The sequence below is a fragment of the Oncorhynchus mykiss genome, chromosome 30, assembly GCF_013265735.2.
Source record: "Oncorhynchus mykiss isolate Arlee chromosome 30, USDA_OmykA_1.1, whole genome shotgun sequence".
Lineage (NCBI taxonomy): Eukaryota > Metazoa > Chordata > Actinopteri > Salmoniformes > Salmonidae > Oncorhynchus > Oncorhynchus mykiss.
Window position 1 is genome coordinate 34,380,206 of NC_050570.1, and position 144,179 is coordinate 34,524,384.

The window sequence follows — 144,179 nt, forward strand, 5'->3', positions numbered from 1 at the left end:
TTCTAACACACTCACACTTGGCTACCTACTTCACGGAATCCAATAACGGCGAGCGGTTTAGCAGGTATATCGGGCGATTCTCATTGCACCAAATATACATTTGTGCGGGGATTTTAGAGTGATCACATAAATAAATTTGGATTCGTTCAATTTCATTTCTGCTGGTGCTGCAGACATGGTTTCCGGTGGGTGTAAGTAGTCTCTTTCCGTCCGCCCAACCCCCTTATATTTTGTCGCCATGGACACCGTGGGGCTGCAGTAAGGGCCTTTGGGTTCATGGGGTCGCTGCTTCTCTCAAATAATTTCTTACGTGTGTGTGTGGGAGGATCAACAGCGATAGGTGTTACACCAGCGCTCTGTAATTGGTTAGACGGTTTTGATTGAGCTTGTTGTTTTTCATTTCTTATCACGTTTTTGTTGTTAAATTCCCTACTGTGTGAAATAAGACAGAGTGCTAAAAGCACAAGCTCAGGTCTTGATAGAGAATCACACTGTGCCATTTGAATGTTAACAAAACACACAAACAACTCACTTATAGCTTAAATATGAAAGTAAAGTAATTTCAACCTACCTAATAGTCTACCACATTTTTTTTATTACCAATAAATCATAATTATTAGGCCTATAACCAATGTTAACACTAAGCTCCAGGGTGCATGCCCTCCCAGGACTGCTGCACAGAAGAAATAGTGTGCAGACAAGCACGAAATTGAACTTCACTCAACTATCTAGAGTTTTCCCCATTAGTTAACACTATCAATGTTTAAATTTATTGTGAGAGTTGTGATCAAATCAACGCCACTTTAAATGCAACATACATAAAAAACGAACTATGCAAGACCTAGTATGCAAGAGATTTTGTTGTATTTTTTGAACTAGGCAAGTCAGTTAACAAATTCTTATTTACAATGACAGTCTACTCCAGCCAAACGATGCTGGGCCAATTGTGCACCACCCTATGGGACTTCAACGCCAGGCACCATAGAACACCTCCTGCACTGAGATGCAGTGCCTTAGACCTATCTGTAACATCATTATTCATATGATATGCTGTCAAACACAAATATAAAGGACAAATAGTTTTGTAAGTTTGCTAATATTATCAACTAATCTAGCTAGCTAACAGTTTCTCACCACAAACAGGACTCTCTGACGATAGCTAACGTACTTTAACAGTTGGCTAACGTTAGCGTGGTAGATTATAGCCACATACAATTTAGACAGCAATAAAAATCTAGTATACATCTACGAAGAACTTTGAAAACACAGCAACTAGAAGTTTGAAAGAAGCTTGAAAACACAGCAACCACCCAAAACATTATTGAGTGGAAACAAATCTGCCCAATTAGCTGATTCGCTTTCCATACACTCACTTCTGTTGACATACCCTCTTCCAGACACACTCCAAGTATGTAGTTACCCATGACTCAATGTAAAGTCTCCATGGTGGCAGTTGGAGATGAGACATCAAATGCATGAAGATAAGAGCCTACTCAGAACATTTCAAAATGAGAATTATGCATATTGCATTTGCTGCAATTTATTTATTATTATATTATTATTATTTTTATTCCTACTTTGCACATTCTTCCACTGCAAATCTACCATTCCAGTGTTTTACTTGCTATATTATATTTACTTTGCCACCATGGCCTTTTTTTGCCTTTACCTCCCTTCTCACCTCATTTGCTCACATCGTATATAGACTTGTTTATACTGTATTATTGACTGTATGTTTGTTTTACTCCATGTGTAAATCTGTTGTTGTATGTGTCGAACTGCTTTGCTTTATCTTGGCCAGGTCGCAATTGTAAATGAGAACTTGTTCTCAACTTGCCTACCTGGTTAAATAAAGGTGAAATTAAATAAATACATTTAAAAAATTGTGAAATCATACATCTTACAGGCTTTTTGCACATCATAAGCATCATACTGCCCCGTAGCACTCACTTCCGTCATCATGAAGTGCTTTGAGAGACTAGTCAAGGACCATATCACCCTCACCCTACCTGACACCCTAGACCCACTCCAATTTGCTTACCGCCCAAATAGGTCCACAGACGATGCAATCTCAACCACACTGCCCTAACCCATCTGGACAAGAGGAATACCTATGTGAGAATGCTGTTCATCGACTACAGCTCGGCATTTAACACCATAGTGCCCTCCAAGCTCGAGATCCTGGGTCTCGACCCCGCCCTGTGCAACTGGGTACTGGACTTCCTGACGGGCCGCCCCCAGGTGGTGAGGGTAGGCAACAACATTTCCACCCCGCTGATCCTCAACACTGGGGCCCCACAAGGGTGCGTTCTGAGCCCTCTAATGTACTCCCTGTTCACCCACGACTGCGTGGCCACGCACGCCTCCAACTCAATCATCAAGTTTGCGGACGACACAACAGTGGTAGGCTTGATTACCAACAACGACGAGACGGCCTACAGGGAGGAGGTGAGGGCCCTCGGAGTGTGGTGTCAGGAAAATAACCTCACACTCAACGTCAACAAAACTAAGGAGATGATTGTGGACTTCAGGAAACAGCAGAGGGAACACCCCCCTTTCCACATCGATGGAACAGTAGTGGAGAGGGTAGTAAGTTTTAAGTTCCTCGGCGTACACATCACAGACAAACTGAATTGGTCCACCCACACAGACAGCATCGTGAAGAAGGCGCAGCAGCGCCTCTTCAACCTCAGGAGGCTGAAGAAATTTGGCTTGTCACCAAAAGCACTCACAAACTTCTACAGATGCACAATCGAGAGCATCCTGTCGGGCTGTATCACCGCCTGGTACGGCAACTGCTCCGCCCACAACCGTAAGGCTCTCCAGAGGGTAGTGAGGTCTGCACAACGCATAACCGGTGGCAAACTACCTGCCCTCCAGGACACCTACACCACCCGATGTCACAGGAAGGCCATAAAGATCATCAAGGACAACAACCACCCGAGCCACTGCCTGTTCACCCCGCTATCATCCAGAAGGCGAGGTCAGTACAGGTGCATCAAAGCTGGGTCCGAGAGACTGAAAAAGCTTCTATCTCAAGGCCATCAGACTGTTAAACAGCCACCACTAACATTGAGTGGCTGCTGCCAACACACTGACTCAACTCCAGCCACTTTAATAATGGGAATTGATGGGAAATGATGTAAAATATATCACTAGCCACTTTAAACAATGCTACCTAATATAATGTTCACATACCCTACATTATTCATCTAATATGTATATGTATATACTGTACTCTATATCATCTACTGCATCTTTATGTAATACATGTATCACTAGCCACTTTAACTATGCCACTTTGTTTACATACTCATCTCATATGTATATACTGCACTAAATACCATCTACTGTATCTTGCCTATGCCGCTCTGTACCATCACTCATTCATATATCTTTATGTACATATTCTTTATCCCCTTACACTTGTGTCTATAAGGTAGTAGTTTTGGAATTGTTAGCTAGATTATTTGTTGGTTATTACTGCATTGTCGGAACTAGAAGCACAAGCATTTCGCTACACTCGCATTAACATCTGCTAACCATGTGTATGTGACAAATAAAATTTGATTTGATTTGATTTAGACAGGCAGCCCAATTCTGATATTTTTTTTCATTCATATTTTTTTAACCAACAGATCAGCTCTGAAAATGCTCTGGTGTGATTGGTCAAAATACCAATTAGTGGAAAAATATCAGAATTTGTCTGCCTGTATAAATGATTAATGAGGAGCATCCAGACGCTGCACTTGATGTATTAATGAACATGCACCTGTTAAGAAACGGACTGTTAGAACTGTTAAGGCTCCACGGATTGATAAGGAATTGAAAAACAGTATGGTTGAAAGAGATGGGGCAAAAGGAGTGGCTAATTAGTATGGCTGCACATCTGACTGGCTGACCTAAAGCAAATTGAGAAATTGTGAAGAAACTGTATTATGAAGCCAAGATCAATGATATAAAGAATGATGGGAACTTCAGTACTTTAAATGAAATTATGGGCAGAAAGACAAATTCTACTCCATCTTTCATCAAATCAGATGGCTTATTAATCACAAAACCATTTAACGTTTCCAATTATTTTAATGTTTACTTCATTGGCAAAGTGGGCAAACGTAGGCAAGAAATGCCAACAGAGAGCCATCGTATTCATGCATACAAATAAATTAAAAAATGAAAGAAAAGCATTGCAAGTTCAAATTCTGTAAAGTTAGTGTGGGAGAGGTGGAACACTTATTGTAATAATAATCACAAACCTCCTGGCATTGACAACTTAGATGGAAAACTACTGAGGTTGGTAGCTGACTCTATAGCCACTTCTATCTGTCATATCTTTCATCTGAGCCGAGAGGAAAGTCTTTGTCCTCAGGCCTGGAGGGAAGCAAAAGTAACTCCGCTAGCCAAGAATGATAAAGCTGCCTTTACTGGTTCTAACAGCAGACGTACAGTTGAAGTCAGAAGTTTACATACACCTTAGCCAAATACATTTAAACTCCGTTTTTCACAATTCCTGATATTTAATCCTAGTACAAATTCCCTGTTTTAGGCCAGTTAGGATTACCACTTTATTTTAAGAATGTGAAATGTCAAAATAATAGTAGAGTGTGATTTATTTCAGCTTTTTATTTCTTTCATCACAATCCCAGTGTGTCAAAAGTTTACATGCCCTCAATTAGTATTTGGTAGCATTGCCTTTAAATGGTTTAACTTGGGTTACCTTCAGATAAGTCCCGTGACACTTGTGGGGGTTGTAGAGCAAAACGGAGAACACCATTGTGTCTAGCCGAAACCGTTCGGACGCTACAGACGTTTCCATGAGAAGACCGATTTTCGGGAAGTGTCCTGGCAGCAAGGTTTAAACAAATCTCTGCCGTTAAAAAATACATTTTAGTCTTAAAGAAATGTAAGATAATGTCTATAGTTTATAAATTGCTTGACTGGGCTGATGAAACAGTGGATTGCGCAGTCAGATGGAACAGAGTAAATAGGCATTTTAGCATCAGATTTAGCCAGTGGTAGCATGTGGAATAGACATCGGCTGGAATGCGGTTTTAAACATTCAGGATTAGACCCACCCATTGTATAATACAGTTTTATATACCCAAATGGATCGTAAAGGAAATCACATTACAAACTATCACCTTCAAGCACTTAAGGAAATCACAAATATCATGGATAAATTGGAACTAGTGGATATATGGAGGCTTAAATATCCTGAGATATACAGTTGAAGTCTTAAGTTTACATACACCTTAGCCAAATACATTTAAACTCAGTTTTTCACAATTCTTGACATTTAAACCTAGTAAAAATTCCCTGTCTAAGGTCAGTTAGGATCATCATTTTATTTTAAGAATGTGAAATGTCAGAACAATAGGACAGCGAATGATTTATTTCAGATTTTATTTCTTTCATCACATTCCCAGTGGAACAGAAGTTTACATACACTCAATTAGTATTTGGTATCATTGCCTTTAAATTGTTTAACATGGGTCAAACGTTTCAGGTAGCCTTCCACAAGCTTCCCACAATAAGTTGGGTGAATTTTGGCCCATTCCTCCTGACAGAGCTGTTGTAACTGAGTCCGGTTTGTAGGCCTTCTTGCTCACACACACTTCTCAGTTCTGCTCACAAATGTTCTATAGGGTTGAGGTCAGGGCTTTGTGATGACCACTCCAATACCTTGACTTTGCTGTACTTAAGCCATTTTGCCACAACTTTGGAAGTATGCTTGGGGTCATTGTCCATTTGGAAGACCCATTTGTGACCAAGCTTTAACTTCCTGACTGATGTCTTGAGATGATGCTGCAATATATCCACATCATTTTCCAGCCTCATGATGCCATCTATTTTGTGAAGTGCACCAGTCCCTCCTGCAGCAAAGCACCGCCACAACATGATGTTGCCACCCCCGTGCTTCACGGTTGGGATGGTGTTCTTCAGCTTACAAGCTTTCCCCTTTTTCCTCCACACATAACGATGGTAATTATGGCCAAAGTACGATCTTTATCCCCATGTGAGGTTGAAAACAGTAGTCTGTTTTTTTTATGGTGGTTTTGGAGCAGTGGCTTCTTCCTTGCTGAGTGGCCTTTCAGGTTATGTCGATATAGGACTCATTTTACTGTGGATATAGATACTTTTGTACCCGTTTCCTCAAGCCTCTTCACAAGGTCCTTTGCTGTTGTTCTGGGATTGATTTGCACCTTTCGCACCAAAGTATGTTCATCTCTAGGAGACAGAATGCGTCTCCTTCCTGAGCTGGCTGCGTGGTCCAATGGTGTTTATACTTGTGCACTATTGTTTGTACAGATGAACGTGGTACCTTCGGGCATTTGAAAATTGCTCCCAAGGATGAACCAGACTTGTGGAGGTCTACAATTTTTTTTCTGAGGTCTTGGCTTATTTCTTTTGATTTTCCCATGAGGCATTGAGTTTGAAGGTAGGCCTTGAAATACATCCACAGGTACACCTCCAATTGACTCAAATTATATCAATTAGCCTATCAGAAGCTTCTACAGCCATGACATCATTTTCTGGAATTTTCCAAGCTGTTTAAAGGCACATTCAACTTAGTGTATGTAAACTTCTGACCCACTGGAATTGTGATACAGTGAATTATAAGTGAAATAATCTGTCTGTAAACAATTGTTGGAAAAATTACTTGTGTCATGCACAAAGTAGATGTGCTAACCGACTTGCCACAACTATAGTTTGTTAACAAGAAATTTGTAGAGTGGTTGAAAAACGAGTTTTAATGACTTCAACCTAAGTGTATGTAAACTTCCTACTTCAACTGTACATAGCAGAAGCTCAGTCAAGCTAGTCATCTTGACTACTTATGTCATTCTCGCTGGCACCAAAAGTTACAAAAAATGTTGAGAGAATGTGGTCGGACCATCAAATAATTGCCATAAACATTACTCTTACAGAATTTTCACATGGGCGAGGATATTGGACATTTCATCAAAGCCTATTGGATGACAACTTGTTTTTAACCAGGACAGAAGAATTTACAAAATACTTTTTCCAACATAATATAGGTACAGCACATCCCATTATTGTATGGGACACTTTTAAATGTGCCTTTAGAGGCCATGCAATTCAATACTCTTCTTTAAAACAAAAGCAATTTAGGTCAAGAGTTCATATTAACAAAGGAAATAGAGGGACTAACAGTACAGATAGATAGCAATAAAAACTGTATCATATAGTTACAGAATAAGTTAGAGGAAAAACAAAAATAATTGGGGGAATTTATTAAAGGAAGATTTTTTTAAATATATATTTTTACCTTTATTTAACTAGGCAAGTCAGGTAAGAACAAATTCTTATTTACATTGACGGCCTATCCCGGCCTAATCCTAACCCAGATGACATTGGGCCAATTGTGCACCACCCTATGGGACTCCCAATCACAGACGGTTGTGATACAGCCTGGAATCGAACCAGGGTCTGTAGTGAGGCCTCTATCAAGTGTAATATATTATTAATGAAAAATATATTATAAAAAATAAAGCGAACTGGATAGAATATGGAGAACAAAAGCTGATAATTTCTCTCAACATAAAAGTTAACAAAAATAATTTACTTGTTAAACTTGTCACTCATAATTCACCAAACAATATTTTAAAAGAGGAAGCAAAGTACTTTAAAGCATATGTTTTCGTTTCCTCCATCTCCACTAACCAAAGATAATTGTACGTTTTTTTCTATTAATAATGTAAAATCAACAGCTGTACAGAAAGAGTCATGTGATGGCCAAATTACAGCGGAGGAACTTCTTGATGTAATTAAAGCCTTTAAGTCTTAAAAAAACTCCTGGGCTGGATGGTATACCAAACCATTTTTTGATGTACTCAGAGGATCGTTACAAAGATCCAGTCCAATTTTCTTTGCCAAATGCATAGCGCATAGAATTAAAAAGGTATTGTCGGATATTATTCATACTAATCAGACAGGTTTTTTACATGAACGATACATTGGAGATAATATAAGACAAGTACTGGAAACAATAGAACACTGTGAAAAATCTGGGAAACCAAGCCTGGCATTCATAGCTCCATACAGACCTTCTCCAGATCCTTCAGGTTTCGGGGCTGTCGCTGGGCAATACGAACTTTCAGCTCCCTCCAAAGATTTTCTATTCGGTTCAGGTCTGGAGACTGGCTAGGCCACTCTAGGACCTTGAGCTGCTTCTTACGGAGCCACTCCTTAGTTGCCCTGGCTGTGTGTTTCGGGTCGTTGTCATGCTGGAAGACCAAGCCGCGACCCATCTTCAATGCTCTTACTGAGGGAAGGAGGTTGTTAGCCAAGATCTCGCGATACATGGCCCCATCCATCCTCCCCTCAATATGGTGCAGTCGTCCTGTCCCCTTTGCAGAAAAGCATCCCCAAAGAATGATGTTTCCACCTCCATGCTTCACGGTTGGGATGGTGTTCTTGGGGTTGTACTCATCCTTCTTCTTCCTCCAAACACGGCGAGTGGAGTTTAGACCAAAAAGCTCTATTTTTGTCTCACACCACATGACCTTCTCCCATTCCTCCTCTGGATCATCCAGATGGTCATTGGCAAACTTCAGACGGGCCTGGACATGCGCTGGCTTGAGCAGGGGGACCTTGCGTGCGCTGCAGGATTTTAATCCATGACGGCATAGTGTGTTACTAATGGTTTTCTTTGAGACTGTGGTCCCAGCTCTTTTCAAGTCATTGACCAGATCCTGCCGTGTAGTTCTGGGCTGATCCCTCACCTTCCTCATGATCATTGATGCCCCACAAGGTAAGATCTTGCAAGGAGCCCCAGACCGAGGGTGATTGACCTTCATCTTGAACTTCTTCCATTTTCTAATAATTGCGCCAACAGTTGTTGCCTTCTCACCGAGCTGCTTGCCTATTGTCCTGTAGCCCATCCCAGCCTTGTGCAGGTCTACAATTTTATCCCTGATGTCCTTACACAGCTCTCTGGTGTTGGCCATTGTGGAGAAGTTGGAGTCTGTTTGTTTGAGTGTGTGGACAGGTGTCTTTTATACAGGTAACGAGTTCAAACAGGTGCAGTTAATACAGGTAATGAGTGGAGAACAGGAGTGTATCAAAGTATCAAATACTTGTTCTCCCCACTGTATCTACAGTACTAAATCAACGTGTATGTATAGTGCGTATGTCATTGCGTGTGTGTGTGTGTGTGTGTGTGTGTGTGTGTGTGTGTGTGTATGTATGTGTCTGTGCCAATGTTTATGTTGCTTCACAGTCCCCACTGTTCCATAAGGTGTTTTTTAATCTGTTTTTTAAATCAAATTTTGCTGATTGCGTCCGTTACTTGATGTGGAATAGAGTTCCATGTAGTCATGGCTCTATGTGGTACTGTGTGCCCCCATAGTCTGTTTTGGACTTGGGGACTATGAAGAGACCTCGTGGCATGTCTTGTGGTGTATGCATGGGTGTCCGAGCTGTGTGCCAGTAGTTTAGACAGACAGCTCGGTGCATTCAACAGGTCAATCAATACCCCTCATAAATAAAAGTAGTGATGAAGTAAATCTCCACTTTCAGCCACGAGAGATTGACATGCATATTATTAATATTAGCTCTCTGTGTACATCCAAGGGCCAGCTGTGCAGCCCTTTTCTTGAGCCAATTGCAATTTTCCTAAGTCCTTTTTTGTGGCACATGACTGAACAGTAGTCAAGGTCAAATCAAATTTTATTTGTCACATACACATGGTTAGCAGATGTTAATGCGAGTGTAGCTAAATGGTTGTGCTTCTAGTTCCGACAATGCAGTAATAACCGAGTAATCTAACCTAACAATTCCACAACAACTACCTTATACACACACAAGTGTAAAGGGATGAAGAATGTGTACATAAAAATATATGAATGAGTGATGGTACAGAACAGCATAGGCAAGATGCAGTATGTGGTATAGAGTACAGTATATACATATGAGATGAGTAATGTAGGGTATGTAAACATTATATTAAGTGGCATTGTTTAAAGTGGCTAGAGAAGTGGCTACAGTCTGATGGCCTTGAGATAGAAGCTGTTTTTCAGTCTCTCAGTCCCTGCTTTGATGCACCTGTACTGACCTCGCCTTCTAGATGATAGCGGGGTGAACAGGCAGTGGCTCGGGTGGTTGTTGTCCTTGATGATCTTTATGGCCTTCCTGTGACATCGGGTGGTGTAGGTGTCCTGGGGGGCAGGTAGTTTGCCCCCGGTGATGCGTTGTGCAGACCTCACTACCCTCTGGAGAGCCTTACGGTTGTGGGCGGAGCAGTTGCCATACCAGGCGGTGATACAGCCCGACAGGATGCTCTCGATTGTGCATCTGTAAAAGTTTGTGAGTGCTTTTGGTGACAAGCCAAATTTCTTCAGCCTCCTGAGGTTGAAGAGGTGCTGCTGCGCCTTCTTCACCACACTGTCTGTATTTCACACATATTATCCAGATACTGAATGTTTGCAATTAGTGGTCTATAGCAGCTTTCCACAAGAATGGGCTTTAGGTGAGGCAGATGAACCTGTAGCCATATTTCTTCAACAGTATTTAACATTAGATCGTCTCTAAGCGTTACAGGAATGTGGTTCTCAATATAGACCGCAACACCACATCCATTGGCATTTGCATCTTTTCGGTAGATGTTATAACCATGTATTGCTACCACTGTATTATCAAAAGGTATTATCTGAGTTTCAGAGATAGTCAGAATAGGAATGTCTTCTGTCACAAGCAAGTTATTGACATCATGGACCTGGTTTCTTTTAGCACCTTTCTGGGTTGCTTGATTGTTTTTAATGCTTTACTGGGAAGCTTATCAGAGGTAGACTTACTCATGTTATTTACATTGGAGCTGATTATATACAGTGCCTTGCGAAAGTATTCGGCCCCCTTGAACTTTGCGACATTTTGCCACATTTCAGGCTTCAAACATAAAGATATAAAACTGTATTTTTTTGTGAAGAATCAACAACAAGTGGGACACAATCATGAAGTGGAACGACATTTATTGGATATTTCAAACTTTTTTAACAAATCAAAAACAGAAAAATTGGGCGTGCAAAATTATTCAGCCCCCTTAAGTTAATACTTTGTAGCGCCACCTTTTGCTGCGATTACAGCTGTAAGTCGCTTGGGGTATGTCTATCAGTTTTGCACAGAGAGAGACTGACATTTTTTCCCATTCCTCCTTGCAAAACAGCTCGAGCTCAGTGAGGTTGGATGGAGAGCATTTGTGAACAGCAGTTTTCAGTTCTTTCCACAGATTCTCGATTGGATTCAGGTCTGGACTTTGACTTGGCCATTCTAACACCTGGATATGTTTATTTTTGAACCATTCCATTGTAGATTTTGCTTTATGTTTTGGATCATTGTCTTGTTGGAAGACAAATCTCCGTCCCAGTCTCAGGTCTTTTGCAGACTCCATCAGGTTCTCTTCCAGAATGGTCCTGTATTTGGCTCCATCCATCTTCCCATCAATTTTAACCATCTTCCCTGTCCCTGCTAAAGAAAAGCAGGCCCAAATCATGATGCTGCCGCCACCATGTTTGACAGTGGGTATGGTGTGTTCAGGGTGATGAGCTGTGTTGCTTTTACGCCAAACAATGTTTTTTATTGTTGCCAAAAAGTTCAATTTTGGTTTCATCTGACCAGAGCACCTTCTTCCACATGTTTGCTGTGTCTCCCAGGTGGCTTGTGGCAAACTTTAAACGACACTTTTTATGGATATCTTTAAGAAATGGCTTTCTTCTTGCCACTCTTCCATAAAGGCCAGATTTGTGCAATATACGACTGATGGACAGAGTCTCCCACCTCAGCTGTAGATCTCTGCAGTTCATCCAGAGTGATCATGGGCCTCTTGGCTGCATCTCTGATCAGTCTTCTCCTTGTATGAGCTGAAAGTTTAGAGGGACGGCCAGGTCTTGGTAGATTTGCAGTGGTCTGATACTCCTTCCATTTCAATATTATCGCTTGCACAGTGCTCCTTGGGATGTTTAAAGCTTGGGAAATCTTTTTGTATCCAAATCCAGCTTTAAACTTCTTCACAACAGTATCTCGGACCTGCCTGGTGTGTTCCTTGTTCTTCATGATGCTCTCTGCGCTTTTAACGGACCTCTGAGACTATCACAGTGCAGGTGCATTTATACGGAGACTTGATTACACACAGGTGGATTGTATTTATCATCATCATTAGTCATTAAGGTCAACATTGGATCATTCAGAGCTCCTCACTGAACTTCTGGAGAGAGTTTGCTGCACTGAAAGTAAAGGGGCTGAATAATTTTGCACGCCCAATTTTTCAGTTTTTGATATTGTTAAAAAAGTTTGAAATGTCCAATAAATGTCATTCCACTTCATGATTGTGTCCCACTTGTTGTTGATTCTTCACAAAAAAATACAGTTTTATATCTTTATGTTTGAAGCCTGAAATGTGGCAAAAGGTCGCAAAGTTCAAGGGGGCCGAATACTTTCGCAAGGCACTGTATGTAATCAGCAATGTTATTATAATATGTAATACGCATAAATATTCAATGACAATTTTTATTTGCAGTGTACAAAACATAACATAATGAACAGGAATGACATGCACTGTCACTGGTGGCCAAACATAACTTCTGAAAGTTAAGCCTCCAATCTTCTGATAGGCTGACGCCGCTACAATATATATATATATTTTTTAAGTTTCATAATTGAACCCCTCCTATCACAAAAAGGTTCCTGTTGGGACCTTTACAGAGAGATTCCTGAAAAGGTTCCCCCACAGTAGCAATCTTTTGAACCGTGTGAGACAACCCACCTGTGAGTGACAGTGTAACAGTGACTGACAAGATTAAGAGAGATGGAGATCCCCGCTCTGTCCCCTTTGCCTTCTGACAATAACACACCACTTGTAACTATGAATGACCACACAAACAAGATCAATAAACAACAGCACATTTGTACAGACACTTGCATAGACACTCTCCCATCATGAACCCACAGAGAAAACAGCGCATTGCGTTATTTAGCCCCTGAGGAGATATATTTTAATTGACAAACTGATTGTTGATTTATCCTGGAGCAATGTGTGTTCTCAATTCCAGTTAATCGGAGTGGCCTGAGGGTATAGTAGTGAACACTACAGCATGCACTGTAACTGTATCGAGTGTATGAGCGCATAGATATTCTACACAACTACAACGGCAGATCGCTGAAGCGCCTAGGGGGCTGGGACCAGCTCGTGCGCCAACAATCAATTATAGGCTGGGTGAGTTTAAACCACGCCCAGTCTCTACTCTGTGACATGCCGGCTCGGAAGCAGGAACTACTTCTGTCCGAGTATATTATAACATCTTTGTCAGGAACAAGTCAGTTCTCTGTTCTACCCTGCGTGGAATCTAGACCAGTCAATTCCAGGTTCCACAAGGATAATAAACCAACCTGAAAATGTGGTGCCTGTCTGTTATATTTAAGGGACTATAATAACCAAATAGCCTACTGTTTCTGAGAAATACATTCAGCCAGCCTATAGCACCATGTGAGGTTACAAGATACAGTTGAAGTTGGAAGTTTACATACACTTAGGTTGGAGTCATTAAAACTCGTTTTTCTACCACTCAACAAAATTCTTGTTAACAAACTATAGTTTTGGCAAGTCGATTAGGACATCTACTTTGTGCATGACACAAGTCATTTTTCCAACAATTGTTTACAGACAGATTATTTAATGTATAATTCACTATCACAATTCCATTGGGTCAGAAGTTTACATACACTAAGTTGACTGTGCCTTTAAACAGCTTGGAAAATTCCAGAAAATGATGTCATGGCTTTAGAAGCTTCTGATAAGCAAATTAACATAATTTGAGTCAATTGGAGGTGTACCTCTGGATGTATTTCAAGGCCTACCTTCAAACTCAGTGACTCTTTGCTTGACATCATGGGAAAATCAAAATAAATCTGCCAAGACCCCAGAAAAAAATGGTAGTCCTCCACAAGTCTGGTTCATCCTTGGGAGCAATTTCCAAATGCCTGAAGGTACCACGTTCATCTGTACAAACGATAGTACGCAAGTATAAACACCATGGGACCACACAGCCATCATACTGCTCAGGAAGGAGACGTGTTCTGTCTCCTAGAGATGTACGTACTTTGGTGCAAAAGGTGCAAATCAAACCCAGAACAATAGCCAAGGACCTTGTGAAGATGCTGGAGGAAACAGTTAAACGAGTCCGATATCGACAACCTGAAAGGCCGCTCAGCAAGGAAGAAGCCACTGCTCCAAATCCGGCATAAAAAAGGCATACTACGGTTTGCAACTGCACATGGGGACAAAGATCGTACTTTCTGGAGAAATATCCTCTGGTCTGATGAAACAAAAATGGAACTATTTGGCCATAATGACCACCGTTATGTTTGAAGGAAAAAGGGGGAGGCTTGCAAACCGAAGAACACCATCCCAACCATGAAGCACGGGGGTGGCAGCATCATGTTTGTGGGGGTGCTTTGCTGCAGGAGGAACTGGTGCACTTCACTATATACATGGCTTCATGAGGAAGGAAAATTATGTGGATATATTGCAGCAACATCTCAAGACATCAGTCAGGAAGTTAAAGCTTGGTCACATATGGGTCTTCCAAATGGACAATGATCCCAAGCATACTTCCAAGTTGTGGCAAAATGGCTTAAGGACAGCAAAGTCAAGGTATTGGAGTGGCCATCACAAAGCCCTGACCTCAACCCTATAGAAAATTTGTGGGCAGCACTGAAAAAGCGTGTGCAATCAAGGAGGCCTACAAACCGGACTCAGTTACACCAGCTCTGTCAGGAGGAATGGGTCAAAATTCACCCAACTTATTGTGGGAAGCTTGTGGAATGCTACCCGAAACATTTGACCCAAGTTTAACAATTTAAAGGCAATGCTACTAAATACTAATTGAGTATATAAACTTCTGACCCACTGGGAATGTGATGAAAGAAATATAAACCTGAAATAAATCACTCTACTATTATTGTGACATTTCACATTCTTAAAATAAAGTGGTGATCCTAACTGACCTAAGACAGGGAATTTGTTACTAGGATTACATTTCAAGAATTGTGAAAAACTGAGTTTAAATGTATTTGGCTAAGGTGCATGTAAACATCCAACTTCAAATGTGCCTGCCACCAACCACAGCAGTGTGGCTTCAGAACCATAGACAGCGACAAAGCGAGATCTACTGTAGCACACACAGCTTCTCTTTACCTCAATTCTCTTGGGTTCTGAATTCACAGTATGCTTCGTGACCCTCACCCTTATAAACCTGAGAGTGCTACCAAAGCAATCCAACATGGAGAGGAGCATCCAATACAATTAAGTTGACACCATTTGACACGTGTAAATTAACATAAGACAGGTTCTTCATCTAATGAACGAGAGTGTGAGAAGTACAATGTAACAACAGTATTCTGTTTTGGCTTTCATATCATGCAGCTTTTCAATCATGTTAAAACTAGCCTATCACTATCACTGTTATTTATTCAGGCAGATCGCTCAAGAGTGACTTCGGAATTGGTTGTCTATAGAGGTCTTGAGGACATCTAGAAACACCTTCAAAATTGGCCACTAGGTGATCACTGTTACCATCATGTATGTGTACATTTTGCTAGGGTGTTGTGGACAGGGGTGGCGGATGGGCGTAATCCGATGAATCTGGTTCAGAAAGTTGCGTCAAAGATCGTACAGTGTGAAGATAGAAATACTCAAATCATGCGTGTAGTCGATGTCATGGTGACTTTGGCTAGCTAAGCTCATGCGCAGAAACAGGTCAAACGGTCAACTCGCACCGAACTGCACGTGCAGGCCATCAAATCAAAAAGCACTCCTTTCACGAGGTTGGAATAACAGCATGTTCAACGATTTAAGACATTGGCTCGAATCTAGGTTGTGCCTTTAGACCTCGGTCTGGTCTGCTTCGCCAACGTTCCCGGAAGTCTTGCGATGTTGCGTCTTTTGGGTTTACAAACTCTGTGGTTGCGTGTTCAATCCCATTGGTGGGTTTCTAACCCTATCCCAAACCTTTACCCTTACTCTAACCATTCAGAATGGGTCCCTAAAATGAATATTTTAACCCTATCCAAAACGTTAACCTTCTAAATTTGTAGAAATGGTACGATACTGAGCAGGGTGTCAAAAAGACTTTGAAATGTTATGTTTGGAGAAACGTGGATAAATATCTAATTCTACAGTGAGACAGAGCTTGTATTTATGATTATTGTAAATATCATTATCACCACTACTATTATTACTGTTAGTCCGACCATGTGTACTTTGACAATGTAAGTGATTTAACTTGCCATGTCAATAAAGTCTATTGAATTGGGAGCGTGTATGTGGGGGGCAGGGGAGGGGTGCCAGAGGAAGCATTTTTACCTGTCTGTGTATGCATGACAGTGAGAGCGGGGTTGAGTAAGGACATCTGACAGCATGAGTCTTGTCTTCATGGTCATTTTTGTCTGCTTTCAGAGGGTTGTGACTGCTTTCTCTCTTTCATGGTACATTTGCCTGTATAGTCATCCCTCATCTCCTGCTCCATCTACCCCTATATTAGTTAATATGTGAGAGGGAGAGAGCTCTGCGCCAAGCCAGTTGAGCTCTGAAACTGAAGGGTGACGCTCTGACCTCCCTGTCTGAATGAGAATCACCTGAGAGGGGGTGGGAGGCAGAGAGAGAGGAGTAGGAGCCAGGGGTGTTGCTACTCTATCTGGTCACTATAGAAAGGTAGGAAGTCAGAGTGGACAGGGAGAATGAGGGGGTTAGGAACCATTACTTAGCCTGGTCCCAGATCTGTTTGTGCGCTCTCGCCAACTCCTACAGCCAGTCATTAGCCATAACTGTATAATTTGTCTGAGTGGACAACACCCTGATCCTGTGACAAAGGCCACAGAAGTTTAGTCCAGGACAGATGGGGTTAAGATAGAAATTATAGACCCGACTGACTCACTTTCATTTTCCTTGCAGGTGAAAGAGTTTGTTGGAGCCAAATTCCCACTTTATTCATTCTATATTTATTATTTTGCTCCATTTAGATAAATATAGACTATAAGAATAAATATTGCTTCATGAATTATGGAGTATGGTTGATTAACTAATGTTTTTTTGGTTTTCTATTATGTTTATCACAGGTATTTAAAAGCATTATGGAGCCTTTCCTGGGCACTTTGCTCATTGATGGAATACAGCCTTTGAAATTACCTTTGAAATGTCTCTTTTTACATGATCTGAGCTTTGGAAATGTGTCTGACAGCAGCATCACATACCTGTGGCCTCAAGGCAAGGTTGGAATTGGATTACGAATTGCCTTTACGGGGTTCTTCCTACAACCATAAAGGGTTATTCTACTACAAGGTTAAGCCCGTAGAACCCCTTCTTTCCCTAAGAATGTAGAGAACCACAGGGGACTTTACAACTTAACTTAAGTTAATTTATTAGGTACCAACAAGATTATTAATGCTTTATTAAAGAATGGCAACTTCACGACTAAAACATCTGAATTGAATATCTCATGTTTTAAGCTTTGCCCAGATATGCATGTGTCAGCAGATCTACTAGGTTGAGTTTCTCTGTGTATCCTTGAATGTGAAAGCTCCTGGCTAGGCATACATTTTAAACACCATTTTACAATATCATTTGTAATACTTTACAAAAAGTTTTCAAATTGCATCTGTCAGACGCAATCTAAATAATTAGTATTCGGCGATTAGAGAATCCATTTGACTGAGAAACTGATACTGAGATAGACGCACATCAGTGTAAGTGTGTGTATCAGGGAGCTATACCGACAGAGGACAGCTTGACAAAGACGTCGCTACTAATGCACTTAAAACAGAGTTGGCATTGAGAGACGGAGCAGATCTACAGAGATAGGCTAATTGAGGATCGGACTATATTCACTGCATCAAAGAGAGTCATTAAGTATTTTTCCCCAAATGGCACGCTACTCCTTTTATAGTACACATTGGGATCTGGTCAAAAGTAGTGTAATATATATGGAACAGGGTGCCATTTGGAATGCAAAATAAAACTTGCCCTGAAAAGTATTACAAATCCAGACATCATCCACACATTTCACCATACAGAGACAGTTACTGTATCTCACAGCCCATATCATTGGTTACGTTTTATTTCTATTTACAGTAAATTTGTTATAAATATAATACATCATTTTCATCTGAAAAGCAGTTGAGTAAATACATACATTTAAATAACAGCTTGATCACAAGGTGGAGGAGGTCCAATGAGGGAGAAGTACAGGGAACATTTTGATTTGATTGATTCATTAGTTTGTTTTGTAGAAAATTACGTGTGTGCTCGTGGGGACTGACAGCACAGAAAATCCAGATGGACTACAGACAGGTGGGGCAGGCAGCATCAGGGCCTGTCAGTCAAAGGATTCGTTCATCATAGTATAGTGGTCAACCTCTGGTTCATATTCTGAAGGGTTTGTGATGTGCCGACAGTCTGGTCCATGTGGGGCAGTTCTTTCTACTTCCTCATCCAGGTTAATCCAGGAAGTAAACAATGCAATCACTACTGTGATATCTCAACAACAACCTGTGATTCTTTTTTCAACAGTAAAAATAAAATAAAAATCTCTGGCGGCAGACAGATGCCACCGTTACCATAGGAGACAGGTCATTGTCTTTGCTTAGAATGTCTTTGTCTGTTCTGTGTCCTTCCCTTTCACGCGCCTCCACTGAGATGATAGACTCATATGCAGAGAGAGAAAATAGTTCCTTCTTCCACATGTAAATCCATGATGTTTTGCTTTGTTGCTGGGACATAAAATAGTTAAGTCAGACCATCAAAGTGGTTACAAGCTGAACTGATGCACAATTTAACTAGAACATTCTATTTTGTTTTTACATAATTGGAAAACTGTGTCAACTTTTTAGGGCGGGGAGTAGAGTGGGTGATTTGAAACTGGGTGGAAAGATGGGATGTGGAAGATATTTCTTGCTGGGTGCTTCTCTCAACCCTGTTGTTGCCAACCAATGGGGGATTCTGGAGCCTTGCTAGTGATGATTGACAGATGGTTAATTGGCTATTGATGATGGGGCGGGACAATGTTCAGGTGCTGTTGATGATGATGATGAGTGCTGGCGTGGCCGTCTGCTGGCTGGTCTCACACATGGCTCCCTGGTCCGCCAGTTTGGCAAAGACCCGTGGCGTTCCCAGATTATAGACGCCCGCATGCAGGAAGCAGGCTCGCAGCTGCACTCGCATCACTTCTTGTGCCCCCAACTGCATTTTGAATTGTGTCTGGCCCAGCCATGTAAACGAACCATGCACCTCGAGAGACTCAGGGCTGATGGAGGGAGGAGAGGGATGGGAGAAAAGTGAGAGAGAAAGAGGGATTTACGGCAGAGGGAGAAGAAAATAGAAAGCGCATTCAAACCAGGAGGATAAATAGAATGCAGTGTATCAGTTAAACATTTGGTCAGGGACATGAGGAACAGATGGCAGATTTAACAGCACACAGTGAGTTTGTGTTATGTTTACCTTGTAGCTTTGTGGCGTAGGTCAATGATGACATCAACTTGAGCCAGGGAGCAGTTAGACAGAGTCAAAGTGACTGGAACCATACACAGACTACGGGGGGGAGAAGAGAGAGAGAGCCAAAAGAGCCATAAATATATATATATTTTTACACCATTAATCATGTCTCCTTTTCTTCACCCCATAGAACCTTTCAGTCGCATAACAACACGGAGCACTGCTGCAGTCAATGCTTGTACCATTACAAAGCTGAAGACTGTGAGCACATGTCGCTGGCTATTTTAAATTACTCTCATTATGCTATTTTTCGGTTTGATAATTATATTGTTTAGCTAGCTGGTCATGTTACGTGTGTGTGCTACCTCTTCTGATTGAAGGGATGGCTGTAGCTCTCTGGGTACTGCAGGTTGGTCTTGATGAGGTGGGAGAGTTGTTCCATAGAGGGCCGTGTCATTGGAGGCGGCAGCTCCGGTTTAAACTTCAGCAGCACCATCTCCTGAGCCTCCTACAACAGGACAGAGGAACACAAATCAGATCAGGACGCAGGAAGAGTAAACATCAACACCATTACCTCAAACATACTGCCGATACAAAGTGTATTCGGAAAGTATTCAGACCACTTTACTTTTTCCACATTTTGTTACGTTACAGCCTTATTCTAAAATTGATTAAAATATTGTCCTCAATCTACACACAATACCCCATTGTGACAAAGCGAAAACAGGTTAGAAATGTGTGCAAGTGTTAAAACAAAAATACATTATTTACATAAGTATTCAGACCCTTTATTATGAGACTCAAATTATCTACGCTGCATCCTGTTTCCATTGATCATCCTTGATGTTTCTACAACTTGATTGGAGTCCACCAGTGGTAAATTCAATTGATTGGACATGATTTGGAAAGGCGCACACCTGTCAATATAAGGTCCCACAGTTGACAGTGAATGTTAGAGCAAAAACCAAGCCATGAGGTCGAAGGAATTGTCTGTAGAGAGTCGAGACAGGGTTGTGTTGAGGCACAGATCCGGGGAAGGGTACCAAAAAATGCATGCAGCATTGAAGGTCGCCAAGAACACTGGCCTCCATTCTTAAATGGAAGAAGTCTGGAACCACCAAGGCTCTTCCTAGAGCTGGCCGCCCAGCCAAACTGAGCAATCGGGGGAGAAGGGCCTAAGTCAAGGAGGTGACCAAGAACCTGATGGACACTGACAGAGAGCCAGAGTTCCTCTGCAGAGATTGAAAAACCTTACAGAAGGATAACCATCTCTGCAGCACTCCACCAATCAGGCCTTTATGCTAGAGTGGCCACACAGAAGCCACTACTAAGTAAAACGCACAACAGCCAGCTTGGAGTTGCCAAAAGGCACCTAAAAAAAATTATCCCCATGAGAAACAAGATTCTCTCGTCTGATGAAACCAAGGTCTGGAGGAAACCTGGCACCATTTCTACGGTGAAGCATGGTGGTGGCAACATCATGCGGTGGGGATGTTTTTCAGTGGCAGGGACTGGGAGACTAGTCAGGATCGAGGGAAAGATGAACAGAGCAAAGTTCAGAGATCCTTATTGAAAACCTGCTCCAGAGTGCTCAGGACCGCAGACTGGGGCGAAGGTTCTCCTTCCAACAGGACAACAACCCTAAGCACACAGGCAAGACAACGCAGGAGTGGCTTCAGGACAAGTTTCTGAATGTCCTTGAGTGGCCCATCCTGGAGAGACCTGAAAATAGCTGTGCAGCGACACTCCCCTTCCAACTTGACAGAGCTTTAGAGGATCTGCAGAGAAGAATGGGAGAAACTCCTCAAATACATGTGTGCCAAGCTTGTATTATCATACCCAAGAAGCCTCGAGGCTGTAATCGCTGCCAAAGGTCCTTCAGCAAAGTACTGAGTAAAGGGTCTGAATACTTAGGTAAATGTATGCAAAAATGTCCAAAAACCTGTTTTTTGCTTTGTCATTATGGGGTAGTGTGTGTAGATTCATGAGGGAAAAATCTATTTAATCCATTTTAGAATAAGGCTGTAATGTAATAAAAATGTGTAGACGGTCCAGAGGTCTGAATACTTTCCGAATGCACTGTACATCTCGGAAGTCTTACTACAGAACAGAGGAATATACTTACACACCATTAGTGGCAAGAGAAAGTTTGTGTACCCTTTAGGATTTTCTGTATAAATTTGACCTAAAGTGATCAGATCTTCATCTTAGTCCTAACAGATTAAGCAAAACTTATTAAACAAATAAAAACAATTGGAGGAATTGGCATGAGTAATCGAGTACTCAAACTGATAAAAAATTAACCATAACCATCTAATATTAATATATATAGAGTACGGTGTGGCAACCAGTGGTAGAAAAAGTACCCAATTGTCATACTTTAGTTAAAGTAAAGATACCTTAATAGAAAATGACTCAAGTATAAGTGAAAGTCACCCAGTAAAATATAACTTGAATAAAACTCTAAAAGTATTTGGTTTGAAAAATACTTAAGTATCAAAAGTAAAAGAACGTATAAATAATTTCAAATGACTTATAATAAGCAAACCAGATAGCGCCATTATGCTTTTTTATTTATTTACAGAAAGCCAGGGACACACTCAACATTATTTACAATTATAAACTGGGTGGTTCAAGCCCTGAATGCTTATTGGCTGACAGCCGTGCTAAAACAAAATACTTATTTGTACTGCTCTAATTACATTGATAAACGGTTTAAAATAGCAACAAGGCACCTCTGGGGTTTGTGATGTGTCCTTAGCCGTGGTATATTTGCAATATACCACACCTCCTCGGGCCTTATTGCTTAAATGAAGCACAAGTGTTTAGTGAGTCCACCAGATCAGAGGCAGTAGGGATGACCAAGGAGGTTCTCTTGATAATCACGTAACAATTTTCTGGTCCTGCTAAACATTCCAAATGTAAAGAGTTATTTTGGGTGTCAGGGAAAATGGAATAAAAAGTACACAATTTTCTTTAGGAATGTAGTGAAGTAAAAGTTGGCAAAAATATAAAAGTACAGATACTGCACTCTCCCACTAAAGTGCTCATTCATGGTTTTGTTTGTTGATGTTTAAGAATTTCCCACTATATATCAACATTATCACCAGTAGTAAATGTAGGCTACCATTAATCATTGCCATTTCCCCATTAATCTAGAATGTTTGGTTGTGGTCATTTCTGTTTATTCAATGCATTAATACTGCATACCGTTCTCATTCTCGTAGCGTACACGTTTGGAGAGCTCGCAAACGGCACAGTGATAATGAAGTTGTGGTTTATTTAATTATATTTATCAGTTAATGTAAATTGTGTGAACACACACACACAGACTACCTGGCCTAAGCGCCAGTATAGGCAGTCGCGTTAGAGTTCCTAAATCTGCATTTTCAAAACGCAAACCATCAAGAAAAGCCATGTTATAAACCATTTCACCTGCGTTTTGTATTGAAAGTGTGTGTTTTTCCAGTTGAAATTTAGCCAATTATTACCCAGAGGTAAATTTGGAATTTACATAATGAACTCTCATTCTCCTGGTATGCCCGGCTGGGTGGGCATTTCGCTTTTACCTTGCATTGGTTGTTCGATCAGTCCCCTTTGTGCTTGGTGTATCCAGATCGTGTAGAGTATCTGGCAAATCAAATATGGCTTGTAGAGATGACATGGGGAGCTAGCTTTCTTTGCAGTCTCTGTCTGATGAAGAGTCCAGAAGAATTTAATGGAATTTTGGAGTTGAAAGGAGATAGTTCCTCAATGCGGAAAAAAGCGAAAGCATTAAAATTGGGTGTTGGAGTTATTGCTACCGGATGGGGAGGACAACAGTCCATTTCTGGACTATCTGTAGGTGAAAAGCTGTTCTCCTTTTTCGAGCGATACGTTCATCCTAGGCTGCTTGTCATTTCATATTATTCATAATAATTCCTCTTTAGCTCTTGGAGTCCCAGGAAAAAAGGTAGACTAGGCCTACAATAGCTTGTTGTACACTTATTTGGGTCATTGTATTTACTACTACAGCTTGCTTGCTGAATGTAAAATAGAGAAACCAAAAGAACAAGAGCGTATTCATTACGCAGATTCTGTTGCAAAATGTTGTTTTTTTTATGAAGCGGGACCTACCTGAATTTGTCCAATAGAAACAGATTTTGGTCAGTCAGTGTGAGAGCAAGATGGTGTGATCAAAATACACCATGAGTACACTAATGTACTTTTCTGGATGTTGTAAATGATTGAGAATAGACCCATAATGGAACCAAATGGTTGCATAATCAGGCAGAGGCTTTATGGTACTCCCTTATATAGCGCCATTCTTGTGTATTTTATTCCTCGTGTTACTATTATTATAATTTTTAAAAATTGGAAGGTCTTGCAAGCAAGCATTTCACGGTAAAGTCCACACCAGTTGTATTCGGCGCATGTGACGTTTAAGCGGTTCTTGTCTTTACTGTAATCAGAGGGTTAATATCAATACTATACATGCTAGTATTTTTATTTTCAGAAGCATTAATGTGTTCAATTCCAAATTGTTTACATTGTCAACTTACCACACAGCACTGACACACACGTACTCCATAAGCTATGTGACTTTTTTTTATCCTTAGGCGGTTGTTGTCTATTAAATGTTCTGTCTTATGTCATGTTTTGTGTGGAACCCAGGAAGAGTAGCTGAGGATCCTAATAAATGTGATTTAAAAAAGTATAATTTAAAAATGTACCTACATCACTGCAGCCCTAGCTAATAAGTGTGCACTCACTTTATAACAATAATACATTCCTAATTGCACTGTGTTGTAGCCTAGGTAGAATAATATTAGTCTAAAAATCTAGGCCTAATCAATAGTGGAGCTTTGCTGCCCAACTACTGCAGAGCATAGCCTGGAAGAACGCACAGATCTGCCATTTCATAATCTGTGAAAAATAAAATCCTTGCACTTTGACAGGTAAATATTTATAGAGCTAATATTTAGCTAATGAGTGGCCTAATATTTAGCTACACAACTCTCATCCAGCTATTGCCGTGCACGATGGTGGTCTCCGTTTTGCTATGTGACCCCTACAAGTGTCACGGGACTCGTCTGAAGGTAGCCCATACAATTGAATGGATGTATGGAGGTAGTTTTGTGACAACAAAATAAAGGGGTTAAAAGGTGTCAAAAAAAATACATCCTGAGCTTTCTTATTCCTTTTTATTTAATTTTAGACTGTCTTTGCCATTTATGTGTTATTCAAATTGTTTTTCTATTGGCTAGAGTAGAAAGGCCAAATTCAACATTCTATCAAATAATAAAAACATTCAAATGTATACCTAAAGTCGAAATCAAATAGCTAAATGATACATGGTATGACCATTTTAAAACAATTCTAGATGTTTGCGTGAAGTTAATCTTGCATTTTACCGGATAAAAAGGAGGCGACACCGAGAACGTTTTGTTGTAGCCTCTAACTTTCTCTCTCAAATATTCATTCAAGGTTTTTCTTAAATCGTGCCATTTATCAGGATTCATTTAGAAGTGTTCAAAAACATCTTATCTACTCACTTTAAAATATTTTACTCACCATTCAGTTACTATTGGGCAAAACAACTCATGACATGACCAAAACAAACTGCAAATGCATCAAACAAGTTTGAAGAGTCACAAGCTTGATGTAGTCATTGTGTGCTGGGAATATGGGGCCAAATACTTAACTTTTGACTACTTTAATACACTTTGAGCAGATTAATCTAGAGGTTCACGTACCTTTTCCAACAAATAGAATGTTGGATCAATTTAATCAATAATGAAAAGTAGAATTGTTTGTTATTTTGTTTAACATCAGGTGCACTTGATCTATTATTAGTACTTAGATGAAGATCTGATTTTTTTTTTTAGGTCAAACGTTTGCAGAAATACAGAAAACCCTAAAGGGTTCACAAACTTTCTTAATAAAGTCAGAGACCATTATGTCAAACATAGTTACCTTTATAAACAAGCAGTGTCACCAGAACAGCTTCAGTGCACCTTGACATAGATTCTACAAGTCTGGAACTCTATTGGAGGGACGTGACACCATTCTTCCACAATAAATTCGATCAATTGGTGTTGTTGATGATGGTGGTGGTGGAAAAAACTAATCTCAGGCACCGCTACAGAATCTTCCATAATTGTTCAATTGGGTTGAGATCTGGTGGCACACACCACCAGAGTCGTGGACACTGTTGCTTTGCAACGGCTTGTCTTGGAGGAAGGTGTGTGTGAGGGGAGAGTTAAAGAACAATAATACATTTTTTTTTTTAAAGTCTGGCAATGTGGATGTGGTCAGGCCGGGTGAGTGGGTGGAAGAGGGAGCAAGGGGAAAGTTATTTTTAGACAGGCGTGAGGATCTCATGCTAAAACCAAATCAAGCACCACTTCCACAGGAGGAAGACAGACAAGAGATGGAGACTGCTTGCATCGGGCAGTGGGTACAGTTTTAGTCTGTTCCTTACAGATGTACACTTAAACCCACTACTGTGTGTGGGAGGGAAGTGAACCGCTGTGATGTGCATGTGATCGTGTATGGTAAAAGTGAAAAGAAAAAAACTTCACTGATGTATTTTGTAAAGTGTGATAAGGTGTCACTTTCTCTCACACACAATTAATGGCTTGTTTCATCACCCTCCGATATGTCTTCATGAAGAACAAGAAGAAAAAAAAGACACCAGCTTTAATCTTTGCTGAATGTGACTTTGGGCCTGTGATGTATGTATGTATGAATGTATATGAGAGAGAGAATATTTCAATGACAAAAATCTGGATCCGGAGCCAAATATCACCTACAGAACCAGTCAAAAGTTTGGACACACCTGCTAAATTGTTCTTTATTTTTACTATTTCTGCATTGTAGAAAAATAGTGAAGACAAATTCTAAATAAATCACTGACAGTGTCACCAGCAAAGCACCCCCACACCACCTCCATGCTTCACGGTGGGAACCAGACATACGGAGATCATCCGTTCACCTACTCTGCGTCTCACAGACACGGCGCTTGGAAACAAAAATCTCAAATTTGGACTCACTCATCAGACCTAACGTCCATTGCCTGTGCGTCTTTGCCCAAGCAAGTCTATTCTTATTGGTGTCCTTTAGTAGTTTCTTTGCAGCAATTCACAGTCTCCTCTGAACGGTTGGATGTTGAGATGTGTCTGTTACTTGAACTCTGTGACAAATTTATTTGGGCTACAATTTCTGAGACTGGTAACTGAAATAAGCTTATCCTCTGCAGCAGAGGTAATCTCTGGGTCTTCCTTTCCTGTGGCGGTCCTCATGAGTGCCAGTTTCATCATAGCGCTTGATGGTTTTTGCGACTGCACTTGAAGAAACTTTCAAAGTTCTTGAAATGTTCTGGATTGACTGACCTTCATGTCTTAAAGTAATAATGGACTGTCGCTTCTCTTTACTTATTTGAGCTGTTCTTGCCATAAAATGGACTTGGTCTTTTACCAAATAGGGCCATCTTCTGTATACCACCCCTACCTTGTCACAACACCACTGATATGTTCAAGGAAAGAAATTCCACAAATGAACTTAACAAGGCACACCTGTTAATTTAAATGGATTCCACGTGATTACCTTATGAAGCTGGTTGAGAGAATGCCAAGAGTGTGAAAAGCTGTCAGAGGCAAAGGGTGGCTTCTTTGAAGAATCTCAAATAGAAAATATACTTTGATTTGTTTAACACTTTTTTTGGTTACTACATGATTCCATGTGTGTTATTTCATAATTTTTATGTTAAAAATAAAGAACAACCCTTGAATGAGTAGGTGTGTCCAAACTTTTGACTGGGACTGTATATAAACATCCATCTGTATAGTAGGCCTATAACAGCACATCAGTAGAGTATGGAGCTGAGGTACTTTACTTAGTCTGTATGTAGTCTAAGACTTCTATGTCCCTCAATGCCCTCCACTGGCCACTCTCTGGAGACAGCTCTCACTCTCAGTAAAGCAAACCATCAGCCATCCCTCTCTCCACCTACTAAACAAGTCATCTGACCTTCCTTAGTCGTTTAAGCAGAGATGGAGGGAGCCACTGTCCATCTCTGCACCAATCACTCCTGAAGGGCATTCCTCTCTCCGTAATCACTGTTAGACAGCATGACATCATCAACATACACACACACACTCCTTAAACACCCTGGCAAAATGCAAGATGTGTGTGTGAGATGGTAAGTGAGTATGTTCATGAACATGTGTGGCAGTTAGTTGGATATACTTGACATTGCTAAGCTCATCCTTGACTACTGCTGGAGAGAGAAACATTTTGAAGAGCGCAAGCGTTGGTTGGTTCACTGTCAGCATTGAGAGCGTCACTAATAAAACATTCAACAATCTTAAAGCTATATCATTCCAGCTGAGTACCAAGGTGGTATGAAACATCAACCTTATTGATCCTTAGAGACTAAATACAGTCACCAACATAGGACATATACAGCAAGAACAATATAAAAAGGTATACATCAGAATGATATGACGTCAATACAAACCTATTGAATACATTTCTATAGACGTCATATACTGTACTTTGACTAGCCATCCATGCGCAAGTACAGTGCATTCAGAAAGTACTCAGAACCCTTGAATTTCTTCACATTTTGTTATGTTACAGCCTTATTCTAAAATGTATTATATTAATTGTTCTCATCAATTGACACACAATACCCCATAATGACAAAGTGAAAACAGGTCGAGAAATGTTTGCAAATGTATAAAACCATTTTTTTTTTTACAAAATACCTTATTTACATAAGTATTCATATACTGCTATGAGATTTGAAATTGAGCTCCGGTGCATCCTGTTTCCATTGATCATCCTTGAGATGTTTCTCCAACTTGATTAGAGTCCACCTGTGGTAAATTCAATTGATTGGACATGATTTGGAAAGGCACACACCTGTCTATATAAGGTCACACAGTTGACAGTGCATGTCAGAGCAAAAACCAAGCCATGGAGGTTGAAGGAATTGTCGATAGAGCTCCGAGACAGGGTAGTGACGAGGCTCAGATCTGGGGAAGGGTACCAAAACATTTCTGCAGCATTGAAGATCCAAGAACACTGTGGCCTCCATTCTTAAATGGAAGAAGTTTGGAATCACCAGGACTCTACCTAGAGCTGGCCACCCGGCCAAACTGAGAAATCGGAGAAGGGCCTTGGTCAGGGAGGTGACCAAGAACCCGATGGTCAAGCTGACAGAGTTCCTCTGTGGAGATGGGAGAACCTTCCAGAAGGACAACCATCTCTGAAGCACTCCAGCAATCAGGCCTTTATGCTAGAGCGGCCAGAAGGAAGCCATTCCTAGGCAAAAGGCAAATGACAGCTCGCTTGGAGTTTGGCATAAAGCACCTAAAGGACTCTCAGACCATGAGAAATATTGGTGCCCTGAATTCCAAGCATCACGTCCGGAGGAAACCTGGCACCATCCCTACGGTGAAGCATGGTAGTGGCAGCATCATGCTGTGGGGATGTTTTTAAGCAACAGGGACTGAGAGACTAGTCAGGATTGAGAGAAAGACAAGCAGAGCAAAGTACAGGGAGATCCTTGATGAAAACCTGTTCCAGAGCACTCAGGACCTGACTGGGGTGAAGGTTCAGGACCTCTTCCAACAGGACAACAACCCTAAGCACACAGCAAAGACAACGCACAAGTGGCTTCGGGACAAATCTCTGAATGTCCTTGAGTGGCCCAGCCAGAGCCCAGACTTGAACCCGATCGAACATCTCTGGAGATACCTGATATTAGCTATGCAGTGACGCTCCCCTTCCAACCTGACATTGCTTGAGAGGATCTGCAGAGAATAATGGAACAAACTCTCAAAATGCAGGTGTGCCAAGCTTGTAGAGTCATACCCAAGAAGACTTGAGGCTGTAAATCAGTACCAAAGGTGCTTCAACAAAGTCCTGAGTAAAGGTTCTGAATAATTATGTCATATTTCAGTTTTTGCAAAAATATCTAAAAACCTGTTTTTGCTTTATCTTTACGGTGCATTTTGTGTAGATTAATGAGAGGGAACAACTATTTAATCCATTTTAGAATAAGGCTGTAACGGGACAAAATGTGGAAAAAGTCAAGGGGTCTGTACTTTCCGAATGCATTGTATATGTGTTGATGCATCTGTGTACAGTATATTGCCTCCCTTACTGTATGTCTCCTATGCTGTTTAGTGGTGACCAATTGAATTTTACCTCTGAGGATCAATAAAGTTTGTTCAATTCAAAGAAAATCCTCCACTCAGCCTTGAGATAGCAAATCATGGGCCTGCCTCTTAAGCACTCATCTGTGTAGAGTAGACCCTTCCTTACTCATGTTGGCCTATAAACCCATGAGGAGCATAGGTCAGAGTAGACACTAACCCTGTAAAAACCTCTACCAGGCCTGAGTCCGACATACCAAGCTTTCCAGTGTCACCCTGGCCCCACAGCTTACAGGGTGTTTGGGAGGTGGCCAAGTAAACACTCGACGCCCTGTTGGACCTTGGCAGGGAGATATAGGGGCTTTTAGGTAGTGAATGAGAGAGAGGTAGCGTTCTCCAAGAAGTCGGATCGCTTTGTTTTGCTTGTGCTTTAGTCGCAATGCAAAGGAGTCCAGGAGTGTGTATAGTTATTCAGCTTGTGTGTACACTACACAGTTAGAACAAAATGGTGATTTGAATGTTTACAATTGTTACATGCGTTTACCTCTTTCTGTGTCAAAGAGCAGGCCTCTTTGTCGATGGTCTGTAGGGCCACATGAAGCTGTCCCTCTAGGATCACCTGCTTGTTGTCCTCAACAACAAATGCCTGTAAACAAACAAATAAATTAACAACTATCATAGGCCTTTCTACAACAACAAACATTAGCAACATCATTGGCCTGATGCCAAAAACAAAACAGCAGCAAATACCTCAATAAAAACCTAACATAAAGAGTATATTTTACTAATGCATAATTAAACAATGGAGCACGTAAAAAAGGATACGTCTGCACATGTGACTGAAGCTGTATAGTACCGCTGGAGCTTATGTACATTTCAGATACTCAATGTGCATGTTGTTTATAAGGGCCTGTATTGAATTGAATGCATGAGTGTTGTGCAACAGATGTTCTTGTTTAGAGATGGTTAATACCTTTAGCCTGTAATGCGCTATTTACCTCTGCGCTTTCATAGTTTGCGCAACTGTTAAAGCTGCAATACTTGACTTTTTGGGCAACCTGACCAATTTCACATAGAAATTAGTTATAGATATGTCATTCTCATTCAAAGCAAGTCTAAAAAAGTGGAGGATAAGTTCAATGCGCGATATTTTTATGCTTCCCGTTCTTAAGTTTAGTTTTTGCATTTTACCTTCTGTTTTGTACACCAGTTTCAAAAAGCTGAAAATAAAATATTTTTGTTTATGGAAAATATATTTCACAGCGGTTTCGATGGTACAATGACTCTCCACACTATACCTGCTTGTTTTGACACAAACTGGAATTAGGCAAACTATTATAGCAACCAGGAAATGGCGGCGTGACTCCTGCATAGTAGTGCATCTTTAAGCCATGGTGCGAGATTCTAGAAGTTTCAGTCTGTCCTCGGCCCTGCATGCGCAGTGAGATTTGACTCTATGGCACCAGAAAAAGAACAGATATGAGCACCACCAGTCCTGAGAGCAAGGGCCATAAATCATGTCAAAGTAAGTTCTCTCTCCTGTGAGATGTTTATACTGTTATTTGAATGGTTTTTTTAAATTTTATTTTTTACCTTTATTTAACTAGGCAAGTCAGTTAAGAACAAATACGTATTTTCAATGACGGCCTAGGAACAGTGGGTTTACTGCCTTGTTCAGAGGCAGAACGACAGATTTGTACCTTGTCAGCTCAGGGATTCCATCTTGCAACCTTTCGGTTACTAGTCCAATGCTCTAACCACTAGGCTACCTGCCGCCCCCTAACCACTAGGCTACCAGTATATCCCTGCACAATATAATCGGTGAGCATATCGGAATTGGACAATATTAACTAAAAGTGCCAACATCGGCCTGATGTCTAGTTTAAAGGCGATGTGCAAAACCAATGTCAAAGCTGATGTGCATACGTATAACGTAAGTAGATGACAATGACGGCACTAAAAATACAACACACTTCAAACAGCTAAACAAGTTCAAGTTGAGCAGTCATTTGAAAGAGTAAGAACATTTCAGCAAGACAACTCGAAGGCAAAACCCATTAACACCTAGATAATTGAATGCATTGCCATTGACAATCAACCGTTCTCTGTCGTGGATGATGTTGGCTTAACGACTGACATTTGGACCAGCGATGTCAGCCCCATGAGCATGCTAAGTCTGACAGCACAGTGGGTTGACGAGGATTTCGTACTGAGGAAAGCCGTATTACATGCTCAAGAATGTGCTGGTTCTCATACTCCTGCTTCCATTTCAATGGCATTTGAGAACATACCATTGAAACTTGGAAACATGAACACACTCCTAGCGCCATTCAAACAACTGACTCGAGACATAAGATAATCAACTGCGTCTGCAGCAGACGTGATACCCTCGGTCAAGGCATTGAAACGCCTGCTCGACATAAACCGCGGGGTTAAAACTTAAAGGTACTCGGTGGAATTCTCTCTGAGCCTCTTTACCCTTTACCGTGTGTTAACTATTTAACAGTACCAGAATGCTTAAAAGGCTGGTATCAGAATCGTTATTTTTTGGGGTCGCAAGGAAAATACTGGATATCGGTATCGGCCAATACTTTTATATCAGGGCATCCCTAATGCTATGCGATTCTTTCCTGAGTAGATGTTCCTACTGCATAGCTTACAACAATATATACTGGTTCTTACCTTTCAGAACCACAAGTCAATTCCTAATTGTAACATGAAGCTCACTTCTAGCCTGTGTGTTCTAATGTGTGGTGCTGACCATGAGCCAATTAAACTCTATATGGACACGTCTGCCTTATTCTTGCCGGGCAGAGTCTAAATACAAAAACATATGTACACCCCTTCAAATGAGTGGATTCAGCTATTTCAGCCTCTCCATATTTCAGCAATCTCCATAGACAAACATTGGCAGTAGAATGGCCTTACTTAAGAACTCAGTGACTTTCAAAGTGGCACAATCATAAGACGCCACCTTTCCAACAAGTCAGTTCGTCAAATTTCTGCCCTGCTAGAGCTTCCCTGGTCAACTGTAAGTGCTGTTATTGTGAAGTTGAAATGTCTAGGAGAAACAACGGCTCAGCCACAAAGTCGAAGGTCAAACAAGCTCACAGAACAGGAGCGGCGAGTGATGAAGCGCGGTTGCAACACTCACTACAGAGTTCCAAACTTCCTCTGGAAGCAACATCAGCACAATAACTGTTCGTCGGGAGCTTCATGAAATGGGTTTTCATGTCTGAGCAGCCGCACACAAGACTAAGATCGCCATGCGCAATGCCAAGAGTCGGCTGGAGTGGTCTAAAACTCGCCTCCATTGGACACTGCAGTTTGTGCCCATAGGCGACACTGTTGCCGGTGATATCTGGTGAGGACCTGCCTTACAACAGGCCTACAAGCACTCAGTCCAGCCTCTCTCAGCCTATTGTGGACAGTCTGAGCACTGACGGAGGGATTGCAGCATGCCTAAGGCGCGATCACGCAGACGAGCAGGGACCCTGGGCATCTTTCTTTTGGTGTTTTTCAGAGTCAGTACAAAGGCCTCTTTTGTGTCCTACGTTCTCATAACTGTGACCTTAATTGCCTGCAGTCTGTAAGCTGTTAGTGTCTTAACAATGTTCCACAGGTGCATGTTCATTAATTGTTTATGGTTCATTGAACAAGCATGGGAAACAGTGTTTAAACCCTTTACAATGAAGATCTGTGAAGTTATTTGGATTTTTACAAATTATCTTTGAAAGACAGGGTCCTGAAAAAGGGACATGTATTTTTTTGCTGAGTTTATTAATGGTAAGAGTCCCTTTAATTCTGTGGTTTTACCTTCCAGAGGATGATGATGTCGAGGTCCACCTCATTACACTTCCTGACCACGCCCGCTATATCCTTGTCCCCGCCCCCATGCCCCACCCCCTGACTCCTGGAATGTCTCCCCTGTGTCTCCATGGCAACGGGAGGTCTCAGAGACTCCAAGGGCTGACACCTCCGGAAGAAGAAATCTGCACATGGAGTGGTGGAGGTGATGATCTGAAGAGAGGAGACACCAGACTTAGAGAAGGGAAAGGCTGATCGTTTTTTTCCCTCTTTTATAATGCATTCACAGCATTAACACGACAGCCTTGACAGTCACAGATAACAATGTGTTTCCTCTACATACCAGTTCATTCCCAAGGCTCAGGTCTGCAAATGTGTATTTCTCTGCTGCCTTCAAGGTAACTGAAAAACATACGTTAAAAACAGGAATGAGAGAGAAAAGAGATTCTCCATATTGACTGATATTGCTGGTAATGTGTGTGTGTGATGCGTGCATGCATGCGTATCATGTTACCTTGCAGGGGTTTGCATCGTGTTGCTCTGAAGCACAGCTTTCCTCTCTCTCTGCTGGTGAGTTTGCAGTCTGGAATGACAACAAGAGGGTGTCTCTTCTCCCTCTGAACTATAACAAACACTCTTGAACAGCATTCTTACAGTAGCTCAGAAAGCCTCTAAGAACAACTATCAAAGCACCTCCCCCACAGCAAAACCTTCCCTCCAGATCAAAACTCCAAACCTACAACCTAATTTTGGACAAAAGTACCTGGAAGGATTAATACTACCAAGGACACCATCCAACCTGGAACTGAGACAGACCAGATACAACTTCAATTAGCACTGAGGTGTGAAGTGAGAGGTGTCGAAGCATGAGCCCAACAAATGGCAGGCTACCCCATCCAAATCCAGGGGCATGGAAGCCCCCTCCTGCTGTTCAGAGACCATCTGCTGGCATTTTTTTTAATACAAGAAATCTACCTCCAGAAATTAAAGCTTTTCCTAAGTGGGTGTGGCACCTACTCCAGTTGCCTGCTGCACTGCTGCTTGGATTCCACCTGGTGATCTTTTCAAAGTCTGCCCTGGTTGTTGCCCCGTCTGTTACAGGTACCCCCACCACACTCCCCCCTCTCTCCCGAGCTTTTGCTCACCTCCAGCACACAGGCACTGTCAGGGCGAGTAACTCTGAACTTACAATGGCTAGCCCCGAATCGTTATATTTGTTTTCTTGTGCATTTTGCCTCCTGCATGCTTTGTTGACTACGAACTTTCTTTACCCAACCATGTTTGTTCCCACACTCGGGACTCTGACTCTCTATTGGTTATACAGACTTTTGGCCTCCCATCCTATTCTAACCACCTCTCGCCGGCATTGTATTCATGTTAACTGATGAAATTGCTGTATAATATGATCTTGTTGCCATCTAATGCACATTCAAATGTCATAAATCAACACCGCAGAGCTCTCCCTGTCCTCTGCCATGCCTTGATTGTATTACTATTGATGATATCTAGAAATGTGCACGTCTGCTTCACTGATTTCTGCTCTCGTAAAAGCCTGGGTTTTCTGCACGTTAACACTAGAAGCTTATTACCAACATAAGGGACGCGAGTGGCATTTCCCATATGATAGATGAGGATCTCCATATTGCAAATGTACGGTCCCTTAAACATCCGCAGGTGTTATTAAAATAGGCCGACGGACCCAGGTCATCCCCCAGGGACCAGTCTTCCGGGAAGTCTCGGACATTTGGTTTCCATGTTATAAAAGATTACATTTTTGAAAAATGTTCTGCTGTACTGGAAATCTGGCTAACTTATGGCAAATGGACAAAACGTCCCCAAATGGACATTTCTCGTAAACGGAAAAGACTAAGACAAAACCCGGTGAGGACGTTTGGCCAAATGTACTTTTACCCCAGAAACAAGATGGCGTCGAGGCCTCAACGCTTTTTGAGTTAATGCCCATTTTCTGGGATTAAAGGGGCGGCAGGGTAGCCTAGTGGTTAGAGCGTTGGACTAGTAACTGGAAGGTTGCAAGTTCAAACCCCGGAGCTGACAAGGTACAAATCTGTCGTTCTGCCCCTGAACAGGCAGTTAACCCACTGTTCCTAGGCCGTCATTGAAAATAAGAATTTGTTCTTAACTGACTTGCCTAGTTAAATAAAGGTAAAATAAAATAAAAATAAAATTCTGGGATTAAAGATTGAAAACGGTTATACCACGCTAATTTGACTGCTTCACATCATAGTACATAAACCTACAGTGTAAGGAAAAATAGAACCAGCCATTTATCTATCATAATTAACGATAAATCATACAGCGTCTGTTTGATGATCGTTACACCAAAGTTTTTTTTTCTTCAAAAAAGTCAAATCCAGTTGCGGCATTCTCTCAGGTAGGGGTCAGCATTCGGAATTTTGGATGAAAAGCATGCCCAAATTAAACGGCCTGCTACTCGGGCCCAGAAGATATGATATGCATATAACTGGTAGATTTGGATAGAAAACACTAAAGTTTCCAAAACTGTTAAAATAGTGTCTGTGAGTATAACAGAACTGATTTGGCAGGCGAAAACCTGAGAAAAATCCATTCAAGAAGTAGTTTGTTTTGTTGGTTTTGTAGTTCTATTCAATGCCATTACAGTATCCATTGACTTATGACTCACATTGCAGTTCCTATACCTTCCACTAGATGTCAGTCTAGAAATTGTTTCAGGCTTGTATTCTGATAAATGAGGGAGTAAGACCAGTCTGAATGAGTGTCACAGAGCTTTTTCATGCGCAATCCCGAGAGAGTGCATTTCTTGTTTACCTTTTATATTGACAACGTTATTGTCCGGTTGAAATATTATAGATCATTTAGGCTAAAAACAACCTGAGGATTGAATATAAACATTGTTTGACATGTTTCTATGAACTTTACGGATGCAATTTGGATTTTTTGTATGCCTGTTTTGACTGCGTTTGAGCCTGTGGATTACTGAAGAAAACGCGAACAAAACAGTTTTTTGGATATACTGAGACGTGGTTAAAAAAAGAGTTTTGAATACTGATGTTAACCTTTCTGGTTATAAACTTTTTTGGCAAGACACATCTTCCAAAGGTGTGGCAATCTTTACCAAGGATCACCTTCAGTGCTCGGTTGTCTCCACCAAGTCTGTCCCCAAACAATTTGATTTGCTGGTTTTAAGCATTAAAATTTCAAATAGCTCTTTGTTGACTGTTGCTGGGTGTTATTGTCCTCTATCAGCACCGGCCTGTACCCTAAATGCCCTAAGCCCTCTCTTGGCCCCTTACACTAAGTCTGAATTTTTCCTGCTAGGTGATCTAACCCGGGACATGCCTAAACCACTTGACCAAGTGCTAAAGCAATGGGACTCCGTAAATCTTCCTCAGATTACCAATCCCACAAGGTATGACTCAAAACACTCTCCTCGAAAAGGCTACTCTCCTCGATGTTATCCTCACAAATAATCCTGAGAGGTATCAGTCTGGTGTTTTCTGTAATGACCTTAGTGATCACTGATTTACAGCCTGTGTTCGTAATGGCTGCTCAGTGAAACTACCTGTCTTGTTTGTCATAGACGCTTGCTAAAAACTTTAATGAGTAACCCTTCCTTTATGACCTGGCCTCTGTAAACATGTATGGAATCAATCAGCTTGATCCCTTCTGTTGAAGAACCTTCTTTTTGATATATTCAGTGATATTGTTTACAAACACGTCTCCAATAAGAAAATGAGAATTAAAAACTGGTTCAGTCCCTGGCTCGACAATGATCTGGCAGTTACTCCACTTCAAGAATTGCATTTGGCGAAAGCCTCGGCACACGCATACACTCAGGCTGACTGGCTCTCGTTCAGGCAAAAGATAAATAAGTGCACTTAGACTATCAGGAAGGCCAAAGTTAGTTACTTTAAGGAGCAGCTCTCTCTCTGTGGGTCTAACCCCAAGAAGTTCTGGAAAACGATTAAAGACCTGGAGAATAAACCCTCGTCCTCACAGCTGCCCATGTCCCTTAATGTTGATGATGTGGTTGTTACTGACAAGAAGCACATGGCTGAGCTATTTAAATCACTTCATTAAGTAAGGATTCCTATTTGACTCAGCCATGCCTTCTTGCCTGTCCAACATTTCCTCATCTCTTGGAAGGCAGCCACAGTTCATCCTTTATTTAAAGGGGGAGATCAAGCTGATCCTAACTGTTACAGGCCTATTTTTATTTTGCCCTGTTTACCAAAGGTGTTGGAAAAACTTGTCAATAATCAATTGACTTGCTTTCTTGATGTCTATAGTATTCTCTCTGGTATGCAATCTGGTTTCCACTCAGGTTATGCATGTGTCACTGCAACCTCAAAAGTCCTCAATGTCACCATTGCCCTTGATTCTAAGCAATGTTGTGCTGCTATTTTTATTGACTTGACCAAAGCTTTTGATACGGTAGACCATTCCATTCTTGTGGGCCGGTTAAGGAGTATTGGTGTCTCCGAGGGATCTTTGGCCTGGTTTGCTAACTACCGCTCTCAAAGAGTGCAGTGTATGAAGTCAGAATAGCTGCTGTCTCAGCCACTGCCTGTCACCAAGGGTGTACCCCAAGGCTCAATCCTAGGCCCCACGCTCTTCTCAATTTACATCAACAACATAGCTCAGGCAGTAGGAAGCTCTCTCATCCATTTATATGCAGATGATACAGTCTTATACTCAGCTGGCCCCTCCCCGGATGTTTTGTTAAATGCTCTACAACAAAGCTTTCTTAGTGTCCAACAAGCTTTCTCTGCCCTTACCTTTGTTTTGGAGGTATTCAGAACAAGGTTAATGTGGTTTGGTAAGAAGAATGCCCCTCTATTTTGTGGAATTTCCTTCCCCCTTAATGCGTTTGAGCCAATCAGTTGTGACAAGGTAGGAGTGGTATACAGAAGATAGCCCTATTTGGTGAAAGACCATATTATGAAGGTCAGTCAATCCGTAAAACTAGATAGCCAAATCAAGGTAGCCCCTCCAAACAAGTAAACCTCACTGATCAAACCACCAAAAGGCATCTAATGAACTTAACAGCTATGCAAGACAACACAACACATCAAACCAATCCAGTGGATGAAGTGAAACGTTCCTAAGCCAGTCTGGCTGCTGCCACATGGCTAACTAGTGATAGATTCCTCAGCAACACAAAAACCTAAATCAAATCCTTCCAAATGAAATGACGGAAAGACACAGAAAGAATTGAGAGAAAAGAGTGAAACGCCACAAACTGAAACTTCTTAAGTCAACCATCTTTGAATGGAAATGCACAAAACAAAATCTGAGACCGAAATGTTAGTCATCCAGTAAATTAGTTAGACTATTTGTAGTCCCTTCTGAGAGGCTGCAGAGAGGGACAAACCTTTGTCTTCTGCTGGGTTTATACACTTGTGTAGTCTCCACTGTTTACTGCTGCTAGAGACCTGTGCAATGTGAAACTCACGCACCCCAGCCTCGCTCTGTAGAGAGAGAGAGTACAAATAAGTATCATAACGACCAGCATTTAAAGTCAACACAATGAACAGCAATGTCTGTCATAACATTCAAATCTTCACATCAGCATACTTGTACAGAACTTTGAATAACAATGTTCCATCAAACATCAGCTTAACTGCGATTGTGTGACTGAAATAGTATGTGTGTGTGTATATATATATATATATATATATAGCATGCTTGTGTGCACACGCTTGTGGAGCTCACCGAATTGATGTTCTCCACGTCAACAAAGACCAGCATGCTGCCGTTCCTCTCCTCCTCCTCCTCAGGTAGTGTGTTACTACGACAAGCTGTGGCCCGAACAGACAGCGAACGACTCGCACAAATAAATACAGTGTGACGCAACACCCTGTGACTGGGGGGAGGAGAGAGAGGGGGAGGGAGGTAAGGAGGGGGAGAGAGGGGGGAAGGGGTTTGAGATGAAAGCAGAGAACGTGAGTAGAGTGACAGAAGGAGAGCAGAAATTAGATGGAGGGAACGAGTGACGAGGAAAGAGATCGAGTTCATGTAATGCATTTCCAACTCATAATCGTCATAATTGAAACTACAGAAACCACGTTAAAAGTAAACCATTTAATTTAAACAGATGATCAGGCACATTCTGTAAGATCTGAAAGGTCCTTTAAGAGAAAAATATATTACTTTCTAAAGTAGAATGATATGGCTTTTCAAAAGTGCCCCAATTTGATCTCATTCGATCTCCAATGAGCAAATGTTTTATTTTATTTCACCTTTATTGAACCAGTTGAGAACAAGTTTACAACTGAAACATGGCCAAGATAAAGCAAAGCCGTGCGACACAGAGATACACGTGGAATAAACAAACGTACAGTCAATAACACAATAGAAAACATTATATACAGTGGGGAGAACAAGTATTTGATAACCTGCAAAATCGGCAGTGTTTCCTACTTACAAAGCATGTAGAGGTCTAATTTTTTTATCATAGGTACACTTCAACTGTGAGACGGAATCTAAAACAAAAATCCAGAAAATCACGTTGTATGATTTTTAAGTAATTAGCATTTTATTGCATGACATAAGTATACATCAGAAAAGCAGACCTTAATATTTGGTACAGAAATATTTGTTTGCAATTACAGAGATCATATGTTTCCTGTAGTTCTTGACCAGGTTTGCACACACTGCAGTAGGGATTTTGGCCCACTCCTCCATACAGACCTTCTCCAGATCCTTCAGGTTTCGGTGCTGTCGCTGGGCAATACGGACTTTCAGCTCCCTCCAAAGATCCCTCTATTGGGTTCAGGTCTGGAGACTGGCTATGCCACTCCAGGACCTTGAGATGCTTCTTACGGAGCCACTCCTTAGTTGCCCTGGCTGTGTGTTTCGGGTCGTCATGCTGGTAGACCCAGCCACGACCCATCTTCAATGCTCTTACTGAGGGAAGGAGGTTGTTGGCCAAGATCTCGCGATACATGGCCCCATCCATCCTCCCCTCAATACGGTGCAGTCGTCCTGTCCCCTTTGCAGAAAAGCATCCCCAAATAATGATGTTTCCACCTCCATGCTTCACGGTTGGGATGGTGTTCTTGGGGTTGTACTCATCCTTCTTCTTCCTCCAAACACGGCGAGTGGAGTTTAGACCAAAAAGCTCTATTTTTGTCTCATCAGACCACATGATCTTCTCCCATTCCTCCTCTGGATCATCCAGCTGGTCATTGGCAAACTTCAGACGGCCCTGGACATGAGCTGGCTTGAGCAGGGGGACCTTGCGTGCGCTGCAGGATTTTAATCCATGACGGCGTAGTGTGTTACTAATGGTTTTCTTTGAGACTGTGGTCCCAGCTCTCTTCAGGCCATTGACCAGGTCCTGCCTTGTAGTTCTGGGCTGATCCCTCACCTTCCTCATAATCATTGATGCCTCACGAGGTGAAATCTTGCATGTGGATAGGTTGGTGTGTGGACAGGTGTCTTTTAGACAGGTCACAAGTTCAAACAGGTGCAGTTAACACAGGTAATGAGTGGAGAACAGGAGGGCTTCTTAAAGAAAAACTAACAGGTCTGTGAGAGCCGGAATTCTTACTAGTTGGTAGGTGATCAAATACTTGTCATGCAATAAAATGCAAATTAATTACTTCAAAATCATACAATGTGATTTTCTGGATTTTTGTTTTAGATTCCGTCTCTCACAGTTGAAGTGTACCTAGGATAAAGATTACTGACCTCTACATGCTTTGTAAGTAGGAAAACCTGCAAAATTGGCAGTGTATCAAATACTTGTTCTCCCCACTGTACAGTGTGTGAAAATTAGGTAAGATTAGGGAGGTAAGGCAATGAACAGGCTGTAGTGGTGAAGTAATTACAATTTAGCAATTAAACACTGGAGTGATAGATGTGCAGAAGATGAATGTGCAAGTAGAGATACTGGGATGCAAAGGAGCAACAAAAAAAAACAATATGGGGATGTGTGAGTTGGATGGACTAATTACAGATGCGCTATGTACAGTACAGGTGGGCTGTACAGGTGTACAGGTGCAGTGATCTGTGAGCTGCTCTGACAGCTGATGCTTAAAGCTAGTGAGGGAGATAAGGGTCCCCAGATTCAGTGATTTTTGCAATTTGTGCGTCATTGGCAGCAGAGAACTGGAAGGAAAGACGGACAAAGGAGGAATTGGCTTTGAGGGTAACCAGTGAAATAAACCTGCTGGAACGCGTGCTAAGGGTGGGTGCTGCTATGGTGACCAGTGAGCTGAGATAAGGCCGCACTTAATCGATGACTTGGAACCAGTGGGTTCGGCGATGAATATGAAGCGAGGGCCAACCAACGAGAGCATACAGGTCGCAGTGGTGGGTTGTATATGGGGATTTGGAGACCAAACCGATGGCACTGTGATAGACTGCATCCAATTTGCTGAGTAGAGTGTTGGAGGCTATTTTGTCAATTACGTCGACCAAGTCAAGGATCGGTAGGATAGTCAGTTGTACGAGGGTATGTTTGGCAGCATGAGTGAAGGATGCTGTGGTGCGAAATAGGAAGCTGATTCTAGATTTAATTTTGGATTGGAGATGCTTAATGCGAGTCTGGAAGGAGAGTTTACAGTCTAACCAGACACCCAGGTATTTGTAGTTGTCCACATATTCTAAGTCTGAGCCGTCCAGAGTAGGTGAAGCTGGACTGGCGGGCAGGTGCGGGCAGCGATCAGTTGAAGAGCAGGCATTTAGTTTTACCTCCATTTAAGAGCAGTTGGAGGCCACGGAAGGAGTGTTGTATTGCATTGTAGCTTGTCTGGAGGTTAATTAACACAATGTCCAAGAAGGGCCAGAAGTACACAGAATGGTGTCGACAGCTTAGAGGTGGATCAGAGAATCACCAGGAGCAAGAGCGGCATCATTGATGTATACAGAGAAAATAGTCGGCTCAAGAACCTGTGGCACCCCCATAGTGACTGCTAGAGGTCCGGACAATAGGCCCTCCGATTTGACACACGGAACTCTATCTGAGAAGTAGTTGATGAACCAGGTGAGGCAGTCATTTGAAAAACCAAGGCTGTTGAGTCTGCCAATAAGAATACGGTTATTGACAGAGTCGAAAGCCTTGGCCAGGTCGATAGAAACGGCTGTTATGATATCGTTTAGGACCCTGAGCGTGGCTGAGGTGCACCCATGACCAGCTCGGAAACCAGAATGCATAGGTACGGTGGGAGATTGGAAATGGTCGGTGATCTGTTTAACTTGGATTTCAAAGACCTTAGAAAGGCAGGGTAGAATATATATAGTTATGTAACAGTTTGGGGCTGGAGTGTCACCACCTTTGAAGAGGGGGATGATCACGGCAGCTTTCCAATCTTTGGGGATCTCAGACAATACGAAAGAGGTTGAACAGGCTAGTAATAAGGGTTGCAACAATTGTGTTGGATAATTTTAGAAAGAGAGGGTCCATATTGTCTAGCCCAGCTGATTTGTAGGGGTCCAGATTTTGCAACTCTTTCAGAACATCAGCTATCTGGATTTGGGGGAAGGAGAAATGGAGAGGCTTGGGCAAGTTGCTGTAGGGGGTGCAGGGCTGTTGACTGGGGTAGGGGTAGCCAGGTGGAAAGCATGGCCAGCTGTAGAAAAATGCTTACTGAAATTCTCAATTATCGTGTATTTATCGGTAGTGACAGTGTTTCCTAGCATCAGTGCAGTGGGCAGCTGGGAGGAGCTGCTCTTGTTCTCCATGGACTTTAGTGTCCCAGAACTTTTTGGAGTTTGTGCTACAGGATGCAAATTTGTTTAAAAATGCTAGCCTTAGCTTTCCTAACTGCCTGTGTATATTGGTTCCTAACTTCCCTGAAAAGTTGCATATCGCGCGGGATATTTGATGCTAATGCGGTACGCCACAGGATGTTTTTGTGCTGGTCAAGGGCAGTCAGGTCATGAGTGAACCAAGGGCTATATCTGTTCATGGTTCTACATTTTTTGAAAGGGGCATGCTTATTTAAGATGGTGAGAAAAGCACTTTTAAAGAATCACCAGGCATTCTCTACTGACGGAATGAGGACAATATCCTTCCAGGATACCCGGGCCAGGTCAATGAGAAAGGCCTGCTCGCTGAAGTGTTTTAGGGAGCGTTGGAGAGTGATGAGGGGTGGTCGTTTGACCGCAGACCCATTACGGACGCAGGCAATGAGGCAGTGATCGCTGAGACCCTGGTTGAAGACAACAGAGGTGTATTTAGAGGGCAGGTTGCTTAGGATGATATCTATGAGGGTGCCCGTGTTTACGGATTTGGGGTTGATCATTTGTGTGAGATTGAGGGCATCTAGCTTAGATTGTAGAACAGCCAGGGTGTTAAGCATGTCCCAGATTAGGTCACCTAACAATATGAGCTCTGAAGATAGATGGGGGGGCAATCAATTCACATATGGTGTCCAGGGCACAGCTGGGGGCTGAAGGTGGTCTATAACAAGCGGCAATTGTGAGAGACTTGTTTCTGGAAAGGTGGATTATTAAAAGTAGAAGCTTGAATTGTTTGGGCACAGACCTGGATAGTTAGAACTCTGCAGGCTCTTTCTGCAGTAGATTGCAACTCCGCCCCCTTTGGCAGCTCTATTTTGTCGGAAAATGTTGTAGTTAGGGATGGAAATTTCTAGAATTTTGGTGGCCTTCCTAAGCCAGGCTTCAGACACTGCTAGGGCATCCGGGTTGGCAGAGTGTGCTAAAGCAGTGGGAAAAAAAACTTAGGGAGGAGGCTTCTAATGTTAACATGCATGAAACCAATGCTTATACGGTTACTGAAGTCAACAAATGAGAGCGCCTGGGGAATGGGAGTGGAGCTAGGCGCTGCAGGGCCTGGATAAATCTCTACATCAACAGAAGAACAGAGGAGGAGTAGGATAAGGGTACGACTAAAGGCTATAAGAACTGGTCGTCTAGCGCGTTCGGAACAGAGAGTAAAAGGAGCCGGTTTCTGGGTGCGGAAGAATAGATTCAAGGCATAATGTACAGACAATGGTATGGTAGGATGTGAATACAGTGGAGGTAAACGTAGGTATTGAGTGACGATGAGAGAAGTTGTCTCTAGAGACACCATTTAAACCAGGAGGGGTAACCGAATGTGTGAGAGGTGGAACAAAAGGGCTAGCTAAGGCATATTGACCAGGGCTGGAGGCTCTACAGTGAAATAAGTCAATCACTAAACAAAACAGCAATGGACAAGGCATATTGACATTAGGGCGAGGCATGCGTAGCCGAGTTATCATAGGGACCAGTGAGTAGCTAGGCGAGCTGGAGACACGGCGATTCAGACAGCTAGCGGGCCGGGGCAAGCAGAAGAGCCTTAGGGGGACGTCGCGACTGAAGAGTCAGTTGTAGCCCCCGCGGATGGTTACGTCGGCAGACCAGTCGTGATGGATAGGCAGTAAAAGGGTCCAGGCCAATTGGCAAAATAGGTATTGTAGCCCAATTGGCAAAATAGGTATTGTAGCCCAAGAAATCGGCTGATGGATCTCTTCAGCTAACAGTCCTCAGCTAACATATGCTCTAGACAGCTAGTGGGACGCGGCTAGCAGGCTAGCGGATGGGCCCTTCAGGGGACGTTGCAACAGAGGAACCTGTTGAAACCCACTCGGGCGGATTTCGTCGGTAGACCAGTCGTGATGGATCAGCGGGGCTCTGTGTCGGCAGTAAAGGGGGTCCAGGCCAATTAGCAAAATAGGTATGGTAGCCCAAGTAGTGGCTGATGGACCTCTTCAGCTAGCCGGGAGATGGTTTTAGTACGAGGCTAGTTCCAGGCTAACTGGTGCTTGCATCGGGACAGAGACGTTAGCCAGGAGTAGCCACTCAGATAGCCAGCTACGATGATCCAGGTGAAAAGGTTCAGAGCTTGCGGTAGGAATCCAGAGACATGGAGATTTGGTGTAGAAAAAGCAGTCCGGTATGCTCTGGGTTGAATCTCGCTGTGCAGACTGGCAGGCTAAGGTTAGCTGATGACCGCTAGCAGTGGCTAACTGACTACTAGCTAGTTAGCTGGCTAGCTTCTGTTGGGGGTTCCGGTTCTAAAGCATAGAAAAACCGGGTTGTTGAAATGTTGTAATTGAGGTTTAAAATATACAAAATATGTACAAAGAAAAAAGATATATACATGGGTCACAACAAGACAAGGACGTCTGACAACAAGCAGTGAAATACACACCGGTATTGAAATGATACCTAATATGCTTCAGGCAGTGTTTAAGTTTGGCCAGGACTCTACTGCTTGATTACACCCACCACTCTAACAGAATATTTGCTCTAAAATGTGAAATTAAAACATTTCATTCAACTTGAAGCACTAGGCTGTAGTCATGCTTAATAAAAGAGACTCAAAATTACCACTGAAATAGACAAAAAAAAAAAAAAAGTTTGTTTAACTTAAATCATATTTTATAATTTAATACAATTGGAGAAGAGACGAGAAATCTCTTTCATCTTCCACTCCTTGGTTTGTGTATTAGTGAACAATCTTCAACTCTCCCTATGCCTCTCCCCTACCTGAATATAAAAAGCTACTTTCTCCCCTTAGGGCTTTTTGGCTTGTGCGATGTGTATTGACTAATGAGTGAATACCAGTCTTCTCTTCCTCCACCTGGTCTTAACTTGTGTAGTCTTCAAACGTAGGCGGCTTTTTTTTTAGGATTCTATCAGCTCCATTCAATCTTTTATACATTTTTTTTTATAATGAGATAGTTTCTAGTTTCATGTCTTGCATCAGGAAGCTTCCCCAAGGTCCTACCTGCTCTCTCTTCTACCTGATTAACAGGCAGCTCTCTCCCATTTCTGGATGCCTAATGTGCAATCACTCTGCCCTATCAGATTATGAAAGGTTGCTCTTTCGCTCTTGGATTCACTCCCCTGCTTCAATGGCTGGTCTAATGTGGCTTTCAGTACGCAGTGCGTATCATCTTTTTAAATCTTTTATTTATTTTACCCCTTTTTCTCCCCAATTTTCGAGGTATCCAATTGTTTAGTAGCTTCTTGTCTCATCGCTACAACTCCCGTACGGGCTCGGGAGAGACGAAGGTTGAAAGTCATGCGTACTCCGATACACAACCCAACCAAGCCGCACTGCTTCTTAACACAGCGCCATCCAACCCGGAAGCCAGCCGCACCAATTTGTCGGAGGAAACACCGTGCACCTGGCAACCTTGGTTAGCGTGCACTGCGCTCGGCCCGCCACAGGAGTCGCTGGTGCGCGATGAGACAAGGATTTCCCTACCGGCCAAACCCTCCCTAACCCGGGCGACGCTAGGCCAATGGTGCGTCGCCCCACGAACCCCCCAGTCGTTACGACAGAGCCTGGGCGCGAACCCAGAGTCTCTGGTGGCACAGCTGGCGCTGCAGCGCCCTTAACCACTGCGCCACCCGGGAGGCTCATACTTTGTTCTTGAATAACTCTCCCATACCTGATCTTGGCTTGTGTAGTGAATATCCTACCTGATCTTGCCTCCCTTCTCGGCACTCTCGTAGTAGAACAGGAAGTGGATCTCGTGGACTCCTTCCTGGTCCGGTCCTCTCAGCCACATGGGCAGCTGGGTAGATTCTCCAGGCTTTAGTGTCCCCTCTCCTAGAGGGATCTCCGTTATCCCTTTACCCGCACCGGACACTCCTCCTCCCCTCAACCCTGTCCCAGACCCAAAGTCCCCCTCTGAAACCAGTGTCACCGCAGCAACAGACCCGGGCGTGGCGCCAGGGGGTGTGGCCAGGGTCTTGTAGGCGGAGCAGTTTTCAAAAGAGGTGGGGCTGAGGGGGGTGAGAGGTGTGGCTAAGGAGGAGCTTCCAAAGGTAAAAAAGTCTGGGTGCGTGGACGCCACCCGCAGGCCACACAGGGTAACGCGACTCATGTTACAGAACTCCACGTAAGCCTTTCTGATCTCACCACATAGCAGGGCAGTAGGGAACTGGAGGAAGAATACCTGGGGGGGGAATGGGAGAGCGAGGAAGAGGGGTGGGATAGTGATAGAGAAATGGGGACAGAGAGAGGTTAGTTAGTGTGTGACCAGTTACAGTGTAACAGCCCTTCTCAGGAGATTGGCAGATATATAAAGCAGTGATAGGGAGGGACTTGGCTGCCAGTCATTTGAATATAGACTAGTCTGAATCCATCCCATAATTACTCATATACTGCCCAGTTCAATCTAAATGGTAATACATCACAGAAATTGAAAAAGTAGATGGGAGAAATGGTAGATGAAATCTACCAGACCAATTCACATCGCTGGTATGAAACCATCAGTCATACAGGGAAAGAGGAGGGCAGACGGCAGAGGATAAAGGACGAGCCCTGAATCAAACATTTCCCCACTAGCCATTCACGTGAATCTAAGAATTACTTCCACCAATCCAATCCTCTCAGATCTACAGAAGTGTCCAGTGAGTAGGGACCTAGAGATCAAGGGGCTAAGGGTTGATTTGGAATTGAGTGAATACCTCTAGCAGGGGCATGGGAGGGGTGATGGTGGGGTCAAGACGTCGGTCAGGACCGTGGCTGACTGAGGTCTTCTCCTCTTTGGTCTGGTTCAACCGCGGTCCCTGGATCTCTAGGTCCTGTCGACCACGAACTGATGTCCCCTCTGCCGCTGAGGGACCTGTTGAGAGGATCGCAACCGTCAGGTGAGAGGGACCAAAACAGGATTATAAACCAGGTGGTTCAAGCCCTGAATGCTGATTGGTTGAAAGCCGTGGTATATAGGATCCTATTCCTCGCGAATGACAGAAAATTACTATTTACTGGTCTAGTTATGTTTGTAACCAGTTTATAATAGCAATAAGGCACCTCTGGGGTTTCTGGTATACGGCCAATATACCACAGCTAAGGTCTGTATCCAGTCACTTCGTGTAAGCTGTGCTAAGTACAGCTCTTAGCCATGGTATATTGGCAATATACCACACACCCTCGGGCCTTATTGCTTAATTATAAGTGCGTGTGTGACTGCATGACTATGTGTATGTTACCTTCGGTCTGTGAAGCTGCGGTGCTGTTGATAGTAGTGTCTCCAGTAGAGGAGGTGGAGGCCAGATTATAGACTAGACCCAGGATGTTGAGCTGACCTGTCTGGTGGGGCAGCAGCTTCAGACGAGCCTGAGGGAGGAGACAGAGAGGAATTAGACAGAATAAATTGATAGAGAATTAAGAAGAAAAAGAAGAGACTGTGGGTCGGACATCGAGAAAAGTCAGAAAATTAGGGCGAGAGAGGAAACACAGCAACAAGAGAGAACTAGAGAATCATAAAAAGGCAGCTTACCAATTTAGTCTCCTCAGGGCTCAGGTAGAACTCTGGGATGACTTCTGTGGCAATGACATCATCTTTCTGTGAAGTCTGCAGCAAGAGGGATTGTAAAAAGTAGGTTAAATGAGCCGGCTGATGACATGTGCAGATATGACGAGCTGATTGAAGAATAGTTGGGTCATATTCAACAGGCACCAAACGAAAGAAAACAAACAAATTGTGATGGACTTATTCAATAAGAAAAAGGTATTTTTGTTTTTGCTACAATGTGTACTTATGAATACGACCCTGCTCTTACAGCACTGTAGCCTCAAAGACCAAAGGTAACACACACTCTTACCCTCGGAACGCTGGCCTCCTTCTCGTTGCTGATGGGCACAGCATCTCCGACCGAGTCTTCCTGCGGTTGCGGTCGATTGAAGTCTTTGAGTGTAAACTTCCAGAGCAGCGAGAGGTCAGAGAGAACCAGTGGAACCTTTAGAGGATTCCGGAACACCACCTCAACTATGATGGGTTCTAGAGGGAGAGAGAGACAGAGAGAGAGCGAGCAACGAGGAGTGGGTAGAGCGAGGGGAGGGTAGGGCGAGCGGAGGGTAGGGCGAGCGGAGGGTAGGGCGAGCGGAGGGTAGGGCGAGCGGAGGGTAGGGCGAGCGGAGGGTAGGGCGAGCGGAGGGTAGGGCGAGCGGAGGGTAGGGCGAGCGACCGGTAGGGCGAGCCACGAGGGGCGGGTAGGGCGAGCCACGCCGGGCGGGTAAGGCGAGCGGCGGGCAGGGCGGGCGAGCGACGAGGGGCAGGGCGGCGAGCGACGAGGGGCAGGGCGGCGAGCGACGAGGGGCAGGGCGGCGAGCGACGAGGGGCAGGGCGGCGAGCGACGAGGGGCAGGGCGGCGAGCGACGAGGGGCAGGGCGGCGAGCGACGAGGGGCAGGGCGGCGAGCGACGAGGGGCAGGGCGGCGAGCGACGAGGGGCAGGGCGGCGAGCGACGAGGGGCAGGGCGGCGAGCGACGAGGGGCAGGGCGGCGAGCGACGAGGGGCAGGGCGGCGAGCGACGAGGGGCAGGGCGGCGAGCGACGAGGGGCAGGGCGGCGAGCGACGAGGGGCAGGGCGGCGAGCGACGAGGGGCAGGGCGGCGAGCGACGAGGGGCAGGGCGGCGAGCGACGAGGGGCAGGGCAGCGAGCGACGAGGGACAGGGCAGCGAGCGACGAGGGACAGGGCGGCGAGCGACGAGGGTCAGGGCGGCGAGCGACGAGGGTCAGGGCGGCGAGCGACGAGGGTCAGGGCGGCGAGCAAAAGGGCGACGCCGGGCCGAGCGAGTGACGCCGAGCGAGCGACGAGAGGCAGAGAGAGGGAGGTAGCGGCGAAAGGAAGAGACGAGAGGAAGGGAGCAGGATGAGAACAGAGACAAACAACTTATAAAATGCATTAAATTACTAAAAATTGTCAAACTACACAATATACCCCATCATGACAAAGGGAACTCAGGTTTTTTGTAATTTTTTGAGGTTTGAGACCGGAGTGCTGGAGTTGCATCTTCACAGCTGACTTTGAGACTTGTGTTTTGCGGGTACTATTTAATGAAGCTGCCAGTTGAGGACTTGAGGCATTTGTTTCTCAAACTAGACATCCAATATACTTGTCTTCTTGCTCAGATGTGTACCAGGCCTCCCTTCATTTCTCAGAACAAGAATAGACTGGCGAGTTCCAGAAGAAAGGTCTTTGTTTCTGGCCATCTTGAGCCTGTAATCGAACCCACAAATGCTGATGCTCCAGATACTCAACTAGTCTAAAGAAGGCCAGTTCTATTGCTCCTTTAAACAGAACAACAGTTTTCAGCTGTGCTAACATAATTGCAAAAGGGTTTTCTAACGATCAATTAGCCTTTTAAAATGATAAACTTGGATTAGCTAACACAACATGCCATTGGAACACAGGAGTGATGGTTGCTGATAATGGGCCTCTGTAGATATTCCATTATAAATCAGCCGTTTCCAGCTACAAGTCATTTACAACATTGTCTACACTGTATTTCTGATAAATTTAATGGACCAAAAATTAGCTTTTCTTTCAAAAAACAAGAACATTTCTAAATGATACCAAACTTTTGAACGATAGTGTACATTTGCAAAAAATTACAGAAAACTGTTTTTGCTTTGTCATTATGGGGTATTGTGTGTAGTAAATTGATGAGGGAAAAAATGTGTTAGAAGTCAATGTGTCTGATTACTTTCCGAAAGACACTGTGTGAGGATAGTGAATTCAATACTATTTATAACGTGCATGTGGTTGTAGGTGAAGGGTTGTGTGAGTGGGCTAACTATCAAGCTATCAGACATAGTTAAATAGAAGAAAGAGAGATGAGGGAGTGGGATAAGAAAAGAAAGCTGTGCTAAAAGGAGAAGGGATGAGAGACAGGAGTGCTAGTGTAGTTACCCTCCACAACAGCAAGCGGGAAGCGGAGGTTGTCCGTCTGACTGTTCAGGCAGCACTGGGTGGATTGAAACGTTGCTGGAACGACCCCACGTTTTGCGGCGGCAACCACCTTTTCCTCGAGGTCCTGCCACATGGCAGCTAGGTCCCGGTCAAACTCCTGGTCCAAGGACACGTGGGTGGCTGCCTGCTTCTCACCTGATTAATAAATCAATTACACAATCAATTAGGAAAGTAATAATTCGCCGATATGCATCAGTCCCTGGTTCAAATGTTTAAGATATGAGTGCATTGGTCAGTTGGACCACAAACCGATCCAAATGTAGCATGCATTGGTCAGGAAATAGATTAAAACGTTCCAAAATTGCCAAATCACAAAAATGTTTGGCTCAAATTTCTGATTTGCGTGCTGACCAATGAGGTCGGCCTATTACTGATCTGATACGTTTGTAAATTGGCTTCCGCAAAGCTGCTTTATAAGTTGAGAGACAACCAATGTAAATTTACTAGGTTACATTTATCAACTGCGCCGTTGAAAATTGTGTTTTACCGGAATGAAAGTAGCCTATGCTACTGCCAGAGAAAACTTATCTGGCTATAGGTAGGCTCACATTCAACAACAAAAAACTCCGGGCTCACATTCAATTTTATTCTGATTGTTCAGGTTCACCATCAGCAATTGTTTTATGCAAAAAAAATATATATATATATAGATTTATTTTTATTTTTAGATTTACAGTATAAAGTTAATAATTTGACAACATGGACAGCAGAAGAGCTCAGAGTCCGTCAAAACTATTAAGATTATGAGACGGTGAAAGTACATATATTTGATAAATATATAGCAGAACTTCGGATATGTCATAGCTAATTTAAAAATATAAATATTGATAAATTACACTTTTAAATCTACAAAAATGACTCAATCATGGCTGATTGTGATTTCAGATCAAAAGAAGGGGAGGGGACAAAGAGCAAACATTGCCCCACCCCCCTAACTGATAGTAGTGTGGTAGATGCCCAGTTTCCCCCATGGCTCAGCTCAGAATCGCACCAAATCATTTCAAACTAAAACATATCGTTCCTGTATCATATCGGAGCCCATTTATCTAGATGCGTATCAAATCGTCTTGAAAGTGAAAGACTCACATCCCTACGATCAATCGATCACAACCAATTAACTGATCTCAATCAGGTCATTATGGATCAAACCAGCACTGTGCAGTAGCACGTTTAATGCATAGTGAAATAATACAACTGAACAAGGACATTTTGGGCAAAATAATAAAATAAAAATGTCTATATGAGTTGGTTGGTGCAAAAGGGATACAAACATACACACTCCTACAAACCTTCCATAAATGTCACACCATCTCTGGTGGCTCTGTTGTCACAGACAGTGTCAGGGGATAAATGACTTATCTAACTTCATGTTTATGTGACCTTCAGTCCTCAACACCAACACTCCCCACTTATGACACACACACACACACACGTATGTAACTGTATGCCACGTCTCAAATCGCACAGGACAATACCTCCTTTTGTGCTGAAAATGTGTTTTTGATTTGAAATATCTTCAGGCCATAGTAATCCTAAATTTAAAATCTAAGGACAGAAAGTATGGTAGGAAATTAAATGATTATGTTTTGTTTGGAGGGCCTGTTTAAATAAAGCAGCTGTAATCAGTGGACGGCAGGGAGAAACTTTCTTCAGCCCAGGCAGCCACACTTTGGCAATGTCTGAAACGGCACCCTATTCCCTACTTGGTCAAAATATGTGCACTATATAGGGAGCCATTTGGGACTCAATCTTTGACTCCTCTGATATTCATTCAAAGTTTCACTCTAATGACGAAGATAGTCGCTCAGCAGCAGTGCGCAAACACGTCTCGTTTCACAGTCTCAAAACGCATATTGAAGTTCACACACAATGAACTCGGTCTCACTGCAATTTTTTTGAAGCATGAAATGTATGATTGGTGAGCAGAGCAGTGCTTGTGTTTGTCTCAGTCTTACCCTCTGCCAGGCGGCGTTCATGGCCGAAGTAGACCCTGGTGGCAGAGCTGTTGATGCAGGGTAGGGGCAGCTGGGGTAGCGCCACCTCACATGCCCCCGTAACATTCTGGAGGAAAAGGTAGAGAGCAAGGATACACTTAACACGGTCTTGGAATGAGGTTACAGAAATTGGGCAGGCCAAAGTACACGGTAGGAGGGAACAACGACAAAAGAAACACGTGGCTTTTCTCCACAACTACACTATTGTGTGGCATTTCATTATTATTATTCAAGTTGATGTTACTTCTAAATACCAGATTAGAGGCCAGATTAGAGGATTCACATTTTCGTATTAACACAATTTAACACGGCTATCAGGCTCAAAAGAAACGTGCAATTTCACTAATGCAACACACTTAGTGTACACACACACAGTACCAGGACGACAACAAAATACGAAGTGGATGTGACTTCTTTAGGAAAACAGCTCTAATATTAGGGGTGAAAGTAAGGCGGTACAATCCGGTAATATTGGGGGTATGCCGTACCGGTAAAACATGAGCCCATCACAATAATTAAAGCAAAATGTCAAGTAAAATCTAGGCTATTACACCACTTCATCACTTCTGCATTTCAGATGCATGAAAAATTTGCGAACGGAGTAGAAGAAAGTTTGTATAGCTTACTCTCCAAAATATGATTTGATGAGAACATTGACATTTTGCCAAAACCAAAACACGTGCAGACAGCAATGGATGCATTAATAATGACAATTGCCAATTGTCGTGACAGTTTTTGGTGTTTTGTGTAACAGATGTCTCTTTCCATTCACCACTGTTTGGAGGCTGGAAATATGTTGCAAGTGAATTGAACGTGTGCAGGTAGCCTCGTAAAGAAAAACGTTGAAGTGATTGTTTGACAATGCGATGAAAACATGACTGGTTGTGTTAATTCCACAATAAAAGGTAACGCATTCAAAAAGTTAAATGACAAATCTTTACGACTAGGCCCACAGAGAACCTATTGAATTAATAGGGATTCTATACTGTATCCAATTCTATGATTAGGCCCATTTTTTGTTAAGGTATCTGTGACCAGATGCATATCTGCGTTCCCAGTCATGTGAAATCCAAAGATTCGGCCAAACAAATTAATTTAATTCAATGTTTTCCTCATATGAACTGTAACTCAGTCAAATCAATGAAACTGTTACATGTCACATTTATATTTTTGTTCAGTATAATTATAAGCAGTGGCGTAGCGCACACCCCCGCGGGGGACTTACGGTATTGAAAATCATACAGTCGGTATTTCAAAATATACGTATACCGGGGTATCACCCAAGCCTCGACCTAAGTGAATTTGAACAACCCTTAAATGGAACAGAATATGGAAAAATGTGACCTTGGCATAACAACGTAAACATTGAATATTTGTTCACAGGCTGCATTAAACACCAAGGAAACGTTTAACAATCAAATTGGCCCCAACTCCCAACTGTTCCTTGTGTACCATAAAATCAGGCAGACACATTCCTTGGTAATTATGTTGGAGTGCCCTGCAGTTAAATGCTTCTGGGACAAAGTTACAAAATTAATTTAGAAGTGCATGAATGTAAACATTAAGTCTGCTATGTTGCTTAATGATAGCATTGCGATCTACATTGTTGGTTAGGGGCTCGTACGTAAGCATTTCACTGTAAGGAATAACTGTTGTATTCGGCGCGTGTGACTAATACAATGTGATTTGAGCTCCTTGAATCTGACTGCTGGCAGGCAGCACTGTTGCAAAAAATATGCTGGCTCTTAGACGGCAATCAACTCACGCTTCCCAACTCGCCAGTGGTTACAGTTACTGTTAGAAGTTCTAACATTTTAATCATCTACAGCGAGAATGAATGGTGCTAGTCAACTACGGTATACTTGGCTCTATAAAGAATAATCTCAGCTAAAGTCCAACACCAACAAATAAACAATCTATGAAGTCCAACAGATACACTGCACACACACACAGCACTCCAAATGTTATTACGTTACAGCCTTATTCTAAAAAAAATGTTTGTCCTCATCTATCTACACACAATACCACATTATGACAGTGAAAACAGGTAGTAAAAAAAACCCAGAAAAACCTTTACATAAGTATTCAGACCCTTTGCTATGAGACTCGAAATTGAGCTCAGGTGCATCCTGTTTCCATTGATCATCCTTGAGATGTTTCTACAACTTGATTGGAGTTCACCTGTAGTCAAATCAATTGATTGCACATGATTTGGAAAGGCACATACCTGTCTATATTAGGTCCCACAGTTGAGCAAAAACCAAGCCACGAGGTTGAAGGAATTGTCTGTAGAGCTCCGAGACAAGGTTGTGTCAAGGCACAGATCTGGAGAATGGTACCAAAACATTTCTGCAGCATTGAAGGTCCTCAAAAACACAGTGCCCTCCGTCATTCTTAAATGGAAGAAGTTTGGAACTACCAAGACTCTTCCTATAGCTGACCGCCCAGCCAAACTGAGCAATCGGAGGAAAAGGGCTTGGGTCAGGGAGGTGACCAAGAACCCGATGGTCACTCTTGACAGGGCTCCAGAGTTCCTCTGTGGATATGGGAGAACCTTAGAGAAGGACAACAATCTCTGCAGCAATCCACAAATCAGGCCTTTATGGTAGACTGGTCAGACGGAAGCCACTCAGTAAAAGGCACATGACAGCCCACTTAGAGTTTGCCAAAAGGCTCCAAAGGACTCAGACCATGAGAAACAAGATTCTCTGGTCTGATGAAACCAAGATTGAACTCTTTGGCCTGAATGCCAAGTGTCACGTCTGGAAGAAACCTGGCCCAATCCCTACGGTGAAGCATGGTGGTGGCAGCATCATGCTGTGGGGATGTTTTTCAGCGGCAGGGACTGGGAGACTAGTCAGGATCGAGGGAAAGATGAACGGAGCAAAGTACAGCGAGATCCTTGATAAAAATTCTCCAGAGCACTCAGGACCTCAGACTGGGGTGAAGGTTCACCGTCCAACATAACAATGACCCTAAGCACACAGCCAAGCTTGTATCATCATATGCAAGAAGACTCGAGGCTATAATCGCTACCAAAAGGTCCTTCAACAATGTACTGAGTAAAGGGTCGAGGGGGGGTAAAGATATGGATGGGGTGCAGGTGGTTGGACAGAGACCAGTTGGGCTGGGTGGAATTGGGAATATAGGCCACCTGAAAATCCTGTGTGATCAACATGATCATTTTTCTGTATGAATTTCTTACTTTAGTACATTTTTGAGTGAAAGCCCATGTTAAATATACTTAATAAACAGAGTGTACAATACATTAAGGACACCTTCCTAATATTGAGTTGCACCCGCCCCTTTTGCCCTCAGAACAGCCTGAATTCATCAGGGCATGGACTCTACAAGCTGTTGAAAGCGTTCCACAGGGATGCTGGCCCATGTTGACTCCAATGCTGCCCACAGTTGTGTCAAGTTGGCTGGATGTCCTTTGGGTGGTGAACCATGCTTGATACATATGGGAAAAACCCAGCAGCATTGCAGTTCTTTACACAAACCGGCACACTTGGCACCTACTACCATACCCAATTCAAAGGCACGTAAATGTTGTGTGTCTTGCCCATTCACCCTCTGAATGGCACACACCCACAACCCATGTCTCAATTGTCACAAGGTTTAAAAATCCTTCTTTAACCTGTCTCCTCCCCTTCATCTACATTGAATGAAGTGACATCAATAATCGATCATGGATTCACCTGGTCAGTCTATGTCATGGAAATAGGTGTCCTTAATGTTTTGTACACAGTGTATGAATATTGTACCTGTACACGATGCAACACTAGGACAGCCTGTCATTCCAGAGTCTATCACACATGGCCTTGTTCAGGGGTATAGAGATACTCTAAGGAAGGCTTCCTGAGCCTCCCTGTGGTAGGCTGTATTAAGGTAATATTGAGGCTATGTATAGGTTGTGTTGTAATCTTGTTTTCTTGACTCCCTGCTGTGGGGTTGTAATAATGTGCTAACGTTGTGGAAAGGTTGTTTTAAGGTTGTGAAAGGATTTTATTAACATTGCGTGTTACCTTGTAGACGTAGAGGTATTCCCGGAGGAATGCTCCCTGCTGTGTGGAGGTCTGCTGGCTGTCATTGGTGAGGATGTGTCTGAAAGCTGTGACAGCGTTCTCTGGTTGGCGCAGGGTGAAGGACTGGCGGCCAATAGTGAAGTTGATATGGTCCTCAGCCAGGGACCAGCCTTTACCCTTATACACCTGCATGGCCTGGCAGTAACACCGCAACGCATGGCGCTTCTACAGGGAGGGAGAGAGAGAGGGGAAGACACAGAATGGTATAGAGAAACAGCAGAAGGCAAGAGGAAGACCGAAGAAAGCGGAGGGGAAGATAATAACAGAGAGAGAGAGAGAGAAAACAATCAACACGCTCCATCAAGAGATCTGAAATGGAATGCTCTAATAATTCTAGAACTTTGAAGATGGCAGGCCTCCCGCTCAAACGGGGCTTCAGAAGGACAGAAACCATATTACACGTCTGACCCACCAGTAGAATCACTCCTGTCTCACCTCACCACATTCTGTTTTTAAAAGGCCTCATTGGTCACATTCTGCTTTTAAAATGGCCTGATTGGTGTTTACACACCCACAATTCCTCTTTACCAGGAATTTATATACCCAAGTACATGGTACCTCCCTGTTTCACCCTCTTCAGTTGCATGTCTACAGAACAAAGCCTAACTTTAGCCTGTTTCAGTCCCACTCACCTGCCCTGCCTTGCTGAAGCGGTGTCCTGCCAGGATCATGTGGAAGGCAAACTTCCTGACCATGGGGTTCCGCATGTTAATAAAACAGTGGGCTGCCTGCTCCAATAGGAGGGCAGAACGCAGGTCAGAGTCCTGGGAGGGAGATAGACCGGGTTATACAAGTTAGCTAATACCTTGGACATGCCACACAACATTTTAATTTAACTTTTAATTACAGGTTAGTCTAACTTAGATAAAATCTGGTTTGCAAGAGAAACCTGTTCAAGACAGCAGTAACATTACAAAAGTTTCACACATAAATAGAAGCTACATGTCACCGTGATTTGACTGCTACAGAATTACACAGATCCAGAGGTTAATCGACAGTGTAAAAACAAAGAACCTGATACAATGATAAATCAGAAGTAGCGTCTAGAGCCTGATCAATGTTTATTTGGGTCCAATACCGATTCTTTGGGGGGGACAAACACTTATCGATACTGTTTTACAGCAAGGAAATTAAATCATTATTCCACAATGAATTGTCATAAATTGCCATCCAACTGAGCAATTGTCTAAGAAAAATGCTTCAAATGTTGCATTCTTACATTGTGACAATAATGACATGAGAATGGCCGCAAGTGTTCAGATAAGCATGAGACTTTTTCCCCATCCCATTTACTGATTATCGGTGGAATTATCGGCGAATAACGATATAGCGTTAGAAGGCCAATATCAGCCGATAATATCGGTGACCTGATATATCGGTCTTGCTCTAGTGGAGTCTTCCTCTCACCTCACTGGTCATCTTGATGAGGAGGGTAGCAGCATCAGAGTACTTGGCCTGACTCTTCAGTACCTCAGCACTGAGCAGAGCACAACGTTCAGCTAGAACCATGTTCCTGTATGGGGGAAAAGACTTTCATAAAACATTCTTACACACACACCACCACAGGGGTGAGAGAGCCTATTGTAGTTTTGTGGCTTGGTGGCGGCTTTTCAGCTACGAGGTTGGTTATTTTAGCTTAGTGGGCATTGTTAGACAATGTGCAATTTTGTGACAACACATGAAAGTGTGTGTGTGTGTGTGTGTGTGTGTGTGTGTGTTAATGTCGTACTTGGACACATCTCTGTAGGTCTGTATTGCCGTGTCCATGTAGTGTGCTGGATACGGCCTTGGAGCTCCAACTTGAAGAAACGCAGACACTGCTGCCATCTCCTACAGACAGAGAGATGAGTGAGGGATGGATGCAGAGAGAGAGAGAGAGAGAGAGAGAGAGAGAGAGAGAGAGAGAGAGAGAGAGAGAGAGAGAGAGAGAGAGAGAGAGAGAGAGGGGGGAGATCAGGGGAAAGATATGAATGAGAGGAGAAAGAGAGCAGAGTGTGAGAGAGGGGGGAGATCAGGGGAAAGAGATGAATGAGAGAGAGGTGAAAGAGAGCAGAATGTGAGAGAGGGGCAGCAAAAGAAGAGAAAGATAATAATTTCAAATATATCCATACAACCATCAGTGTTGAGTGTTATAAATGGTGGGTGTGTTGAGGCTAGGTATCAGACACGTGAGGGGTGGTCACGGTTCAAGACCATCGGCCTGCCATTAATATTCTGGCTACACAAACACACACCTGTCTGCCATTAATATTCCGGTGACCCAAAAAGCCATGAGGCGTGGCAGCATCCTTAAAACCGCAGGATGCTAGGATGGGCAGCAGAGGGCAGGGAGATCAATACGGTGTGTGTGTGTGTGGCCATTTTCCAATATCCTTCAGTGTTGTATATCTGTCTAGGGAAAGTAAGATTACGATGTTGCCACGATGCTTTCTTCAGATGTGCACCGGTGACGCCACCTCTAGGTCCGTCTCTGTGCCTTCAATTATGCAAATGACAGACTTTGTTCTATATGTTCCATGACTCCTCTGAACATTCTACAGGAAAAACTCCACATTTATATTCTTTCTAGTCTGCTGTGGTAGATACGTACTGCTCAGGTCTCCAAGAGTACAACAAAAACACGTTTTGCTGACGTCATTCAGAGGTGTAGGGTGGATTGATGTGCGTGTGCTCAGTCTCAGTACTGCTGATGTGCTGCTGCTGCCGCCAAGCACTTACTTAACCTTCTGGCATCTCAACCTTACCTTCTGCTGTGTCCTTTCCGCGAGACAGTTCACAAACCTTCAAGACCATGTATTTTGTGTGTGTGCGCATGCGACGTGTGTGTATGAGCACGTGTATGCATGCGTGTGTTCACACGATATGTGCCTTTGCTTTGAGAGTGTGTGTGTTCTCTTTCCATCAGTGTACGTGCGTGTTCTCACCAGTGCCCCAGCGGCATAGAGCATGGCCTGGTCAGAGAGGAAATCCTTCTTGGCCGTGTGGTAGCAGCTGTACGCCAGGTCATAGAGCTGAACCAGGAAACAAAGGTCAGCCATCTTCCTGATCTGCAGCTCAGGGGCTTCTGGGGGATAGCTAATGACATCACACAGGAAAGAGAGCAAAGGTCAGACAGCTCAGGAGATACCGAGGCGGAGGCGTTAGCAAACTGCCATCCAGAACCATTCTGAAGTTGCCTCACCAAATGGCAGCCTAGTGTTCTCTATTTAGTGTGCTACTTTTCACCAGGGCCCATAGGCTGATGGCAAACCCCCATCCAGAACAATTCAATATGCAAACTGTACACTGCTTTGGGTGAAAGCCTAGAGCTAATTTCTGATGACTTCGAACTCTCTCCATCCTGTCCTGCGGCACCTCTGATCAGACACGTGGATGGTTGAACACAGTAAATGTGTGATTGTGTGCATACCGTATGTACCAGAGTGTGATCTAAGGCGTGATCTGTTAATAATGAGAGAACTCTGCCTTCCTTTACAAACACTATTCAGTAAGCAGTGTGATAGTAAGTGCTAAGACCAAAGCTAACTGGACAATCTCCTTGCTAATGGTGATATGATGGTGATGAAGGGGATGTACTTACAGGAGGCCAGAAGTGTTCTTCAGTTCAGCGATACTCTTCTCTGGAACTTTCCCTCCTCCAAACCACTTCTTAGTGGCAGAGAAAAGAGAGCGACTCAAGCCTTTCCTGGAGACCAGCTACAGAGGGAGGGATGAAGAGCGGGAGAGGTGGAGGGTGAGAAAAGGAATGAGTTCAGATCATTAGGAGGCCAACGGTCATAGCATTGATCATGTCCATCAATCCCTCCCTCCAAGATTTCACAGCTTTTTTGGGGAGTGATATTTGCAGGAAAAATAGCTTCATTTTTGCATAGCAATCTGCGATGGTTTTGTCCAATTTTTCCTTTTTTGTAGTGCAGTAACTTGACAGTTTTATGCTGTAATATTGAAGTGTTTTATGCGGTTATTGATCACTGTTGAAATTCCTTGCATAACATGCAGGGAATTGGCAATTTTGCAAAATAAAATAAATAATGCAATAGCGGAAGGACTGATGAATCAATATCTGACAGGAAGTTGATGTGGCAGCAGTCACGGGACAATTAGCAATAAACGTGTCAATATAAGAACAACACAGTGGCAATATTATATTACCGGATCACACATTTACGCGGTCACTGAGCCGTCATGGTCATTGTGCATGCGTCTCTCTACCTGGTCATTGAGCTGTCTGATGTTCTTCTCTATGTGAGGCAGTAGTCCCCTGAAGGTAAACTCCTGGATGAACAGTCTGATGCGGTCGTGGTCGTTCAGCGTGAGGCACGCCCCATGGCTGGTGGCCGCTGCCACTCCCGTGGCGAGGGGCGGTGGCTTGGTTTCCACGGCGACGGCCCTGAGAGCGTCGAGGCTACCGGGCGTGTCACTGGGTGTATCCAGCTGGAGGGGATGGGTGTTGTCCAGACTGTTGACCAAGACTCCATCTGATGAACGACACACAATGTCATATCAACAATGTGAAGGCGTGTGGCCAGACTGTTGGTGATTCCGTCGGGGTAAACAACAACAAAACAAAGTACATTAAGCACATGATGGATGTGCGTCAAGAATGTTGGGAAACTCAATTATCAAACAAATCATCAACACCATGTTGTCAACCCAGGCAGGCTTCAGATCGATTAGTAAAGAGCATAGAGTATATCTGAATTAAATAAGTCAACTGAACTAGAGTGGTGTCTTTATTTATGCCGTCAATCTTTCAGTAGAGTGAGAGAAAGGAATCAGATACAACAGGTGTAAAAGAGGCTTCAACTATACAAATGTGTATTTTACACGTTTGAAATATATTTTTCCCAACCACCTTGGAGTTGCTGAGCGCCGAGCTCTTTTCAGCTGAGCCACGAGTACGCGTAGACGCAGTCGGATTGAGGAGTGGCCGACGACATGGAAATCTTCAGCTCCCGAGTACTGCTAAGTGGCTACGCTCACCTTTCTCTTCCGAGTCGTGTCCATCCACCTCGGATGTTCCTCCTACGTTGTTCTCTACAGCCGTGTTGTTCACCACTACAGGGGCTGGATCCTCATACTGATCCTGGAACAGCCATGAGCAAACACAAAAAGATGAGTCATGTTCAATAGGCACGCAATGGAAGAAAATATTCAGAAACAGAGTAAAACAGGAAGGCGCTAAGCTGAACTTGTCCAATAACCAACGTTCATTTTATTTTTCCGTCGTAAAACAATGTGTCCTAATGAACTCGACAATGGTACTGTCGGTTGTATGCTACTGTACATTAGCAAGTAGATACTTGGAACACTTAGTCTGGGCCCCAACTGTACCTGGCTTTGCAGGCTACTCTTGTGAAGGTACTGGCTCCATGGGTCTGGGATCTGTTCGTCTGCTCCCGCTGCCGCCGTACGAGAGTTGACCTTCAACAGGTAACAACCCTGAGCACCATACCTCTGCTTCATATCCTCATACACAGAGTCAGCCCTGTGAGAGGGGGAGAGAGAGAGAATTAAGGGAATCCATAACTGCTGATGAGGAGCGGCGTCAACACCTTCCTGATTACTGCACGCGCACACAGGGTTAGCCGAGGTCAATGGATTAAAGATGTTGTGTGCGTGTGCGCACTTGCATGTCTGCGGTGTTTGCGTCACTACTACTCACCTCTGTTCGTCTCCCTGGCTCATGTCGTGAAGTAGGACATAGTACTTGAGTGTGTTGGGGATGAACCACTTGGGGTTGGTGTACTCGCCGCTGTGCTGGATCCTGTGCTGCTCCTGAGACAGCTTGAGGAACTTCTCCACTGGTACAGCCTCACTGGACGACACCACCAAAAGACCTGCAGGGACGGCCGTCAAAGAACCACAACCAAAAAGAGCGAGAAGGAAAGGGGGAGGCAACCACTCAGACGGAGAACGAGGGAGGGTAGGGAGAGGATGGTGAAAACAGAGAGGTAAAGAATACCGTGAGAAAAAGGAGGAGTGAGTGAGTGAGTGAGTGAGTGAGTGAGTGAGTGAGTGAGTGAGTGAGTGAAGAGAGAGAACTTGTCTCATCATCATAGTGTTCATTCTACTACGTTGAAGCAGTGAGAAGGATACAGGCGAGGTAGTGGTTGAGGAACTCATGGTCGGAGGCAGGCATGGACTGGAGGAAGCTCTCTCTGTACGCCTCAAACCAGGGAGTCGTGGCTGGAGAGATAGGACAACAAGATGAGAGAGAGAACATTACTCTAACCAGGTCTCACCTCCACACAACACCACCCTGAGAGTGGAGCTGCATAGAGCACCTGCAGGCGACACCCGGGGGGAGGGGGGGAGAGGTCTACACACACCAGGGTCAACCAGCCAGGAGGCCATCACAGGTGACACACACTAGGGTTGAGCGATATTACGATAGCATAGTCTATCAATGATTGACAGCCATCGTCGATGGGGACGCGACAGACGATGGCTTAGCCTACTTTACCTTCACTGGCACCACAGAGTAAAGAAACGGAGTCTTGCACAAGTTTAAGCTTAAGAAAGAAATGATCCATGCAGGACTGAAAAATGACTAATAACTTATCATCCTACTAGGCCTATCTTAAAAGTTAGTTACGAACAGTAGCTTATTTCCCAAATATTCTAGCTTAAGGCGTTGTCCTAAAGTTGCAGCTTTAACAAGACTGACAATCTATAGCCTAAAGCATAGGCTATTCTCAATCGCAGCTTTATGAGATCTAGAATATTCTTTACTTGCTTTATTTGCCTCATAGAATAGTAATTATCCAGTTCTGAATGCGGTACACTGCTTCTATCGGCTGGCCAATAGGAGGAAATACTATGTAAAGAAATGTTTGATGGGTACATAATCACGATAGGACAAAGGTCGACGTCGCCCAACCCTCACACACACACAGCTGAAGGGTCTGATCGCGGAGCTGCAACAAATGATACTCTGAGAAAAATTTGATGAATTACTGATTAGTCAGATGGGAGTAGGGTTTGTACCGCTACCGGATTCTTCTTTTCTCCTAAACCCATTGAGATGCAGAGAGCATCATGCTGCTCGTTGTAGACTACATTTTTCATCAAGAGATTCACCAATTATTGTCCGAATAACAAAAATCAGCAGGAGTATATAATGTTACCATGGCCAAATGTAGACATCAACTACGTAAAGTAACACCTGTGTGTGTGTGAACAAAGAATGAGTGCGAAGTGTAGTCTGCATACTGACTCGGGTACTGTCTGAACCTGTCCAATAAGAAGCTCTCATGAGCTTTAAAAATGGTGGCCCTAATGAACACAACCCGGGTAATTCTGCCATATCTGGTGTGAGTTCTCTGAACAGCTTCATGACACATCAGACTAGTACTCCCTCTTTCCACATTTATCACAACACAAAGACAGCAGGCTGTGTGTTTGGACACAGGCACAACAGCATTATGAGGATCAACATGTGACCCTCTGGTCCATTTTACAGATGATTAGGCGGTAATACATTTACAGTGGTAATTTTATGTCAGGGAAATCATTCAAAAAAATCTCTAAAGCAACCAGTGCTCGGCCTTTGAAAAATGTAAAGACAAAAGATGACATCAAGTCAAAACAATGTTAGTGTCACTATCCACAAATTTGGTGACAAGTGTACCCAGAGCGACCAAATACACGAACATTGTATTTCATCAAACAAATTGTCTGTTTTTTAACCCTTGTGCTATGCTTGTGTACAAACAGGCATGGTATGTGTCTTCCATCACGAGGACCACCAGTTAGTAACCTACTGATTGAGAGAAAACCAAACAGATCTGTGCTTGATTGCGCTTGCCTGGCACAACAGGACCAATAGAAAAGTCCCAAAAGTGCAAACACTGCCTACCTGGCACTCCAGGCAACAAAGTATTTGAAATGACTTCAAATAGTATTTGAACACAGGTCTGTTTGCTCCTAAATAAAGCCATGGGCTACAAGGGAAACCTTGCGTGAGTGAGTCAGGAGTGAGCAACAGAGAGCTCACTTCAGTTAGTTCAGTGAGTGATCTCAGTAACTGAGAAGCACACGGCAGTCAAGATTCATCTCAGTTTAAAGCTTTCTGTTTTGAATCAATTCCAATTCCCTGTTATCAACTTTTAATTCACTGTTTGAGAGAAACCCCTTTAACTTGGAGTAAGAGTTAATGCCGGGGGGAAGTCCGAGTGCCCAGAGATGCGGCTCAGAAAGCAATAGGCCATAGCCAATTAGGGGGCGTATGTATGACTGTAAGGCACTTTGGGACCTGTATAAATAAAATTTAATTGACTGAGACCACAGAAGTGAGAGTACAGGAAGTGTTCAGGACATAAACAATTCCCCACCCTGACTTCAAACAGCCTAAGATAGAAAGCATAGTTTCCATTTCCACTGGCTCCTCAAGTCTCAGATATCTTACAAGACACCCTATCTAATATCCTGGGATTTAGATATAGGCCTAGGCCAATTATGTATAAATGGGAGACAGAAGAACACTGACTAAATCATCCCACTTTACACCCATCCTTTATACACTGCTCAAACAAATAAAGGGAACACTTAAACAACACAATGCAACTCCAAGTCAATCACACTTCTGTGAAATCAAACTGTCCACTTAGGAAGCAACACTGATTGACAATAAATGTCACATGCTGTTGTGCAAATGGTATAGACAACAGGTGGAAATTATAGGCAATTAGCAAGACACCCCCAATAAAGGAGTGGTTCTGCAGGTGGTGACCACAGACCACTTCTTAGTTCCTATGCTTCCTGGCTGATGTTTTGGTCACTTTTGAATGCTGGCTACTCTAGTGGTAGCATGAGACGGAGTCTACAACCCACACAAGTGGCTCAGGTAGTGCAGCTCATCCAGGATGGCACATCACTGCGAGATGTGGCAAGAAGGTTTGCTGTGTCTGTCAGCGTAGTGTCCAGAGCATGGAGGCGCTACCAGGAGACAGGCCAGTACATCAGGAGACGTGGAGGAGGCCGTAGGAGGGCAACAACCCAGCAGCAGGACCGCTACCTCCGCCTTTGTGCAAGGAGGAGCACTGCCAGAGCCCTGCAAAATGACCTCCAGCAGGCCACAAATGTGCATGTGTCTGCTCAAACAGTCAAAATCAAATCAAATGTTATTTGTCACATACACATGGTTAGTCAGAAACAGACTCCATGAGGGTGGTATGAGGGCCCGACGTCCACAGGTGGGGGTTGTGCTTACAGTCCAACACCGTGCAGGACGTTTGGCATTTGCCAGAGAACACCACTGGCGCCCTGTGCTCTTCACAGATGAAAGCAGGTTCACACTGAGCACATGTGACAGACGTGACAGAGTCTGGAGACGACGTGGAGAACGTTCTGCTGCCTGCAACATCCTCCAGCATGACCGGTTTGGCGGTGGGTCAGTCATGGTGTGGGGTGGCATTTCTTTGTCCGCACAGCCCTCCATGTGCTCGCCAGAGGTAGCCTGACTGCCATTAGGTACCGAGATGAGATCCTCAGACCCCTTGTGAGAGCATATGCTGGTGCGGTTGGCCCTGGGTTCCTCCTAATGCAAGACAATGCTAGACCTCATGTGGCTGGAGTGTGTCAGCAGTTCCTGCAAGAGGAAGGCATTGATGCTATGGACTGGCCCACCCGTTCCCCAGACCTGAATCCAATTGAGCACATCTGGGACATCATGTCTCGCTCCATCCACCAACGCCACGTTGCACCACAGACTGTCCAGGCGGATTCTTTAGTCCAGGTCTGGGAGGAGATCCCTCAGGAGACCATCCGCCACCTCATCAGGAGCATGCCCAGGCATTGTAGGGAGGTCATAAAGGCACGTGGAGGCCACACACACTACTGAGCCTCATTTTGACTTGTTTTAAGGACATTACATCAAAGTTGGATCAGCCTGTAGTGTGGTTTTCCACTTTAATGTTGAGTGTGACTCCAAATCCAGACCTCCATGGGTTGATAAATTTGATTTCCATTGATAGTGGAATGTGTTGACAACAAAATCACACAACAATTATTTTAAAGAAAAAAGTCTTTAATAAGAATATTTCATTCATTCAGATCTAGGATGTGTATTTTAGTGTTCCCTTTATTTTTTTGAGCAGTGTATATGAAGAGACTATTTTATGTGTCCAATGTTCTTCCTTTTGGTGTAGGATGCAGGGAAAGATGGTTCCATTACCAAGATTATATCAAAATGAGCTCTAACTTCCTGAATGAGCTCTAATGAGCTCGAACTTCCTGAACCCGCATAACAAGACCATTTCTGAGACAACCAGTATAGAGTACACATCCTTATATGGAAAAGTACACAAACATATGCAGGGATGTGATCAGGGCAACGTAGTAAAATCAGGAAATGTTTGATTTTTGCTTATACATGGAAGAAAATGTAAGAAAGGCAGGAATTGCTGATTGATCAGAAGAAGAAAATGTAAAAAAAATCACATCCCTGATATGGACATCTGAAGCTACTACCTTGAGAGAGCAGAGAGAATAAGGAGAGATGGTAGAGTTCACTACACGGGTCTGCTACGGAGAGACTAGAGAGGAGAAAAGGACAGTCTGCTACACAGTTAGGAGGGAGGGAGGAACGGAGGGAGGGATAGCTGTAAACGGAGAAAAGAGGGAGGGCCCTCCCCCCATACACCTGTGGGCCAGGTGAGGTGAGGTGAGAGTACAGGTACCTGTGTAGTGCTTGGAGGTGCTGAGTTCCGTTAGTGTGTCCCTCCAGTCACTGTACCAGGGGACGCTAGCTTTAAGAGAGCGATCTGACAAGGGGAGAGAGTCAGGGACTAGCGTTAGCAACATCCCATTACCTGTACAGGAACCCACTGATGTTCACCACTCATAGATCTACAGTACCAACATCATAGACATACACTATCTCACATAGTAGATTGTAGTTATGACCAATGTGGGTAAAACCAGGGAAGAGCAGCATTATAGGAGACTGAGACTAGGGTCAATCTTACCACCATGGCTCACACTTTAAACCTTACAAAGGGGCCCCTATAGATAGCGTGGAGAAAAGGTTAGCCCAAATCACAAGCTTAGCTTTCAGTTTAGCATTCAACAAAACATTGACGACAGAACATGTAATGTGTTTGCTGCATTCATAGGTCAAAGGGAGACATAGGAGGGCCATGGTTGGATTGACTTAACTTTAGGTTAGGGTTAGAGGAGGCTGTTTGACCCAAGCAAGGTCCACTAATAGTATGGGAGCAATAGAGGGGATTGGAGAGGTTTGAGGAAGTGGACCAAAAGAGGGACACGCTCTGTGGTAACGTCACCACAACAACGTTGCAACAACATTGCCCAAAGCTCATTCTTTGACAAATGGAACCGGAATCTCCATGAGCCTGTTTTTTTTGTTTTATACATTCCTGAGATTTAACACAAAATATGTTATTTCTGTAGGCTACATTCATATCAGATCCAGTGAGAAAGAATGTCCTGCAAAGAGCATTTCACAGAGCTGAATTTCAGGTAAATAAAAGCTTTTATGGATATTTATATTCCATTGTCAAAAGGTGTGACCTGTAAAGTCATAGGTTAGAGGGCAGAGATTGTAGGAAGGCTCTTACCCAAGGGTCATCCAGGTGAGTAAAAGAGAAAATAAAATGAGGGAAGAAGGTCAGCAATGAGGAAATGAACAAAATAAATCAACATGGAAATCACCTCCCATGCCGCACTATACTTGGGGCGGCAAGTAGCCTAGTGGTTAGAGCATTGGACTAGTAACCGAAAAGTTGCAAAATGGAATCCCCGAAATCCCAAGGCAAAAATCTGTCCTTCTGCCCCTGAACAAGGCAGTTAATCTACTGTTCCTAGGCCATCATTGAAAATAAGAATTTGTTCTTAACTGACTTGCCTAGTTAAATAAAGGTTAAAAAAATATACACATTTGCTGTTATTGTCTAAAATAAAAATGTACTAAATAACTCGTCATCCCACTCCCCCATGTTCTCTCCTTAGTGTTTGTTGTCCTCTACAGGACAGTCTGCGGAACTACAGGACTTCTCATTCCTCCTCATCAACCAACACTACATTCCTACAGCTCATGATTCCAGGTCTCTGTTCTGTCTTAGTTTTACTATTACTAAACCTGTGGCCAGAGTTCATTCTTCTCATATCGGTCTTCGCCCAGGAACTTATGGCGTCAAATCAGCCTCTAAAGTCCATCATTGAGCAAGCAAACACTGAGTGGAGAGCGGGCTCCTGCGAGCAGAAAATGAGTGCCACAGACCAGTCAAGAGCACAGAATGTGGTCCAGCAAACAGAGGATGGGTCTCGCGAGCGCACAGACAGCGGGGTCGAGAGAGATTTTTGAGAGGGATTTTTGTTTTGCATGTCAATATATATACACACACACTGAACAAAAATATGAATGCAACATGTAAAGTGTTGGTCACATGTTTCATAAGCTTAAATAAATATACCATTAATGTTCCATATGCACAAAAAGCCTATTCATCGCATTTTGTGTACAAATTTGTATACATCCCTGTTAGTGAGCATTTCTCCTTGGCCAAGATAATCCATCCACCTGACAGGTGTGGTATATCAAGAAGCTGATTAAACAACATGATAATTACACAGGTGCACCTTGTGCTGGGGACAATAAAAGGCCACTAAAAGGTGCAGTTGTGTACCACAGATTTAGGCAGTATGTCCAACCAGCCTCACAACCGCAGACCATGTGTAACCAGGCCAGCCCAGGACCTTCACATCCAGGTTCTTCACCCGCGGGATCGTCTGAGACCAGTCACCCGGACTGCTGATGAAATTGAGGAGTATTTATGTCTGTAACAAAGCACTTTGTGGGAAAAAAAACGAATTCCGATTGGTTGGGTCTTGCTCCCCAGTGGGTGGGCCAGTCTCCCAAGTGTGTGGGCCTATGCCTTCAGGCCCACCCATGTCTGCGCCCCTGCCCAATAATTCGAAATCCAGATTGGGGCCTAATTTATTTAAATAGACTATAATAGACATAAGGAAATTGATAATTTCCTTATATGAACTGTAGCTCAGAAAAATTGTAAAATGTGTTGCATGTTTCATTTAGATTTTTGTTCAGTAAATCTTTGATCTACTTTGTGCTCTTTCCACAGATGGCTCTAGATTGCTGATAACAGCTGATGAGACTACCTTCGATTTAACTTCTGTATTACTGCCTGTAATCAATACCACTAAAATAAATGCCAAATTGAAATAAATTTACACTAATTTCAGAGACAATGGTAGTTCCCAAATCAGACAATTACTATAAAACAAATCGGTTTTCCTCAATTAAATGTTTGGAGAATGCATGGCGGTGCTTGTCCTCAGTCCTCCTTTGAATGTGTGGCCAATCATTACGTTAACCTGAGTTTAGCTGGCTAATCATTCATTTCAGTTTACATTCTATTATTTGTAACTGGTTATGTACTGTTAATGTAGAAGGGTCTCCCCTTCGTGTCTCCATAATTATAAAACATTTTTTTTAAACATATGCTTTGTGTGCGCACCACTTGGGCTTAATAAATACCCTAAATATTAAATCCTACCGTTCTATCGATGTTTCAATGTTACCATCATTCCATTATTATTTGTGTACCCACATGCAGGGTTGGGGAGATTTACATGTAAGGGATTACAAAAAAAAAGTAACAAATACATTAACAGGAAAAATATAGTAATCAGATTAGATACTTTTGAAATACTAAGATGATTATTCAGAAATTATTTTTGTTAGAAAAAAATCTTTGACACTTCTGTTGTTTTCTCAATGACATTCAAATCAAAATTGAAAAAAGGCATAAGTTTAAATTTGTTCCACCTGAGCGAGTCTGACCACAAGTCAGAGACCACTGCAGCGACACCAAATGTTTCTGATCGATCGCAGGAAAGGTGCAGGAACAGGCATTTTTTGGCTATAGTTCAAGGTATATCTTCCAATGGTGCAACTGCTGTCAAGATCCAAAGACAATCCAACTTTAATAAACACTTGGCGGTAAGGATGACAGTGGTGTGTAGTCTACGGCGATACAGATATCACATTATTGATATCTACATAGCGCATTGATGTGAATCACACTGCTGCTCTCTCATTTAGCTATTTGCGACTTACGGATTGTGGTTGTTGCGGATGGCTGTTAACAAATCTAAAACGTGAATTTGAACCCAAAAATGGTTGAATTCAAGAAGTATAAGATGCCTATTTTTTTAAACCTAAAGACAGCCAGTGAAAAATGAGCACATAACGGCAGCATAGTGAGGACCCCAGCCGTGGGAATAAGTAGGTCTTATTGCTCAAACTAATTTGTGCGGATACATTTTCTTTTAAATCCATTAGTCTAATGACACATGCTGAAACTAGCACAGTTTTGAAAGACTTAAAAGGGTCGATCTGTAGTGAATGTAGTTGCTACTTCCACTACATACATTTTTTGACTTGTTTGTGTGTTTTTATACAGTGGGAAGAACAAGTATTTGATAACCTGCAAAATCAGTAGTATTTCCTACTTACAAAGCATGTAGAGGTCTGTCATTTTTTTATCATAGGTACACTTCAACTGTGAAAGACAGAATCTAAAACAAAAATCAAGAAAATCACATTGTATGATTTTTAAGTAATTAATTTGCATTTTATTACATGACATAAGTGTTTCATACATCAGAAAAGCAGAACTTAATATTTGGTACAGAAATCTTTACTTGCAATTACAGAGTTCATACGTTTCCTGTAGTTCATGACCAGGTTTGCACACACAGCAGCAGGGATTTTGGCCCACTCCTCCATACAGACCTTCTCCAGATCCTTCAGGTTTCGGTGCTGTCGCTGGGCAATACGGACTTTCAGCTCTCTCCAAAGCTGTTCTATTGGGTTCAGGTCTGGAGACTGGCTAGGCCACTCCAGGACCTTGAGATGCTTCTTACGGAGCCACTCCTTAGTTGCCCTGGCTGTGTGTTTCGGGTCGTCATGCTGGTAGACCCAGCCACGACCCATCTTCAATGCTCTTACTGAGGGAAGGTTGTAGGCCAAGATCTCGCGATACATGGCCCCATCCATCCTCCCCTCAATACAGTGCAGTCATCCTGTCCCCTTTGCAGAACAGCATCCCCAAAGAATGATGTTTCCACCTCCATGATTCACGGTTGGGATGGTGTTCTTGGGGTTGTACTCATCCTTCTTCTTCCTCCAAACACGGCGAGTGGAGTTTAGACCAAAAAGCTCTATTTTTGTCTCATCAGACCATCTCCCATTCCTCCTCTGTATCATCCAGATGGTCATTGGCAAATTTCAGACGTGCCTGGACATGCGCTAGCTTGAGCAGGGGGACCTTGCGTGCGCTGCAGGATTTTAATCCATGACGGCGTAGTGTGTTACAAATGGTTTTCTTTGAGACTGTGGTGCTGCCGTGTAGTTCTGGGCTGATCCCTCACCTTCCTCATGATCATTGATGCCCCACGAGGTGAGATCTTGCATGGAGCCCCAGAACGAGAGTGATTGACCGTCATCTTGAACTTCTTCCATTTTCTAATAATTGCGCCAACAGTTGTTGCCTTCTCACCAAGCTGCTTGCCTATTGTCCTGTAGCCCATCCCAGATAGCTGTGTGATGTCCTCACACAGCTCTCTGGTCTTGGCCATTGTGGAAAGGTTGGAGTCTGTTTGATTGAGTGTGTGGACAGGTGTCTTTTATACAGGTGCATTAATAGAGGTAATGAGTTGAGAACAGGAGGGCTTCTTAAAGCAAAACAAACAGGTCTGTGAGAGCCAGGAAATCTTACTGGTTGGTAGGTGATCAAATACTTGTGTCATGCAATAAAATGCTAATTAATTAATTTTAAAAAATCATACAATGTGATTTTCTGGATTTTTGTTTTAGATTCCGTCTCTCACAGTTGAAGTGTACCTATGATAAAAATGTCACTTTTACATGCTTTTTAAGTAGGAAAACCTGCAAAATCGGAAGTGTATCAAATACTTGTACTCCCGTCCGTCCGTATACACACACACACACACACACACACATATATATATATACACACATACACACTTGAAGTCGGAAGTTTACATACACCTTAGCCAAATACATTTAAACCCTCAATCCCTGACATTTAATCCAAGTATAAATTCCCTGTCTTAGGTCAGGTAGGGTCACCACTTTATTTTAAGAATGTGAAATGTCAGAATAACAGTTGAGAATTATTTATTTCTGCTTTAATTTCGTTCATCACATTCCCAGTGGGTCAGAAGTTCACATGCACTCAATTAAGATTCGGTAGCATTGCCTTTAAATTGTTTACCTTGGGTCAAACGTTTTGGGTAGCCTTCCACAAGCTTCCCACAATAAGTTGGGTGAATTTTGGCCCATTCCTCCTGACAGAGCTGGTGTAACTGAGTCCGGTTTGTAGGCCTCCTTGCTCGCACACGCTTTTCAGTTCTGCCCAAAAATGTTCTATAGGATTGAGGTTAGGGTTGTGATGGCCCCTCCAATACCTTGACTTTGCTGTCCTTAAGCCATTTTGCCACACCTTTGGAAGTATGCTTGGGGTCATTGTCCATTTGGAAGACCCATTTGCGACCAAGCTTTAACTTCCTGACTGATGTCTTGAGATGTTGCTTCAATATATCCACATAATTTTCCTTCCTCATGGGGCCATCTATTTTGTGAAGTGCACCAGTCCCTCCTGCAGCAAAGAACCCCCACAACATGATGCTGCCACCCTCGCTGCCACCCTCGTGCTTCACGGTTGGGGTGGTGTGTGCAAGCCTCCCCCTTTTTCCTCCAAACATAGCGATGGTCATAATGGCTGAACAGTTCTATTTTTGTTTCATCAGAACATTGTACTTTTTGGGAAAAATGTCCTATCTTCGTCCAGAAGTGCAGCTGCAAACCGTAGTCTAGATTTTTTTTATGGTGGTTTTGGAGCAGTGGCTTCTTCCTTGCTGAGCGGCCTTTCAGGTTATGTCAGTATAGGACTCGTTTTACTGTGGATATAGATACTTTGTACCTGTTTCCTCCAGCATCTTCACAATGTCCTTTGCTGCTGTTCTGGGATTGATTTGCACATTTCGCACCAAAGCATGTTCATCTCTAGGATACAGAATGCGTGTCCTTCCTGAGCAGTATCTTATTTATCCAACTACGCAAGTCAGTTAAGAACAAATTCGTATTTTCATTGACGGCCTAGGGACAGTGGGTTAACTGCCGTGTTCAGGGGCAGAACGACAGATTTTTACCTCGTCAGCTCAGGGATTTGATCTTGCAACCTTCCAGCGCTCTAGCCACTAAGCTACCTGCCGTCCCAGGTATGACAGCTGCGTGGTCCCATGGTGTTTATACTTGCTGCTATTGTTTGTATAGATGAACGTGGTACCTTCAGGCATTTGGAAGTTTCTCCCAAGGATGAACCAGACTAGTGGAGGTCCACAATTTTTAGTTCCTGAGGTCTTGGCAGATTTATTTTGATTTTCCCATGATGTCAAACAAAGAGGCACTGAGTTTGAAGGTAGGCCTTGAAATACATTCACAGGTACACCACCAATTGACAAAAATTATGTAAATTAGCCTATCAGAAGCTTCTAAAGCCATGACATAATTTTCTGGAATTTTCCAAGCTGTTTAAAGGCACAGTCAACTTAGTGTATGTAAACTTCTGAACCACTGGAATTGTGATACAGTGAATTAAGTTAAATAATCTGTGCAAATAATTGTTGTAAAAATGACTTGTGTCATGCACAAAGTAGATGTCCTAACCAACTTGCCAAAACTATAGTTTGTTAACAAGAAATTTGTGGAGTGGCTGAAAAACAAGCTTTAAAGACTCCAACCTAAGTGTATGTAAACTTCGACTTCAACTGTAAGTACCAGTCAAAAGTTGACACACCCACTCATTGAAGGGTTATTCTTTATTATTACTATTTTCTACATTGTAGTATAATAGTGAAGACATCAAAACTATGAAATAACACATATGGAATCATGTAGTAACCAAAAAATGTGTTAAATTAAAATACATTTGAGATTTTTCAAAGTAGCCACCCTCTGCCTTGATTAACATCTACACATGGACAGCCATGTAAACTTTAACATTGATTTATCCTGCAATAGATGTCGTTCAATTGGGACATTCATTTTTGTCTTCTTCCAATGCCTCATAAGGGGAAAGTAATTTAAAAGTAACTGAATGTAATCAGATCGTTACAGAGTTTGGGTAATCCTAAAGTTATGTTACCGATTACAATTTTGGACAGGTAACTAACGGATTACATGTTATTCCCAACAATGGAGTCTTTAGATTTAGCTATATTTAATTATGGCCAGGACCTAGTGTATGATGAGTGAACTTGTTAGAGCACAGCCACATTATGTCCATCCTCCACCTATGATTTGATACATTGGGGTTAACGCCCTCATATCAAGTAAACACACACCAGACACTTCCTGGAAAGGTGAAGAAAAAACATTAGCTAGTGGTGGACTATGGTGTTACTTAGTTAGAAAAGACAGTCTGCTTTGTCTTACAAACAAACGTTGCTGGCTAACTTTAGCAAGTAGATTCCACTCAACTCAAGGTATAGTATAGCTATGTATTTATTTCCCAATAACTGTGCTCATGTTTCAAGTTGAAGCGGTTTCCAAGTCGTTCTGTGCTTACTGTTCAAGCTGGCTAGCAAGCTAAACAGCCGGCTCTGAAGCACATGTATCTGTTTGATGTCATGCAATCACACAACACTGGACTGGCCAAGGGTAAGCATGTTTGTTTGTCCATCACTCCAGTGTAAGTGACCAATCAAAGGTTTCTAGACACGCACCCGCCTCTAAGCCCACCCCCACTAGATTGGATTTCAATCGATTAAAAAATAATAATTTGTTGAAACCCAAAGGTGATCTGCAGCAATGAGGTTCTGCTTGCCCAAAATTACACTTGCAAGCTCTCACATCTGGCCTGTTGGATCGCGGGACATCCTCTGCTCTCTCGAGACCATTTCTTCACTCTTGACTGGCCTGTGTGCTCACGGCTCTCATCCCTCTGTGTCCTCGTCTCAGCGTTTGCTTGCTCAATGATGTTTAATCAGGTTCGACAGTGCCATCTCACACATAATGGACTTGAGGCTGATTTGACACAATAGGAATTTAGAAGGGACTGAGGTTGTACCACAGATAACAGCTTTGGTGTTACTGTGAACTCAATGGAGTCAGCTATGGCTTGTGGCTGCCCAAGCCCAACTTCTCAGTTTTACTAATTACTAGTTGTACTAATTTGGCAGACAGAAACCATGCTCGACTCCAGTTAGCATCTGAAAATAAATTTGACTGGTCATGCTTAGTCTATGTTCATTTGCATAGTTTTGCGGAATTAAATTGGTGTCAGAATTTAAGAAATTGTGTCAGTCATAAAACAGGAACAGTGTCTTGATGGACCAGAATCATTATTTTGCCTAAAATAAAGTACAGTGATTTTATAGAGCTAGAAAGTAGCTTACTTACATCAACTAATGCCTGTCTCTACTCAGAGTGAGCAAGCCAGAGTGGAGACTTGCTGCTAGGCAACTCACAGACGGAGGCTGCAGGAAGCAGTGGGAGAGAGTGGAGCAGCACGAAGCAGCGAACAGCTAAGCTAATAAAAATAAACGTTTTACAGCATTTCTGTCCTACTGGTTTTCATATCAACTTTCTTTGGTTGTCCAGAAGCCAAAGGCACAATCCTAGTCACATTAACAACCCATCCTAGTTGTTACATATAAAAATGTTCCCTCTAAGTTTCTAATGTTAATCTCCGTCACATGAAATGGCTGGCATCAGGTGCATATTTTGGGAAACTCTGTAGAGTAGAGTTTAAATAATGTAAAACAAAATTATTTTAAAGGCCTATACGGAGTCTAAATACACATTTTACAGAAAAATTATGATATTTTTTTAACAAAGGCCATAAAAACTGCTGTTTTCCCCATGATTGCAGGAATTGTTGTGCATTGACCGCTTGTCAGAATGCATGTTTACAAGGGCTTCCCGCTGCATCGCAGTGTTAGCTGTGACACTAGAGATTCTGGGTTCGAGTCCAGGCTCTGTTACAGCCGGCCGCGACCGGGAGACCCATGGGGCGGCGCACAATTTGCCCAGCATCGTGAAGGATTAGGGGAGGGTTTGGCCGGCAGGGATGTCCCTGTCCCATCGCTGACACGGTCGCCAGGTGCAGTGTTTCATCCGACACATTGGTGTGGCTGGCTTCCGGGTTAAGAGAGCATTGTGTCAAGAAGCAGTGCGGCTTGGTTGGGTTGTGTTTCGGAGGACGCACCACTCTCGACCATCGCCTCTCCCGAGTCCGTACGGGAAATTCAGCGATAAGACAAGACTAACTACCAACTGGATACCAAGAAATTGTGAAGAAAAAGGGGTACAAACTAAAACAAAAAAGGGAATGCATGAGCATGAATGCATGTTTTACTCCTTATGGCACACAACTTGAATGCGCCTCGAGAGGAATACTTGCCTTGCATAGAACACACAAGCTCAGGGCTCAACATTAACCTCTCTTGGATAGGGGGCAGTATTTTCATCTCCGGATGAAAAGTGTGCCCAAAGTAAACTGCCTACTACTCAGGCCCAGAAGCTAGGATATGCATATAGAATAGAAAACTCTAAAGTTTCTAAAACTGTTAAAATAATGTCTGTGAGTATTACAGAACTAATATGGCAGGCGAAACCCCGAGGACAAACCATCCAGGGGGGTAAAAAAATTGAGGTCATAGGATTTTCCAATTGTTTTCTATGGGATACCCTTATTATTAGGAACCTGGTTGCAGTTCCTATGGCCACCACGAGATGTCAACAGTCTTAAGAAATTGTTTGATGTTTTTCTTTTGAGAAATTAAGTAGTCCTATTCATTGTAAGTGTCACAACTGTTTTGATTCGCGTGAACTGGAGCGCGCTTCGTTGTTTTCATCCGGGATTAGAAACAGTTTATTCAGTCTTTAATTTTATCCATTATTTACGCTTTAGGGTACCTGAGGTTCGATTAGGAACGTTGTTTGAAATGTTTGGACCAAGTTTACAGGTAACTTATTAGATACACCGGTTTCAACTCGCCCAACATGCCTAAAAAGTATTTCTGAATCAAACGTGCCAAATAAAAATGTCCCAAAAATATTTTTGGGCCATAAAGAAGGACATTATTGAACAAAAGGACCATTTGTGATGTTTCTGGGACATTGGAGTGCCAACAGAAGATCTTCAAAGATAAGGCATGAATTATAGCGCTATTTCTGACTTTTGTGGCGCACCTGCCTGGTTGAAATATGATTTTCATGTGTTTGTATGCAGGGCGCTGTCCTCAGATAATCGCATGGTTTGCTTTCGCCGTAAAGCCTTTTTGAAATCTGACACAGCGGCTGGATTAACAAGAAGTTGAGCTTTATTTTGATGTATAACACATTTTCAAGAATGTTAAATATTTGAATTTGGTATTTTTGAATTTCGCGCTCTGCAATTTCACCGGATGTTGGCCAGGTGGGACGCTACCATCCCACCTGCCCATAAGAAGTTAACGCCTCTCCTTTTGCTCGGGAAAATAAAATAAAAATATATCAAACCAATACTCCAATCAGAATTGGAGCAGAGGTCAATATTTGAATAATATTCAAGTAAATTTTCCATGTAGGCCTACATAAATAAAATTGTCTACATGTCAAAGTGTAGGTGACATGCAAATTAGCTACAGCCTCGTGTCGGAAAAAGATGCTGACATAACGGAGGTGCCAGAAAATGTAGCCAAACTTCAATGAGCCTTAAATCACTCAAATATAGCTGAATGCCAGTCATGCTTGACAAAATCTAATGAAGGCACGAGGGGGTGATGTATATGGCCAATATAGCATGGCGAAGGCTGTTCTTAGGCACGGTGCATCGCGGAAAGCCTGGACAGAGCCCTTAGCCATGATATATTGGCAATATACCACAACCCCCCCGAGGTGCCTTACTGCTACTAAATTGGTTACCAACATAATTAGAGCATAAAAGATAAAATGTCTGGTCATACCCGTGGTAAATGGTCTGATATGCCACGGCTGTCAAAAATCAGCATTCAGGGCTCGAACCACCCAGTTTATAATGAAGGATAATTAACATTAACGTCTATAAATTTGATTCTGTCGACATACTCGGGCCATGGTTCGTTTAGAATGGTCACAAGACCAGAGTGAAGGACCATGCATGTTGCACACCGCACATCACCCACCTTGAATCTGAGCGAAGGCAGTCAAGCAAAATGAAACTATTTATTTAAACAAACTTAGTTCTTTAAAAACTCTTTGCTTTTGAAGCACGTCTTACCTTGTTTCAAAGTAGCCTAGCCAAAACACAACCATCAAAATGTTGAGGAAAATATTTTATAAAAACTTAACCCTATCAGTCCCAAAAATCGTCTTTTCATTTATCGGACTTTCATTTATCTGCATGTACAGCCCTTATATTTAACCATTTTCATTTCAGGACAACCAGGGTTACAAAAACAAAATAGACATACAGTGCCTTCAGAAAGTATTCACACCCCTTGGCTTTTTTTCACATTTTGTTGTGTTACAACCTCAATTTAAAATGGCTTAAAATGTTGGATTTTTGTGTCTCTGGCCTACACAAAATACCCCATAATGTCATAGTGGAATTGTGTTTTTCAAAATGTTTACAAATTCATTAAAAAGCTGAAATGTCAAATCAATAATTATTCAACCCCTTTGTTATGGCAAGCCTAAATAAGTTCAGGAGTAAAAAAAAAATTGCTTTGTTGCAATAGTGTTCAACATGATTTTTGAAGGACTACCGCATCTCTGTACCTCAAATGTTCTTGTTTTTTTTTTACACCTTTATTTAACTAGGCAAGTCAGTTAAGAACAAATTCTTATTTACAATGACGGCCTACCGTGGAACAGTGAGTTAACTGCCGTATTCAGGGGCAGAATGAGTCATTGAAAATAAGAATTTGTTCTAAACGAACTTGCCTAGTTAAATAAAAAGGTAAATAAAAAAACAAATTCAACCAAAAACCAGGGCAGTTTTCCAATGCCTCTCAAAGAAGGACACCTATTGGTAGATGGGTAAAATAAAAGGAGACATTTAATATCCCTTTGAGCATGGTAAGTTATGAATTACACTTTGGATAATTATTTTTAATCCACAATTAGAATTCCTCCACAGCCTCAGAGGATGAACTAATTGCACCATTGCCACAAAAATGGAAAAGGCAAGTGGAAGGGGGAAAAATACCAAAATTGGTTAAAGAAATTATCGTAAATAAAAATATATACCAGTTTCATTTAAGGACCAAAAATAAATTGACAGCTGTGCCATATAAGTTGCAAAATAGTCGGAAAGAGATTTTTGATGTACCGATTCCATGGCACATGGTTTATGAATTGACACGCAAAATGACACACACACATATGGGATATAATCTTCCCAGCTCTGCAGATTTTGCTGCGCGGAGGCATAGTCATAACATAATTTATGGTACTGTCCATAAGTAGCTCATTTTTGGTCATAGTTCAAGGAATGGCTGAAGAATTGCAACATGTACCTAGAGCTAACGCTGCAGATAGCAATACTGGGTGATTAAAAAGTCATAGATAAATAAAATACTAATTGTTTCAGCAAAAAAAAAAAAAAAAAATTGCAATCTGTAGAAACTATGAGAATAAAAAGGTTCAGTACATCCGTGACGCATAACAGCACAGTTGAAAAATTACGAGAAGTTAAGAGACGAGATAGATTGGAGGGGTTGAATGGAGTGTGGTTGGACTAATAATAACAAGATAAAACGTAAAACATACGGAGTAGGTAAAATGTATATAGGTTCAGAACTTTTGTGAAATAGCACAGTTACAAATACATGGCAAATAGAAATCAAACTGCATGGACATCAGAAATAGAGGAAGGCCAGGACTAAAAACAAAATATAACTATTGTAAAATAGATTGTGTCTGTAAGTGTATAGTATGTATAAGCTGGAAGAAGAAGCTAAGTGTTATTGTTTATTTGTTTACTCCAATTGGGGGAGGGGTGGTAGTGTTTAAGGGAATAATAAAGGTATATGAAAAAAAAAATGGGGGAAAAAAGTGTTGTGTGTATACAAACACCGTTAAAGTTTGAGGTCACTTTGAAATGTCCTTGTTTTTGAAAATCAATTTTTGTCCATTAAAATAACATAAAATTGATCAGAAATACAGTGTAGACATTGTTAATGTCGGCTGATTTTTGATGGAATATCTACATAGGCGTACAGAGGCCCATTATCAGCAACCATCACTCCTGTGTTCCAATGGCACGTTGTTAGCTAATCCAAGTTTATCATTTTAGAAGGCTAATTAGAAAACCCTTTTGCAATTATGTTAGCACAGCTGAAAACTGTAGTTCTGATTAAAGAAGCAATGAAACTGGCCTTCTTCAGACTAGTTGAGTATCTGGAGCATCAGCATTTGTGGATTTGATTACAGGCTCAAAATTGCCAGAAAAAAAATATGTTTATTTTGAAACTGGTCAGTCTATTCTTCTTTTGAGAAATGAAGGCTATTCCATGAGAGAAATTGCCAAGAAACTGAAGATATTGTACAACAGTGTGTACTACTCCCTTCACAGAACAGCGCAACCAGAATAGAAAGAGGAGTGCCAGCATCCTGGAGTCGCCTCTTCACTGTTGACGTTGAGACTGGTGTTTTGCAGGTACTATTTAATGAAGCTGCCAGTTGAGGACTTGTGAGGTGTCTGATTCTCAAACTAGACACTCTAATATACTTGTCCTCTTGCTCAGTTGTGCACCTGTGCCTCCCACTCTTTCTATTCTGGTTAGAGCCAGTACGCTCTGTTCTGTAAAGGGAGTAGTACACAGCGTTGTACGAGATCTTCAGGTTCTGGCAATTTCTCACATGGAATAGCCTTCATAGAAGGATATCCTGAACAGGCCCAGATCCCCGCCTATTGTGTGAAGAAAAGACGCAGGAAAAGAGGCCGCAGATCGATCTTCTTGCTAACGTGCAATCATTGGATGATAAAATGTATAACCTACGATTAAGATGACATTACCAATGGGAAATAAAAAACGATAACATCTTATATTTCACCGAGACGTGGCTGAACGAAGATATGGACAACACAGAGCTAGTGGGATTTTCCATGCACCAGCAGAACAGAGACGCTACCTCTGGTAAGACGAGGGGTGGTGTGTCTATTTGTCAATAACAGCTGGTGCGCGATGTCTAATATTAAAGAAGTCTCAAGGTATTGCTCGCCTGAGGTAGAGTACCTAATGATAAGCTGTAGACCACACTATCTACCAAGAGAGGTCTCATCTATATTATTCATAGCAGTCTATTTAACACCGCAGAATGGATTCTGGCACTAAGAACACTCTCAACCAACTCTATAAGGCCATAAGCAAAGAAGAAAACGCTCACCCAGAAGTGGCGCTCCTAGCGGCCGGGGACTTTAATGCAGGCAAACTTAAATCAGTTTTAGCAAATTTTTACCAGCATGTCACATGTGCAACCAGAGAAAAAAAAAAATCTGACCACCTTTACTCCACACACAGAAATGCATACAAAGCTCTCCCCTGCCCTCCATTTGGAAAATCTGACCACAATAAAATCCTCCTGATTCCTGCTTACAAGCAAAAACTAAAGCAGGAAGTACCAATGACTCACTCAATAAGGAAGTGGTCAGATGACACAGCTGCTACACTACAGGACTGTTTTGCTAGCACAGACTGGAATATGTTTGAGAATCATCCAAAGGCATTGAGGAATACACCACCTCAGTCATCGGCTTCATCAATAAGTGCATCGATGACATTGTCTCCACAGTGACTGTACATACATATCCCAACCGGAAGCCATGGATTACAGGCAACATCTGCATCGAGCTAAAGGCTAGAGCTTCCGCTTTCAAGGAGGGGGAGACTAATCCAGGCACTTATAAGAAATCCCGCTATGCACTCAGAAGAACCATCAAACAAGCAAAGGGTCAATACAGGATTTAGACACATGCTCTGACGCTCGTCGGATGTGGCAGGGCTTGAAAACTATTAGGGACTACAAAGGCAAACACAGACGCGAGCTGCCCAGTGACGTTAGCCTACCAGACGAGCTAAATGCCTTTTATGCTTGCTTCGAGGCAAGCAACAATGAAGTATGCACGAGAGCACCAGCTGTTCTGGATGACTGTGTGATAACCCTCTCGGCAGCCGATGTGAACAAAACCTTTCAACAGGTCAACATTCAAAGCCGCTGGGCCAGACGGATTACCAGGACGGGTACTCAAAGCATGCGCGGACCAACTGGCAAGTGTCTTCACTGACATTTTCAACCTCTCCCTGGCCGAGTCTGTAATACCAACATGTTTCAAGCAGACCACCATAGTTTCCTGTGCACAAGGAAGCGAAGGTAACCTTCCTAAATGATTACCACAACGGTAGCCATGAAGTGCTTTGAAAGGCTGGTCATGGCTCACATCAACAGCATCCTCCTGGACACCCTAGACCCACTCCAATTCGCATACCACACCAACAGATCCACAGATGATGCAATCTCTATTGCACTCCACACTGCCCTTTCTCACCTGGACAAAAGGAACACCTATGTGAGAATGCTGTTCATTGACTACAGCTCAGCGTTCAACACCAGTGTCCACAAAGCGCATCACTAAGCTAAGGAACCTGGGACTAAACACGTCCCTCTGCAACTGGATCCTGGACTTCCTGACGGGCCGCCCCCAGGTGGTAAGAGTAGGCAACGTGTCTGCCACGCTGATCCTTAACACTGGGGCCCCTCAGGGGTGTGTACTTAGTGTCCTCCTGTATTCCCTGTTCACCCATGACTGAGTGGCCAAACAACTCCAACATCATCATTAAGATTGCTGACGACAACTGTGGTAGGCCGGATCACCGACAACGATTAGACGGCCTACAGGGAGGTGGTCAGAGAACTGGCAGTGTGGTGCCAGGACAACAACCTCTCCCTCAATGTGAGCAAGACAAAGGAGCTGATCGCGGACTACAGGAAAAGTCGGGCCGAACAGGCCCCTAATCTCATCGACGGGGCTGTAGTGGAGCGGGTCGAGAGTTTCAAGTCCCCTGGTGTCCACATCACCAACAAACTATCATGGTCCAAACTAGAAGTCGACCGATTAATTGGAATGGCCGATTAATTAGGGCACCGATTTGCCAATTCTTTTTATATATATATATATATATATAACACCTTTATTTAACTAGGCAAGTCAGTTAAGAACAATGACGACCTAGGGGGTTAACTGCCTCGTTCAGGGGCAGAAAGACAGATTTTCACATTGTCAGCTCGGGGGATCCATCCTTGCAACCTTACAGTTAACTAGTCCAACGCAATAACGACCTGCCTCTCTCTCATTGACCTCCACAAGGAGACTGCCTGTTACGCAAATGCAGTAAGCCAAGGTAAGTTGCTAGCTAGTATTAAACTTATCTTATAAAAAACAATCATAATCACTAGTTAACTACACATGGTTGATGATATTACTAGATATTATGTAGCTTTTCCTGTGTTGCATATAATCTGACTGAGCATACAAGCATACAAGTATCTACGTATCTGACTGAGCGGTGGTAGGCAGAAGCAGGCGCTTAAACATTCATTCAAACAGCACTTTCGTGCATTTTGCCAGCAGCTCTTCATTGTGCATCAAGCATTGCGCTGTTTATGACTTCAAACCTATCAACTCCCGAGATGAGGCTGGTGTGACCGAAGTGAAATGGCTGGCTAGTTAGCACGTGCTAATAGCATTTCAAACTTCACTCTCTCTGAGCCTTGTGGGGTGGTTGTTTCCCTTGCTCTGCATGGGTAACGCTTCGATGTGGTGGCTGTTGTCGTTGTGTTGCTGGTTCGAGCCCAGGGAGGAGCGAGGAGAGGGACTGAAGCTATACTGTTACACTGGCAATACTAAAGTGCCTATAAGAACATCCAATAGTCAAAGGTTAATGAAATACAAATGGTATAGAGGGAATTAGTCCTATAATAACTACAACCTAAAAACTTCTTACCTGGGAATATTGAAGACTCATGTTAAAAGGAACCACCAGCTTTCATATGTTCTCATGTTCTGAGCAAGGAACTGAAACGTTAGCTTTCTTACATAGCACATATTGCACTTTTACGTTCCTCTCCAACACTTTGTTTTTGCATTATTTAAACCAAATTGAACATGTTTCATTATCTACTTGAGGCTAAATTGATTTTATTGATGTATTATATTAAGTTAAAATAAGTGTTCATTCAGTATTGTTGTAATTGTCATTATTACAAATAATTGTTTTATTTTATTAAATTGGCCAATTAAATCGGTATTGGCTTTTTAGGTCCTCCAATAAAATCGGTATCGGTATTGAAAAATCATAAATCAGTCGACCTCTAGTCCAAACATACCAAGACAGTCATGAAGAGGGCACGACAAAACCTTTTCCCCCTCAGGAGTCTTCAGATCCACAAAAGTTTCTACAGCTGCACCATCGAGAGCATCGTGACCGGTTACATCACAGCCTGGTATGGCAGCTGCTCGGCATCTGACCATAAGGCACTACAGAGGGTAGTGCGAACGGCCGGGTATATCACTGGGGCCCAGCTTCCTGCCATCCAGGACCTATATAATAGGGGGTGTCAGAGGAAAGCCCATAAAATTGTCAGACTCCAGACACACAAGTTATACACTGTTTTCTCTGCTACCACACGGCAAGCGGTACCAGAGCGCTAGGTCTAGGACCAAGAGGCTCCTCAACAGCTTCTACCCCCAAGCAATAAAACTGCTGAACAATTTATAAAATCGCCACCGGACAACTTACATTGACTCCTACCCCTTTTGTACAATGCTGCTACTCTCTGTTTATCATCTATGCATAGTCACTTCACCCCCACCTACATGTACAAATTACCTCAACTAACCTGTACCCCCCCCCGCACACTGACTCGGTACCGGTGCCCCCTGTATATAACCTCATTGTTATTCTTATTGTGTTACTTTTTATATTTCAGTCTACTTGGTAAATATTTTCTTAACTTTTCTTGAACTGCACTGCTGGTTAAGGGCTTATAAGTAAGCATTTCATATGGGGGATTGGTAATGCAAACAATTACATTGACAGAAGCAATCTTCTGTCCACAACATTAAAGCTGATCCACACCCTAATTGATTTATTTTTTTATTTAAAAAAATATATATATACCCAGTCACGACAAAGACTCAGGCGTCCTTCCTAACTCAGTTGCTTGAGCGGAAGGAAAACAACCACTCAGGGATTTCACCATAAGGGCAATAGTGACTTTAAAACATTTACAGAGTTTAATGGATGTGAAAGGAGAAAACTGAGGATGGATCAATAACATTGTAGTTACTCCACAACACTAACCTAATTGACAGTGAAACGGAGGAAGCCTGTACCCGAATACAAAGTGTTATGTTTGGGGCAAATCCAATACAACATAATAAAGAGTACAACTCTCCATATTTTCAAGCGTAGTGGTGGCTGCATCATGTTACAGGTATGCTTGTAATCGTTAAGGTCTAGGTCGATTTTCAGGATAAAAAAAAAAGACAGAATAAGCTAAACACATGCATATATTCTAGAGGAAAACCTGGTTCAGTCTGCTGTCAACCAGAAACTGTGAGATGAATTCACTTTTCAGCAGGACAATAACCTAAAACACAAGGCCAAATCTACACTGGAGTTGCTGACCAAGAAGACCGTGAGTGTTCCTTAGTTTCCGAGTTACAGTTGACTTGAATCTACTTGAAAATCTATGGCAAAACGTGAAAATTATTGTCCAACAATGATCAACAACCAATTTGACAGAGCTTGATGAATTTAGAAAATAATAAATAGGCAAATGTTGCACAATCCAGGTGTGAAAAGCTCTTAGAGACCCAGAAAGACTTGGTTGTTATCATTGCCAAAGGAGATTCTAACATGTACTCAGGGGTGTTGAATAGTTATGTAACAAAGATTTTATTTTTTACAAATGTTATAATTTTTCTTCCACCTTGACATTAGAGTATTTTGTGTAGATCGTTGACCAAAAAAAGGCAATTAAATCCCAACTTGTAACAAAAAGTGGAAAAAGTCAAGGGCTGTGAATACTTTCTGAAACCACTGCAACTAATCGAATGTACCCCATGTCTTCTCTCCCTTTCACTCTCTCCATCACCTCTTTTTTTGCCATTTCATGTTGCTCTGTCCATCTCTTGCCCTTTCTCCTGCTTCTAAACCCACCCTCGTACCCACTTCTCGATATACTCACCACTAATATTGAGATCATAGTCACCAGCAGTAATGACATTGGCAACACCACCCTCAGCCGGTTGGCATGTCAACACCACCTCGCTGAGCAGCCGTCGGTGGGCATGGCCAGGGACGCCGGAGGAAGGGACAGAAGGGCGTGTCACCACGTTGTTGACACTGATGCGAAGGTTCTTCACCACCTGCACCTGGTTGCTGGGATCCCTCATGTGACCTAAGGAGACAGAAAGTGTGTGTTTGAGATAGACTATATTGACTGTATAGAATCAGTGATCTTGCATCTCAAAATAACGTATTGTTTAAAACTGATCCCATCGAACATGCTGAAACACATACAGTGGCAAGAGAAAGCATGTGAACCCTTTGGAAATACCCACATTTCTGCATAAATTTGATCCGATTTTCATCTAGGTCACAACAATAGACAAAGTCTGCAAAAACTAATAAACAATTATACGTTTTCATGTCTTTATTGAACACACCATGTAAACATTCACAGTGCAGGGTGGAAAAAGTATGTGCACCCTTAAAACTGGTTGACCTTCCTTTGGCAGCAATAGCCTCAACCAAATGTTTTCTGTAGTTTTGGACCAGACCTGCACAATGGTCAGGAGGAATTTTGGACCATTACAAAACTTTCAGTTCAGCAATATTCTTAGGATGTCTGGTGTGAACTGCTCTCTTGATCACAGCATCTCAATCGGGTTGAGGACAAGAATCTGACTGGGCCACACCAGAAGGCGTATTTTCTTCTGTTGGAGTCATTCGGTTGTTGATTAACTTCTGTGTTTTGGGTCGTTGTCCTGTTGCATCACCCAACTTCTGTTGAGCTTCAATTGGAGGACAGATATTTGCAGGAGAATGTAAGGCTGTCTTGATAAACTTGGGAATTCATTTTTCTGTTGCTGATAGCAAACGATCCAGGCCCCGAGGCAGTAAAGCAGCCCCAAACCATGATGCTCCCTCCGCCATGCTTCAGAGTTAGGATGAGGTTTTGATGTTGGTGTGCTGTGCCTTTTTCCCTCCACATTGTTGTGTGTTCCTTCCCATCAACACAACTGTAGTATCATCGGTCCACAGAATATTTTGCCAGTAGCACTGTGAAACATTCAGGTGCACTTTTGCAAACTTCAGACGTGTAGCACTGTTTTCTTTTTGGACAGCAGTGGCTTCTTCCGTGGTGTCCTCCCATGAACACCATTCTTGTTTAGTGTTTTACGTATCGTAGACTCGTCAACAGAGGTGTGCGTGTTCCAGAGATTTCTGTGTCTTTAGCTGACACTCTAGGATTCTTCTTATCCTCATTGAGCATTGAGCACTTTCTCAATTTTTGACAATTTTGTCTTACCGTGGACTGATGAACATCAAGGCTTTTCTGAGATAATTTTGTAACACGTACCAATCTTTATGCAAGTAAACAATTCTTAATATTCGGTCTTCTGAGATATCTTTTGTTCGAGGAATCAGGCAATAGTTATTTCCCTCATTAAAATGCAAATTAATTTATAACATTTTTGACATGCGTTTTTCTGGATTTTTTTGTTGTTATTCTGTCTCTCACTGTTCAAATAAACCTACCATTAAAATTAGACTGAATTTCTTTGTCAGTGGGCAAACATACAAAATCAGCAGGGGATCAAATACTTTTTCCCCTCACTGTAATTCCAAGAGGTTCACATAATTCCTCTTGCCACTGTATATAGTCAGTCAGATTTTAAAGTAACTGTCCAGTTTAAATCTCACTTTAAAAAAGTTCATATTCTGTTAAGTTATTGAGTTATTGACTAGTCGTATGTGGCCAATGCATAATTTGGAGAACCCCCCCCCCCAAAGAAAAACACTTAAAGTGCCCCACCTAAAACATTTCCTCAAAGTATGACATCATACTCCTGAGAAGGACGACATGGCCAATCAACGGTCTAAATGCATGAATATTGTTAATGACCAGTATACACCCCAGCATTTGGTTGTTGGGGTACACCCTTTCCAACACAAAAGCTGCCTTTTAACATAATTACCAATTTTTGGAAGGAAAACAATTTCACTCATATTGTAAGTAATTACATATATTTCAGACATCTGGAAACACTGGACAAAAAAAAAGGAAGGGGATGTGGTTAGTTTGGTTAATGTCAGTGAAGATGTTTAGGCCTATATATGAAACATAAGAGTCCCTTACATAAACTAACCTATTGACAGAGATCAAATTAAGTGTTAAACAAGACCTAGGGCCTATGGCTAAATACTTTTGACTACCGCTAACATTATCATGGGTGAGTACAACCGGACAACTGAGCATGCACCGAGTCTCACATATGCCCCCACCCCAAAAAAACACTTATTGGCATTCGCATATATGATATTTGGCTAAATAAAGCTTTGTTCATGCGAGGTTGTAGTAGCAAATGGCCATGTAACTTATGGTAGTAGTGTTTTCCACAAGAACAGAGCAGCCAGCAAATAGAAAGAGTAGCCAGCCAGTGCCCCCAGCCCAGCGTGGTCCAGGGAGGCTTGCAACCGGTGTGATGTTTATTGCAGAAGGAGCTCTACTTGTGGCAGCCTCTGGTTCATTCTAATGCCTTTATTCTATCTGTAATAGGTATTTCTATCCATCAATAGGAAAACATGTAACATCACAGTGAACATTTCAAAAAGGTATGACATACATTTAAATAGGATTTTCTTACAGCTTCACATGTGTAGTTACCGGAATAAGAGTCTCGATAGGCACAATGAGGCCAAAACTCCAAAATGTCCCATGGACACTGTTTTTGTCATGCCTAGTTGCCAAGTCTAGTTGTGCTTCAAATAGTCAACTTCTCTATCATTTACAGCCATGCTAAACCTCCCAGAAGAATCCAAAAGAAAAACAGCATTTCTATAGTTCATATGATACAATGGGTTCTGTCCAAAAAAAAATCATTGACAATAACCAATAATTAAATTATAATTTGGCGCAGCAGCCTAAGGCACTGCATCTCAGTACAAGAGGCATCACTACAGTGCCTGGTTCGAATCCAGGCTGTATCACATCCGGCCGTGATTGGGAGTCCCATAGGGCGGCACAAAATTGGCCCAGTGTCGTCCGGGTTTGGCCATCATTGTAAATAAGAATGTGATCTTAACTGACTTGCCTAGTTAAATAAATCCAAATAATCAGTAAACTCTTCAAGCAGCGCGTGTGTGTGAGAAAACTAGACATCACATTCTCGCTTCCTTTGTCCATGTCCCTCCACAACTTGCCTCTACTTGAAAGTGCATTGGAGCCTAAGGGGAGGAACCTTCCCTCTCCCATGTGCTATGAGAAGGAGGTGATGAATGGTGGAAACAAGGGGAGAGAATCTCAATTGCATTTCCTTCATTCCTCACATCCTCTCTCCTTCTCAAAACCCATTGGATAAGAAGGTGAGAGGGGAGGGAACTTCTCATTCAAAGGGTTTTGAGGAGGAGACGAGGAGAGAGGATGCAATGAAACAAGGAATTGCAATTGAGATTCTCCCAAGGACAGACGAAGCAAGTATGACAACTATTCATGTTTTTTGACAGTGCCAGATTGACTGAGCTACCATAATACCCTTGGCCTGTCCAGAAACAACCCCTACTGCCCAGTGTCGAGAAACTTGTAAGATCTGAGAGGGATTGATGGGTGGTGACACTGAGCGCCACCTTACCCTCTGACAGGCTTGGTGGAATTTTGTTTACACTTGTCCAATTGTCTCAGATCTCAACAAGTGTCTAGGTGTAGGGGTTGTTTCTGGACAGGACCCCACAACGCTTCGGGTGTGTGGTGGACCTACAGCACAACACTTGATGCATTGGTTGGATGTTTAATTCCATTGCTATACACGCACAGATTAGCACAGGTGTAAACTGGACAAACCGACGGCACCCCATCAGGCTGCTCAGACAGGTCTGGGTAGCTGAAAACCTGTTGTGAACGGATACACTTGTATGTCTACTATTCATACCCTTGCTTCATTCCAGCTAGTTAGATGTGCAACCAATGACTAACTATAGCTAGGGCATATCTCTAGTCTAGCAATAGATACGGTTGTTTTCACTGTATAGCATAATTTAACAAGATTAACAATTGTTAGCTAAGATTTATCAGTGAGCTAAACATTTACAGTAAAAGGAGTTCATTCATTAGTCTATACACACTAAATATTATACAGAAATTGAGAAATCTTACCTTTGGCACTGTGGCAAGGTTTGGGCAGCAATTAATAAATTAATTAATAGATTCATAGAATGGAGTTAGAAGGGTGACCTCTTTGAAAGGACATGAAGTGTTGGCTGTGCACTTGACCAGGCATTCCACATTTAACCCCACCCACACTTGAACACCAAAATATATTTTGTTTTTTCCCCCCCTCTTTCATTAGTTAGTCTTATTTACTGTAAAATATGAATTGCTACAACGTTTATGTTTCAAATGATGCCTTTTATTAAAACAAAAAAAGGAAGTAAATAGCCTGGACTTAGACATTCAAGACATTGTCTTGAAAAATAAATGAAAGGTTTCGTTTTTTTTAAAGGTTTTCCCTCAAAATCACACTTTTTAATAGAAAATTAAATTAAAAAGAAATGGATGTTCTAAGTCCAAAACAATGCTTAAATCACATCATCAAACCACTTTTGAGGTCTGGGGTGAAAAATCTGGTAAATGTAGATCTATTACGTGTAGTTACCCTTTAATTCAAGTGTGCACTTAGCAAGAAGCTGTTAAGCAGTATTTTTGTAGCTCACATGTGATTGTAGAGTTTGCAAAGCAAATACCCACTAGATTGATGAAAATAATCATAGCATTCTGCCAGGTAAGCATGGGCTACTTTGTAGTTAACATTTCATTGAGAAGGTTTTTAGGAAAGCCTTTCATTTATCATCATTACAAATGCCTACACAAATTGGTGGATTTGTGAACACAGACTAAAATAAGCCCATAGAAACGCATTGGGCTTATTTTTGGACAGATTGTTGGCAGAAGTGTAACCTCACTCTTCCTCTATGCTGTGTTTCCCTGTCATCGGTCGCTTTGTGACTGACAGGCACCTATCCAATCAATAGATTGAATTATATGCATCTTCTAGCATTCTAGCAGGAGAGGGCACAAGGGACTAGCGAATTGAAACTAAACTGAAAAGTAGCTTAGTGGAAAATGTAGCCGAAAAGGAGTTTAACCGACAGCCGGCGCAAATAGAGTACCACAGTATGAGTCATAATACCCATAAAACCTAGGGGTCAAACACGGAAATGGTTCTAATTGTTATACTGCATAGGGGATTTCAGAAACACTTTAAATAAGGGCTGTGTTTTAAGTTGACACCAGTGGTGATTTTATCATGTAAATCTTGGTCGGGCAAACTAAATAAAAAATGTTTTAGATGCATGCCAGTAAACCCATACCACAACACGAACCAACACATTAATTGCACTATAACGGTGACAAACAGCACCCACACTGTTAGGGCCTACATAAAGCTGTCCCAACAGTAGAGTTCCAACACCTTACCACTGCTACACCTGGCTATCAGCAGAGCCTTTCTGGAAGTGAAAAAGTTCATTCAGCCTCATTTAACTTCTTGCTTCTACTTGAGACACAGATGTCTCAAGTAGACACCTGGAAATGCAAATGCGCTACGCTAAATGCTAAATGTACTCGTTAAAACTCAAACGTGCATCAAAATTCACATGCAGGGTATTGAATTAAAGCTACACTCGTTGTGAACCTAGCCAACAAGTCAGATTTTTAAACTGCTTTTCGGCGAAAGCATGAGAAGCTATTATCTGATAGCATGCAACACCCCAAAATGCCTGAATGCGATGTAAACAAAGATATAGCTTAGCCGGCGCTACACAAAACGCAGAAATAAAATATAAAACATTAATTACCTTTGACAAGCTTCTTTCTTGGCACTCCTATATGCCCCATAAACATCACTATTGGGTCTTTTTTTCGTTTAAATCGGTCCATATATACCCAAAATAGCTTTCTATGGAAGCTGTGTCATTCAGAAAAAAAAAATTGTTTTTAAACGCTGCGTCATTTTTTAAAATTAAAAAAGTCGACGATAAACTTTCACAAAACACTTCGAAATACTTTTGTAATCCAACTTTAGGTATTAGTAAACGTTTATAATCTATCAAAATGATTACAGGGCGATGTATATTCAATAGCTCCTCGTCTGCAAATCAATGGCTGCCAATGTGCACATTCAAAACATCCTGGTGGAGACCGGAAGAAACGGAATCCAGTTAGTTGGATTTACCAAGAAAAAACTCCATTGAAAATGACGACAATGGCGACATCGTGTGGAATCTGTAGGAATTGCATGCAGGTCGATAATACATTTTGTGCCCTTTTAACAACCCATGAAAGTGATGCATGGAAATAATTTTTAGCTTTCAGAGAGCAGTTTTTCTTGCGCTTTTCAATGAAACACACGATCTGTTATAGTCACAGCCGTGATTTAACCAGTTTTAGAAACTTCAGAGTGTTTTCTATGCACACATACTAATCATATGCATATACTATATTCCTGGCATGAGTAGCAGGACGCTGAAAAGTTGCGCGATTTTTAACAGAATGTTCAAAAAAGGAGGGGGTAGACTTAAGTTAATGGCTTTAAAAAAAATACATTGCTGATATTGCTGACTTGCTTAAACAAATGTGGTTTCTACTAGAGGTCAGATTATGATTTTTCAACGCCAATAACGATTATTGGAAGACCAAAAAAAAGCAGATACCGATAAAAAAACATATGTAATAAAGACAATTACAACAATACTGAATGAACACTTATTTTACCTTAGTATAATAAATACAACTAATTTAGTCTCAAATAAATAATGAAACAGGTGGCAACCCTAAGTCTAAATATTGCTGTTACACCTTCAATGTTATAATTATGTACAATTCTGGCAAATTAATTACAGTCTTTGTTAGGAAGAAATGGTCTTCACACAGTTCGCAATGAGCCAGGCGACCCAAACTGCTGCACATACCCTGACTCTTTTTCAGGCACCGCATTGATTATATGCAACGCAAGACAAGCTAGTTAAACTAGTAATATCATCAACCATGTGTAGTTAACTAGTGATTATGTTAAGATCAATTGTTTGTTTTTTAAAGATAAGTTTAATGCTAGCTAGCAACTTAGCACGGCTTCTTGCTGCCTGCACTCGCGTAACAGGTGGTCAGCCTGCCACAGTCTCCTCGTGGATTGCAATATAAGTCGGCCATAATTGGCACCCAAAAACGCCGGTTACCGATTGTTATGAAAACTTGAAATCGTCCCTAATTACTCCGCCATTCCGATTAATCGGGCGACCTCTATTTTCTACTGGCATTTGAGATGTATAAACTACGGCAGAAGAGGATGACGAGCGGATTAGAGTCAATCCGAAATTTAGTCTTAAGACATTAACGGGCGAGCTAGGATGGACGTAGTGAATATAACTATTTGTTCAGCACTTTGAAATGTACAGTGACAGAATTCCAAACATGTGCCATTCTTACAGTATCCTCCCTGTACATTAAGCCAGAACCATAGGATAAATAAAGGGGGCATATAAGCAGACAACGAAAGCTCTTACAATATTCGATGACATTTCTCTAAAACAGGCTACATGTGCACCACCAATTCAGAACAGTACAGTCACGGCCAAAAGTTGAGAATGACACAAATATTAATTTCCACAAAGTTTGTTGCCTCAGTGTCTTCAGATATTTTTGTCATATGTTACTATGGAATACTGAAGTATACTTACAAGCATGTCATAAGTGTCAAAGGCTTTTATTGACAATTACATGAAGTTGATGCAAAGAGTCAATATTTGCAGTGTTGACCCTTCTTTTTCAAGACCTCTGCAATCCGCCCAGGCATGCTGTCAATTAACTTCTGGGCAACACTGATGGCAGCCCATTGTTGCATAATCAATGCTTGGAGTTTGTCAGAATTTGTGGGTTTTTGTTTGTCCACCCGCCTCTAGAGGATTGACCACAAGTTCTCAATGGGATTCAAGTCTGGGGAGTTTCCTGGCCATGGACCCAAAATACCGATGTTTTGTTCCCAATTCCACTTAGTTATCACTTTTGCCTTATGGCAAGGTGCTCCATCATGCTAGAAAAGGCATTGGTCGTCAACAAACTGTTCCTGGATGGTTGGGAGAAGTTGCTCTCGGAAGATGTGCTGGTACCATTCTTTATTCATGGCTGTGTTCTTAGGCAAAATTGTGAGTGAGCCCACGGTCTTGGCTGAGAAGCATCCCCACACATGAATGGTCTCAGGATGCTTTATTGTTGGCATGACACAGGACTGATGGTAGCGCTCACCTTGTCTTCTCCGGACAAGCTTTTTTCGGGATGCTACAAACAATCGGAAAGGTTCATCAGAGAAAATGACTTTGCCCCAGTCCTCAGCAGTCCAATCCCTGTACCTTTTGCAGTTTAACAGTCTGTCCCTGATGTTTTTCCTGGAGAGAAGTAGCTTCTTTGCTGCCCTTCTTGACACCAGGCCATCCTCCAAAAGTATTCGCCTCACTGTGCGTGCAGATGCACTCACACCTGCCTGCTGCCATACCTGAGCAAGCTCTGTACTGGTGGTGCCCCGATCCCGCAGCTGAATCAACTTTAGGAGACGGTCCTGGCGCTTGCTGGACTTTCTTGGGCGCCCTGAAGCCTTCTTCACAACAATTTAACCGCTCTCCTTGAAGTTCTTGAAGAGCCGATAAATGGTTGATTTAGGTGCAATCTTAATGGCAGCAATATCCTTGCCTGTGAAGCCCTTTTTGTGCAAAGCAATAATGATGGCACGTGTTTCCTTGCAGGTAACCATGTTTGACAGAGGAAGAACAATGATTCCAAGCACCGCCCTCCATTTGAAACTTGCAGTCTGTTATTCAAACTCAATCAGCATGTCAGAGTCCTCTCCAGGCTTGTCCTTGTCAACACTCACACCTGTGTTAATGAGAGAATGACTGACATGATGTCAGCTGGTCCTTTTGTGGCAGGGCTGAAATGCAATGGAAATGTTTTTTTGGAATTCAGTTAATTTGCATGGCAAAGAGGGACTTTGGAAATAATTGCAATTCATCTGACCACTCTTCATAACATTCTGGAGTATATGCAAACTGCCATCATACAAACTGAGGCAGCAGACTGTGAAACTTAATATTTGTGTCATTCTCAAAACTTTTGGCCACGACTGTAGGTGAAATTAGGAAGGGAATCGGGACCAAATTATTAGGGTGAGGCAAATGGGCTACTAACAACTTACTACACAACATACACTTAGTATTACTTTCTTAGCTACAGTATACATATCTCCCTCGCATTATACATATTTTATGCAGAAGCATACAAGACATTTTTGGACTCACGTTGTGGAATGTGGCACTACGGTCCTTCGAGGCAAACGTTGTCATCAAATTCTGGCATACTCTGAATTTATGGTGCTTGCAAGACAACTGGGAACTCGGAAAAGTAAAATCATGATGACGTCAGTAAGCTTCAGGTCCGAACTCTAGATAGAGGCCCGAGTTCCCGACTTGCAATTCCAAGTTGGATGACGGTTCAAAACATTAGTCCCAAGTTTCCAGTTGTCTTGAACTCACTCAAATCAGTTCTCATTTGTTTTGAGCGCGGCAGAATTGATTGACACCATGGCCAATGTTGAATGTTAATCCTTTTAAGCTTAGAAGAGAGAGACCCTTAAATCCAGACTTGGACCACACATCCACTCTAATGAATAGAAGGCTAGTGTTTGCTTTGCAATTGCTTGCAGTTAGCCACTGATTCCTTCCAAACCACTCATTTTTAGTAGTAGAATGGCACCTGAAGAAATGACAGCAGTTTTACAGGCACCTAACCAATTGTGCTACTATGTGGGTTTTTTGCGTTATTTGTAACTTGTTTTATACATAATGTTTCTGAAACCGTATTTTACGGCAAAAAAAAAGAGCTTCTGGATATCACTCACCTCAGATTAGACTAAGATTATTATTATTATTATTATTATTATTATATATTTTTTCCAACAAGCAGGACCCACAGGATTTACTTTGAACACCCGACAAGGCCAACATGCCCGTCATTTCCAAGATAAAGACAAACAGGTACAGAGAACACAGAGCGGAGTGCCTCGTAAGGAACCACAGACAGCAAGCGGCAAAGCTGCCGTTACCGTCAATATTACTTGCCAACATGCAATCACTGGGCAATAAATTAGACGAGGTACGATCGCGAATATCCTACCAACGGGACATCAGAAACTGTAACATCTTATGTTTCACTGAATAGTGGCTGATCGGTGACATGGATATTCAGATAGCGGGATATTCGCTGCACCAGTAGGATAGAACAGCACACTCACTTCAGTAAGATGAGGGGGGGGGGGGGGGGGGGGGTGTTCTGCACAAAATCTAAGGAAGTCTCTAGATATTGCTCACCTGAAGAAGAGTATCTTAGAATAAACTGTAGACCACACTATTTGCCAAGAGAGTTTATCCATACTTTTTGTGGCTGTTTATTTACCAACACAGAGATGCTAGCACTAAGAATTCACTCAGTCAGCTGTATAAGGAAATAAGCAAACAGGAAACCGCACACCCAGACGTGGCACTCCTAGTGGCCAGGGATTCTCATGCAGGGAAACTTAAATCAGTTTTACCTCATTTCTATCAACATGTTAAATGCGCAACCAGAGGGAAAAAAATTCTAGATCACCTGTACTCCACACACACATACAAAGCTCTCACTCACACTGCATTTGGTAAATCTGACCACAATTCCATCCTCCTGATTCTTGCTTACAAGCAAACATTAAAGCAGAAAGCACCCGTGACTGGGTCTATAGTGGTCAGATGAAGCAGATGCTAAACTACATGACTGTTTTGCTACCACAGACTGGAACATGTTCTGGGATACTTCCGATGGCATTGAGAAGTACACCACATCAGTCACTGGCTTTATCAATAAGTGCATCGAGAACGTCGTTCCCCACAGTGACTATGTACATACCCCAACCAGAAGCAATGGATTACAGGCAACATTCACACTGAGCTAAAGGGTAGAGCTGCCACTTTCAAGGTGCGGGACTCAAACCCAGAGGTTTATAGGAAATCCTACTAAGCCCTCATACAAAACATCAAACAGGCAAAGCGCCAAAACAGGGCTAGGAGTGAATTGTACTACACCAGCTCCGACGCTTGTCTTATGTGGCAACCTATTACTGACAACAAGAGGGAAACACAGCTGCGAGCTGCCCAGTGACACGAGCCTACCAGACGAGCTAAATTACTTCTATGTTCACTTTGAGGCAGGCAACACTGAGGCATGCATGAGAGCATCAGCTCTCATGCAGGCCTAAAAGACTACAGACCCCGTAGCACTCACAGCTGTAGCCATGAAGTGCTTTGAAAGGATGGTCATGGCTCACATCAACAACATGACCCCAGAAACTTTAGACCCACTACAATTTGCATACCGCCCAAACAGACCCATAGATGATCCACTCTATTGCACTCCACGCTGCCCTTTCCCACCTGGACAAAAGGAACACCTAAGAGAGAATGCTATTCAATGACTACAGCTCAGCATTCAACACCCTCCACCACACTGATCCTCAACACTGAAGCCCCTCAAGGGTGCGTGCTCAGTCCCCTCCTGTACTCCCTGTTCATCCACGACTGTGTGGCCAGGCACAACTCCAAAACCATCCTTAAGTTTGCAGACGACAACAGTGGTAGGCATGATCACCAACAACGATGAGATAGGGAGGAGGTCAGCGACCTGGCCGGGTGGTGCCAGAATAACAACCTATCCCTCAACATAATCAAGACATTGGAGATGAATGTGGACTACAGGAAAAGGAGGACCAAGCATGCCCCCATTCTCATCGACGGGGCTGTAGTGGAGCAGGTTGAGAGCTCCAAGTTCCTTGGTGTCCACATCAACAAACTAGAATGGTCCAAACACACCAAGACAGTCGAGAAGAGGGCACGACAAAGACTACTCCATCTCAGGAGACTGAAAAGATTTGGCATGGGTCCTCAGATCCTCAAAAGGTTCTACAGCTGCAACATAGAGCGTCCTGGTTGCATCACTGCCTGGTATGGCAACTGCTCGGCCTCCGACTGCAAGGCACTACAGAGGGTAGTGCGTACGGCCCAGGACATCACTGGGGCTAAACTGCCTGCCATCCAGGACCTCTACACCAGGCGGTGTCAGAGGAAGGCCCTAAAAATGGTCAAAGAACCCAGCCACCCCAGTCATAGCCTGTTCTCTCTACTACCGCATGGCAAGCGGTACCGGAACACCAAGTCTAGGACCAAAAGGCTTCTCAACTGCTTTTACCCCCAAGCCGTAAGACTCCTTAACAAGTAATCAAACGGCTACCGGACGATTTGCACTGCCCCCCCCCCAACCCCTCTTTTAAGCTGCTGCTCTCTGTTTATCATATATGCATAGTCATTTTAACCATACATTCATGTATATACTACCTCAATTAGCCCGACTAAGCGGTGCCCCCACACTTTGGCTACCCGGACTATCTGCATTGTGTCCCACCACCCACCAACCCCTCTTTTACTCTACTGCTACTCTCGATTTATCATATGTGCAGTCACTTTAACTATACCTACATGTACATACTACCTCAACTAGCCTGACTAACCAGTGCCTGTATATAGCCTCGCTACTGTTATTTTTCACTGTTGTTTTTATTTCTTTACTTATGTATTGTTAACCTAATACCTATTTTTTACTTAAAAATTGCACTGTTGGTTAAGGACCTGTAAGTAAGCATTTCACTGTAAGGACTACACCTGTTGTATTCGACGCACGTGACAAAACAACTTTGATTTGATTTTCCAACTTGTGTCATTTTTATGTCCAATGGCCAGTGAGCACAGACGTTTTATTTATTATTTATCTTCATATGAAAAGGATTTAAAAAGATTTGCCAGTAGATTGTTGACTTGATTCATGATGACTGCTAGCTGGCTAGCTAAGATTTTGAAAGTATGACAGATATAAAATTACGTCAAATCACGTTATATGTGGCAAATGACCGTGCACCTTCTTGAAGGCACTTCTAATGTAACTCCATGGCAGCACCCAAGGGGCTTGAATATTCGGGCACTACTCTTAGATTTGGCAGTGACATAGTATCCCCATGAGTGACAGAAGCCTGAGCAAATCACGGCGCAACTAGAGAAAGTACCAACCCCTAGGCTCCGTATCTTCCGCTGGCTGCCCCACCACTACAGAAAGCACTGGGCTAGGCTGAAACACCTGCATTTTGGAGCTGCCTTAAGCAAAAAAAGAGACCACGTTTGTATATGTCTTTATTAACTCAATTTTTGCACAAAAAAAAAATATGTTTTACATTGTTTGCAAACTGATGTGTGACCCTTAATGGCAAAAAATATGACATTTTTGGGGGAATAGAAAGGTGGGGCTCAAAACAAGTGGGGTTCTGCCCCACCTGCCACTGTTTGACAAAATAGCCGTTAGCCAAGGTGTCAGCTAGATATGACACACAGCACGCTGGGATTTGTAGTTTGGCATGATGTTGATGCTAATTTGCATATTATTTTTTATACATTTTTTGCCCTCTTTTTTGTGGTATCCAATTGTTAGTAGTAACTATCTTGTCTCATTGCTACAACTCCCGTACGGGCTCGGGAGAGACGAAGGTCGAAAGCCATGCATCCTCCAAAACACAACCCAACCAAGCCGCACTGCTTCTTAACACAGCGCGCATCCAACCCGGAAGCCAGCCGCACCAATGTGTCGGAGGAAACACCGTGCCCCTAGCAACCTGGTCAGCGTGCACTGCGCCAGGCCCGCCACAGGAGCCGCTAGTGCACGATGAGACAAGGATATCCATACCGGCCTCCACTTTGAGGCTCTAAGGAAAACACTCTGGCACTTCTTCACAGTGATGTCCTCCAAGTCAGCCCCGTCAACAATCTGGACACATTCCACCAGAAATTGGATTAAATGTGCTGGAAGTTAAACACACACCAAGCGCTTATTCTCTGGAGTTTTGTGAGATTGCCACTCCTTGTTTCCTGCTCCTCTTCTTCTCTTGGGGCCTTGTGTCTATGAGATGACTCATTATTAGACAACTAGGGTTATGATAGGGCAATGACACTTATGGCTATGAGTTTATCACAGCCTGATAATCAAAACCTAGAGCCTTCTTGTTTTTAAAACACGGCGGTTTTCCAATTTCACTTGAGCCATAGCAAAAATAAACACTAGATGTGATTGGTAGGCCTTGCCCTTTGCAAAGATATTATAATGGTACCTATGGGATGGATATGGGTTGGTAGCTAGCTAGCTAGATTACATAATGAGTGTGGAACCAAGCCATTGGATTGTCAGTCTGACCATGAGTAATCTAGCGTTTTAAATGCCAGTGGTAAACCAGCATTAAACCGAATTACGAATACAACCGTCATCTACTCTAGCCAAAGACACTCTGGCGAGTGGCTGCTTAATCCAAGTTCAACTGAATGTCTATTTCTGTCTCAGAATCCATCTTGCTTAGCCAGTTAGCGAGTAGCTACGTTAAGTGAAATGTTGTTGGGCGTTGCTCAGCTAATATAGCTAGCAAGCAGATAGCTGCAACTTCAAGGAAGGGTGTCTAAGCAATTTAGCTAGCTAAATTAGCATGACAAGCGAAGCTTAGTTAACTCCCAAGTCGTCCCTCTCATCCCCGGCCCTAATGGAAGTGGGCCTCTTCCCCGCTGCGTTGAAACGAAAGCAATTCGAACTAACAAACGTTACAAAGGCACTCAAGGCGGTTGCAGCCGCACACTGGCAGACATCTTGGGTGTCAGTGGGCCCTATCGTGTGACACATTAAAGAAACAAGACAAGGCCCCTGTTTCAACACCACGTCTGCTACTGGTGGTTAGTCCTTCCTGTCACTTGACTTGACACAGCTAAGTGACGGCGGTAAATGCAATTGGCTAACGTTAGCTTAGGTGGCTAGGAGGACAACATCATGCTAAAGCTAACTAGTTAACAATTGTACACACAATGCCGCAAACATAGCTTTGTTTAAGATGTCTCTGTGTAATGGGTCGGTCTTGAGCATAAAAACGTTTAGTTGTTGTGTGTCAAAGCCCTTACCTTCGGATGTTAACCGGCAGAAGGGCCTTAGCAGCTCCGAGAAATTCAGGTTGTTTTTACGAGTCACTTTCTCCGCATCTTCGCTGCACAGGACCGCCACCATCGGGACAAACGAGTCCTGGATGAATTCCTGCACCGACTGTACGCACTGAGCCATCGCGGTCTGCTTGAGAGGCCCGGGCTACGAAAATGTATTTCTCTCTGGATTTAGATAGTGAAACGCTAACTATCCGCTTCTGACTTGAAAATAACTCCCTTACTGACCGTGAAAGGCAGCCATGTTGAATTCTACAGTTGCTTGCTGTGCACAGTGGTGGTCATGTTAATGCCGCGTTCAAAACAACGGGGAACTAGGAAATCTCCGAGTTCGGAGCGTTCAAAATAACTGGGAACTCGGGGGAAAAGAATAGCTCCGACTGGGAAATATCGATTTGAACAGTCATCAAACTCGGGAGCTCGGGCCTCTGTCTAGAGCTCCGACCAGAAGATCACTGACGTCATGATTTGACATGGTATTTTTTTCCCGAGTACCCAGTTGTTTTAAATGCAGCATATGTAGGGAGACCAGACAGTGGCAGCTCAATAGTGTGGCTTGCTACGCCTCCAGCTGTTGGTCGGTTTTCACACAGTTTGAGCCAAAGTTCGAATCAAAATAAAGTTTGATTATTTGTTACAGGTCCGTGTACTTTTTGCCCAATTAATATGTCATATTAGATGACAAGATACAAAACGAGTAAAGAGTCGTTCCTCGTTTATTTGATTTGAATCTGAAATCAAACAACGCATAAACGGGCTGTTTTTATTTTCTAAAGGAAATAACGATAAACTAGATAATTATTTGATTATTCAAATATTATGTTTTTAAGAATGTAACTTCCACAAGGTTTACAACCTTAACGACTAAGCCAATTTAAACTTGATCTGAAAATGTGATCCGAGACTCCATATGGAGGGAGTGACCCACTAGCGTAGCCTCGCTGTGCGCCTCCGAAATGTTGTAACAATGCGGAGGGGTACATATATCGTTCCGCATTGACATGATTGGTTGACGGTCGGTCGGGGTGGGAGGTCCTGTATAAACACAAACTCACTTCCTTGGTAATAATATTTGTACATAAGAAAGCGAGTGTGATTAGGGGTCGACACTGCATGGGAAGGGAGAGAGCCCCTGGGGGGCACGCTTGTTTGAAATTGAAAAGTGTCACATCAATACAAAGCAGCTGCATTATAAGTGGGATGCACTTTTGAGCACTACATCCAGAAGGGTTTGTGCTGATTGTATGGAGATTGTGACAGCCAGTTAAATGGCATCCCTTGAGAAAGCAAGAACAAGATATGTCAGGAGAAGTGCAGTATTATGATAAGGAGATGTATACTTGGAATATGGAGGAGGAATGGGGGGGAAAGGAAGGCAGAGGAGGTCTAAGAGAGAGCGGAAGGAACATACAAGCTTGAGTCAGTTAAAAATTGCAGAAAAAAGGGAGATGGTTTGTTAAAGACGAATGGTCGAAAGTGTAAGCGAAGTGAGCTGAAGACAGGAGGAGAAATGGAAGTGAATTAGGGCAAAGTACATGAGGTTGTGCTTTGAGAAAGCTAACTGGAAGTGAGCGGGCGGGACAAATGTTATCAATGGAGGGGTCTGTGGATGAGTGCACTGAGGCAGTAACGTCTGTAATTATATCAGGTGCAGATGTGACTGTTGCAGTGTGTTCGGAGGGAGGAAGACTGTGGTTGGTGCCGTGGTGGACAGACGAGAGCTCAAAGGTGGTGCAGGAAAGAGATATGGCTCTACAGGTACTTAAGAACTTGTCCCAAGTAAGATGGCGGACTGAACACAGCAGTGTAGATCACCTCAAGATAAAAACGTAATATTCAATATCGGTAAGTTATTAGCACTTCACAAACTGGTGGGTAATAACCTTCAATCTGGATAACAACACAAAACAAATCTTAAGACAAGAGACATGTATCAACAAATATTACGAAAACAAGCAACACCCAAACATGACGGAGAGTGATCCCGAAAAGAAAACGCGACTCTTCGACAGACACAAACAATTTAATCTTTTCACTACTGGGAATGGTAACGGTGGAAACCGATCTGTTAAAATCGCTAAATGACAAACTGGGCATACTTGAATTAGTCAGTAAGGATATAAAGGAGTTGAAGGCAAGCCTCGAGATGAGTGTCGAAAAAACTGCAACATTGGAGAAAGAAACAAACAACCTAAAAGGGACAGTCAATAAGATTGAAACCGATGTTAATGAACTTAAAAAGGAGAGAAGCCTTACTTGACATACAGACTAGATCCATGAGAGAGAATCTGGTACTTACTGGTTTCCAAGAGAACGAAGGAGATGTTCCTGAGGGTGTAGTTGGGGAGTTCCTCCTTACAGCGCTTCAGATCCCATGCGAAGCTGTCGAACAAAATCCAACAGAGGACAGAGATATGACTGCCTAATCTTTGCCAAATGTGCTGGGTAAAAGACTCGCTGGCACGAAATTGGGCATGAATGTTCAGTTCCCGAAGGGAAATTGCAGAACAAGGCAAAGTTCTGTACCCAATCTTCAAGGAAAATAGATTCAAAGTTAAACGTGTAGCTCTCGATAAACTGTATATTGATAACCAAATGTTCAGAGACACAAACACTACTCCATGGCTATTCTAAATATTACAAAGTTCCCATAGAGGAGTCGAATAATGTTACACCCAATACTAGCCATGGTAGGGATTGTTATTAAACAATATATAGAAAATCAATTAAATGCAACAATTGTTAAAGAAATAAACTACACTATACCATTCTAGATAGGGAATGTTGGAAAATAAATAGTTTTACTTTCCATTTATAGTATTTCATAAATTGATAAGACAGCATCAGAAGAAAGGATAATTAGTGAAATAGTACAGCTTCAAATATAAGGAAAAGGAACAAAAAAAGTACTCAATCAACATGGTACAGATAAAACACAGAAGACATAGAAGGCACACAATGTGGGAATGTGCGGATGTATTGTCATGGAAGGTGGGGTGTGTGTTTTTGTATTTGGAAAAAGTGTGGAGTTAAGTGAGTGAAAAATAATAGGGGTTGCAAATCCCAGAGCCCGTGTGTGTTTGTGAGCAGGGGTTGTGAGAGAGAGCTTTCAATTTTGTGCAGATAAGAGATATACGTTTTAAATGAAATTATTCATGTTTATTTATCAACTGTCCTATCCTGATGGAATGGTCAACAACCCTATACCCTAGACACCCACCTGAGCGACCCATACACTTTTATGGGCCTACTGTAAGTAGTCTATACGCAGCCAAATCAGAAAGATGAATGAGGTCAGAGACCTACTAAAGCAGCACCGCCCACTCAAGATTGTGAGCCTGCCTGCTACAAAGCCAAAGCCCCCTGATTGGAGAGCATTATCTACAAGGAAATTCTCAAAGCTGCTAATGAGAACCTTGACGACATTGTACCTAGCCAGTGGGGATTGACATTTTCAATAGAATGTTAGGGAACATGCTCAGAGCATTACCACCAAGCGAGAATGGCCTCAGCAGATCCAAACACCGACTTTGGTATACAATGCAACCATCCACAAGACCACAGGGTGCGCAACCTTTTGCCCTATGTTCGGCCGTGTCCCCAGGCTTCCAGTTGACGTCATGGTTAAGGCAGTCCTCCAAGATCTTGTTGTGGTGGAATTCAGTACTTACTCCAAGACTCCTCTCGACCTTGACCCGAAGCAGCAGGAATTGCACAACACATTTGCAAAGAGCAGCAACACCAGACAAGACAATACAACAAGAAGGTAAAAGGGGTCTCGCTCCACAAAGGAGATTGAGTGTTACTGGCAAACAAAGGGAAAAAGGGGTAAGAAGAAACTGGCAGACAAGTGGGAGCCTGTGGGGGTCGAGAAGGAATCTACTGCTAGATGGCAACCTCTTACCTGTCAAGGAGCCTCTGGATGATGGATCTGAAAGAGAAAGTGATCTTATCTGTGGAAGTTTGGAAATGGATGATGTCAGTGACCTGGAAAGGGAATCTTCTGTTCGATAGGACAAGTATTGCCCCTGAGTCAGTCACACCTCTTGAAACAGATCCTTCTCCAGCTGTGCCTGAGATAGACACCGTATTGACCTGGACAATGTTGACTTTTGCCCTGTTTACAGCTCAGACAACTGGTCATGACAGTGTCTAGACCCCCTTACCCATACTGGACTCAGTAGCTGCCCAGGGTCCAGTTAGAACAAGAACAGGAAGGGGGGTTAGATCAGTGAATTGCCTTATTGAGTCCAGACCTTTTAGATGGAGCTGTGGGTTATCGTCAGGGAAAGCTCAGGCCTAAGGACATGTTGCTTAAGTTCTAAGGTAATCCAGGGATATAATATGTTGAGGTCTCGCTATCAAACATGAATTGATTAGTTTTATGAGACAAAATAGCTACATGTCAAGTTGAAAGACCAAGTGTCCTGTGGTGTAGGCTGCACCACATTGCACTAGAAGGGTTAGAGGCCTGATCAACCTTTTAAACTCCTTTTTTAACTAAACTGAAGATGAGATCTTTAGAGAAGCTGGTCAAGTCAAGGGTCATTTGTCTCATTAACTATTCGTGCTGTTAAAGGCTAAGCATATATATTTTGTTGAGTGTTTTGGTGAAATTCAGGAGGGGTGAATGTAACAGGAGTTAGTAAACTGATGAATATTCACTCAATCACACTTTTCCTCGTTTGTTTTTGGTTGAATCTCCTACTGGTTTTTGTTGGGCTCTGTGTGTGACGTCAGCCCTGCGCACACAAGCTTGTTCTTGTTTACAAACGTTGGAGTAAAACAAGCTTACATTTTGGGTTCTGATGGGGCTTGACAGTTGAACTAAGCTCATGATGCCTTTATAAGTTATATTCTTCAAGAATCAATGAGTACATATCATTCATTTATCAGTCCAAAAATGGATGTAGTAACTGCCGATTTCCCCTTTAAATTACATTACCAGTCAAAAGTTTGGACACACCTACTCATTCAAGAGTTTTTGCCTTCAAGCTGTCTTCAAGGTAAAGGGTGGCTACTTTGAAGAATCTCAAATGTAATATATATTTTGATTTGTTTAACACTTTTTTGGTTACTCCATAATTCCATATGTGTTATTTCATAGTTTTGATTGTCTTCACTATTATTCTACAATGTAGAAAATAGGACAAATAAAGAAAAACCCTTGAATGAGAAGGTGTGTCCAAACTTTTGACTGGTACTGTACATCTCAACTGGGAAACTAGGCCCTGATCCGCCAGTCTCTCCTGGACTGTTACCTCCAGACAGTCCCGGGGAAAAGTGCCTCACACATCAAAAACCAAATTGCGAATGAGGTATGCTAGGCTATGGTTTACAATGTTTATTTTTCAAATTACAGTGCATTCAGGAAGTATTCAGACCACTTGACATTTTCCACATTTTGTAATCTTGCAGCCTTACTCTAAAATGGATTAAATAAAAAAAAATCCTCATCAATCTACACACAATACCCCATAATTACAAAGTGAAAACAGGTTTTTAGACATTTTGCAAATATATTAAAAATAAAACACGGATACCTTATTTACATAAGTATTCAGACCCTTTGCTATTACACTCGAAATTGAGCTCAGGTGCATCTTGTTTCCATGGATCATCCTTGAGATGTTTCTACAACTTGATTTGGAGTCCACCTGTGGTAAATTCAGTTGATTGGAAATTATTTGGAAAGACACACACCTGTCTATATAAGGTCCCACAGTTGACAGTGCATGTCAGAGCAAAAACCAAGCCATGAGGTTGAAGAAATTATCCATAGAGCTCCAAGACAGGATTGTGTCGAGGCACAGATCTGGGGATGGGTACTAAAACATTTCAGCAGCTTTGAAGCTCCCCAAGAACACAATGGCCAACCATCATTCTTAAATGGAAAAAGTTTAGAACTCCCAAGACTCTTCCTAGAGCTGGCTGCCCGGCCAAACTGAGCAATCGGGGGAGAAGGGCGTTGGTCAGGGAGGTGACCAAGAACCCGATGGTCACTCTGAAAGAGCTCCAGAGTTCCTCTGTGGATATGGGAGAACCTTCCAAAAGTACAACCCATCTCTGCAGCACTCCACCAATCAGGCCTTTATGGTAGAGTGGCCAGACGGAATCCACTCCTCAGTAAAAGGCTTATGACAACCCGCTTAGAGTTTGCCATAAGGCACCTAAAAACTCTGACCATGAGAAACAAGATTCTCTGGTCTGGTGAAACCAATATTGAACTCTTTGGGCTGAATGCCAATTGTCACATCTATATGAAACCTGGCAGCATCACTATAGTCAAGCATGGGGGTAGCAGCATCATGCTGTGGGGATGTTTTTCAGCAGCAGGGACTGGGAGACTAGTCAGGATCGAGGGAAAGATGAACGGAGCAAAGTACAGAGCGATCCTTATTGAATATATGATCCAGAGAGCTCAGGACCTCAGACTGGGGTGAAGGTTCACATTCCAATAGGACAATGACCCTAAGCACACAGCCAAGACAATGCAGGAATTGCTTCAGGACAAGTCTCTGAATATCCTTGAGTTTCCCAGCCAGAGCCCGGACTCGAACCCGATCGAACATCTTTGGAGAGACCTGAACAAAGTTGTGCAGCAATGCTCCCCATCGAACCTGACAGAGTCTGAGAGGATCTGCAGATAAAAATGGCAGAAACTCCCCAAATACAGGTGTGCCAAGCTTATAGCGTCATACCAAAGACGACTCGAGGCTGTAATCGCTGCCAAAGGTGCTTCAGCAAAGTATTGAGTAACAGATAAAAAAGTATCCTACGTCTACAAGTGGATAATTTCAACTTAAACAGACTTTCCTCTACATCTCTCTGTGCTGCTCTTTCGCTGACAACCAGCAGCTGTTTTCTAGAATTCCACGCTTCCTAAATCTCCAGCGATTGGATAAATGACTTCTTAGGGTATTTTTGCAGTATTGTGGGGAAAATGTATCGTAGCCTATATTTCTATCTGGACAATAGCCTACGATTACATTAAGCTACAAATTAATAGACCTATGGTAGCATATAGCCTATAATTGAGGATTTATTTCTGCAGTATTCCATGGTGTCCGTCTCTATATCCTACCAGTGGTGTTGGTCAAGCTGTAGGCCTAATTGCATCCATAGGCCTATTGACACTGTGCATCTGTCCCGCTGGACTTAAAGGCCACTTAAGTTCACTCACGCCAGAGTTTGAGGCATGCCTAATTGGAAAATCGTCCCTTTTAGCAGGGCTAGAGTGTGTTATCTGAAAGGCTGCTGTCGCGGGTAGTAGTGGCATTCTGAGATTCGAGGTAAAGAGCTGTGTCTGGGTGTTGAAGAGGCAGCCTGTTCGCACGTTCATAGGTCAACATCCTCAACAGTAGGCTAGTCGACAATGCAGAGGCTGGAGGAACAGCGAAAAGTCGGGTATAAATGTAAACAGGATGACATTGCCTAAATACCTCACGCTGTGTTAGTGGGCTCCCGAGCGGTCTAAGACACTGCATCTCAGTGCTAGAGGTGTCACTACAGACCCTGGTTCGATTCCAGGCTGTATAACAACCAGCCGTGATTGGGAGTCCCCATAGGGCGGCACACAATTGGCCCAGTGTCGTCTGGGTTAGGGTTTGTAAATAATTGTAAATAAGAATTTGTTCTTAACTGACTTGCCAAGTTAAATAAAGGTTAAAAAAATATATAAGGGTTTGGAAATGACCATATCTCAACAGCAGAGCTGGAGTGCTTTGTATCCTATAGCCTTCCATCTCGTCCTGGGCTCGGAGTAGTGCTTATCTCCTCCCTGGAGTTGCACGCCTCCATTTTGAAACGTCGCCTTTTAATGCAGGTAACCAGCCAATGTATAAACGCCATGTGGAGGTCTGCTGACAATACTTCCTTGTCGAGACCTGCAGAGGGAACAAGCTCTCAGAAACAATAGCACACCCAGCGTCAAGCAAGGCCTGTCTCAATAATAGAGGCTATGAGTCCCGCCCATTGCCTCTCATCTCGCCCGTTGTCTCTAATCAGCACCTGCGTCCTTTATCAACGCTGTCCGGGATCCTGACCCTGTCCGAATACAGGTAAAACAGCTCAGTGCCAATTAGAGGCCAGTGCCTGAAATGATAAACAAATTGTTTATAAGCAAGAAACAGTATAGCACACACGTTTTGTTCAGGCAACGCCTCCACATATAAGCATCTTAAATGTCACCATGAGCGGACATATTGGAGCTTATTATAGGCCTAAATATATGAGCTTAGGCTGTTCCGAGTTAAGGGATTACCATTTATCAGTGGGGAAGCCCACGAATCCCGCGAATACGCATCAAGCGATGTAGCGGCACCACGTCCTACAGTTTACAGACTATAAATCATTGGATCTATGAATTTGTGTCATGTAATTTTGTTAAAGTAACTATAGGTGGGAAATGTACCACAAAAATACATTGTCACACAATAGCTTTACATTATTTAGCCCATCCAACAATGACATAGCCTATAGGCCTATGTAACCCATCTATGGTGCGCATAGGCCCTAAATCAATGTTGTATTTGAGTCAAGCCTCAAGCACGCCAGATGGACGCATTACCTATTGACCAAAACCACTGGTTTAGAGCTGAACACCATGGAATACTCTATAAACCCTGTCCTCAATTATTAATATCACTAAATAGATAGGCTTTTGGCCTATTCAATAGTAGCTTTTTCATATCCTAGGCTAATTGTCCAGTCAAAGTAGCCTATATTTCTACTAAACATTTCCCTGACAATCAAGGCCAGGCTACTGCAAAAATACCAACTTGTGAAATCACTGGGAAGTGAATTATCTGACATACCTCATGCAGCTATATTGCGAGCTGCTCTACGCCCCTGCATTATAACCAGTGATTAATTTGAGTCGGATCCTACCGGAACAGGATCCGGAACCTATCTAGCCAGATCTGGTACCTCTCTTGGCATGAAAAATAATTGTTACTTTTTGTAATGGAACATTTTTGAATAAAAGCGATCAAAGTTCATTCAAGTTGCCTCCGTTAATTCGTTAATATTTCAAATACAATCGTGGGAAAACACAGGTTGGAAAGCAAATGGCTCCTGCTGAAACGAGAAGACTCTAATCCCTTCATACTCAACTGGCGGACCGCAGACTGGATCCGGACCCAGAACAGAGTTAATATGGATCGCAGGTCCCAAAAATAAAATAACTCCCGGTATCAGACATAACATAGGTACAGCAGATCCCCTTACTGTATAGGGCACTTTTAAATGTGCCTTTAGAGGCAATGCAATTCAGTACTCATCTATAAAACAAAATCAATTTAGATCAAAAGAGTCCATATTAACAAAGGAAATTGAAGGACTAACAGTACAGTTAGATAGCAATAAAAACGGTACTATAGAGGCACAGAATAAGTTAGAGGAAAAACAAAAAGAAATGGAGGAACTTATTCAAGAAAGATCTAGTGTAAAATATTTTTAAAATAAAGCGAACTGGATGAAATATGGGGAAAAATGCACCAAATTCCTTTTCAATCTTCAATATAGAAATACTACCAAAAAAATGTATTAAAACTTGTTACAAATGATGGAGTCACGCATGATTCACCAAATGATATTTTGAAAGAGGAAGTAAAGTACTTTAAGAATATGTTTTCATTTCAGACTCCTCCATCTCCACTAACTGAAACTAATTGTATGGATTTTTTTCCTAATAATAATGTAAAATTAATATCTGTACAGAAAGACTCATGAGAAGGCCAAATTACAGAGGAGGAACTGCTTGAGGCAATTAGGGCCTTTAAGGATGGGAAAACTCCAGGGCTGGATGGCATACCAGTGGAAGTATACAAAACTTTTTTTGGTATACTCAAAGGACCATTATTGGCTTGTTTTAACCACTCCTGTATAAATGGTAGATTATCAGACACGCAACAAGAAGGTCTGATATCATTATTACTGAAACAGGACCCAAGTGGTATATATAAAGATCCAGTCCATTAAAAAAATTGGAGACCTCTTACACTTCAGTGTTGTGATGCAAAAATCTCAGCAAAATGCTTGGCACATAGAATTTAAAAAGTATTGTCAGATATTATTCATCCTAATCAGACAGGTTTTTTACATGGACGATACATTGGAGATAATATAAGACAAGTAATGGAAACAATAGAACACTATGAAATATCGGGGACACCAGGTCTGGTTTTCATAGCTGATTTTGAAAAGGCTTTTGATAAAGTACGACTGTAGTTTATATATAAATGCCTAGAATATTTCAATTTTGGGGAATCTCTTATAAAATGGGTTAAGGTTATGTATAGTAACCCTAGGTGTAAAATAGTAAATAATGGCTACATCTCAGAAAGTTTTAAACTCTCTCAAGAGGAGTAAAACAAGGTTGTCCACTATCGGCATATCTATTTATTATTGCCATCGAAATGTTAGTTGTTAAAATTAGATCCAGCAATAATATTAAGGGATTAGAAATCCGTGTCTTAAAAACTAAGGTGTCATTGTACGCTGATGATTCATGTTTTCTTTTAAAACCACAATTGGAGTCTCTCCACGGCCTCTTAGAGGATCTAGATAATTTTGCTATCCTCTCTGGATTAAAACCAAATTATGATAAATGTACCATATTACGTATTGGATCACTAAAAAAATGCACATTTTACATTACCATGTAGTTTACCAATTAAATGGTGTGACGGAGATGTGGACATACTCGGTATACAAATCCCAAAATAAAGAAATTATCTGACTCCAATAAATTCTTATAGAAAGTTAGCAAAAATAGATACGATCTTGCTACCATGGAAAGGAAAATACCTGTCTATTGGTAGAAAAATCACCCTGATTAACTCCTTAGTTATTTCACAGTTTACCTATTTGCTTATGGTTTTGCCTACACCTAGTGACCTGCTTTTTAAATTTATTTGGAACAGCAAACCATATAAAATTAAAAGGGCCTATTTATATAACGAATATGAATTCGGTGGGCAGAAATTATTAAATATTAAAGCATTCCTCTCACTAAAGGCATCAGTCATACAAAAGTTATGCTTAAATCCAAACTGGTTCTCTAGTCAATTGGTACGAATGTCTCATCCTATATTCAGGAAGGGCCTTTTCCTCTCTATTCAGATTGCACCTGTTCACTTTCGGTTGTTTGAAAAGGAAATCATCTCCAAAATATCTTTGTTTTTTAAACAAGCCTTAGAAAGTTGGTTGCAATTTCAGTTTAATCCACCTGAAAGGACGGAACAAATCGTACAACAAATATTGTGGTTAAATTCAAATATACTAATTGATTAAAAAAACTGTATTTATCCAAGAAATTTTTAAAAAATATATCATTTTAGTGAATGATATCATAAATAGGACTGGTGGAGGTATGTCACACATGCAGCTAACACAGACATATGGAAATGTCTGCTCTACCCAAAATTACAACCAATTAAATGCAGCATTACCACAAAAATGGAAGATGCGAGTAGAAGGGGAAAAAAGTAAGGAACTTGTATGTCGGCCCTGTATTAAAGAACATAAATGGTTAAAGAAAAGTGTGATAAATAAAAACATATACCAATTTCATTTAAGGACAGAAAAACTGGCAGCTGTGCCATATAAATTGCAAAATAGTTGGGAAGAGATTTTCGATGTACCCATTCCATGGCACATGGTTTATGAATTGATACGCAAAACAACGCCGGATTCAAAACTTTGAATTTTTCAATACAAATTACTATACAAAATTCTTGCAACTAATAGAATGTTATATATATGGGAAATACAATCTTCCCAGCTATGCAGATTCTGCTGTGAGGAGGCAGAGTCATTAGATCATTTATTTTGGTATTGTCCATATGTAGCTCATTTTTGGTCACAGGTCCAGGAATGGCTGAAGAATTGCAACATTTGCCTAGAACTAACACTACAGATAGAAATACTGGGTGATTTGAAAAATCAATCAATAATATAATAATTATTTTAGCAAAAATGTTTATTTTTAATTTACAATCTGTAGAAGCTATGAGAATAGGAAGGTTCAATTATTTTGTGAAGCATCACAGCACAGTTGAAAAATATATGGCAAGTAGAAATCCGAAATGGATTATGTTGAGAGACAGATGGGAGGGGTTGAGTGGAGCTGAAGGGTGGGACTAATAACAAGATAAACAATGTAAAGCATACGGGATCTGTAAAATGTATATAGGTTCGGAACTTTTGTGAAATAGCATAGTTACAAATAGAAATCAAACTGGATAGACATCAGAAATAGAGGAAGGACTAAGAACAAACAAGAGAGAACTATTGTAAAGTAGACTGTGTCTGTAGAATGTGTATAAGATGTATGGATTGAAGGTAGAAGCAGAAGTGTTTATTAGTTTACTCCAATTGGGGGATCGGCGGTAGGGTTTGCGGGGAATAATAATAAAGTTATATTCTTTAAAAAAGTATGTATGTCTACATAGGTATGTGTATGTATATATGTGTATATACATGTATATGCATGCGTGTATGGATATATATATATTTACCCAAAAAATATGGGGGATTGGAAATTATGCAAACAATTACATTGGAAGCAACATTCTTTCCGCAATATTAAGCTGATCCACCCTCTAAAAAAAAAAAATGTAAAAAAGTTTTAAAAAACAACTCCTGGTATCATATAAACCCACATAAGACATGCAAGAATGTGTAGAATTGTGGGAAATTAGCTTTAAAACTGTAACATTTTCTCTCTGCCGACAAGAGGGGTGTGAACAGTTTGGGGTTGCGAGGTGGGGGTTTGTTACTACGCCGGACCTTTGTGTGACCAGACCTTCTCAAATAGTACTTGAGTACCCCTGCTCTAATCTGTCTGCTGTAGGCTACCAAAAATATTTGATCAAATTCCAAATATTGTTTTACAAAGTAACAAGGTTTTACAAAGTAACAAGGTTTTACAAAGTAACAAGGTTTTACAAAGTAAAACAAGAGAGAGAAAGGCTTTTGGCACAAGGGCATCAGCCATCATCAGTGAGTAAGCTGCGCATTATTGGGTGAGTCGGTGAAACTGGAAAGCATTTTTAGGACAAAAATGTCCTCATATTGTAGAGTACAACATGTCTCCACACACCTACAGTGCCTTGCAAAAGCATTCACCCCCTTTGCATTTTTTCTATTTTGTTGCATTACAACCTACAATTTAAATTGATTTTTAGTAGAATTTCATGTAAAAAATTACTTGTTTCAAAAAATATATATAAAAAAAAAACTGAAAAGTGATACATGCATATGTATTCACCCCCTTTGCTATCAAGCCCCTAAATAAGATCTGGTGCAACCACATAAAGTCCACCTGTGTGCAATCTAAGTGTCACATGATCTGTCACATGATCTCAGTATACACCTGTTCTGAAAGGCCCCAAAGTCTGCAACACCACTAAGAAAGGGGCATAACAAAGCAAGCAGCACTATGAATACCAAGGAGCTCTCCAAACCGGTCAGGGACAAAGTTGTGGAGAAGTAATAAAAAAATATCTGAAACTTTGAACATCCCACGCAGCACCATTAAATCCATTCTAAAAAAATTAAAGAATATGGCACCACAACAAACCTGCCAATAGAGGGCCGCCCACCAAAACTCACGAACCAGGCAAGGAGGGCATTAATCAGAGAGGCAACAAAGAGACCAAAGATAACCCTGAAGGAGCTGCAAAGCTCCACAGCGGAGATTGGAGTATCTGTCCATAGGACCACTTTAAGCAGAACACTCCACAGAGCTGGGCTTTATGGAAGAGTGGTCAGAAAAAAAACATTGCTTGAAGAAAAAAATAAGCAAACCCGTTTGGTGTTCACCAGAAGGCATGTGGGAGGCTCTCCAAACATATGGTAGAAGGTACTCTGGTCAGATTAATCTAAAATTTATATTTTTGGCCATCAAGGAAAACGCTATGTCTGGCGCAAACCCAACACCTCTCATCACCTCGAGAACATCATCCCCACAGTGAAGGATGGTGGTGGCAGCATCATGCTGTGGGGATGTTTTTAATCGGCAGGGACTGGGAAACTGGTCATAATTGAAGGAAAGATGGCTGGTGCTAAATACAGGGAAATTCTTGAGGGAAAAGTGTCCAAATTCTCATCTTTTCAGTGTCAAATTAGCCTGTCATATGTGTGGTATTAAAATAGATTCTGCCAGTCTCCAGTCATGTAAAATTACATAGAATTGCATGAAATGCATTTTATAAAAGGCCGCATTTTACCCAGACACAAGGCTACTAAAAATGTTCCCCATGTGTGTAACTTCTATAAGTGCCTCTACTCTTCTGCTCTATGCCACTACGCAGTGGTATAAAGAACTTAAGTCAAAAATACTTTAAAGTACAATTTTTTTTGGTATCTGTACTTTACTATTTCTATTTTTGACAACTTTTACTTTTACTCCACTACATTCACAAAGAAAATAATATACTTTTTATCCATATATTTTCCCTGACACCCAAAAGTACTTGTTACATGCTTAAAATTACAGGAAAAGGGGCCAGTTCACACACTTATCTAGAGAACATCCCTGGTCATCCCTACGGCCTCTGATCTGGCGGACTCACTAAACACAAATGCTTTATTTGCAGTGGTGTGTATTCATGGATGCCAAGGGAAGCCAGACTTCCCAAAAACATTGACCAATAAAAAAAACATAAAATAGTGTATCTTTCGTCTCTCTGTGTTTCATAATTTTCCTTCAATTCGCAAGAGGCTCAATGTATCTCACAAGAGAAAGCATCCAAGCAAGCGAAACAGCTCCCCGCTGTCTCTCTGTGTGTAGGCCATCTATCTGATGCTGTCTGGTCCAAACGAGTATGACATTGTTGCCGCCCGTAGCATTGAAGGCGAGGGAAGCCAGCGAGCATCTGGCCTCCCTTAGACAAAAAAGCATAACAATTTTGCCATTCAGCATTGAGCTAAACTGAGCGAGCTCAACTGTGAATGGTCCTGGCGATAAGGGAAGACAACTTGGATTTTGCATCACTCCTAAGAAATCCCATTGAGAGCAAACGCAATTGACAGTAAAACTTGAATTGTTGCATCTCATTGTGTTGTTGACCTCCGGTGGCTAGCTAGCTAAAATTCTCCCTTTCCTAAATTAGCCATGGATGGAGATAGGGATTTGGACTTGTGGTTTTACTTAATTCTTCCTACTGGCCAATGATTATCAAGGCAATTCTGATCCAACCATTAATTCATACATTGTTGTTGCTGTGGCCTGAGAGGATGGAAGTTCAATATGTAGCTAGATGTAGAAAGCTAATGTTAACTAGCTAACGTTGCTCATAAATGGAAGTTAGGCTAACGAACAAGCATTTTAGCCAGGTGGCCTAGGACAACAAAAAATAAAAGCGTGTACTGTATGACAGAGTCATAGACCGTTTCGTCAACATGAAAAAGAGGAGGATGGCATTGGCGTTTCTCTACAAGTAAGGGGAGTCAACATGTTTTTTTACTTGAACAAACGCACATGCACACACACACACACACACACACACACACACACACACACACACACACACACACACACACACACACACACACACACACAGAAATCAGAACCACAGACAGCCACATATTTAGCTTACGTTGATTGGACTAAATTGTTGTTGGTATCTTTTAGTTGACACTGTATTAGACTAAGCAGAGGTGATTTGATGATGTTAAAATGTTGAAGTTTAAATGGTGCTAGAATACTGGAAGCAGCTCCTGTTTTCTTTGCGACTTGTGGTAACTCTGTGTGGTTCTAAATCAATAGTTGTTTAGTGGTCCGAAAATGTTGGAAACATTAACTTGCTTGACCATGCTGTTGGTCATGTAACTTTCGATTACTGTACATGCAATATGCTTTGTGGACTCCACTGGACAGAGGTTGCCACAAAGTTGTGGTTGAATTTATTCTGCCACTGTGTCTTCTTATCGTCTTGGCCTTTAGGCCTATATATCATGGTCGCAAGGCATATACATTTTCAGGTTATAGAGCAAGCAACACAGTTATCACAATACATACAGTATGTTGTAATATGGGGGGGGGGGGGGGGGGGGGGGGCTTCCCCAATGATCTTACCCATGCACAGTTGCTGTTCATTTGAAAATTATGTGTTGGAGGGTGCCCTTGACTATCCTTACATTTAAAAAAAAAAATTTTAAAAAAGAATACTGTGCCATTTGGTTTGCCTAAATAAGTAATAAGAACATATTTGTACTTTTACTTTTGATACTTAAGTAGATTTGATACCAAATACTTTTACTTGAGTATTTTACTGGGTGACTTTCACTTTTACTTGAGTCATTTTCTATTAAGGTATCTTTACTTTTACTCAAGTATGACAATTGGGTACTTTTTCCACCTCTGCCACTACGCAAATGAAATGCACCTCCTAATTTACAATCAAGCACGGATTGTAACGGCGTACTAGCCTACATATTTTGATTAACAAACATTGTAAACCATATGCTAATGGCCTAATAGCCAACTTGGTGGTCGAACTGTGAAGCACTTTTCTCTGGGACTGTCACTGAAGGTGACGCAGTACAGCAGACCGAAGGAGTCAAGTCTTAAACGCCCGATAGCGCATTGGAGCGTTTCAAAGTACACATCATGCTCATAGATCCGTGGACAGAGCTCCGTTTTTATATCATACCTAATTATTGATGTAGTTTATAGGCTTATCAGAAGTGCCCAGATCCTGACACAGGCAAAACTAGAAACAGTTCTCAATGGGTCATGACTGCTGTGAAGATCATTGGTCATGACGCGCGATTTCCACCAGCACATGATTCAATTCCTCTATAATGTAATATCGAATAACAATCATGCCTTCCTTTAAAAATCGAGTGGTTATGTTGTCTGAGATCCTAGGCACTGAAGCTTGTGGGGATCAGTTGCATGTTATTGAGCCTATCCACAATTATATAGACTACAGGTTAAAGTGCTTAAGGTTGTAAAAGTGGCTTACTCACTGACCTAGGCCAATTTGGACTGGGCACATGACTAACTACGGTAACTGTGAATCATCAATCAATGGAACGAGAAACAAACAAATCAATAAATAACATTTAGCTGTTTATTCGATTACATAATGTTTATTCGATGACATAATATGTAAGATCAAAAACATCATAAACACCCATGTATCATTTTATGTGAACCAGAACCGATCATTAAAAACGCAACGTTTGAATAATCAAATTATTACTCCGTTTTTCATTATTTCATATTTCCTTTAGACAGTAAAAACAAAAAGCGAAACAGTTTATGTTGTTTGATTTCAGATTCAAAGAAAATAAAAGAGGAATGACTCTTTACTCGTTTTTTTTTTATCTTGTCATCTAATAGGAAATATTAATTGGCCAAAAAGTACATGGACAAATGTGAATAGGGTATATGGAGCTCACCAACTTGTAGTCCTAAAAAACTGAAATGATTTACCTCTGGTTCCTTCAGTCATTCCTATGAGCAAAATTAATGGGAAAGAATAGGGTTTTGGAATAAACTCCCAATAGGCTTATGAGATCTTATGTGTTTTGTTCTATGAGATAATGTTAGTCAGTTAACATGTGCGTTGATGTGCATTACATAAATGCTTCAAAATTCACAAAAAGTGGCATAAGCTGATGAAGATGAGAACAAAACGTATCAGATATACTAAGCCTGTGTTTACCACAGACTTTATTTTCAGCGTTTTTCCAAAACCCCTGCAAAAACTCTATTCACTTTCCCATAGACTTTGTTCAACAAACCATGGCGAAGTTGGTGTCTCCAAAAAGAGGCCATTACTATTGCTCTCTATTCTGTAGTGTGTACACTGAGTGAACAAAATGTTAGGAACATAGACTGACCAGGTGAATTCAGGTGAAAGCTATAATCCCTTATTGATGTCGCTTGTTAAATCCACGTTAATCAGTATAGATGAAGGGGGGAGACAGGTTAAAGAAGGATTTTTAAGCCTTCAGACAATTGAGACATGGATTGTGAATGTGTGCCATTCAGAGGGTGGATGGGCAAGACAAACAATTTAAGTGCCTTTAAACGGGGTATGGTAGTAGGTGCCAGGTGTACCGATTTGAGAAGGTCAAGAACTGCAACACTGCTGGTTTTTTCACGCTCAACAGTTTCCTATGTGTATCAAGAATGATCCACCACCCAAAGGACATCCAGCCAACAAGACACAACTGTGGGAAGCATTGGAGTCAACATGGGCCAGAATCACTGTGGAACATTTTCGACATCCTTGTTGAGTACATGCCCCAACAAATTGAGGCTGTTCTGAGGGAAAAATGGGGTGCAATTCAATAATATGATGGTGTTCCTAATGTTTTGTACACTCAATGTATATCCCAATGACACAGCATTGATATATCCCTGCCCGAATAGTCCCCGTCTCCTCTAATCTACATCAGATGTGTTCATAATTGTACTGCTATACACATAATGTTTCAGAGATATCAAGTTATGGTTTGGTTCGGACTGCATACTCACCTGCAGCAAACCGCACCATGGTACAAATGGAATCAACCCGAGACCACCCTTTTTGAGCAAATCACAGTGAGTTGTTTAGTGCGCTCCCGAGTGCAGATCACACTAGAGGTCGACCGAATATGATTTTTCAACGCCGATACCGATTATTGGAGGACCAAAAAAAGACGATACCGATTAATCGGACGATTTTTTATATTTATTTGTAATAATGACAATTACAACAATACTGAATGAACACTTATTTTAACTTAATATAATACATCAATAAAATCAATTTAGCCTCAAATAAATAATGAAACATGTTCAATTTGGTTTAAATAATGCAAAAACAAAGTGTTGGAGAAGAAAGTAAAAGTGCAATATGTGCCATGTAAGAAAGCTAACGTTTAAGTTCCTTGCTCAGAACATGAGAACATATGAAAGCTGGTGGTTCCTTTTAACATGAGTCTTTAATATTCCCAGGTAAGAAGTTTTAGGTTGTAGTTATTATAGGACTATTTCTCTCTAGACGATTTGAATTTCATATACCTTTGACTATTGGATGTTCTTATAGGCACTTTAGTATTGCCAGTGTATAGCTTCCGTCCCTCTCCTCGCTCCTACCTGGGCTCGAACCAGCAACACATCGACAACAGCCACCCTCGTAGCAGAGTTACCCATGCAGAGCAAGGGGAACAACCACTCCAAGTCTCAGAGCGAGTGATGTTTGAAACGTTATTAGCACGCACCCCGCTAACTAGCTAGCCATTTCACATCGGTTACACCAGCCTAATCTCGGGAGTTGATAGGCTTGAAGTCATAAACAGCGCAATGCTTGAAGCATTGCGAAGAGCTGCTGGCAAAATGCACGAAAGTGCTGTTTGAATGAATGCTTACGAGAATGCTGGTGCCTACCATCGCTCAGTCAGACTGCTCTATCAATTCATAGACTTACTTATAACATAATAACACACAGAAACACGAGCCTTAGGTCATTAATATGGTCAAATCCGAAAACTATAATTTCACTGAAATACGGAACTGTTACATATTTTATCTAACGGATGACATCCCTAAGTCTAAATATTGCTGTTACATTGCACAACCTTCAATATGATGTAATAATTACGTACAATTCTGGCAAATTAGTTCGCAAGAAGCCAGGCAAGCCAAACTGTTGCACATACTCTGACTCTGCGTGCAATGAACGCAAGAGAAGTGACACAATTTTACCTAGATAATATTGCCTGCTAACCTTTCTTTTAGCTAAATATGCAGGTTTAAAAATATATACTTCTGTGTATTGATTTTAAGAAAGGCATTGGTGTTTATGGTTAGGTAAACGTTTGAGCAACGACAGTGCTTTTATGTGAAAGCACACCGCATCATTTATATGCAATGCAGGACACGCTAGATAAACTAGTAATATCATCAACCATGTGTAGTTAACTAGTGATTATAATTGATTGATTGTTTTTTATAAGATAAGTTTAATGCTAGCTAGCAACTTACCTTGGCTTCTTACTGTATTCACGTAACAGGCAGGCTCCTCGTGAGGCAGGTGGTTAGAGCGTTGGACTAGTTAACTATAAGGTTGCAAGATTGAATCCCTGAGCTGACAATGTAAAAATCTGCCGTTCTGCCCCTGAACAAGGCAGTTAACCCACCGTTCCTAGGCCGTCATTGAAAATAAGAATGTGAACTGACTTGCCTCGATAAATAAAGTTGTAAAAATACAGATTTTTCAGATTGTTATGAAAACTTGAAATTGGCCCTAATTAATCGGCCATTCCGATTAATCGGTCGACCTGTAGTTCACACCAGTCCAAACGAACTTGAAAAACTTGGAAATTGAACAAAGTTTGTAAAAACCACACCAAACCAATTTGGTGTGAAAGCCCCCTTAATCTCTTTGGGTGTTTTCACACTTTGTCCCTTTCAGACAATTTTTGTGAACTCACTCCTGTTGCCAGCTCACTTCCCGACAGATTTGTCGCCTCGGACCTGGGATTCAAACTGGCAACCCTCCAGTTGCTGACTCGCCTCTCTAATCTCTAGGCTACCTGCTGCCTAACCTCTGCTGAGTCCCCAACAACCAGATGTTCCGGTTTTCAGGGGAAATGGAAAGAGCGCTTGTGACCCAACTTCCGCTTTTGTACCTTAAGACACTACATCTTAAGTCCTCCTCCACATTTACTGGATTGGTTGAATTCCCCCAACAGTTTCGTTTCTTCTCATCGAGACCATTATGTAGGAGATCTAGTTTCAGGTGTTTATTTTATGCCTGCTATGTTAGGTTATCTGCCGCCCCTTCCTTCTCAAAACCCATTGGAGGAAAAGGTCAGAGGGGAGGGACCTCTGGCTTTCTCAGGAGGCATGGAGAAAGGACGTGAGGAGTATGCAATTGAGATTCTCCCGGTGGCAGAGTGGCTAGATATGTATAGCGCATTCGGAATCTATTCAGTCCCCTTGACTTTTACACATTTTGTTAAGTTATAGCCTGAATTTAGAATTGATTACATTTACACACAATACCCCATAATGACAAAGCAAAAACAGGTTTTTAGAATTTGTTGCATATTTATATATATTTTTTAAAACGATCACATTTACATAAGTATTCAGACACTTTACTCAGTACTTTGTTGAAGCACATTTGGCAGCGATTACAACCTCAAGTCTTCAAGACACCTGTATTTGGGGAGTTTCTCCCATTCTTCTCTGCAGATCCTCTCAAGCTTTGTCAGGCTGGATTGGGAGTGTAGCTGCACAGCTATTGTCCGGTCTCTCCAGAGAAGTTCGAGTTCGGGTTCAAGTCCGGGCTCTGGCTGGGCCACTCAAGGACATTCAGAGACTTGTCCCAAAGCCACTCCTGTGTTGTTTAGGCTGTGTGCTTAGGGTCGTTGTCCTGTTGAAGGTGAACCTTTTCCTGAGTCTCAGGTCCTAAGCACTCTGGAGAAGGTTTTCATCAAGGATCTCTCTCTGTCCTTTACTCCGTTCATCTTTCTCTCGATCCTGACTCGCCTCCCAGTCCCTGCCGCTGAAAAACATCCCCACTGCATGATGCTGCTACCACCATGCTTCCTGCCAGGTTTCCTCCAGGAGTGACTTCCATCAGGCCACTACAGCATTTACTATTCATATTTTCGACAACTTTTACTTTTACTTCACTACATTCCTAAAGAAAATATTTTACTATTTACTCCATACATCCCTGACATCCAAAAGTACTCGTTACATTTTAAATGCTTAGCAGGACAAGAAAATGGTCAAATTTATGTACTTATCAAGAAATCACGTGGTCATCCCTAATACCTCTGTCGGACTCACTAAACACACATGCATCTTTTGTAAATAATGTCTGAGTGTTGGAGTGTGACCCTGGCTATCCATACATTTTAAAAACAAGAAAATGTTACCGTCTCCTTTGCCCCTTTACCCCTACCTACATGTACATATTACCTAAATCACCTCAACTAACCTGCACCCCAGCACATTGACTCTATACCTATACCCCTGTATGTACTGGAGCCTCGTTATTGTTATTTTATTGTGTTACTTTTTTAAACTTTAGTTTATTTAGTCAACATTTTCTCAACTCTATTTTTCTTAACTGCATTGTTGGTTAAGTGTTTGTAAGTAAGCATTTCACCGTAAGGTCTGCACCTGTTTTATTAGGCGCATGTGACATACACTTTGATTTTATTTGATTAATATAAGGAATTTTAAATTATTTATACTTTTACTTAGCAATTCCAGTTACTTTTGAAACTTAAGTATATTTGAAACCAAATCATTTTAAGACTTTTACTCAGTTAGTATTTTACTGGCTCACTTTCACTTTTACATGAGTGCACAACAATGACATTTTCAACGATTTCAAAGAAAAGCAAAGTAGACAATGAATGTAGGGTGTTCTAGCAAGAGTGGACATAGAAAGATGTATTTATTGAGGTATCAGGGAAAGCTGTGTGCTTAGTGTGCAACGGGAGCATCGCTGTCTTGAAAGACTACAACTTGTCCCGACACTTCCAGACGAAGCATGCAGAGAAATATAGGAATATGTCTTCTGAGCAGAGGGCAAGTGCATCGAAAGAGTTGCTTTCTCAGATGCAAAAACAGCAACATCTGTCAAGATGAACAGTGACACGGCGTGTTGAAGACATCGGAGAGAATATGGAACAACACCTATTTCTCCTTGGTCCTGGATGAGAGCAGTGATGCACGTGACACAGTGCATTTGTTGATATTCTTACGAGGCATAACCCCAGACTTTGAAATGACAGAGGAGCTTGCTTCAGCGCAGTCAATGAAGAGCACCACCACAGGGAAATATTTATTGGAGGAGGTTAATTAGTGTGTGGCAAAGCTGGGACTGAGTTTTGAAAAGTTACCCAGTGTGACCACTGATGGGTGCCCAACCTTGACTGGAAAAAACGTTGGCCTTTTGAAAAGGATACCAGATCAAGTAGCTGAGTTGAACCCAGATCAGAAAATTATTTTCCTGCGTTGATTTATTCATTAGGAGGTGCTCTGGAAATGTGTTCTGGAAATGAGCCATGTGGTGGATACAGTCCCTAAAGTGGTAAACTTCATAAAATCTTTAAATCACAGGCAGTTTTTCTCACTGTTGGAAGAGACAGAGTCGGGTCATGCAGATCTCCCCTACCACACAAACGTGAGATGGCTGAGTTTTGGGAAGGTGCTTAGAAGGGTTTGGGACCTGAAGTCTGAGATTGCTGAGTTTTTGCAAATGAAAGGAAAATATGTTGATTACCCTCAGCTGCAAGATAAAGAATGGTTGGCTGATTTTGCCTTCACCGTGGACATCATGGCCCTCATGAATGTCCTGAATTCTAGACTACAAGGGAAGGGCCTTTTTGCACATCAGATGTACAGCCTTGTCAAATCCTTCAAGGGAAAACTGGTCCTCCTGTAGAAGCCAACAATCTCACTAACAATCTCACCCACCTTCCGACACTATTAGTCTGTTCCCTATCAGATGACCTTCCGACACTACTAGTCTGTTCCCTATCAGATGACCTTCCGACACTACTAGTCTGTTCCCTATCAGATGACCTTCCGACACTACTAGTCTGTTCCCTATCAGATGACCTTCCGACACTACTAGTCTGTTCCCTATCAGATGACCTTCCGACACTACTAGTCTGTTCCCTATCAGATGACCTTCCGACACTATTAGTCTGTTCCCTATAAGATGACCTTCCGACACTACTAGTCTGTTCCCTATCAGATGACCTTCCGACACTACTAGTCTGTTCCCTATCAGATGACCTTCCGACACTACTAGTCTGTTCCCTATCAGATGACCTTCCGACACTACTAGTCTGTTCCCTATCAGATGACCTTCCGACACTACTAGTCTGTTCCCTATCAGATGACCTTCCGACACTACTAGTCTGTTCCCTATCAGATGACCTTCCGACACTACTAGTCTGTTCCCTATCAGATGACCGGGGGAGAAGTATACATCGCTGCTGCTTTGAGCGGTGAGTTTTGTCGTCGTTTTGAGGATTTCAAAGTGTTGGAAAATGGCATACTGTTGCTTTCCTCCCTTTTCACATTCAATGTGGACAACGCTCCAACTGACCTGCAACTTGAGCTTATCGATCGATCTTCAGTCTGATGCAGTGATTGGAGAACTATTCAGAACAATGTCATTGACGAGGTTCTATGCATCTCTCGATGAACAAAACTTTACAAAGATTAGGAGTCATGCTCAGAAGATGTTTGTACTGTTTGGGTCAACCTATGTACTGTATGTGAAGAGACATTTTCAGTGATGAAATATAACAAGGCACAGATCGTCTCTTACTGACTATACCTGACTTCACTACTCTAGTCAATAGCCATCAGAGACTTTCACTCCTAACTCTGATTGAGTAGTTTAAATGTAATGTTGAGCTCTCCTATCGTTCTTGTGTTTTTGTGCTTACCCGTTAACAAGAGTTCTGTCCGTGGTGCTGAATGCACAGTGTACCTTTCCCTCTGTGTAGTTCATTGGATGTTTAATAATGAAAATAGCTACCAAAAGGAGAACATGGATGTGGTTTATTTCTGTGCATGTTAAAAAAGTGAAATAAGTAGCCTATCTCGATGTGATTTACAGTAGATATATCTGTCAACACAGTCATACACACAATGTATAATCTTGTAATATGATTCTGTGGCAAAAATATATTCTAATGTGGCCCTCCATGGAAAAGAATTGCCCAGGCCTGGTGTAGAGTAAGAGCTGAGTGGTGCACTATAGAATCCTATCTTGCATAGTTTGTTTTGTTTTGGTATGTTGCATTGAAAGTGGCTAATATTGTGTTGACTCGATCACAATTGCCACAGTAAAGAGAGACGTTGATAGTGCTACTAACAGGGAAAACTTCAAGTTCAATCTCATTCTTCTCTCCGTGGGCTGATATTTCTTCAGCGCTCTGTGCTGCTGTCCCGGTGGAGCTGTGTGGTCGTCTCGGGGCTACGCACAGCTTAGCAGGAGCACTGGTCTGCTGCTTATCATGAGGTATTCTAACTCAGGCGAGCAGAACCTTGAGACTTCCTTAATATTAGAGATTGCGCACCAGTCGTTGTTAAGAAAGAGACAAACATCTCCCCATTGAGCTTACCCAAGTCTGCTGTTCAATCCTGCCGACGCATAGAAAAAATAAACTAGATGTACACTGAGTGTACAAAACATTAGGAACACCTTCTTAATATTGAGTTGCAACCCGCCCCCACCCCCCCCCCCCCCCTCAGAACAGCCTCAGTTCATTGAGTCGTGGACTCTACAAGGTATCAAAAGCATTCTACAGGGATGCTGGCCCATGTTGACTCCAATGCTTCCCACAATTGTGTCAAGTTGACTGGATGTCCTTTGGGTGGTGGACCTTTGTTGATACACACAGGAAACAGTTGAGCATGAAAAACCCAGCAGCATTGCAGTTCTTAACACACTCAAACCGGTGCGCCTGGAACCTACTACCATACCCTCTACAAAGGCACTTCAATCTTTTGTCTTGAACATTCGCCCTTGGAATGGCACACATACACAATCCATGTCTCAATTGTCTCAAGGATTAAAAACCCTTGTTTAACCTGTCTCATCTCCTTCATCTACACTGATTGAAGTGGATGTAAACAAGTGACATCAACAAGGGATCAAAGCTTTCATCAGTGTTCACCTGGTCAGTCTATGTCAGGGAAAGAGCTTGTTTTTAATGTTTTGTACACTCAGTGTATACGAGCCATGTCCTTGTTCAGCCACGACTCCGAGAAGCATATGATATTACTGTTCTTCAGGTCCCATTGATAGGATAGTCTCGACTGGCGCCTGTCCAGTTTGTTCTCAAGTGATTGTATATTCACCAATAGAATGGAGGGTAAAGGCAGATTATTTATTCGCCAATGTTATTTCGTCTGGGTGCCCACATGTCAGCCTCTCTTACGCCTTCTCTTCCTTTTCCAAGTCTCTGAGATTAGGTCCTGGTCCTGGGTGAGCAGTAAGTCCTGCGCCGCCGACTCGTTGAAGTAGAAATGTCCATCCAATTTGAGGGTAGTGATCTCTGTTCTGATGTCCAGAAGCTCTTTTTGGTCATAGGAAACAATGGCGGAAACATTATGTACAAAAAACCCACAAAACTGCAGAATTGGTCAGAAGCCTGTAAAACGTGAGCTATCCATTACAGCACTATTCTCCTATTCTATCCCGTTTCTGTTAATGTGTTAGCTGTAAGTATCCTGCTATGAGTACAATTTGTGTTTGGCTGTCTGGACTTTTTTATTTTATATTTTTTATTTTTTATTTAACCTTTATTTAACTAGGTAAGTCAATTAAGAACAAATTCTTATTTACAATGATGGCCTACCCCGGCCAAACCCGGACGATGCTGGGCCAATTGTGCACCTCCCTATGGGAGTCCCAATCACGGCCGGTTGTGATACAGCCTGGAATCAAACCAGGGTCTGTAGTGACGCCTCTAGCACTGAGATGCAGTGCCTTAGACCGCTGCGACACTCAGGAGCCCTTAAAGACAGCAAGCAAGGTACTGTTTGTGTTTTGTCAGCTTGTGTATTATTTTAATATTCTATTTTAATATTCATTTAATATTCATTGTTTCAACTGCCAATCAGCAGTTGAAACAATAACAAAACGTGGTCCCCACCACTGTTATTGATAAACATCTGAGGGAGAAATGTAACCATTCTCAAATTCATAGACAGTGCTATGGATGCAATGACTGGCCATCCATGATATGAAAATGTTTTTTTTAAAACCATTTTGAGGCTACACAGTGTCTGTTTACATTTAAAACAAACGTATATTTTGGTTTCAGATGGGGTACTACAGTTGAATTAAGCTCATGAGGCAATTATCAGTTATATTCTTGAAGAATCCTTTGGTACATATCATTCATTTCTAAGTCAACAAAATGGATGTAGCAACTGCACATTGCCCTTTTTTAATAAAAGCTGTTATATTTTTTGTACTACTGTGTGGTCTGCCTTCCTGGATACCGAGTACCCAGTTCAAGTCTTCATTGTCATGCCTTATCCTGAGAACCTGGTTGTCACACACACACACACACACACACACACACACACACACACACACACACACACACACACACACACACACACAGACACACACACACACCCTCTCCCGGAAAGTGAGTTTGCTTTCAGTAAAGACAGTCCAGAAAGTCCCTGGGCTGGGACTAAAGAACTCGTCAGCTGTGTGATTGGAGTTTCCCTCCTATGGGCTGGGTCTGTAGGTAAGAGGCTGTGCTCTGAGGTAGGTAGGTAGGTAGCCAGGTATTTTTTTTAGCAAGGCAGTACAGTCGCTGCCTCACACACACCACACCGGCCCCAGGGGAGACTGTAGTGTACTCTGTCCTGGAAAGAGAATCTGTCCCAGCCAAAGTATGGCCCACTCTGCAGCAGGCCTGCAGACCCCATCTGAGGATGAGTGTCCCATCTGTATGAGCCCCCTGATGGACCCACATCACCCTGCTGCCTGCTCTCATGTGTGAGTAACCTCTTTTTATTGGCATATTATCTAGTGTTACTCCACAGCTTCCAGCCTAATCTGTAACTTAACGTGTAGCCTGGTCTTTCTATTTAAATTGAGTGAATGTAAATTAGGTTCACTTCCCGGAGCTGATGGCTATAACGGTCTCTAATCCCAAATAGGTAATTCTCTCTAATATAATTGACTCAGTGTCTGAACTCCCTCAAATAAGTGTTCTATGAATTCTCTATTTCTGTCAATAAAGACCATCAGCACAGCGCAAAGGCAACAGTATATGTGTACATTGATGTTTCTCATTCACAGTGCTTTCAACATCACTTGAGTAATATGATAAACTACTGAGATGAGATTGACATCAAATTGTTTGTGAAGTGGACTACAGTTTAGTTTATGGATGTCTTGTCAAAGATCATATGATATGATTTTACCAATGACTCTAAGTAATAAAAAAGGTTCTTTACTTCCTGCACCCCGTCCACTGCTGGTAAATAACAATAACACTTGATAGCGTGTCTTTACATGAGGGGAATTTTCCCTCACACCACAAAAAAAATCCCCTGATATTCCCAAATATTATACTTATATTTAAGGTAATTCCTCTTCTGAGAGAAGGTAGCCTATCTAAATGTGGATGAGAGTACTTTAACCTTTTTCTTTCAATGTTATGATCGATTTTGTCTGGATTTATGACATAGCTGCAGTGTTGGGAAATAGGTTCTTAGAGGTTTGATTCTGTAAGTGTATACTTCATGACTGAAGAATGTGCCCACTTTATCAGTGGACCATTACCACAGTTATGCATGTTGCTTACACATTTAATTGAATGAAGTGTGTGTGCTGTGTGTGTGTGCGTGCGTGTGTTGCAGGTTCTGCCGACTATGTCTCTCGCGCTCTTTAAAGTGGTTACCCCACTGCCCTTTGTGCAGAGCTAAGGCACAGGCTGATGACATAATGCCTGCTGGTGCCACTGGTGTCACAGTCCAGACGAGGACCACAGTCATCAGGTTGGATCAACCTCTCTCTGGCTTGACGAGGATTTACACCCCAGCAACTAGACCTGTGACAGGTGATATCCAGAGGTGAGTGAGGGACTGGTCTATACGCAGTCAAACACACAGAGCCAAATACAGCAAAACCATGTAGAGACCCTGGGAGTACATTACGTTTCTAAACCACAGGAGGCTGCTGAGGAGAGGAAGGCTCATAATAATTGCTGGAACGGAACCAATGGAATGGTATCAAACGCATGGAAACCATGTGTTTGATGTATTTGACACCATTCTACTGATTCTGCTCCAGCCATTACCACAATCCCGTCCTCCCCAATGAAGGTGCCACCAACCTCCTGTGAGCTAAGCGTCATATACCGAGGGTTACAATGAATGCACTGACAGTTTCAATAAGGACCTAAAGGTTGACTGATTGCATACCTCCGTTTTTTTTTTTTTTTTTGCCGAATCAGACTACTGAAAATAGCTACTCATGCAACAGGAAGGAGCATGGTCAATCAAGGCTCAGTTACAGAGTCACTACAGCCCCTCCCCTTCCCACCCCAAGATTCTTCCCCAAACCTTCCTCCTCCATCACTCCCCCTGCCCCAGTCAAAGATTTATATACGTCTATGACCCACACATCTGTTACTCACTCCTCTTGCTGTTCCTACTTCACAAACACCAATCACCACGCCTACCATCACCCCTCCTGCCCCTACCAATGGTGCATGCATGACTATGGCTCGAACATCTGCCCCCTCTCTTACCCCTGTGGCTGCCGCCCCTGCACCGGCACCTATCACCACACCTAACCCCACCCCAGGACTTTCTGTGCCCCAGGACCACAGCCATTGGCCCTTCCTCAGCACACACCCTCCCCAACTCAAAGACCCACCTCTATGCCCTCTACACTAGCTACCCCTGTACTGGCTGATTCACAGTCATTTTTGCAAGGCTGAATTTTTGCAATCCACCTTCCCTCTCCTTCACTTATGATGGATAAGTCACCAGTGGTATGTGTGTTTTCATTAGTGTGCTTGTCTTATAGTGATTAAAGTATGATTCTTATACATGTGCTTCTCATTGTAGACTACTGCAGAGCAGAGGAGGATGGTGGGAGGAGCTATAGGAGGATGGGCTCATTGTAATGGCTGGAATCGAATCAATGGAACGGAGTCAACCATGTGGTTTCCATATATTTGTGTTTGATACCGTTCCATGAATTCCATTCCAGCCATTACAATGAGCCCATCCTCCTATAGCTTGTTCCGCCAGTCGCCTTTGCTGCTTACTCATCATTAAAAATCTTACATGATTGTGTGTCACTTCTTAATGACTTGCATGAACCTGCAAGGCCAGTTAGCAAAGTAAGAAAGCTACTGGTTTACTTTAGAGTGAATATTTACCCTTGTCTTCAAGATATACAACTACAGTATTACATTTATTCATATTTTTCTCTAACGCTCACTCTCTCTGTGTCTATCTGTCTCCCCCTACTTCTCTCTCAGTGCTGCAGTGAGGACGTTTGTCTGTCCGATCTGCCAGGAGAGTGGTCTGAATGAGCAGGATCTGGTGGGTCACTGCAATGACAACCATCACTATAACAACAGGCCCGTGGTCAGTAATAAATATGTTATAAGTCGTCAGTTGCTTTCAATCACTGGGTTTTAAAAATGATTTTGTTTTATTTTGTGTTGTTTAACCACGATATTCCACTTAGTAACAATTGTCACTGCCTCCAGGGTGTCCTCGTCCCTAGTCTCTAGTCCTAGAGGGTTGTTGGCCACTTGAGCTGAAACTTTGTTGCTTTGAGTGATTGTTGCTCTCTGGTGCCATCTAGGTGTGTCCGGTGTGTGTCTCTCTACCACACGGTAACCCAAACCAAATCAGCAGGAACTTCATCAGACATTTGAACCTAAGACACTGCTATTATGCCGAGGACTACACGGTAGGCTACAGACACGCGTGTGCGCACACACACACACACAGACACACACACACACACACTAAAAATATATTTATTTGGTCCACAGAATATCCATCAAACCGATACATTGAACGTGCAATATGCCATCATTGAGTCTCTCCGAGATGCCAACCTGAATCCTAGATGATCTTGACTGATATAATTTATTAACTAGCAATTTAGCAATAGCAATGTCATCATGATTCGTGTACTAAGTAATATGCTAAATATTTTGATGCCAGAGCTGCTCACTTAAACATTTGTGAAAATGGTAATGTTGTCAATTTTTTCTTTCTTTTGAGTGTATGACATCTAATTTACTGCAACTAGTCTAACTGCCAATAAATAAACACTCATGACATGATACATACTGTAGAAATATTTGGATAAATCTATCATAAAATCAACCAACTATAATATTGACACTAGCTTTTCTATACTTTTCCATTTCATGTCTTTGTATATACTTGACTATAATAAAGGAATTGAATAAAACATGTATGCGGTTGTATGTGCTCGTGTGTGTTTGTTTGCAATTATGTTTGTATTACTGGTTCTGCTGTCGATTTGTTCCTTACTCTTACATAAGCTAATGGGGGACTATTAAATATTCAATAATAATACAGTTGACAGCAATTTATTATCTTTTTTTCTTAAAGGTCCCGAACAGTCAATATCATGTTTTTCATGAAATTTGATGATATTTAGATGAAACCAGATCAAAGTAGGACTACTAAAGTATGATAAATGACTGTTTCTGCTACATTAATAAAGTTGAATCATATTGTTACTGGTCCCCTCCCCCATGTCAAACACTTGGATCAGGAGGCAGGAGGGAGGTGGGATTATTAAGTGTTTTTTGTGAAATCACGTTTTATTCTCTTACCTAATTTAAACAAGTGTCGCCTTGTAACCAACATTGCAGAAGGCATGTTTGCAGAGGGGGTTGGTTTAAATAGCTAGGTAGCTAGTTAACTGGTGCCAAAATCGAAGTGCCCATTTAAAGCGTTAAAAACCATTGTGTCTCCTTATGTCGCGCCAGGCGCCTGCAGGCTGACCTCGCTCCTCAGTTCTATGGTGTTTCCCCAAACGGTGGGGGTTAAGTAGCCAGTTTGGGGAGTTGCAGCGATGAGACAAGATCGCAGTTGGGGAGAAAAAATTATAATAATTCAGAGCAAATGAAACTGATATTTACTAATGATAGAGTAACGATCTTTGATTGCCAGCGCATTTCAGCAGTAGGCTATCTCAACACGGAAATTGCACAGGAAGCACTCCGAGTTTAGCGTTGTCCAATCATTCTAACTTTGTAAAGGCAGTCTAACAAAAGTAAAATGACCGAATTTGCTATACAGATAGTAGATCAGCTCATGAATAACGGGGAGATGAACAGTGACCTTTTTTAAATATCAAGGTTATCTTAACAGGGACCAATTCAGTATAAAAAATATCCACATCTACTCTCATACTGTTTGTTGATCACACATTCTCTATCGAAGCTCTCATATGGGAAGCATGCAGGGAAAATGTTATAGAGGTATTTTGCATAGGCAAGGCATTTTGCACATGCATAGGCAAGAGACGTGCTTTGATAATGCAACCTATGGATTACAGAAATGAGGAATTTCCATGCACAAGAGTCAGGATTTTGGGTTGCAATGGAATTGGATAGGAAGATGGGCTCTAGGACAGGAGAAGATAGAATTTTCCCTTATGCCTCTCTGAATTGTTAACGGTTCCCATGTAAAATAGCCTTTTGAGTGACTGAAATGCTCAAAATGTGAGAAAAATTTCTTTTTCTCTCATGGCTACCAGGAAATAAGAAAAGACAGGCTGAGTGGGTGGGGAGCTAACTTTCATGAACTCACCTTGACTGACAGCAAATGCTTAATTTGTAAATCGGGAGGTGTTGAACAAAAAGTGATCACGAGAGGGGGTTATCTGAGGAGCTCTGAGGTTCTTGAACGGGTGAGGAAAAAATATCAAATTATAAAATGACAGGCTACTTTGACACTGACAAACTGAGAATCTGATATCAATAAAAACGACATTGTCTTGAATCCATCATTAGCCTAGGCCTAGGTGTGTGGAGACACGTATTTTAGGCTAAAATATGAGGAGGACATTATAGTCCTAAAAATGCTTTCCAGTTTCACTGACTCCCTCAATGATGTGCAGCCCACTCACTGCTTTGTAAAACCTTGTTACTTTGTTAAACAATATTTGGAAGTTGATCAAACACTTTTGGTAGCCTACAGCAAACAGATTAGTCTTCACTTTTCAGGAGCCATTCACTTTCCAACCTGTGTTATCCCATGATTGTATTTGAAAATATTCCCGAAAAGCCTGTTTTGTCTGCATGCTGGAGCATGCTGGGAAAAAAAAGTAAATTTGTTATCATAACTTTACAAAATCTTAGTTGATGTGACTTCTCATTACGTTTTGAGTCAGTACCACATAAACATTTGAAACAATAATTACTTTTCATTGACCGAGCTCAATTTACTAGAAGTATTTTAAAAACAAATGCAAATGTGGTTTACAGTGTACATTGTCTGAAAATCAATATATATATTTAATGAAAAGTACCCTGTCCTCACCCTGTAAAGGTTCAACTGAAAATGACAAGACAAACTAGCTCGGTAGCTTGATAAAAAGTGCTTACAATTCCTTTTGGTCTAGCTTGTGACCTTTGAACCATAAATTGTATGTAATCTGCACAATCCTGCAAGCGTTGCAGTTTGTTCAGCTTCCGTATAAAACCTAGCAAACACACACACTGCACCCAGAGTCGGGGTGGTTTAAGGACTGCTGTATATCAGTGGTCTTTGCCCCCTTCTCTCTCTTCTATTTATTGTGCTTGTGATTACAGGTAGTCTTTGAGCCATGGCTGCCAACATGATATCATAGAAAAACGTCATTTTTGCAAAAGTTAGGTTTCAACCACTTGAAGCTTATGTTAGTTGGCCAGGCTCCTGACGCTTTTGTCAGTGCATCACAGTCAGTGGGAAAAGATGATGTCAACCAATTGATGCTTATATTAATACATTGCATTCAATGGTAAAACATGAATGTCACAGGGTTGACACTGTATGTCAATATATTGCATTTAATCCGAAAATCTTTTGAAACCAATTGAAGCTTATGTCAATACATTGCATTCAATTGGAAAAGTTGAGTGCCACAGGGGTCGACGCTTATGTCAATACATTTCATTCAATGGGAAAATAAGAGTGTCACAAGGCTGATGCTTATGTCAATGCATTTGTAGTCAATGAGAAAATATGAGTGTCAGCCAAATGATGCTTAAGTCAATAAATTGCATTCAATGGTAAAAGATGAATGTCACAAGGTTGACACTGTATGTCAATACATTGCATGTAATCAGAAAATGTGTAAACCAATTGAAGCGTACAGTACCAGTCAAAAGTTTGGACACATCTACTCAATTCCAGGGTTTTTCTTGATTTTTTACTATTTTCTAAATTGTAGAATAATAGTGAAGACATCAAAACTATGAAATTACACATATGGAATCATGTAGTAACCAGAAAAGTGTTAAACAAATCAAAATATTTTGTAGATTTTAGATTCTTCAAAGTAGTCCCCCTTTGCCTTCATGACAGCTTTGCACACTCTTGGCAATCTCTCAACAGCCTCACCTGGAATGCTTTTCTAACAGTCTTGAAGGCTTTCCCACATATGCTGAGTTGGCTGCTTTTCCTTCACTCTGCGGTCCAACTCATCCAAAACCATCTCAATTGGGTTGAGGTCGGGTGATTGTGGAGGCCAGGTCATCTGATGCAGCACTCCATTACTATTCTTCTTGGTCAAATAGCCCTTACACAGCCTGGAGGTGTGTTGGGTCATTGTCCTGTTGAAACACAAATGATAGTCCCACTAAGCGCAAACCAGATAGGATGGTGTATCGCTGCAGAATGCTGTGGTAGCCATGCTGGTCAAGTGTGTCTTGAATTCTAAATAAATTACCAGCACCCCTACACCATCACACCTCCTCCTCTATCTTTCACGGTGGGAACCACACAATCGTTCACGTACTCTGTGTCTCACAAAGACACGGCGGTTGGAACCAGAAGTCTCACATTTGGACTAATCAGACCAAAGGACAGATTTCCACTGGTTTAGTTTCCATTGCTTGTGTTTCTTGGGCCAAGCCAGTCTCTTCTTATTATTGGTGTCCTTTAGTAGTGGTTTCTTTGCAGCAGTTCGACCATTAAGGCCTGATTCACACAGTCTCCTCCTCAACCCAACTGAACAGTTGATGTTGAGATGTGTCTGTTACTTGAACCCTGTGAAGCATTTATTTGGGCTGCATTTTCTGAGGCTGGTAACTCTAATGAACTTATCGTCTGCAGCAGAGGTACTCTCTGTCTTCCTTTCTTGTTGCAGTCCTCATGAGAGCCAGTTTCATCATACCGCATGACATTTTTTGCGACTGCACTTTAAGACGTTTTCTGCATTGACCTTCACGTCTTAATGTAATGATGGACTGTCGTTTCTCTTTGCTTATTTGAGCAGTTCTTGCCATAATATGGACTTGGTCTTTTACTACCCTACCTTTTCACAACACAACTGATTGGCTCAAACGCATTAAGAAGGAAATAAATGACACAAATCCACTTTTAACGAGGCGCACCTGTTAATTGAAATGCATTCCAGGTGACTACCTCATTAATCAAATTAAATCAAATCAAATTTTATTGGTCACATACACATGGTTATCAGATGTTAATGTGAGTGGCATAAAATGCTTGATGCTGGTTGAGAGAATGCCAAGAGTGTGAAAAGCTGTCATCAAGGCAAAGGGTGGTTACTTTGAAGAATCTAAAATAGAAAATAGTAAAAAGAAAATAAAAGGAAAAAAGGAAAACCCTTGAATGAGTAGTTGTGTCCTAACTTTTGACTGGTACTGTATGTCAATTGAATGCAATGTATAGGAAAAGATGAGTGTCACAGGGGTTTACGCTTTTGTCAATACATTGCATTCAATGGGAAAAGAAGAACATCACAAGGTTGACACTTATGTGACACTTTATGAACCGTCAAACAGGCAAAGCTTCAGTATAGGACTAAAACTGAATCCTACTACACCCGGCTCTGACGCTTGTCAGATGTGGCAGGGCTTGCCAACTATCATGGATTGCACAGGGCAACCGAGCCGCAAGCTGCCCAGTGACGCAAGCCTATCAGATGAGCTAAATTCCTTCTATACTCGCTTTGTGGCAAGCAACACTGAACCATGAGTGAGAGCACCAGCTGTTCTAGACGACTGTATGATCACGTTCTCAATAGCCGATGTGAGTAAGACCTTTAAACAGGTTAACATTCACAAGGCCGCAGGGCCAGATGTATCAGCTGGTAAGTATCTTCACTGACATTTTCAACCTCTCCCTGACTCAGTCTGTAATATGTACATGTTTCAAGCAGACCACCATAGTCCTTGTGCCCAAGAACACCAATGTAACCTGTCTAAATGACTATTGCCCCGTAGCACTCACATCTGTAGCTATGAAATGCTTTGATATGCTAGTCATGGCTAACATCAACACCATTATCCCAGACACCCTGGACCCACTCCAATTTGCATAATGCCCGAACAGATCCACAGATCATGCAATCTCTATTACACACCACATTGCTCTTTCTCAATTGTACAAAAGGAACACCAAGTGAGAATGCTGTTCATTGACTACAGCTTAGCGTTCAGCACCATAGTTTCCTCCAAGCTCATCATTAAGCTAAGGACCCTGGGACTGAACACTCTGCAACTGGATCCTGGACTTCCTGATGGGACGCCCCCAGGTGGTGAAGGTAGGCACCAACACATCCGCCACAATTACCCTCAACACAAGGGCCCCTCAGGGGTGCGTGCTTAGTCCCCTCATGTACTCCCTGTTCACCCACAACTGCGTGGACGTGTACGACTCCAACACCATCATTAAGTTTGCCAATGACACAACGGTGGTAGGCCTGATCGCTGACAATGATGAGACAACCTCTCCCTCAACATAAGCAAGACAAAGGAGCTGATCGTTCATGACAGGAAACGGAAGGACGATTACACCCCCATTCACATCGACGAGGCTGAAGTGGAGCGCTTCGAGAGTTCCTTGGTGTCCACATCACTAAGGATCTATCATTGTCTCAACAGACCAACACAGTCATGAAGAGGCCACGACAACGCCTCTTCTTCCGCAGGAGGCTGAAAAGATTTGGCATGGGCTCTCAGATCCTCAAAAAGTTATACAGCTGCACTATTCCGAGTATTTTACTAACTGCATCATCGCTTGAAATGGCAACTGCTTGGCATCCGACCGCAAGGCTGTCTATAGCAGGTGATGTCAGAGGAAGGCCCTAAAAATTGTCAAAGACTCCAGCCATCCAAGTCATAGTCTGTACTCTCTGATAACGCACGGCAAGCAGTACCGATGCATCAAGTATGGAACCAACAGGACTCTGAACAGCTTCTACCACCAAGCCATAAGACTGCTAAATAGTTAGTTAAATAGTTAACCAACTAGCTACCTGGACTATCTGCATTGATAACTTTTGCATTACCTTTGACTCTGCTGCTGCTACTGTTTACTATCTGTCACTTTATTCCTGGCTATATGTACATATCTACCCTGCACATCGACTCAGTACTGGTACCCATTGTATATAGCCAAGTTATCTTACTCATTGTGTATTTATTAATACATTTTTATTACGTTTTCTATTATTTCTCTATTCTCTTTCTCTCTGCATTTTTTTGCGAAGGCCCTGTAAGTAAGCATTTCACTGTTAGTCCACACCTGTTGTTTACAAAGCATGTGACAAATTAAATTGGATTTGATTTGAATACATCACAGTCAATGAGAAAAGATGAGGGTCAACCAATTGATGGTTATGTCAATATATTTGCATTCAATGGGAAAAGATTAGTGTCACGGTGTTGACACTTATGTCAATACATTGCTGTCAATGGAAAAAGATGAGTCAATACTTTTGCAATCAATGGGAAAATTTGAGTGTCAACCTATTGAAGCTTATGTCAATACATTGCATTCAATAGGAAAAGATGTGTCAACCAATTGATGCTTATGTCAATACATTGCATTCAATGGGAAAAAATGTGTCACAGGGTTGATGTTTATGTCTATACATTTCCATTCAATGGGAAAAGATGAGTGTCAACCAATTGACGGTTATGTCAATACATTCCAGTTAATGGAAAAATATGAAAAGATGAGACTCACAGATAGACAGACAGACAGATATGTCTCTCTCTCTGTCTCTCCTGCTCTGTTTCTATTCTCTAATTCCCCCTCTCTGCATATCTCTGTTACCTCTATTCTCTCTCCCCTCCTCTCATCTTTCTCTCTCCCTCTGCAAGACCATTGTGTCAAATGGAGGTAGAAATAAGGGTGGTGAGAGAGATAGAGAAGGGGGAGAGTGAGAGAGGGGGAGAGAGAAAATGAGATGGCGAAGGAGGGGAGAGAGGAGGGAGGGGAGAGAGAGAGTCAACAGAGAGGTTGGACAGAGGAGGGAGCGAGAGGAGGGAGAGGGGGAGAGAGAGTGAGAGGTGGGAGATAGGAGGGAGAAAGAGAAAGATAGAAAATAGAGGGAGAGAGAGAGAGAAAGAGAGAGAGAGGAGGAAGAGAGAGGGAGAGAGGGTGGAGGGGGTGAAAGAAGGGGGAGGGAGAGAGCGATAAGAGGGGGGATAAAGAGGAGGTACAGAGAAAGAGAAAAAGGGAGGCAAAGAGAATGATAAAGAAGGAGATAGTGAGGAAGGGAGCAGAAGAAAAGAGAGAGACAGCAAGAGGGTGGATTAGAGAATATACAGTGACCTCCAAAAGTATTTGGACAGTGACACGTTGTTTGTTATTTTGGCACTGTACTTTGGATTTGAAATGGTATAATGACTATGAGGTTAAGGTACAGACTGTCAGCTTTAATTTGAGGGAATTTTCATCCATATCGGGTGAGACATTTTGAAATTATACCGTTGAGTGATGAGTGAGAAAGTTAGACGCACAAATATCATACCTTCAAGACACCATAACAATAACAGGGGAGGTTAGCATTTTTGTGGGGCATGATATTTTGCCACTGTAATCTTTATTCACGATTCATTCAGGATTATCTGTAATCATTGTAGCATCCACATTACAGTTTTTTTCAACTGCTTACACACAAAATCTTTTCATGTCACACAATTTATGAAACCTCTCACTCAAAGTGCAAAACGACACACCAAATATTCAAAACCATGAGCTATTTCTCAGCCTTTGACTCAGCCTTTGACTCAGTTAAAACACACAAATCTAACAGGAAGTGACTTGCTTTCCTTTTCCAAACACAACCAATCAAAATGCTACACTTATTCACCTGGTCACACACACACTCCTCACATGTGCAAACACTAATAGCTTAACTGATCACTAACCAATCACTGATTTACTGTAGTATAGGCCTATAAATAGGTCAAAGGTCAGATTACCTGTTTTGAACAATGGATGCCAACAATGGACAGAGAACAAGAGGAGTAGGAGGGAGAGGAAGAGGAAGAGGAAGAAGAGGGCAAAGAAGAGAAGGAAGGAGAGTCATCTCTGATGAGATTAGGGCAACACTTGTTGATCATGTGATCAACCACGGCTTGACCATGAGAGAGGCTGGACTGAGAGTCCAGCCCAACTTGAGTCGATTTACAGTGGCGTCTATAATTAGAACCTTCAGAAATGAGAACAGGTATGCAACTATCTAATGACTATTTTAGCATTACAGTAATGTACTGTAAAATACATATGACTGCATAGTATTGCATAAACATTTGTAACTCTAAGCCATCCATTTACTGCACTGCATTGAATGAATGAGGTTGGTTATCATGCTGTATTAAATTTTTTTGTACATTGTTTACAGTTCCTATGCTGAACACATACTGTGTTTGAATTCTGTACAGAGTGGAAAGGCAAAGACATCATGGAGGACGAGGATGCTTGTTTACAGATTTACAAGAGACTGCAATTATAAATATGGTTTTGGCCAACAATGCAATTAGGATTTGAGAGATAAGAGAGCATGTCTTGAATAATGACACCATATTTAACTACATCAATGCTGTAAGCCTGTCGACCATACAACGCATCCTCCAACGGCACAGAGTGACGATGAAACAACTTTACAAGGTGCCATTTGAGAGAAACTCTGACAGAGTCAAGAATATGCGACATGACTTTGTAGAGGTATGTATGCAACACTACTTCCAGTACTTCAGACATACCATATTTACTCATCTGTATATCCTTTTGTCTGGTACAGAGAGCTGGATGCCCATGTAATTCGGCATTAATTTATTTTATGTGGATGAGGTTGGCTTCAACCTCACCAAAACCAGGCGCCGCGGAAGAAATATAATAGGACAGAGGGCAATTACCAATGTCCCTGGACAGCGTGGGGGTAATATGTGTGCTGCCATCACTTAAAACGGGGTCCTCCATCACAATGCCACACTGGGTTCGTAAAACACCGGCCATATGCTCACTTTTCTGGATGCAATTTACACAATGCTTGACCCTGATCCAGATCAGGAGCCTGCTAGATTTGTGGTTTTATGGGACAATGTTAGTTTTCACCGGGCTGTTCTGGTCCAAAACTGGTTTGCCATCCATCCACAATTTGTAGTTTTGTACCTACCCCCATATTCACCTTTTCTAAATCCCATAGAGGAATTATTTTCAGCCTGGTGCTGGAAAGTGTATGATCGCCAACCCTATGCCCGCATGCCGCTTCTCCAGGCAATGGAGGACGCATTGCCAATTCCTGGACTGCCCCCCTGGGACCCCACACACACACAATTGTGTAATAAATATTTTCTGTTTCTACATTGCATTGGTGTTTACAGTGTACTTGTTACCCCTCTCAGCAGATTACTTTCACTGTAGAACATTGTATTGAAATGTAGATATAAGCCTATGAAAGACCAAAGAGCTTTAGATTTAGAACAACAGTGTTTACATGGTATATCCAAAAATGTACTATTATGAAAGCAGTGTTGGCCATCTGATGCAAACGCTTCATTCTGACATGTGTTTATGGCATTTTCAATGCAGTGTTACATTTTGAAGGAGATGTGGGAATTGTGGGTCCGGTTTTGAAAAAAGGAGACCGTTTTGAAAACGTGTGTAAGCAGTTGGAAAAAACGAATGTAGAAGTGTTAGTCCGGGTAGCCAGTTGGTCAACTGTTCAGCAGTCTTCTGGCTTGGGGGTAGAAGGTGTCCAGGTGCCTTTTGGTCACAGACGTGGTGCTACGGTACCGCTTGCCGTGCGGTAGCAGAGAGAACTCTCTATGACTTGGGTGGTTGGAGTCTTTGAATATTTTCGGTGCCTTCCTCTGACGCTGCCTGGTATGTAGGTTCTGGATGGCAGGGAGCTCGGCTCCAGTGATGTACTGGGCCGTATGCATTCCCCTCTGTAGCGCCTTGTGGTCAGATGCAGAGAAGTTGCCATACAAAGCGGTGATGCCGCCAGTCAAGATGCTCTCAATGATGCAGCTGTAGATTTTTTTGAGGATCTGAGGGCCCGTGCCAAATCCTTTCAGCCTCCTGAGGGGGAAGAGGCATTGTTGTACCCTCTTCACGACCGTGTTGCTGTGTTTGGACCGTGAAAGGTCCTTAGTGACGTGGACACAGAGGACCTTGAAACTCTTGGTCCGCTCAAATACAGCCCCGTTGATGTGAATGAGGGCGTGTTCGGCCCTCCGTTTTCTGTAGACCACAATAAGCTCCTTAGTCTTGCCAACTTTGAGGGACAGGATGTTGTCCTGGCACCACACTGCTAGGTATCTGACCTCCTCCCTATATGCTGTCTCATCGTGGTCGATGATCAGGCCTACCATCGTCGTTTTGTTGGCAAACTTAATTATGGTGTTGGAGTTGTGCACGGCCACACGGTCGTGGGTGAACAGGAAGTACAGCAGGGGACTGA

At 42.2% G+C, this 144,179-nt stretch overlaps 2 protein-coding genes across 4 annotated transcripts; one reads left to right on the forward strand and one right to left on the reverse strand.

The window, feature by feature from the left end:
- Positions 1–18,110: 18,110 nt before the first annotated feature.
- On the reverse strand, positions 18,111–103,370 carry LOC110521746 (trafficking protein particle complex subunit 8). Of its 2 annotated transcripts, XM_036969359.1 has the most exons (30): positions 102,679–103,370; positions 87,536–87,748; positions 67,926–68,009; positions 63,343–63,432; positions 62,909–63,083; positions 62,578–62,731; positions 62,227–62,329; positions 61,456–61,721; positions 60,824–60,939; positions 60,168–60,318; positions 58,973–59,073; positions 58,651–58,756; positions 57,876–58,007; positions 57,184–57,408; positions 53,117–53,222; positions 51,102–51,296; positions 49,012–49,187; positions 48,687–48,761; positions 48,397–48,523; positions 47,872–48,029; positions 46,879–47,357; positions 39,169–39,319; positions 38,828–38,924; positions 33,968–34,036; positions 33,797–33,855; positions 33,463–33,666; positions 30,191–30,292; positions 19,867–20,009; positions 19,508–19,597; positions 18,111–19,313 (listed from the first exon to the last, which is right to left on the reverse strand). In XM_036969359.1, the coding sequence occupies exons 1-30, from the start codon at positions 102,833–102,835 to the stop codon at positions 19,076–19,078; spliced, it is 4,542 nt and encodes a 1,513-aa protein (XP_036825254.1). In that variant the 5' UTR covers positions 102,836–103,370; the 3' UTR covers positions 18,111–19,075. The 2 variants fall into 2 exon arrangements, with proteins under 2 accessions (XP_036825254.1, XP_036825255.1); XM_036969360.1 differs by lacking the exon at positions 67,926–68,009 and having other exon boundaries at positions 102,679–103,369.
- Positions 103,371–129,838: 26,468 nt separating this feature from the next.
- On the forward strand, positions 129,839–133,689 carry LOC110520955 (E3 ubiquitin-protein ligase RNF138-like). 2 transcript variants are annotated; one of them, XM_036969005.1, is made up of 5 exons: positions 129,839–130,229; positions 131,099–131,311; positions 132,733–132,796; positions 133,065–133,172; positions 133,258–133,661. In XM_036969005.1, exons 1-5 carry the CDS (start codon positions 130,126–130,128, stop codon positions 133,336–133,338), a joined length of 570 nt encoding a protein of 189 aa, XP_036824900.1. In that variant the 5' UTR covers positions 129,839–130,125; the 3' UTR covers positions 133,339–133,661. The 2 variants fall into 2 exon arrangements, with proteins under 2 accessions (XP_036824900.1, XP_021454082.2); XM_021598407.2 differs by having other exon boundaries at positions 129,844–130,229; positions 132,733–132,841; positions 133,258–133,689.
- Positions 133,690–144,179: the final 10,490 nt, after the last annotated feature.

Bases quoted from the DNA above. Each gene is read 5' to 3' on its own strand.
- LOC110521746 (XM_036969359.1), bottom strand. From the start codon at position 102,835: ATGGCTCAGTGCGTACAGTCGGTGCAGGAATTCATCCAGGACTCGTTT. The intron at 63,084-63,342 runs GTATCCTTCTCA...CCGTCCCTGCAG, and splicing joins CCTCAACCACTACCTCGCCT to GTCTTTTGGTGGTGTCGTCC. The intron at 60,319-60,823 runs GTAAGTACATCC...TGATGTCATTAG, and splicing joins AAGAACACTTCTGGCCTCCT to CTATCCCCCAGAAGCCCCTG.
- LOC110520955 (XM_021598407.2), top strand. From the start codon at position 130,126: ATGGCCCACTCTGCAGCAGGCCTGCAGACCCCATCTGAGGATGAGTGT. The intron at 131,312-132,732 runs GTGAGTGAGGGA...CTTCTCTCTCAG, and splicing joins GTGACAGGTGATATCCAGAG to TGCTGCAGTGAGGACGTTTG. The intron at 132,842-133,064 runs GTCAGTAATAAA...GGTGCCATCTAG, and splicing joins ACTATAACAACAGGCCCGTG to GTGTGTCCGGTGTGTGTCTC.